We start from the raw sequence: 119,808 nt of genomic DNA, 5'->3' as shown, positions 1-119,808 counted from the left end.
AAAACTGGAGTCGCCACCGATCCTTTATTAAGGTGTGATCGACCCACCTTAAAAATAATTTTGGTCTGCGAAATTTGAGAAAACAGGTTCGGGAGTCAGTTACGCACGAGGAAGGATTAGCACCCTCGTAACGCCCAAAATTGGTACCAAATTGATTTTTTAAATGCCTTGGTGTCGAAAATTTGAAAAGATTTTAAAAGGAATCTTTTTATTTCATGAATGGATTAAAACGATAAGACATTCTTATTTCAAAGAAATAAAACACCACACCCAGTGAGTTAGGGTACAATATTTTTAAATCTTCAAAATACCGAATATTGTCTTTGCTTTTGAAAATTCTTATCTCGAGAAGAAAATGTCATGACTAGTAAGTTAGGACCCAACATTTTGAATTCCCGAGAATAAGCTTTTATTTAAAATTTGCGAATTTATTGCAAAACAAATACTTGGCTTTCTAAATTCATCGAAAAATAATCGCAACCCAGTAAGTTAGGACACGATCCTTCTTGAGAATCATGAATGCCAAATATTTAAAAAATAAAAACGATTTTAATGCTTTGACAAAACCAAAATATATTTCCCAATAGTTATGTTTAAAGGTTCACGTACAAAATGGTACAAATACTTTAATTTAAAATGTACATGTGTATATATTTACAAAAAAAAGGAAAAGTATAAGTACATGTATTGGTAAGTCATGGAAATACGTATGTATTGAAATTTAAATACTTGTATATGCACAATATGTATATAAAATAATAAAGGAGAATGCATGTATGCTTTAAATTATAAAATATAGGAAATAAATATGTTACAACAATGCATATCTATATAAAATATAAATGCATATGAAAATATGTAAAAGTTATGCAAGTAGAATAATAATAAAAATATATATATGTAAGGTGCATGGGTTTATAAAAATCATTTTAAAAATGTATGTATATATTATTGTAGAGAGTATACATATGTGTATATATATAGTAATGGTAATAATAACTATAGTAAGAATAATAATAATAATAATAATAATAATAATATATAACATAATTAAAAAATATAAAAGAAAAATAACAAATTAAGGATTAAATTAGAAATAAGCGAAGTTTTGAAACCAAATTTAAAGATGGGAATTAAATAAGGACCAAATTAAGATTGCTTGAAGAGAGGAGGATCGAAAGGAAATTATTCCCACCTTCCCAAAAATGTCAAAGACACAGACCGTATTAAAACAAAATTAAAATATGCGGCCCCAAATTTAAAACATGTGAAAAGGGTTAATCGAAACGCGTTACAGAAGAGAGGGACTAAACGCGCAAATTTCCCACTCAAGGCCAGGACGCGCGGATCCTCCCCTCCGGGTCGGGTCACCGCGCGGGTCATGGCTACCTAAACGGCGCCGTTTTGTGCTGTTATAAAAACAATTTTTTTCAAAAAGACATTTGAAACTGAATGAAAAAATAAAGAAAATAAAAAATTTCAAATGCTCTCTGCTAGGGTTTTGTCCCAATCCCTTGCGCCGCCGTCCGTTCGCCGTGGTTTCGCCGCAACCAGTGGCCGGAGGCTCGCCGGACTGGGTTTTTTAACCCTCTTCGGAGCCGATTCGAAGGCAAAGTAAGCCCTCACCTTCCTATTTCCTTTTTGTAAATTTAAACACCAAATCGGAAAAGGAAAATAACTCTAAAATATTAAAAAAAACTAATAAACACCTTAAAAAGAAAACGATGTTGATTTATTCTCTATTGATTTTCTTTGCATATTCTTTTTCTCTCTATTTTTGTCTCTGTTTAAGCTAAAAATCCCCTCATTTACAGATTTATCTCGGTCTTTTATAGTGAAAATGGAAAACAAATGAACCCCAAATCTAAAAGAATCTCTATTCTTTTTTGTTGGCGTATTGTGTTCGTTCTTTGCGAGTAATCGTCACGTGGAAGCCGCAAGATTCGCGGCGCGAGGGCACGATGTAACGGATCAGCAGGCGTGATCTTGTGAAGCCGTTGCTATGCCGATTCTTTGCTTGGTACCGAGGCGAGTCGGGGCTTCTGCTATTCTATTTTTTTTTGTGGGCTAGGCTTAGGATTATTGGGTTGAAAAGTATTGGGCTCGTTTATTGGGCCTGCTATTACTTTTGTTGTGTTGGGCTCGTATGCAGGCCTGGACAATTAGGCTTATTACAATAGTCTGATCTGATATTGCTGCGGTGACATTGTCTTTGTTATTTGCTTTGCTTATGCCCTTGAATCTGAAATTTGGACACCCATATATTATTTTCAATGTCATTGAATAGTCATTTCAACACTCTGCTTTTTCATATCTTTACTTTTTAAGAATATATGGGTTCTTTTGATGTCTAACATACCATAATGATAATTCCCCTTAATGCACTAAAAGGAATATGCACTACTTTGTTAGTAAGCAAGGTACAGGATGTTGAACTTTGGCCTGCAATGCAACAGGAAACCAGCAGCAAACTAGCATGCAGACCAGCATCCAAGCTGAACCAGATAAGCAGTAGCATTTTGTTTATTTTGTTCATTTGTAACTTGATTTAGTTGCAATATAATTTATACTTAGAGTTAGTAGGAGTAGTTGTTGATTTATGTTTGATGTTATAACTGGTATGTCAGCTACATTTTGTGTGTAATTCTATCTAGGCTTTAGTCATGTATTAGTGGGAGCAGTTATACATTAGTTATAACTACCATATTTCATTGTAACATAAATGCTTCTCAAGTCAATGAAAAAGATCTGATTTTTGGAGATCAAATTCAGTTTTCTTCCTGTTCAAACTTCTTTGCATTCGTTTTTCTTTTTCTCCTTAGTTTTCTGCTAAAAAAACCAACACATGTAATCCGGACTACTTATATATATGGCATATTGCTTATTCAAGTAATAAAGTTAATCTTTACATCATCCGGGTTACTTGCTTCTGTTTTCTTCCTCTGCTGTCAAAACCCCAAACTCTTCCATTTAGCATTGATGACCAGCTCAAGGCTCGACATTGCACGTTCTACATGGTGGCCATAGGCTGTTTTAGTTACTAGCCAACAGTTGGTTTAAGTTTTAAAGTTATTTGGTGCTAGCAATGTTTTGCATTGAGTTATTGATGACAAACATTTGAAATAACATGCATTAAGACGCACAGACATTGAGAAAAAGGGTATTGTAAATATTTCATTAAAGAGATTTGAATAGTTCGTACTTATGTCAAACTTATTTATACATGCTTTTTTTCTCTTCATGTATTTGGCATTATGGATCTATTTGTCAGAATTCATAAATTGGTGCTTTCTGGCCACTGATCACCTGTGTTCATTTTTCTTAAGATTATCTGCTGTTTGTATGTGCCTTTAAAAGCACAAAGGCATATTTTGTAGTATGATTGCTAACTATTGTCATTCTTGACTATCTAAGATAGCTGTTGGCATTCCCTTCCCGAATATGAAAAGAATAGAATTTAATTGTCATATTTCTAGTATTTAATTGTGGTTTGGAAGCTAATTTATAATTATTTAATCTTTGTTTCTTATTTTTTATAATGAATTACAAATAATTTATTTGATTTTGGTTGTTTTCAATTTATGACGGTTAATATTGTAGCTTAATAATTGAGTATTATTATATATTTAATTTGATTGATTTATTTATAAATAAATCATTGCAATATATGTAAAAACAATTCAAAATATAAAAATTATTAACATATATTAATATATGTAAAAACAACTTTTCGAAAAATATTTTCAGAAATCTACCAAACAATGAGAAAATATTTTAAACAGATTCATCCAAACACGAGAAAATATTTTCATAAATCATTTTCCATAAAAATAAATCATTTTTCAGAAATCATTTTACGGAAAACATTTCTTGGTAAACAAAATGAACACTAACATAGTACTTGCACGAGTTACTTATAGCCCAATATAGTCATTGTCATGCATTAATTAAAATAATTACTTCTAATTTTAATGAAATTATCAATTTTCATTACTTTTATAAATTCTACTCAATCATTTACTTCAATTTTAACTTTGAAAAGTTTCAACTGAATTACATCACTCTATCCTTAATCAATTAAAAACTATTTTACTTTCAAAGGTCAATTATTAATATTTAATTTGATTTTGTAACTTTATCTTATCTCATAAAGTGAAAGATAAATAGGTTAATTTAGAAATTCTTTTTAAGTTAGTCCCTGAATTTAAAATTGCTCTCATATTAGAATTTAAATTTTTCTATCAAAGTTAGCCCTTCATACTTGTTTTAGAAAAGTCATACCCCAATTTAAGAACAATTCAATTCAAATATTAACTTAGAAAAAATTCAGACTTAAATGTAAGAGTAATTACTAATTTAAAGATTAATTTGATAAAAAAATAGTTCAAATCGCAATATAGGAATAATTAGAGAGTTGAGACCCTAAATTTCAGATTTGGGGTTTTGATTTTAGTAGTAATGAATTTTTTAAGTTGGTTTGGGAAGTTGTCGAAATGATGCAAATATATAACATATGGTTGAGCACCTCTTGGGTCGTTTGAGGACTCTCATGCGGTATACTCTCACTCACCTTATATTGGCTTAATCTTCTATCTATTATTTAAATCCCTAAATTTACTTAATAATTTAAATTTATAAATTATCTGAGTATAATTATTCGTATTTGAATTAAGTATTATTATTCGTCGAATATTTAAATCCGTAAAAATTTGAATACGCAACATAGTATAAAATCAAACAAAAAATTATTTTAAATAAAATTTAAGGATAAATATCAAACTTATAAATTATACATGAATTTTGGTCTAATGTGCAATTTGAAACATAAACACAAGTAGAATCGTCACTAACCAACCTAAATTAGGTCAGTTAGTTGCCTATTGCCTACAATTTTAGAACTATTCTTAAGCAAAAATAATAAAAAACTAGATTCGGGCTCGTATCAAAATCGAAGTTAGAGAGTACAATTAAATGTAAAAAAGATTATAGCATTCCTATAACGCTTATCTAAAGATAATCCTACAAAATTCAGTGTTTAATATTTCTAATTCAAAAATCTCAAAGTTAACTCCAATAATCCTAAATTGAAATTTAACCTTTAAAAGCTCAAAATTCAATACTATTAAAAATTCAAAATACCCATTGAATCCTAAGAGCTAATCAATTTTAATTCTAACCTAATAAAACTTAAAATCTAATTGATGGAAGTTTAAATTCTAACCTGTAAGAACCTATGATTTAATTGATAGAAAATTAAAATTCTAACCTCCATAGCCTAAGATCTAAGTAGGGAAAGAGAAAGCTAACCTATATCAACCTAACATCTAAATTGAATAGAGTTCTAACCTATTTGAATCCTAATATCTAGGGGCCAGTAGGCCTGGCTCCTAAAAATGGAAAAAATTTTATTTAGGCCCTTTAAAATTTTAAATTAGTAAATATAAAATTATACATTGACATTCTAAAATGATAAAAATTTGATCTAGTCTTTTAAAAATTATAAAAATATAGACTATTAAAATTGTGGAATTACATTTTACTATCGTAAAAATTACAATTTAATTTTGACCCTTCTTAAAAAAAGTTTTTGGCTTCACCTGCTAATATCTAAATTAGAAAAACAAATCCTAACCTATGTAAATCCTAAGGTCTAAATTAGAGAAAATAAAATTTTATCCTAAGATTTAAATTAGAAAAACAAACTTCTAACCTATTTGAACCTTAAGATCTAAATTAGAAAAAAATGTAACCTATTTGAATCCTAAAATATAAATGAGAAAAATAAAACGTTAACCTATTTAAATCCTAGGACCTAAATATTATTTCATAATTTTAAATATATATATATATATATATATATATATATAGCATTTTAAAATGAAAATAAGCAAAGTTAAATTTAAATTTGATTGGATATTTGTTTCCTTTTTTCTAAAACAAATTGAAAAACGAAGCAAAAATCACAAGGACCAAATTTGTTGTTTTAAAATGCGGAAATCATTAAAAATAAAAAGAAAAGAACGGAAGGACTTATTAACAAATATACCAAAAGGCTGAATATAAATGCTAATTATTATTTCTGCCGAAAACCAAACACCTTGTTCTTTTTCTAAAAATGCCTCTGCCCCAGTTGATTGCTATTGGCCGGCTCCACTGCCGGAGATCTAAAAAATCTCCGAATTCCCGCGGCGGAGGAACCTTGACAGTGGCCCCAAAAAATTGGAACGAAATATTTTCTTTCGACAAATAAAAAAACTTTAAAACCTTTTATTTTCTTTAAGAACTCATTTTATTCGGTTTTTGTTTTGATAAATTTGGATTGCAGGCTTTGATTGACACCTCGGGACCGGAATCGGAAAACTGACGTGATCCCTTCATCGAAGTCACCTTCAACCTTATATACAAACCCAGAAGATGTATTTAATCGGTGGCTTATTTAGATTAATTTAATCTTCAAAGATTTATTGCTCTACAATATGAATATTCAAATATGAGTCGACACATGTCCACAAAACTATTTAAGTCGTGGCTCAACTGATTTTGTTAAAAAGATTGTCAACTCACAAAATGACAAGTTGTATTGCTTATTACAGTGCTAGCCGAAGTGGCCACTTCAGTTGATACTTCGACTATCACTTCAAAATTCATGTTTCAACGATAAAACATTTATTTATCACTATCATATTTAGAATTATTTTAGTATAGTTTTCATAGTATTTTAAAAAGTAATTTTAGCATTTAGATTGATTTTTATTGTATTTTATAGTTTTTCGAATTAATTATATTTTATTTAAATTTTGTTTGTTTTTATCATTTTTAGAGTTAACTCGGATTCACTTGCAATTTTCCTTTTTCCTATTGGAGGCCTCAAATGAAGTATGCTTAGAGTAAAAAGTCATGAAGAAAAGCCTTATGCTCCACTAGATTTAATTCAATGTAGTGGACCATACTCTTCAATTTAGAAATTTGATAGCAAACAATCCATAGTGACGAGATTTAAGGAAAAGAAAGAGAAATCACTTGGAGGTTAAGAAACACTTCTCTTACACCAAGAGAAACTTCAAGATTGCAAGGACAAAAGAGAGAGAGATTTGGAGTGATCGGCATAAATTCTACAACTATTTTTCTCTCTAAATTATTTCTTATTACTTTGTATTTATGCAAGTTTGTTTTAAATTTCTTTTTGTGTGATTTTCTCAATTCAACATAAAATTAACTTTATTTTCTTGAAACAATGATGGATCATATTTCTTAGCTAATTAATTAAATTTCTCGTTGATTGTTTCGATATTTTCTAATTATTTATTCAGTTATGTGTTTATTTAATTTACTTGTCCACCAACAAGTTGTATTAATTTGATAATCTTAATTATATTAGAAAAGAAAATTAAAGTTTAGATCTAGACTAAATAGATTATGATCAACTATAGTAGTGCCGTAGAACAAATTAATTTGCGGCTAAGATAGAAATATACTTGATGCCCTAATCAACCCAATAAGTTTGTTCTTAGTAATTTCTCCCAACTTGCCTAGCACAAAAATATAGCTAACCGAGACTTAAAAAACCTTTTTATTTTTCACTTAAATATTTATTAATTTTTATAAAAAATATAAAAATTATTAATTTCGTTTCATTTTATCTCAAAAAGTATGGGACATATAATAAAAATGTATCACATGTTTTGTTTTTATTGACTAGTATCATATTTAAAATTAAATAAAACGAAATTAATAATTTAAATATCCCACTTGACAAAGTTTTTTAAAATAATTAAAATTAAGAAAAATAAAAATATAATTTAAGCAATAATTTTACATTTACTTAAAAAATCCGAACAACTTATTTCTGTCTTAAGTTCTTTATTTACAGCTTTGAGAATTTATTAATTTTGAAACATTTGTATTATATATATTCAAAAATTATATTAAAATTCTCTAGATATTTGACTTTTTTTTTTGAATATACCAATATAAACATGTGAAAAAGCTGAGAAAAGGAAAATGGTTGCTTTATAAAATAAAATGAAGTTATAGCAATATAGGTTAAATTCGGCTATTAGTCTATTTTACAAAATTTATGGATTTAATTCTATACTTTAATTTGGTATTTTAGACCTTGTACTTTTTAAATTTTAATATTTTGTCCTCACCAAACTATAACATTAAATTCATTAAGTTAAATGTTGCTATTTCCAAAACACGATATTGTAAACGTATTGTCATATATGTAATGTCATGCCAACTTGATATTTTCACATATTACTCACTAAAAATCTAATTAATGGGTTAATAATTGTTATTTATATTAAGCTTGAAATTTTAAAATTCAAAAATAAATGGACTTAAAATGATCCAATTGGAGAATATGAACTAAATCTACTACCGTATGAGAGTAATAATTGAATTTAATCAAAACAAAAATTTAACTGCTATTATTTGAGTCATAACTAAAATTTCAAAACTCAAAAATTATAAAACTAAAATTGATGAATCTGAAAAATATAAAAATTAAAATTGATTAAATTAAACAGCATTTGCAAAATAGATATACTAATAGCAGAACTTTACCAGCAATATGAATGTTCCAATAAAAACATTGACTTTCTAGAAAAAGACAAGAACCTTTGAAAAATATGAATGAAAGGAGGAATAACAGCCCCTTTCTTGGGATGTTTATCTGATTAACACACATGACATGATTTACTTATTGTATAGCTCTTTTGACCAATTCTTTGCCCTTTTTTTTTTTTTGATAAAAAAAATTATTTGCCTCTTTGTAATGATGATTATTTAATAGTTTTTTTTTCCAGTAGACTAAAACGATTACATATGGGCTGACACCATAATGGTGTAAGCAAATGTTGACAAAGCTAAGAACAAGGTTCTGGGTAAAGGCCACAAGATCGTCTATTTAACGGTACGTTTTGAGCTGTTCAGTAATCAGAGAAGCCTTTGTTTGTAGAACACAAAGAACAAGAAGAAGAAGAAGAAGAAAAAAAGGGAACAAAAGATGGCAATTCAGATTCCTAGAGTGAAACTTGGAACTCAAGGATTTGAGGTTTGAGATTGTGTTTCTTTCTAGTTATATTATTAGTTAAGAAAATGCTTTTTCTTTGGGGGTAAAACTAAAATCATTGTTTTTTGCTTACAGGTTTCAAAGCTGGGATTTGGGTGTATGGGTCTTTCAGGTCACAATAATTCAGTGTCAGATGAAGTTGGCATAGCCATCATTAAGCACGCATTCGAAAGAGGAATCACTCATTTTGATACAGCCGACATGTACGGACCCAAAACTAACGAAATTCTGGTTGGAAAGGTAACATCCTTTGTTTGATAAACTCTTCAAGTTGAATTACATTGAACCGTGAGGGATCCTTTCACTCTCACAATGTCCCACACTTTTGTGTCAATTACATGTTCGAAGATATGCGCGAGAGATGGCTTTTTTTAGTTTATGAAATCGATATGATTTGAAGGAATCTGGGAAACCTTTTTTGCAGGCATTGAAACATTTGCCACGAGAAAAGGTACAGTTGGCTACAAAATTCGGTGTTGAAAGCATGGGTCCAGGTGGTCCGGTTATCAATGGCACTCCTGAATTTGTTCGTTCTTCACTTGAGGCTAGCCTTCAACGCCTTGATGTGGATTATATTGATCTTTACTATATAATCAGAGTTGACCACAAGACTCCTATAGAAGATACGGTAAGCATTGCTGCATTAAAAACCCTGTTTTGTCTTCCTTTAACACAAATACGATTTTATTTTGTTTATGGGAAAATTAAGCATAATTTATATTTATTTCATGTATGATAGATGGAAGAACTGAAGAAGTTGGTGGAAGAGGGAAAAATAAAGTACATTGGTATATCTGAAGCTAGCCCCGAAACTATAAGGAGGGCACACGCTGTTCATCCTCTTACTGCCGTACAACTTGAGTGGTCGCTTTGGACTCGTGATGTTGAGGAAGAAATAATTCCCCTTTGCAGGTTTATTCTTCTATCTTGAATCATCATAACTTTTTTTCTTAGGTCATTTAAATGTTATTTGGATTTGAATGAGTATCAAGTATGGATATATTCAAAATTTTATATATTTGGGGGGTTATAAAGATACCCTTTTGTTCATATAGATTGAAATTTGATTATTGATAGTCTTCTTCATATGGGAAGTTAAAATGTTGTTTTGAGTACTCTTGAGACTCAATAAACTCATGCTGTCAACAGTTTTAACTCTTTCAACTGCTGTGAGATTATACCTACTTCAATGTGTTCAACAATGCAGGGAACTTGGAATCGGGATTGTTCCATATAGTCCCCTTGGTCGTGGTTTCTTTGCCGGTAGAGCGAATAAGGATACCTCTAATACGCCTCTGGTATGGAGACTCACTTTATTTGGCTTTAATCTGTACTTAACCTATGTTATACGGACTCAAGAGTGAGTGTTGGATAACAGATATGTGTTCGACATGTGTATATTTAATTTTTATCTAGGTTTCATTTTCATTTATTAGAAGGATGTTACCCTTGCATTTATATCCGAATAGATGTCAGAAACATGTTGGATATGAATATTTAAAGAAAATGAAGAGTTCAGATAACATAGGACCTTAATATTCTACAGTAACATGCTTCTGAGTTGTAAAAAACAGATTGACTGATTACAAACATTTACTTTTGAAGAGAATGTTCCCAAGGTTTAGTGGAGAAAACTTGGAGAAAAATAGGATCCTATATTCAAAAGTAGAGAAGTTGGCTGAAAAGCATGGATGTACAGCTGCACAACTTGCACTTGCCTGGGTTCTTCATCAAGGGGATGATGTTGCCCCTATTCCTGGTAAGTCACATTCAATCACTTTCAACTTGGATTCCGAGGTGATCCACTATGAGTGTCTTTTTAAAGTTTTTTGATATATTTGGAGGGTTGTATTAAACACTTATGTCAAAATATGCGGGATATTGGACACGGATACTTGAAAAAGAAAAGAAAAGAGTCGGAGCAATATAGAAACCTGCAGAAATAGCATAAGTCTATGTTGTTTGAACTCTTCATTTTTTCTTTAAATGCCTGTGTCCAACACCTATGTCCAGCATATTTCCGGACATGATACGGGGCATACGACCTTCTAAAAATTCTCCAAATATATGTAAAAACTTAGGAAAATGAACATATCTGTGTTGGACACTCTGATACAAGTTCGAGTATCATAAGAATGGCCTGAAAATTCCTGTACCAAAATGGCAATTTTTATATAGTTTCCATTAAGATTTAGGCCCAAAGCTTTTGACACTTTGTTTTCATTTCTTACAGGAACAACCAAGATAGAAAATCTAGATAGCAACATTGAATCAGTGAAAGTAAAGTTGACAAAAGAAGATTTGAAAGAAATTATAGATACGATCCCAATCCATGAGGTTGCAGGGAGTAATTATCCTGATTCTTTAAAGCAATTCACTTGGAAATACGGCAATACACCACCAAAGAAGAGCACCTAGGTTTAAAAACAGAGTTTTATGCGTGCTGGTGAACAGATTTACCAGGAAACTGCAACCACTGAAAGACTGGAAGCTTGTATCGATGCAGTACAAAAGCTTTGAATTGCCATTAATGGAGGGTTCAGTGAGAGGTGAAAGCCTGTATTTCCCAAATAAAACAAACTTCTGCCTGTGGTTTGTAGCTAGTAATCTCCCAATTCATGTATTACTGTGGTGTATGTATTTATTTTAATGTTAGTGTCATGTTTTGTATCGTGTTCGAAATAATCAAGTCCAAGTTTCTACTTAGCTTTACTTGGACGAATAAGGTTTTACCTGTTGTTTGATAAGCATACCTTTCTATTGTTCTTATACTGTTCTCTCATAATAATATAATCTCATTTATATGGGTGAATTCTGTATTAAGTTAAACTGAAGGCACAAATATTTACTCAGGTAATAAAAATAAATTTGACTTCTGTTTTTAACTTTAATTTCAATGATTTATACTTAAGTTTGAGATTAAATTCGAATTAAATTTTCGATATTTATTAAAAGTAAAAAGAATATTAAAATTTTAATTACTCGAAACCAAGTTTTAAAATATTTAAATTCGACCTACATGGAAGCTTAAATTGCTCCAACCTTACAATTACTTAATAAAATTGTTATTTCTTTAAAAATCAAATCCCAATAATTTACAATGAGACCTTTAAAGTCTTTTTATTTAAAAGGATAAATTTTAAAACCATAAATGAATTGTGTTCTAATTTACAATGTCATACATAAATTTAAAATTTATTAAATTTATATTTAACATTTTGATTAGATTCAATTTTCATAAACTACTAGTACCATTATCGATATAATACCCTTTTAAGTTTACATGTCGCATGCACAAATAATTACAATTAAGCAACATAAAAATGCATTGATGTATATGTATTTACCTCTTTAAATGTCCACAAATAAATCAAAATTAAAATTTCATGTAAACATTTGAACCAAATTCAAAGTTTTACAGGTATAATTGCACAAAATAAAATGTATTAAATTGTACATTAAATCAAAGTTGAGGTATAATTTTGATATTTATCTTTTTTTTTTTAAATAGTCCTTTTCCTAACCTTCTACCTTTAGCCCAAAGTTCACCTAACACAAACAGCACCAACAACATAGATAAAATCAGAACGAAGAAAAGGCCAAAACAAGCCCCCGAATTCACTCTTTTCCTCCCACTAAACAAAAGCCAATGGCCTCCTTATCCTTCCTCCACCTCTCCTCCGCCACCCGTTTTACCCCCCGCGGCACCCCTATTAACCACCGGGCTCGAACCCAGAAATCATTCTCCATCAGGTCCCAATCTGCTCCAGTCCTTTCCCAAGATGAGCTCAAAAAGCTTGCAGCTGACAAAGCGGTTGAGTCAGTCAAGTCAGGTATGGTCCTAGGCCTAGGAACAGGCTCAACAGCTGCCTTTGTGGTTGACAAACTGGGTCAACTCCTTTCCACCGGTCAACTTTCTAACATCGTCGGAATCCCAACCTCAAAAAGAACCCAAGAGCAAGCTGCATCGCTTAATATCCCTTTATCCACCCTTGACTTGCATCCCCATATTGATCTCGCCATTGATGGTGCTGATGAAGTTGACCCTAACCTCGACTTAGTTAAAGGCCGTGGGGGTGCACTTTTGCGAGAGAAAATGGTTGAAGCAGCTTCATCTTCTTTCATTGTAGTGGCTGATGATAGCAAGCTTGTTTCAGGGCTTGGAGGGAGTGGTTTAGCCATGCCTGTTGAAGTTGTGCAGTTTTGTTGGAAATATAACTTGGTTAGACTTGAAGGATTATTCAACGAGTTGGGTTGTGAAGCAAAGTTGAGATTAGCAGGGGATGGTAGTGAAAAGCCTTACGTGACTGATAATGGGAACTACATTGTGGATTTGTATTTCAAGAATCCAATAAAAGATGGGTTTGCAGCTGGGAAAGAGATTTCTGCCATGGAAGGCGTAGTGGAACATGGGTTGTTTTTAGGGATGGCTACCTCTGTTATTGTCGCTGGGAAGACAGGTGTGGAAGTTATGACTAAGTGATTGAAGAAGGCAAAGGTGAGGTGGAAGTTGCATTGTTGTTATTTCATATTTGAGGGGATTTTGATTCTGGGTTTTGGGGGCGGGGGATTAATGCAAATGTTTCGGATTTTGCTGCTGTGTACTGTAGAGTAACTGAACATTGTGGAATAATTGAGGATTTTGGAAATAAAATTGATGAATTGGTTAATGATTATGTTGTGCTTCTATACTTGCAATGGTCTATCTAGTTTCCCTGTTCTTTGGGTTAATTTTGAAGTTTGGTTGGATTGATTTATGGGTTTATTGAAGTTGTTCTTTAGGTCATTTGTGGGATAATTTGTTGCTAAAATATTGATTTTGATCGTGTATTAGACTAATTGTAAATTGTGGAATAATTGGGATTTGGAAATGTCCTGAATCGTCCAATGCTTGTATGGTTTTTGTAATGGCCTGCTTTGTTTTTTGGAATGGTTGCATCTTTGAAATAGCCTTGCCTGGCGCAGCTGTTAAGCGGTTTTGCTCCTTCTGGCTGCACCCGAGCGCACCTAATCATGAAAGATTTGCTGGTAATACCTGTGTTTCCTGTTTCCTTTGTCATCAAGCATCGAAGTGTAAGTAATGAAGCATTGAACTTGAAAGCAGCCATCTTAACTCATCAGCATATAGCCAGACATTTTCCCTTGAACATCATGCCTTAGCTTTCTTGGTATTGTCTGCCTTTCCTTTAGTCATTGAACATTGTAGAACTGGAATAGAAGTAAAGAAACATTGAACTTGAAACCAGCCATGTGAACCAATTAGCTTATAAACGACATGTTCAGATTAAATCCTTAACATCGTGCCTAAGATTATTTTGTAGTGCCTGCTTTTTGGTTTCCATTAGTCATCGAACATTGTAGAGCTGAAATAGAAGCAATGAAGCATTGAGCTTGAAAGCATCCATATGAAGCCATTAGCATTATAACAAGACATTTTCAAAGTGAATCTGTTATCAAGCCTGAGATTTGTTGGTAGTGCCTGCCTTTCCATTAGCCATTGAGCATTGTAGAACTGAAATAGAAGAAATGAAAGAGTGAACTTGAAAGCAGCTACATGAACCATATAGCATATAACAATACATTTTAAAGTTAATCTGTTAGCATCATGCTTGAGATTTCTTCGTTTGGCCTGCTTTTCCATTAGTCATTGAGATTCTAGAACTGAAATACAAGTAATGAAACGTTGAACTCAGAAGGCAGCCATATGAACCAAATTGCATATAACATAACATTTTCAGACTGAGTCCATTAGCATCATGCCTAAGATTATTTGGTTGTGCTTGTCTTTCTGTTTTCATTAGTCGTCAAACATTGTATAACTGAAATAGAAGCGATGAAACATTGAATTTAAAAGTAGCCATATGAACCCAATAGCATATAACATAACAGGACATTTTCAAAATGAATCTGTTAGCATCATGCCTAAGATTTGTTGGTAGACCTGCTTTTCCATTTCCATTTGTACTGTGTTTTGGGGCTGTAATAGGTTCATTTTATCTACTATTGCGTAGGCAATGTGACCACTTACTCATCATCTGCAACAAGTGCTTCACTCTGTTCTTTATAAATCCTGCTTTGGTTCATAGGATCTGTGGCCCTACAGTGCTATAAACTCTAGATATGAACGTGTGCTGTAGAAACTGATTTAGGTCCTATGAGATAGGGTGTAAATTAAAAAAGAAATGATTTAATAGTTCTTTGAATGTTTACCTGATAACACATGTCGTGATTATTTAGCTCTTTTGACCAATTTTTTGCCTCCTTTTTCAATATCTTATTTAATAGTTCTTCCATTAGCTTAATTTTGAATGTCTGCAACAAAGTAGTCGAAATCAATTACCTATGGGGTGACATATTCAGAATTATTTTATAGTTCCTTCTTTTTAACGATATGTTTTGAGTTGCTATATAATCAGAAAGGCCTCGATTGAGAAGAAAAAGGAAACAAACGATGGTTGATGAACAGCAGAGAGTTCAGATTCCTCGAGTGAAACTTGGAACTCAAGGACTTGAGGTTTTAGGTTTCGTTATTATTAATTATATTAGCTAAGAAAATGCATTTTTTGTTGTAAAATTCTTTGTTTTTGTTTGCAGGTTTCAAAGTTAGGGTTTGGGTGTATGGGTCTTTCTGGATCTTTATGATCCGGTCTCAGATGATGTTGGCATAATGATCATTAAGCACGCATTTGAAGAAGGAATCACTTTCTTCGATACAACTGACTTGTATGGACACAAAACTAATGAAATTCTGGTCGAAAAGGTAATTACCTTTGATAAATTGTGTAGTGTTTTAAGTTGAATTACATCGACACTTTGTGTCTATTACATGTTCAAAGATAAGTATGAGAGATGGCTTTTTTAGTTTATCAAACTGATATGATTTCATGTTTTCATTCTTGTTCTTGGCTTGCAAAAGGAATTCAATAAATTGGGAAACCAACATTATCATTTATTTTAATATTTTGCAGACATTGAAGCAGTTACCGCAAGAGAAGGTACAGTTGGCTACAAAATTCGGCGTTGAAAGCATTGGTCCAGGTGGTCTTGTTGTCAGTGGCACTCCTGAATACGTTTGTGCTTCTCTTGAGAGTAGCCTTAAACGCCTTGATGTGGATTACATTGATCTTTACTATATAATCAGAGTTGACACCAAGACTCCTATAGAGGAGACTGTAAGTATTGCTGCATTAGAAACCCTTTGTTATTGGTTTTCAGTTTTTCTAAAATATATGTGTATGAGGCATATTCGAATATGGATATAAAGGTTAATCATCCAAACATTTCCTTATCGGCTGTGTTTTCAGAACCTGACCAGACCGGCTGGTTGGACTGGGAACCAGCTGATACACTGGTCTGCAACAAGGCAAAAAACTGGTTGATCCGCAAACTAGTACAGACTGGTTGAATCGGTTGAACCAGATTTTATAATTATATATATTTAATTTTTATGATTTTTTAAATAATTTATTTGATTTGAATCAGATGGACCGGGAACCGGCGGTCTGACCGGTTCTACCACCGGTCCAGTTCTGAAAACATTGCTTGTTGGATACATACTATCCATCTTTGAGTGTGCATGCCTAGTTGGAAACCATTTTAAAACTCATGTTATTTGGACTCAAGGATGAGTGTCCAACACATGTATGTGTTCGGCATAAATATGGACCTTTAAACATTCTCTTCTTGGGGACATACCCATACTAGGTAGAACCTGGACATAAGGGTGAGCATTGGATACCTGTATGTCCAAATATATGTTAGGCTCAGATGTCAAATACTATTTAGTTTATGGAAAAATTAAGTATATTTATATTTATTTTATGTTTGTAAGATGGAAGAACTGTAAGAAGTTGGTGGAAGAAGGAAAAATAAAGTATATTGGTATATCTGAAGCTAGCCCTGAAACTATAAGGAGGGCACACGCCGTTCATCCCATTACTGCTGTACAAATGGAGTGGGCCCTCTGGACTCATGATATTGAGGAAGAAGTAGTTCCCCTTTGCAGGTTTCTTCTTCTATCTTGAATTATTATCCAGACTCGAACTACCCTTTGTAGGTTTCTTCTTCTATCTTGAATCATTATCCAGACTCGAACTAGTGTTGAATACATGTATGTGTTCAATGTTAATATTTTCAAAAATGTTAGGGTTTTTTTTTTCCCGGAATGATCATACTCTACCCTCTTATCTATATCAAACATATTGAATACGGATGCTTTAGAGAAAATGAAAAGTCTAGCTATCATAGATTGAAATTCGATTATCGATAGTCTTTCATTTCCCAAGTTAAATGTTGTTCGAGTATTCTTGAGGCTCAAGATACTCGAGCTTTTTAACAATTAACTCTTTCCAACTCCTATGAGATTATGCCTACGTCAAATGCATTCAACAATGCAGGGGACTTGGAATTGGGATTGTTCCATACAGTCCCCTTGGTCAAGGTTTCTCTGAAAATAGTTATCTGGTATGAAACTCTCCTTATTTTGGCTTTTAAACCCTTATCACATGGACTCAGAAGTCGCTGTCAGATGCTATTGTGTATCTGACACGAGGATTCTCAGCTTTTGGTAAGTTTTTCTATATATACAAAGGATCATACTTGTATCTATATCCAAATACATATTAAACACACATGTCAGACGTAGATACTTGGAAAATGAAGAATACATATGAATTTAATCTTGTACAGTAATAACCCTTTAAGTCTTAATAGATAGATTCATTGACTGATTACAAGGTTTCAAGGAGAAAACTTGGACAAAAACAGGATCTTATATTTGAAAGTAGAGAAGTTGGCTGAAAAGCATATATGGACAGCAGCAAACTTGCACTTGCCTGGGTTCTTCATCAAGGGGATGATGTTGCCCCTATTCCTGGTAAGTCACATTCAATCATTTTCAATCCGGACTCCCTTGTTGTATCATGTAACTCGGATTGAAGCATGACTATTGGACAAAGTTTCATGTATATCAAGGATCAAGGATCCTTGTAGGATCACATCCGGATACTTATGCCCAGATATGAGTTGGACACAGGTACCCCATATCCAAATATGTGAAGTATTGGATGCGGATACTTTTAAAAGAAAATGAAGAGTCGAAATAATATAGCGGCCTACAGATATATTTGACTAGAATTCACAACAGAAGCAGCAAAATGGCCTCAAAAATCTTGAGCCAAAAGATCATAGCTTTTAAAACTTCCTTTTGTCTTCTTACTGGAACAACCAAGATAAAGAAAATCTTGATAGCAACATTGAATCACTGAAAGTAGAGCTGACAGAAGAAGATTTGAAAGAAATTTCAGAAATAATCCCAATCAATGAAGTTGCAGGGGCTACTTTGCCTGAAAATTTAATGCAATTCACGTGGAAATATACCAATACACCACCAAAGAACAACGCCAAGGTTTAAAAAACCAAACTTTATGGTTTTTGGTGAATGGACTTCCTAGGAAACTGCAACCACCGTAAGACTGATAGTTTGTATTGATGAGTTACTAAAGCTTTGGATTTCCATCAATGTTCAGTGAGAGCTGAAGCCTGCATTACCCAAATAAACCAAAATTCTCCTACTGATTTGTACTTAGGAATCATCTATGTACTAATGCTGTGTTTATATATATATATATATATATATATATATATATATATATATATATATATTAATGTTGTCATATTTTGTAGTGTTTTAATTGTTTTTCATGTTTTGTTAGAAATAATCCTGATTGTTTCATAAGTTTTATGTTTTTTATTGTTATAATACATATTTTATCTCTTATTTTCTCTCATTTTCATTGACTAATATATTCACATTCACATTGGTGAATTCTGTATCAAGCTAAATTGAAGGCACAAATAGAAATTCTACCAAACATCAAATGAACCTTTAAACTAATTGAATAATATGATTGTTGAAAATCTTCTTAATCCGATCCTTAAACAAGTTTACTTATAACCCAAGATTTAAAAATAATCAAGTTGAATTGAGCTTTATAGATATTGGAGAGGACTTGAAATTTGAAGTTCACTTCAAGTCTAACTGAATTCACTTTTAAAGTGACATTTTGATTTGAATTAAATATCTAATTATTGACTTTGCTTTATCTCATTTCTTATATTATTTATGCTGAAGTTTGAAACCAAATTATAGTTCAAATTGAAATTTTTAGATATTTATTAAAAAATAATTATGTATTAAAGTCAAACATTAAAATACTTGAAATTTTGAATGACTCAAGCTCAATATAGTCAAAACAAGGGAGTTGGAAGCGAGAGGATGGGTGCGGGTTAAGAAAGATGGCAAGCCTCTATCAGGCTATGGTAACCTTGTTCCAATGTTAGTAAATGGGAAAGCCTTGGTTTTCTTGTTCATACTGATCTTCGCCTTTTAAGCGTAAAAATATAGCTTTTCGTCGTAGATGACGTCAATTGTTATAATAGTAAGATCGTGCTTAATTAAACTATTTTATTTTAATAATTTCGAAAAAATTAGCTTTTGTTTCACAATTTGTAAAAATTGGAATTTTCCCTTATTTAAGCATTTAGACCAAAAAATCATATACGTGAGTAACTATGGTATTTATTTATACTAATAAGATTCAATACATTAATGATTTGTATGAACAAAAATAAATAAGTGATTTGTGTTAACTATCATACCAACAAAAAAAAACACTACTTAAGAAAAAGGTTAATTAATTAAAGGGTAAGTATTAAGGGAGGCGTTTGGTTCAGTGTATTACCTAATACAATACAGGCCGAATACGCGCGTATTACATGACGCTCTAATCCGGCGTTTGGTTCATTGTAATAGGCATTACGGCGTAAACCAATCCCGACCTAATCCCTTTTCACTGCTTTTGTAATCCCTTCCCAAATCCCTGTAATACCTATTACGTCCGCCTTCCGTCCCCTGCTCTCTGTTTTACCCTCCTCCCTACCCGACCCTCTCCTATTTCATCCTCAAAATTTCTCCTTCCATCTCCCACCGTTTTGTTTATTATTCTGTCCTCATCGTTTCTTGATCTGTCTCCTCCCATTTCCTCCCAACCCTATCTGCAACTCTCTCTGCTCTTCAATATTTTCACAAAATTGGAAATACGATAATGAATCCATTGAAAAAGAGTGAAGCGTTTTTCGGGTCATCACCTCTAATCCAAGATCGGGTGAGTTTTATTTCGGACCCAAATTAATCTGCCAATTCTTTGTTCGACAATCTTTTATAAAATTGTATTGCATTAGTATGAATCTTTACTCTTCAGTAGTTTCTATTGAAATTGCTATTGGATTTTATTCATTGTTGCTTATTCACCTCTAATCCAAGATCGGGTGATTTTATTTCGGACCCAAATAAATCTGGCAATTCTTTGTTCGACACTCTTTTATCAAATTGTTAAGATTTGTGCATTATTATGAATATTTTTTACTCTTCAGTAGTTTCTATTGAAATTGTAAGATTATTGTGTATATGGATGCATTGGTGTTAAAGCTGATTTCATTGGGGTATTTGATGGTGATTTCATATAAATTTGGTGCGTGTAATTTATAAATCCTGATTTTTTTGCTGACCAACATCAAAACGTTTAAAGCATATACTTCTAAAAATCATATTTCCATTTTCGCATGACAAATTTTGCATTCATGAAGCTTCTTTCTCTTTTCTTTTGCAGCCAAAGATGGCACATTATTTCAATTTTTTTTGTTTTGTTAAAGTAACCAGTAATTCAGTAATTTCAGATAGAGTAGATATCTTGTTCATAATTTGTCAAATTCACAAACACTGCAAGCGATATGTGAAAACGGTGAAGTCCATGAAAATCAAAGAGAAGCTTTTGTTGTATTTGTGAAAATTCTGTAGGAGTATTGCTTTGTTGTTTATTTGTTTATGATGCGTTGTTTTTTTTTTTTAATTTCTTGTATATCAGTAGCCTCTTGCATGCTAACCTTGTAGTTAGATTGTTCATTTGGTTTAAAAAGAAACTACGATCTTGCTAGAGTGACCCTGAAAAGAAAGAGATTTTCACTTTCAAGTATGCATTCTAATTGCAGTTTCCTTCCTTCATGTTTTATGAAGCTTTCTTTTACTTTTGCAATGATATGTTATTGTATTTATTCCATTGGTTGAACATATACTGCTTTTATAAATGAATAACTTTCATTCAAGATATCTTAACCAAAAAAATTGCCTAGATTGTATCTGATATTTTCTGTGATCTGTTTGCGTTGTCTTTGTCTGTATGTCGGAGGGGTTAGGCAGGTTTGGTTGGAAGAAGAGGAAAAGAATACAGTTTTTAACAAATGAGTGCTTGTTTAATATTACTACTCTTTTTCCCCACACTTACGTACGGGTTACTCATATTTTATATTGTGAGGGGTTACATTTCTAAAATTATGGTATCTACTCTGATTTCATTAGTTAAGGTCGGAATGGATAGAATAAGTTACCTTGTTTTAATTCACTAATTTAGTATATGTTTTTTTTGTCAAATATGATATATGTATGTGTCTATATGCCTGCCTGCCTTTTTTGGTCATGTTATTGTTGATGCTATGAACTAGAACTAGAAATTTTTGGTCATGTTTGATGATTGCATATCTAAAGCAAATTCAGTTTCTCCTACATTCTTTAGCCAAATCATTGGCTGAATTAGCTTATCAATTGTTGTTGTTTCTTTTTATTTTAGGTTTGATTGAGAAATTATGAGCATCAAATCACTTTTGAAGTATATTAGAATCTTTTTGCTCGGTTGATGATACATATGCTCGCATTGTGTTGTTTGGTAATGGGGATGAATGTGGGGAATTAGAGGCCGGTGGTTTGTTATGTATTAACCGAGTGCAACTTAGTACATGTAGGATGTTAGGTCTGAATTTAGATAATATGGTTGGTTTTATGGTTGTGCCATGACTGCTTCAGCGTTCTTGTAATTCATATAAGAAAAGGGTTTAAGCTTCTCATACTGTAATGAAAAGAGGACACTGCTTCCAAAAGCTTGGCAATTGGGAACTATTTGTTGGGAACTATTTGTTGTTAATATTTTTAGTATATTTGATATACGCAAGAGATCGAGCAACTGGGAAAGATGCTCAAACAGCTGCTGATGTTCTTGAAGAAATATATGTTGAGGATGAACGTACTACAGATATGAATGAAGAGAGAAACACATTCTATGATCAAGGGTCGACGTCTCTTTAGACGACATGGATGTTTCGTACGAATCATGAGGAGATAGAGACCAAGGGGTTCCTCATCTTCAAACAAGAGAAAGAAGAAATCGATGCTCGTGATAATGTGTTTTCTTCATTTAATGAGGCTGCCACTTTGTTCGGGGACAAAATCCAGCCGTTGGCGAAGCAAATCAAGAAGAGTATTGCCTCCGAGGTGGTAGTTCAAAGAAGTCGGAAGAACATCAAAATATGGAAGAGAGCTTCAAATTTATATTCACCTTATGGTCAATTGAAGGTTTAACCGACGATCGCAGTATGATGCTTTGAGTAAAATTCCGATCATCCAACTCAAATGATCGTTTTCTTTAGTTTACCTTCATTGTTCGATTGGAATGGGTCAAGATTTCTTTCTTACCATTAAATATCAATGTTCAAACTTTTGATGTTGTAAAACTATATAACATATGGATTATAATGTACAATTTCATTTTCATCTAACATTTTCTTAATATAAGTTAATTATGTTCAAGTTATATATTGATTTTAGTAAATTCATATAATACCATTTTATTATTAAGAATTTTATGAAATTATATATCACTATTAAATTATATTTAATATTAATTATTTTAAATTGTATAAATTCATATAAGAAAATTTATTATCAAGAATTTTATGAAATTATATATTATTATTAAATTATATGTAATAATTATTATTTTAAATTATACAAATTCATAAAATATAATTTATTAGTTATAATTATTTTAAATTTTATTAAATCATATATTTTAATTATAATATATTTAATAATAATTATGTTAATTTATATTTTAGAGTATCATATATTATGGCTTGAGTAAATTCATATAAGAATATTAATTATTAAGAATTTTATTAAATTATATATTTTAATTATAATGTATTTAATAATAATTATGTTAATTTATATTTTACAAGATCATATATTATGGTTTGAGTAAATTCATATAAGAATATTAATTATTAAGAATTTTATTAAATTATATATTTTAATTATAATATATTTAATAATAATTATGTTAATTTATATTTTACAGTATCATATATTATGGTTTGAGTAAATTCATATAAGAATATTAATTATTAAGAATTTTATTAAATTATATATTTTAATTATAATATATTTAATAATAATTATGTTAATTTATATTTTACAGTATCATATATTATGGTTTGAGTAAATTCATATAAGAATATTAATTATTAAGAATTTTATTAAATTATATATTTTAATTATAATATATTTAATAATAATTATGTTAATTTATATTTTACAAGATCATATATTATGGTTTGAGTAAATTCATATAAGAATATTAATTATTAAGAATTTTATTAAATTATATATTTTAATTATAATATATTTAATAATAATTATGTTTAAATATGATTAAATTATTTACTATTGATATTAATAATCTTATTAAAATTTAAATAAAATAATTTACCAAAACAAATTTCGCTAATTATTAAGAATTTTATTAAATTATATATTTTAATTAAAATATATTTAATAATAATTATGTTAAAATATGATTAAATTATTTATTATTGATATTAATAATCTTATTAAAATTTAATAACAATAACAATAATCATTTACCTAAACAAATTTCTGCTAAGGGTATTCTAGTCATTTTAGTTTTTTCCATTATGCTATTACACCTCTATTACATTCAACCAAACACAGGATTGCTATTACGCCTCTATTCCATTACATTCAACCAAACAATTGATTTGCTATTACACCTCTATTCCATTACACCTCTATTCCATTACACCTCTAATCCAATACACCTCTAATCCAATACAGCGAACCAAACGTGTATACTAATGTATTCTTTTTATAGATAAACTATTAAAATAGTTATTTTTATTTGACTGAGGTTATATTTTAATTGTCTAAAATGTTATGTTTTTGTCACTGAGTCGTTAATTACAAATAACGGTGTAATGGTAAACTGACGTGACACGTTAAATTTAAAAGGATTTTAGATTAAATTCTAAAATTAGTTATTATATTTTTTCATTTTGATTATTTTAATTTTTTTCTTTTATGTTCTTTTAACTTTTTTCATTCTCTTTTGCTTTTCCTTTTATTTTCCTCCTCTCTATTTCTTTTAAAGTGGTTTTTTAACAAATGATAAATATAGAAAAACTAGGTTAAAAGAAATGGAAAAGAGATGAAATGAGAGGAGAAGCAAAAAGCATAGAACAAAAAAAGAAAGTTAAAAGAACATAAAAGAAAAAAATTTAAATTGGTTAAAACGAAAAGTATAGGGGCCGACTGTATAAATTAACTTAAAATTTTTATTTTAATTTTTATTTCAGCTTAACGTTACCCCGTTTACAATAATCAATGGCTCAGTAACAAAAATCTTATAACGCATAAACAAAATTAACTATTTTACTAATTTTTTATAAATAATTTTAAAATTTTGACATATATATTTTAAAATATTTTTATGGGATATTTACTAACCCCTAACTCTTTAAAAATTCCAATAGCGTTCTACCAAATATTTTCTTAATTAAAACCCGACCCTATGGTTAGAGATCCAATCTACAGGCCAGTGGCGATAGATTAGAGAAAAACCAAAGGCAGAGCAAATTTGATAAAAGAAAAATCTAAAAAATACCCCCAAAAAAAAGGGAAAAAAAGTTTACATTGAGAGATGGTGAGCAAAACAGAGGAGACCCAATTGAATAGGCTTGAAAACCAGGTAGATAATGGAGGAGGAGGTGCTTGGGAGTACCTTTGCCTTGTGAGAAAGCTCAAAGTTAGGCGTTCAGAGAAAGTCTTGAAATATGGTTTATCCATCTTAAATGATCCCAAGAAAAGATCTGCTCTTGGCCCTGAAGGTTAGTCTTCCTTTTAGCTTCGTTGGTGATTTGTGGATTTGGGTTTTGCTTGAATTCAATGATTTTAAAGTGTTTCGCTTGAATTTTGAGTTTTTGTGATTGGGGTTTTTTGGGGTTTTAGAGTTTAGTCTTTTAGTTCTTTCTATTCGTTTTGCTTGAATTCAAAGCTTTATGAATTGTTGCCCCTGTTGTTGATTTGCTTGAATTTAAAACTTGAAGCGTAATGATTTTTTTAAGAAAAAGATTGAAATTTTGATTTAATTTGGGTGTTATATAACTTAGATATTTTGTATTTGTGTGTAAAATTGAAAGTGAAATAAGTTTGATTTGAATTGGTAGGCATTAAAATAAGAATTAGCTTTGTAAGAAAGTCGGGTTGAGTTTTCATTTTATTGATTTCTCAGCTGAGGTTTTGAGAAACAAAAATAGTTAGGTAAGCTTGATGAAGCACAATTTGTAATGCTTTATACCTCTGAGACTTTTGGTTAATTTTATACCTGCATTTAGATACAAGAACTCATCTTAGATTTGTACATTTTCTCATGTGCCATGACATCATCCAGTGCTTCTCTTTGTATTGAGTTTTATACACCTCGAAGGGCAATAAGCATCTGTGAATCAGCGTTCTTTTATCTATAGGAATGTGATTTACGAGTTTTCATCTTATATTACCATTTACTTCAGTTAATTTATAGCGGTAAACAGTAATAATTGCTAACAAGTACTTATATCTTGATACAGAATGGACTTTGTATGAGCAGGTAGCTATTGCTGCTATGGATTGCCAATGTCTCAACGTTGCAAAGGTACAAATCTTGTCTATGAGTTTTTCACTTTTGGATTGCTTTTAAGCTTTTCCGTTTTCATATTATGTTAAGTTGATTTTCGCATTTTGGACTTGCGTATATGTGTAAAACTAATTCTACTGTTTCCTATTTAAATATTGATCATGCCACTGGATTGACCACTCTCATTGTTTATATGATTTCTCTTTCGAACATGTTAAGAGTATTTTTCTTTTTTGATGGAAAGAATTCTTCAAGGTCTTGCTTGTTCTTACAGTTTTCTCACCACTTATGAAGCCATTAGTTAGGAAGATATGACTTTTGCCTGTTTTATATGCAAAATGGTGTAACTCTTATTGAATGTTGTTGGTTTGGGCTCCACTGAAACAGTTTGTATGCTTATCTGCATATTACGTTGTTTCTTGAATCACAGTGCTGTTTAGCGTAGATGCTTTGGTAGTAGATTTGTGAAGTTACCTGTCTTAAATTGGTACAATTTAATGTTGCAGGATTGTATAAAGGCTTTACTGAAAAAATTTCCTGAGAGCAAAAGGGTTGGTAAGTATATATGACTGTTAAACATGTTCTACGTTTTCCGTTTGTGTTACGAAAAGGGTATATATATGTTGACACTAATTTATGCTGTGGTTTCAGTGATTTGTGAATCATAAATTCATGGCTTACCTTTTGATCATTAACACACTTGAATTAAGTTTCTTCCAAACATCTGTCAATATTCTACTCCAAACCTTATTGGGCTTTTATGTTACTGTATTACAGCTTGAATAAGGATGGATAAACATAAACAGTTCTTGTATAAGTTTGGATTCTGTAGGATGCTGGCGAAGGTATTCATTGTCCCAGAACATTTGATGACCTAGTGGTTTTGTTTTGTCATGGTCTACAGGCAGGCTGGAGGGCATGTTGCTTGAAGCAAAGGGATCGTGGGCTGAGGCTGAAAAAGCTTACTCAAGTCTTTTAGAGGACAATCCACTTGATCAAGTAAATTCTGTGACCACTTTCCGACCCTCACTTCCCCTCCTTCTCTCTGCCTTTCTTGAAAAAGAATCAGTTGTAATGGATAAAAAGGAAATATAATGGGTTATTGCTTTTATAAAAACAAAAAAAAGAAACCAATGACAATAAACCCTATCTTGGGCAGGTAATACATAAGAGGAAAGTAGCCATGGCAAAGGCTCAAGGAAATATTTCAGGGGCTATTGAGTCGCTTAATAAATATCTTGAAATGTGAGATATCTCAGAAAACTCTGTCTCTCTTTCCCCCTTTCTGTTGTCACACATTTTCCTAATTCGATACTATAGAACAGAGCAAATGTCACTCAATTTCCCCGTTTTTCTTTTGATAGATTTATGGCAGATCATGATGCTTGGAGAGAACTTGCAGAGATATATGTCTCCCTACAAATGTGAGTTTTAATCTATTACAGCTTAATTATGTTGCCAATCATAAATAGCAGTGATTTAAGCTTCTTCTTTTTTATTTTGGTTGATAAATCAGGTACAAACAAGCCGCTTTCTGCTATGAGGAGCTTATTTTATCTCAACCAACAGCTCCCTTGTATCATCTGGCCTATGCTGATGTAAGTTTCTTCTTTATTGTAGTTAAAAACTTCTTTTACTCGGACTTGGGGGGGGGGGGTGATTGTCGAAATATGAGTATGTATCTGGCACGTGTATGCCCAGTTTTTTTAAGAGGAACGTACCTCCGTACCCATGTCCAGTATATGTTGGATAAGGATACTTCAAGGAAAATGAAGACTCAAACTATCATAGTTAGAAACTGGTATGCAATTTCATTAGCAGTTTCTCACATTCCAATTTTCCTAGAGAATAACATTCCCTTTGTAATGCTCTTCTTTTAGTATATTCTTGGCTCTTAATGAGCTCAATGAATAAAGAAATGGTTCGGTAGTAATTATGATTCTGCTAGGATGATCATAAAACAAAGAACCAATTCCTTAGCGATTGTGGTTATGCAAAAATGCAAATGACCAATGATTCCCAACCGAGAAGGAAACTCCCAGGTAGACGTTGGATCTGTCTCCCTCTGTGGAGCCCTGCACCCAAACTGGCATTGATACCATTGTGTGGAGATGCTTTTTGTTTTTACTCGAAAACCTTACTGTCTTGTCCCACAAAAGGTAATTCACAAGCACGAGTTTCGAGTCTCTACAATTTCACAGGATAATGCTTTTCACCTTGCATTGGTTCAGCAAAAGAGTTCGAGCTCGAACTCTTCTGATTCTCCTCTGAATTCTTGTTTTCATTGATTACGCACTATGCTTTTTCATCAACAGGTACTTTACACACTCGGCGGACTGGAAAACCTTCAGACCTCGAAGAAATACTATGCATCAACTATTGACTTGACTGGAGGCAAGAATACCAGAGCACTTCTTGGAGTTTGCTTGGTAAGCTCCTTCTCTTTTGAGAACTCATGCACTGGCTTTCATCTTTATACTAACTAAAATCTTACTGGAAAAAGAAGGGCTTCACACTCACTCTTTTCAATGTCCTCGTATTTTATCTTTCTGACCCAAAGTTTGAATCCTCTTGTTCAGTGCACGTCAGCCATCGGACAGGTTTCAAAAGGAAAGAACAAGGAAGACAAGGAGAGTCCAGAGCTGCAGTCTTTGGCAGCAAAAGCCTTGGAGAAAGAATACAGGCAGAAAGCTGATGATAAACTAGGCTTGCTTACTTCTGCTTTAAGAAGTTTGAAAATTTAGTGTTAAACCCTAACGACATTGAATCAAAGTTTTTTGATTATTGCCCCATAAGGGGTCCAAAGATAATTTTCAGGAATGTTTTAATATCTTAAAAATGTTTCAATCTTTGCTAAATTTTAAGTTACATTGTTGTCATTTCTGTGTTTTTGATCAAGGTGGTAATGGATAGTGTTGATTCGAGCTTTTTTAGAGGTCATATCGTCTTTACTTAATCAAATATTATGGATTCGAATATATTGGATATCTTTTTTTTTTAGGCACCTTCATTGTTCAATGAAAGGAACATTGGCAAAACCCTTTTCTTTTTTATGCTTTTAATGCTCCTTTCTATGGCTCAAATGTAATTTTATTTCACAGTTCGAATGTTCTTAAATGGTATTTAAAACGATCTGATTGAAGCAATTATTGTTTAGGAATTGAAACTACAATGCTAAGGGGATTCTTAGCATGGATTGATGGTTACAGGCTTATAGCTTTAATCCTTGTGATCCTTTTTGTTTTGATAAATTAATTAGTTTGTAGAGCACATTGCATATGTGAATTTGAGAGAATATGTTTAAACCAAGTATTTTGAAGCTAAAATATGAGCCGTGCCGGTGAAAATGCGTTTCTTAAGGCATATTTTGATGGAATCCTATGTCAATGTTAAGACTGTCGAACGAGGTTAAGCGAACCTGTTATGCTCTATCCAGCCAGATTTGTCTGGTTCAAAAATTTTGTTCCTGACTCGATTTCTTAAGACATATTTTGACTTATATTCAATGTTTCATACTAACTGTTCTTTTGTCAGATTCGTCGGAAAATGAGAAAAAATATGATTAACCAGGCCTCTTCATATGATCTGAAAGAACTTGTTCGCAAGGTTCATCCCTGAGGTCATTGGTAGAGAGATTGAGAAGGCTACATCAAGTATTTATCCCTTACTAAATGTTTTCATTCGTAAAGTCAAGATCCTGAAAGGCTCCCAAGTTCGATCTTGGCAAGTTTATGGAGGTACATATTGGTTCTCTTTAAACTTTGATTCAAGAATAGTATCATGTTGCGCAATTCGGTTTTTAATCTAGGATATCATGAGTAGGACTGCATTAAGAGGATGTTGGTATGAAGTTGGAGAGGCCAGCCAATGTGACAATGGCAGAGGGAGAAATTGAGGTTATAGGAGCCTAAACAAGTTTCGATTTAATCACTTATCCTTACTTATCCATCAATTGAGACAAGTGGAAAATTGTAATAGTTCCGTTGAAAACTCCATTGATAAAAATTCCAAGCAAACTTTGTTTCATTTAAGAAGCCATCAACAAAATCATGTGGAGCTCGGAATCCGGTAAGAAAAGCCGAGTTTGGAGAAAAGATTCCATAAAACAAAGCTGTGAAGAGCTTGAAGATGGGGAAAAAGAAATGGAGGTTTGAAAGAACTTGAATTGGCTAGGCTAGGGTTTGAGAAAGAGTTGAGAAAACTTTACTTGGAAGAAAAGAAACCATTGTTTTGTTCCAATACCAAATCATGGTTCATTCATTTTTTGGTATCATCAAACAACCATTGTGGAATCTAGATTATAGTATCAAATAATTAAAAGAAAAAAGTTTGAATTCCTTGATTTTTTTCCCTGTATTTTTATTTAGATAGGATAATACATTGCATAATACAAATGAAAAATAATTTAGATACAACAATAAATATGAAAACACAAAAAATATAAATATAAATAATTAAATAAATTATTGACATGTTAAAGATAATATTACTAAAATACACAAATGACAGGATTTAATTACTAAAAAAAATTATTCCGTTTCAGTTTTCACAAACCTTTGTCTTGGATCAAACATGGACAATCTGTCAAATCATGTCCTTTTCATGGAACTGATAGTAATAATTGTCCTCACATGAAAAAGAAAAAAAAAAGAGAGAGAAAAATTGCAGACCAAATGATTTTCATGGACAAAAAACCTTGCCTGTTGCAGATGATCTTAGCTGGCTAACCACAATAGGTGAAACTCCAATCATTTTAATACCCAAAAAGTAACTTAAATGGAAAAATAATTAATTCAACAAAGTTTCCATATGAGTTTCCTCTGATCTGGCACAATACCATTGGTTGAGTTGTTCATATTTTTGAGTCATTAGACCAGACATTGCTGTTGTTTTTCCCTTTGAATCACAACAATTAATTTTTTGAAGATGTACAAGCAAGCTTTAATGGCGGATGCATGGATAAGGGAAGCTGAAGAAGCATTGAAGTTGGTGGAAGACATAGAAAATAGAGTAAACAACAAGAACCCATCACTACAACACCATGGAAATTGCGTTATAGACATTGCCGCTCGTTCCAAGCTTTTAGATGTTGGGATAAAAATTGATCGACTTGAATCACTTCTTAGAAACCCTCCTTCAAAACCCATTTTGTATGTTTGATATTTCTCTCTCAGTTACATCTTAGATTGCTTGTTTAATTTCCTGCTCTTACACTGTTTTTATGGTAACCTAACTCGAAATATATTTACTTAAGCATCGAAGAATGTTTCTCCCCTTATCGAAATCTATAAATGGATTGCTTGAATGTTGTATATATATAATGTATGTATTTATGTATACGTATCAGACTCTCAATTGAAAAGATGAACTGTGTTAGATTTGTTCTTATTCTGCTACATAAGTAACCTGTTGCTGCAGTACATTTGCAGAACGAATGAAGATATCGACTATAGATGGAAGATGCTATCGGATATGCAGCTAAGAACCAAAGCTTTGGCTCTTAGGCTGTATGCATTACCAACTTCGAGCAGGTATTGTGGTTCTCATGTCGTGGTTCTTTCATTTCGGGCTATTGACTTCGGAAAGTCTATAGTCGATAAATAGGGTGTTCTCCCGGTGCACATGGCCGGATGTTCGTCAAATGCAGCCTTTCCCCTGCATTTTGCAGAGAGGCTGGCTGTTACCATGTCCCGAACCCCTGACCTTCCCGGTCGAGAAGGAGCAATGTCAATATGATGATAACGGGAGAGCATATAGAGATTGTTATGGAAATTGCAGGGTTTGAACTTATTTAGCTTTGCAATTTTCTTCTTCTTTGCAGGCCTGGAAACTCGACTCATGGAAATCACAACGACATGAACAAAATCATCACCGACTACATACAAGGTAGAACGGATCTAGATTCCGAATGCTCGGAGTGGGTAAAGGATAGGATTTGCAACTTCTAATAGAACAAAATGAGCTAATATAGTGATTTAGAAGATCCTATCATCAAACTCTTAGTATGCATATGATTTCCGATTATGATTTCGATTTCTCTGAGTTACGTCGTAATCTGCATGAATGGATGGACCGATCTGCTCTTCGGGATTAACTAGTTCTCTCCTATCGTTACATTGCATGCCATTACCATACACGTATCATGGAAACTGATGCTTAGGAAGGTCTCTTTTCAATGCCTTCAAACAAACGCTCACCAACTTTGTTTGAGTTAATCATATTGTGATTGCAGATCGAACAAAATCATTCTCGTCCGAAGAGGATCGAGAGCTTTTCCGACCACTTATTGTATGTTCATAGTATTTCCATGAGATATAAAATCATTGTTCCCTGAGCTTCTGTATTCTGAAAAGGCCTTGTTTGTTGCTATGTTCCTGCAGGCTAACGATGTATCAATGACGAGCCAAGTGCAGGTATTCGATGCTTATTTCAAACAGATTTGTTCACAAATTAAGCTCCAAATGGCTTTATTGATCTCTTTTTGCGTTGCAGACGAAACAAGGCAGTACTTCTACTCCACTGAGTTTTCTCCAGAAGATTTGCTGGTTCTTCGGTGCAATACTCGGATTAGCTGCACTTACATTTATCTTAATTCTTATCTGTGCAGTCATATAATCTAATACTTATCCGAGCTGTTCCAACACAGGAAGGCTCAAATTATAGGTTGAATACATAGCTACATACAGATTTTTAGAGTACGGTAGAATTATATAATCGACAATTATTAACATTGGTAAACGACCCAAAACAATTTGATTATAATTCAATTCATAATAGTCGTAAGTAGAAAGTTCATATTCTTCTATCATTGATAAATAATTTGTTGGACAATACTCAAGCGCAGTTATCACAATACTTTTATAATCTACTGAAATGTTGAGCTGTTCTTGAATGCTACTTCCTGAGCCTCCTAGTGAGCACTCTAGGCATAAATTGTAGAGGATTTTCCTGAGAAAATGTTGAAAGTTACTTCTTCTTCTTTTTTTCTGAAGAATTAAATCAACAAATATTGTCATTATAAATATAAGAAACTCTGGTATTGTGTATGTTGATTGATATATATTCGAAGATGAAAATTTCAGTTTGACATTTCATAAGAATTTTCCTGGCTGCTCTAATGGCATAATAATGTTTCTCTATTGTCCTCTTTGGATAATAATAATAATAATAATAATAATAATAATAATAATAATAATAATAATAATAATAAGGCATAATGATTTATTTGACCTTTCAACTTTACAAAAATTCATTTTAGTCTTTCATTTAATTTTTGGCACAAAATAAATTGCCATGTAATACCATATTAGCAATTAATTATTTTTAAAATATAAAACATTCAAAAAGTATAAAAATTAAAAAATATTTATTTATTATTTTTAATTTTTAAAATTAATTAATTGCTAACATGGCATACATGTGGATGCCACATCACAAAAGTAACCGATGTTAATTTTTCATCTATTTTAAAATGATTTGATAAACAATACAAGTTTAAGGACTAAAAAACGAAAAATCAAATGATTGCTAAAATAAGTCTTTTATAAAATTAAAGGGCAATACAAACAATTTTCCACTATTGATTTTTAAAATAATAATTGAATACTTTATTTATTTATTTATTCTAATAATGAAAATATACGGTGATGATGATGAAATTACAGATGGGTCATCCACGTAAAGTCAATTTTATATATTTGTCAAATCTCCCTAGTTTTATATTCTTTAAAAATAAATTATTTTATTATTATGCCTCTAAACCAGCATTAAAAAATACTGGGCTTTACATAGCAGGCCTGGAAAACCAAAATCCCCAAATTTACAGCCCAATTCAAGGCTAAAACCCTCTCCACTGAAACCCTAACTCTTCTTTTTCGAGAATCAACTGAAACCCTAATCATATAAGATAGTTTTTTTTGCCATATACAATCCTTTTCTTTGAGAGTTGGTGCTGCTGGGGAAAGCTTTCACTGTATAACTGCTCCGAAAGAAAAGGGAAAAAAAAGAAGAGAAAGATTCTTGCTTAACCATGGCGGACAAGGCAGTGACTATTAGGACCAGGAAGTTCATGACCAACAGGCTACTTTCCAGGAAACAATTTGTGAGTAAGCTTTTCCTTTTCTTTTTCTCTCTCATTTTCCATCCACTTTCTTGATGATCAAACATGGGTCATTGTTAAATTTTAGTCTTGGGGTTTGTCTCTTGACTTCCATTATTTTTTCTATTACATTCTTTGAGAAGGGTTTAATATCAGTTGTAGATCTCATTAAAGGAATATAAGAACTTAAATGAACAAATGTAATGCTGATTTTATTACTTTGATAATAAGATGCTTAATTTAGGACTTTGCTTAATTTGTTTTCTTGGGGGTGGGGAAACTGAGAAATGAAATAATAGCTTGTATCTGTTTGAGTTCATTGTTGACTTGGTAGCTAAAGCTTGTTATTTGCTTCTTCTTTTTTGTTTAGATCATTGATGTTTTGCATCCTGGGAGGCCCAATGTTTCCAAGGTAAATCTTTGACATTTCCTAATAATATTATAGTCTTATCATATACCCGAATATGTGTCGGACATGTCAACTTCAAATAAAATGAAGATTCGGAACTACACCAATCATAAATGTTCGAAAATTTGGATTGGTTTCATGGTTGTGTTATCCTGTTTTTGAGATGTTGGTTTGGGTTTTTAGGCTGAACTAAAGGAGAAGCTTGCTAGAATGTACGAGGTTAAGGACCCCAATTCAATTTTTGTGTTCAAGTTCAGAACCCATTTTGGAGGTGGTAAATCTACCGGATTTGGTTTGATATATGATTCTGTTGAGAATGCAAAGAAGTACGAGCCCAAGTATAGGCTAATCAGGGTAATTTCTGATGTCTTTTCTGTACTTTTCCTCTGGAAGTTGTTAGTATTTTAAACTGCTTTTGCTTTATGTCTAGTATGTTGATGTTTATTTCTCGATGTAGTTTATTTGTGGAATTCTCTTTTCATACTCTAAACACTGCATTCGATCTGTTTACTGAAAACAACTCGTAATGGTGATGTTATAGAATCTGAAATCAGCTTTTGTAGTAAAAAATGACGAGTTGGATGTGGAACTAGAGTTTTCATCTATTTTGTGCTTGATAAATGCCTTGTTTTGAAGAAAAATTGAGATAGAGTGTAAATATGTAATGCATTGATCCATAGTTTTTAAGTTTCCATGAATTTAAGTTATTTGATATCGAAATGGGTTCTAAATCTTCTGGCTTGCGATTGCATATCCCTCATCTTTCCATCATTAGTCATGAGTTGCATTTCTTTCACCGTTTCTTTGAATGACTAGATATGATTCTAGATGCTGATTATTTTTTGCATGGCTGTTTCAGAACGGACTCGATTCCAAGGTAGAGAAATCGAGAAAGCAAATGAAGGAAAGGAAGAACCGGGCTAAGAAGATCCGAGGAGTAAAAAAGGTAAATATCACTCGATGATTTTCACAATATAACTCTACTCAAACTGCTATCAATCTATGATAGATGGTTGTTGAGGCTGATTATATGAATGTTTTTGCTTTGTTGAACAGACCAAGGCCAGTGAAGCAGCAAAGAAGAAGTGAGATAAAAGGATTTGAAAAAGAAGAGGTGAAGCTGATGCTGTAACTTAGAGACAATGTTTTCCAACACGAGTGTCCAGGTGTTCTTCAATCTGTTTTGTTTTTGAAAAAAAAAAAAAAAAACTGGATTTTGGTGTCATCTGATGTTTAATATTATTTATGCAGCAGATTTTGATATATTTAGTGAGTGTAATACTTTGTTATTTCCATTGAAGTTCCCTTCCTTTATTTTGCCATTTTTCCTTCTAAAATATTAGAAAAAGACATTTAATTATTTTTCTATATAAATACTAGACTTTTAGGTTACTTTTGGTTCAAGGAATGTAGAGATTTTCATGATTGATTTTAAATATTATTTTAAACCGGTAATTTTACATTTTCAATGCGGTTTAAAATTAAAAAATATAGAGGTAATCTCAATGATGTCTTATATTAATTAGGTAATTTGATATTTTTTATAACATTAATGACTTTGATTCATCCTACTTAAATCAAAACTAATTAAATAAATTTATTAGATTTTTAAATCCAAGTAGTATTCAATTTATTATACCAAATTTTGTACAAATTTGCCCCTATAAAGATAATTTTGGAATAATTGTTTAATCAAATAAAATAACTATATGTTAGGAGTATATGCAGAGTATGAGTTAATTGGCAGGCGGTTCACTTGACTCAATAGCTTTTAGATATTTTAACAAATATTCTTAAAATTAGAAACTTTGGTATACACCTAATGAGATGGTATTAAAAATATAAAATTAAATTTAACCTGATTTAAGTTCATATTGCTTTAATAGAGATGTCCAGCCATTGTTTAACTTTGCAAAAATCAATTTATGGCCAAATATCAACAATTCCAAACCTAATCAATCCTTTTTTCTTTCTCAACCTCTGATTATATTCCTTTGGACTTTTCCATGTCACCAAGTGCCAGTTTACATCAACTCTCTCTCTCCTTTCCCTCACATCACCCAACTATGGGTTATTTTATTTTTGTCACTTCACTATGAATTTTATTAAATTGCTATTTATTATAGATTTTTTTGTCATCAACTATGAAATTTTTTAAATTAATCGCCTAACAAATCAACATTGTTTTTTTTTGGGTCCATTTCCATTAATTTAATGGACGACATATTATATTAATTTACTCATTTTTTTAAAATAACCTCAAAATTTGATCCTAATTTTTAAAAAAATTTAAAAATATAAAAGAACTCATAAATATTTCAAAACATATAATAAATTTAAATTTTATATGAGACCCAAGCAAATTTTATATGCAATTAATCTTTATTATTAGTCAAATTATGTTCTTAAAAGCATAATAAGGACATGAAATTATTCGTAAAAGTCCAATTTTAAAGTATTTGAATTCGCAAGTAAGTGAATGTTTAGTGTTAAATGTAACACTCGTTGCTTGAGTTTACTTGGATAAGAGGTGTTATGGTCAGTGCCCTTAAAATTTTAACAGTTGAGTCAATTTTTTTCCGTCTAAAAACACTAATTTGACTAAATTAGAGAGGTGGAGGGTAAAATGATAATAAATAAGAATTTGAGCCAAATTAAAAATTTTAGATTAAATTATACAATTGGTCCCCATATTTTTTCGTTTTGAGAAATTTAAAAATTTTCTTTTATGTTCTTAAAAATGTTTTTTCTATATTTTCCATTCTCTTCGCTTCTCCCTCTGCTTTTCCTCCCTTCTCCATCTCTTTTAATACAATTTTCCTATGTTTTCCATTTGTTAAAACTAAAGAGGAATAAGAAAAGGAAAATAAAAAATAAATTGTTCAAAAAATTAAGAATATAGGGACTAGTTTTAACAAATAGAAAACATAGAAAAACTAGTTAAAAGAGATGGAGAAGGAGGAAAACAAAGGGATAAACAAAATAGGACGGAAAATAAAGAAAAAAAAGTTAAAAGAACATAAAAGAAAAAAATTAAATTGCTCAAAACGAAAAATATGGGGACTAATTGTATAATTTAATCTAAAATTTTTGTTTGAAATGATGATTTAACGTGCCATGTCAGCTTACCATTTCAACGTCAACGACAATTAACGGCTCGGTGACTAAAATGTTATAACACATTAACGTAAGTGGCTAAAACATAACATTTCAAATATAAGTGACTAAAATGTAATTAGAGATAAACAAAGGTGATTATTTTGATAGTTCCCTTTTGTTTTTGTTATTATCATTTTTAATTTTGTTCGGCAATTAGAATGAGAAAATAATTTTTTTAAGAGGGGCCAAGTTGAATGAATTTCGTCTTTTTTATGTATATATTTTTAAATTACATGGTAGTTAAATTCTACCCAAGTCATTAAACTATTAATAAATTTACGTTTTTGTCATTCAAGTTCAAAAATAATAAAATGATCATTGAACTATTCAAAAGTTTTAATTTAAGTCATTGAGAGTTTCAAATCGTTGTTATACGGCCTTTTATGTTCCCACAACGTGCACTAATCAAAATTTCTTTTTCTCCTTCTCTTTTATAGTTCATTTTTTTTATGAAACATCATTGAACGTCAAGAAATTGCGAAGCAAAATCCAAACAACTTTTTTCTTTGATCTCCAACATTGACCATTAGATCAACTTGGATCTAAGACATGTTCTTCTACTCGTCGATGGATCCATCATACCAATCGTCAAATCGTCGCTTGGAGCTCGCTAGCTGGACTTTAAGAAAAAAAATTAATAGCTCATTAATTTAAATGAAAATTTCCAAATAGTTCAGTGATTTAAATAAAAACTTTCAAATAGTTCAATGACCATTTTGTAACTTTTTAAAACTAAATGATCAAAACGTAAATATACTAATAATTTAGGGACTTTTGTTGTAGGTTACTTTATTTTATTTTACCCCGTTAGTTGCCTTGTTGGCCAAATTGGCTTTTTCTTTAAGTACAAAAGAAAAAAAATTGGAAATAAAAAAGAGAGGAAAATTTGATAATATACAAACAACTATAAAGTAGCTTTCCTGTCTATCAGCTTTCTCGAGGTTACTTAAGCCTTTGAACTCTTTGGTCTTTGGCTTATCTATCATTTTTGCTTCACAGATTGTATTGAAAAACACCATCTTTCTTGTGAATTCTGCAACCTTTGGAGGTTGGGTACTTTAAATATCTGTCAAATTATAGTTTTTGTTTGTGTTTTTAAGATTGGATTTATGGGTTATTTTCGTAGGTTGTTTATGTTCTTCTTTATTTTTTTGATTCTTTTCCTCCTCTTCATTACTTTAACTTTCATGGGATCCGATTTTGCTTTTGGATTGATCAAGTTCATAGTCATTTCTAGTCACTTTAATGTCTCAACTCTTAGGGAACTAATTTCTCTTTCGTAATGAATCTTTTTTTTTTTTTATAGATAAGCTAATTGTTATTTTAAATTACTGTTATTGTTCTTCAAGCGCTCAAAATGTCTTCCCGTTCCTTTTTGTTTTGTTTCAATCATGACTACTTAATCATATTCAATTTGTTTGGCTTGTTTTGCTAAATGATTTAATCTTTGGAATGTTTGTGCAGTAACTTAAGAAGAAATGGGGGAAAAGAGTTTAATTGCCAAGGATGTCACCGAAGTAAGCAGTTGTTCATCTCCATTGACAATATTAAAGCGTCTTTTTATGTGTTTTAATTCAATAAAAGTATTGCCAACCTTGTTAATATTGTTTGTTTTGGATATGAACAGTTGATCGGTAACACGCCACTGGTATATCTCAACAATGTTGTAGATGGATGTGTGGCTAAAATTGCTGCCAAGTTGGAGGCAATGGAACCCTGCTCCAGTGTCAAGGACAGGTATTTATGAAACGTCTTTTGCCGGTTGTATCGGAATATTTTATTGTAATCAACTCTATTACACCGCATTAACTTATGGTAGGACTGAAGTTCTATAATCTTTGTTTTGAAAACCTTATTTGCATGCAGGATTGGATACAGTATGATTGCAGATGCAGAGGAGAAGGGTCTCATTGTACCAGGCGAGGTTGGTACTTGCTATATTTCTCTCTTAGAATTCAAGTTTATGCTTGGTTTAGGGTTTTAAGTGGATTGTAGTTATACTATTCTAGCTATGCCATAGGCTGAAATTGTGTGTTGTTGTCAACTTGAAAAGCGTCTCTAGTTAACCATTTGAACTTACATAGAGAAAGCTTTATGTAGAAGCTTGTCGGCTTTCAAGTGTTTGTTCCTTTTAAATTCGATATTCAAATTCCTTTCATTTTTATATGCAAAAGTATAGCTTTCCTTGAGCTCATGTCACGATCTTGTTGCTTTAATGTTGAAAGAATAAACTCAAGGAGAGAAGTTTTAACTTGACAAAGTTTCTGTTTTTCCTATATGATGAAGAGTGTGCTGATCGAGCCAACTAGTGGTAATACCGGAATAGGGTTGGCATTCATGGCAGCTGCTAAGGGTTACAGACTCATAATTACGATGCCTTCTTCAATGAGTTTAGAAAGAAGAATGGTCCTCCGAGCTTTTGGAGCTGAGCTGGTTCTTACGGATCCAGCCCGGGGCATGAAGGGGGCTGTTCAAAAAGCTGAGGAAATTATGTCAAAGACTCCTAATTCTTACATTCTTCAGCAATTTGAAAACCCTGCCAACCCAAAGGTATCATTCAGAACTCTTTTCACACATATGTTAGTAGTTCGAGCCGTTGAGGGTGTTGTGATTTGATTCTTTGTTCCTGTTTTAGATCCATTATCTGACAACCGGACCAGAGATATGGAAAGGCAGTGGAGGAAAGGTAGATGTCCTTGTCTCTGGTATCGGGACTGGAGGTACTGTAACAGGAGCCGGGAAGTATCTGAAAGAGCAGAATCCTGACATTAAGGTTAGACTTTCTGATCCCTAACTATTACTAATTTCGTTTGTCTGTCATTGTGCTTTTGTGTTTCTTATGTTTCCATTGCTCCTTGCTTTTTTCCATCCAGCTCGTTGGTGTGGAACCAGTTGAGAGTGCAGTGCTTTCTGGAGGGAAACCTGGTAAGTTGTTCTTTTACAAACTATAGCCAAACAGGTGGTCAAAGTCAAACCACTCGAACCTCTAGTTTATAGTTCCAATCAAAATATTTTATTCACATCAAATTTGAAAATTTTCCCTACAAGGCTTTTGTACATTGTCCCTGACAACAGGCAAACAGCATGGCTTTAGTCTCTTAAATCTTAGGAAGATTATTAAATATTTTTGCCATTATCATCTGAAAATTATTTTCTGGTACTCCTCATGCTAAAATAAGATTCTATAAGAATGTTTTATCTATTGATGGATGGTTGCATTTTTTAATGTTCAAGGTCCACATAAGATCCAAGGAATTGGTGCTGGCTTCATCCCTGGGGTTTTAGATGTCAATTTAATCGATGAAGTTGTTCAAGTAAGTCTTGATGATATTTAATTTATTAAGACCAATATTTTCGTCAACATTGGATATATATGCTATTATCCTATATTTACTCAGAATTGAGCATGAGTGTCAAATAGGAGTATGTGCCTAATACTGTAATGTTCAAATTTTTCTACTTTTTTTTTAAGCCACACAGCTGTTATCTCATAATTCATTGCTGGTTTTCATTATTTCATATCCTAGGATCAATATATGTTATAGATGCTTATAGGGAAGGCAACTCGGTGGTATTCAACATATGAGCACACTTTCTTCAATTGCAGCTTTTTTCTTCATGCATGTATTGCTATTCTTGTTCCTTGTAATGATCGATTACCTGTTTGGCTGCAGATATCAAGTGAAGTAGCTATTGAAACTGCAAAACAACTTGCTCTGAAAGAAGGATTGTTGGTAAGGTTCTTCAGTTTTCTTGATATAATTTAATATGGAAATCCATACCTTGGTGCTTGTTCACAACTAAACCGAAAATTGACACTCAAGCTTCTGTTGGATTCTTTCTGCAGTTTCCTTTAGTTATAACTGTTTGGAACATATATTACAGGTAGGTATATCATCTGGTGCTGCCGCCGCCGCCGCGATTGAGATAGCCAAGAGGCCAGAAAATGCCGGGAAACTCATTGTTGTAAGTTTTTTTTATTCAGTCCTACATCATTCTTTCTGAACACGTGATTGAAGCAATATGTTTGAAGATAAATGCCACCATTGAAAAGGGTTATTGAGAGTTCAGACATTTCTGTCAAATTACACTGATAATACTGAGTATCGGCATACACATGGATTCTAGATTCTATACGCCTGCACTAAATTATAAGCATTCTTGTTGAACAAAATTATATTAGGTCATGTATGGTGTTTTTCGCCTTGAGTCTTGCATATGTTACTCGGATTCTGATGTAATATACTTAATTGGAATTCTATGCATCTTTTAAGGGTCCGAACTAGTTAATGGTATGATAACTTTTGCAGTTAGTTTTACAATGTTACTAAGCACTGGTTAATATTTTCCCCTTTTTTAAATTTGATCCAATCCAGGTGGTCTTCCCCAGCTTTGGAGAGCGATACTTGTCTTCCGTGCTGTTCGAGTCCGTGAAACGGGAAGCAGAGAGTATGGTGTTTGAGCCTTGAGATGAAACATGGAGAAGGTAACCTATTGATCAAGCAACATTACCAACTTTCCCCATTGATGGTTCTTGTTTTCTTCTAGGGTTATATAAAAAAAAAAAGAATGTGTTTGGACATGGTGTTGAACCCTGTTTGTTGCTGTTCACTGTATTTCTTTTCAAAGTTTTAACACATATTAATAAATATGTTACATTAGAATAAATATTAATCGTGTTTATGGAGGTGCAGTCGCTCAATGTTTGAATTTGATTCCAGATAAATGTGGGATTGTTTGAAATAATAAATAAGATTAGTTCAAGCTCAAGCTTGTGTTTTTGAGCAAGTTTAGTTCAAGCCCTCCTGTCTTCTTTGAGTAGTAAGGGAGCACAGTTTTTTTTTTTTTTAATTCGGTAATTCTTTAAAAAAAAAATTAAATTAGCATTGCAAAATGTTTTGAATAAAAAATTTGAATTTAAGTATAAATATTCAAGGTTGAAGTTAAGAATAAATCGACCTTATCTATTTATTTAAAAATGCATCCAATTGAGCAAGTTTAATAATACAATTTTTATTTCAAATTAAGTTTTGTTTTCAAAATAAATAAATCTTGAATTGAGTTTTTGAGTCAGAGATTATGTATTTATTTCACGTCTGTCGTAGGGTCAATTTCAAATTAAGTTTTATTATTTTTAAAATTTTATACTATAAATATATTATAACATTTGTAATATTATATTAATTTATTATTTTTACATAATATTTTAAAAATCATATTATTAATAGCTATTATTTAACAAAATTGATTTAACGAATTTAACAATTAATAATGAGGTCAAAACTAAAATTCTAAATTTTAAAAATATAAATACTAAAATAACTAAATTAAAATAGGATGAGTTAAATTCGTGATTTACAAGGACATGCATAGATATATATATTATATAGACTGTTCCTTTTAAGAGGAAAAATGATTAGTCAAACACAATCTTAAAAATCAGTGGAGCCCACAAGTGACGTGGTACCTAATATCCACGTGTCCAGCTGCATTGGATGCTTCATTCGGACATCGTCAACCGAAAGCGCGTGTGGTGATGATTGCCAATGGCAGTTTCGTAGATATTTCTGAAAGTCAATCCTTATTGTTATTAGTTACCCGCCAAGGCTTATTATACCATTTGCTAAGTTTTCCCTCCTTTTAACAACACCTTTTATTACATGACCCTTTAAAAAAATAAAAAATAAAATAATTAAAATAAAAGAAACTGAGAGAAACTGCGAGAAAGTGTGGGAAACTGAATGAAAGTGAAAAATAACAAAAGGAAAAAAAGGGGGAAAAATGAAGCACATTTTTAAGAAGTTACACATAGGAAGCAATCACGAACATAATCGAGCTTCGACAGCCGACACGTCTCCGTCGCCATCGCCGTCATGCGCCACCGATCATCAACGCTCGATGTCCGAAAATGCTCTGATGAGTACTTCTACAACCACTACGTCATCATCGCCGGTGAACACGACGCCGATGCCGTTACTGTCGAGCATTGGTTTGAGTACGCCATCAGCTGCGAACAATCGAGCGTTGGACTATATGTTGTCAGAGGAAGAGTTTCAGGTACAGTTAGCATTGGCGATCAGTGCTTCTAATTCCGAGGATCCGGAGAAAGATCAGATCCGAGCGGCGACGCTTTTGAGCTTAGGGAATCATCATGGAATGGATTTAGGGTTCGGGAGGGATAAGGATGACGTGGCAGCTGAGGTTTTGGCCAGGAAGTATTGGGTAAGCATTTTTACGTTTTCGTTTTTAATCATTTTTCTAAGTTTAAATTGGAAATTTAGTGAATTGAATGGATTGATTGAGCTTGAGTTGTGAGTGTTTTAGTTGGCTCTCGTGATTGCATTTTTGGACTGTTTGGTTTGGGCAAGTTACAATACTGAACTAGAGGGAATTGTTTTGAATTAGCTTCAATTTGGGGGGGAGGGGTATGTGCTTCTTTTTTGGTTAGTTGAGTTAAAAGTGATGTGCTACATTACTTAGCTTCAGGTGAGAAGCTGGAAATGGCATCTACCACTTCGGTGTTGATAGTTTCTTAGGAATTTTTGGTTTTGAGTAAGGTATTTTATTTGTCTTCGTTTGCTTTGCCATTTTGAGGGTTGAAAATGTATGTGTTGAATCTAGTAAAGTGAATAGGCTTGAATTTGGGATGTTTAGTTGCTCTCGTGATTGGTTAGGCCAAACTATGGTTTGAATTTGAATTTTAGATTTTTATATATGGTGAATTCTTGTGGTAAAAGTTTGAATGAAGCTCTGGCCTCTATGAATGAAGCTCCAGCAGTTATTACTTAGCTTGGAGATTGAAGGTAATACTGTTAATAGGAACCGTTTTATAAGATGAAGGGAATAAATTTGAAGGGTATTTGAGAATATGTTTCTAGTGCTCTTAGTCATGACCTTTTTGTCTGGCTTGTTTTGCTTTAGTTGATGTTTGGTGTTTTGGTCTTTACACAGGTTGTCTTGCTATTTCTTTCAATCTTTTGACCACTGAAATTTGTTTAATCCAGAAACATTGACAACTTCTATAACTAGTATTCCATTGACACTTGCCTAGGGAATTTTAGCAATTTACTGTTTGGAATTATATTATGATAATTTGGACTGAATGAGTCTTTTCTTCCTGTCATGTTCTCGTTGGTTTATAATTAAATAAAAAATAAAAGGACTTAGCTACTTTCAGTGTACAAGAAGTGATGCAATAACTCTCTATTACATAGAGTTCTTGCATGTCTTGCTATTTCTTGAGTTATTCAATTTGGATTGACTGGTTGGATTGCTTTTATTCACCAGGAATACAATGTGCTTGATTACGAGGAAAGAGTGGGGGATGGTTTTTATGATGTATATGGGCTCTCCACAGATTCAAAACTTCAAGAAAAAATGCCATCTCTTGTTGATCTTGAAAAAAGTCTCGGGAATTCTGGCTTTGAAGTTGTAATTGTCAATCGAACAATTGACCCAGCCCTAGAAGAGTTGTTGCAAATTGCACATTGTATTACTTTAGATTGCCCTGCTACCAATATTGATGTGTTAGTTCAACGGCTTGCTGAACTTGTAACGGGAAATATGGGTGGACCTGTTAAAGATGCTAATATAATCTTGGCTAGATGGATGGAAAGAAGCACAGAGTTCAGGACATCTCTTCATACAAGTGTGTTCCCCATTGGCTCCATAAATATAGGCCTGTCTCGGCACCGTGCTTTACTCTTCAAGGTTAATTTTTGAAGTTTTGAGAATGACTTCAGTGCCTGTTCTGATATGGTTATTCCAGTTATGCCTAGTATAAAAAAATTGAGTTCAAAATAATCATATGCTATTCTGTTGACTTATGGCTGTTTCTCTATGCAATTTCTAAGGATAAACCCTTGAATTTTTTCATGGGCTGGGATTAAAACTCATTCTTTGCAGGACTGACCCTCTGAAGGGGTCATGATAATAAACAGGGTTATGCCTTTGCCTCAGGTTCTAATATTTAGCTATTAAGTTCTGGAGACAAAATTGCCTTGATTTATCTTTGTTCTTTTAGTGGCCACTCCTGGTGCTCATAATTTTGTAATAGGGCTATGTGCAAAGTTTATATTTATTTTCTATCTGTCCTTTTAATGTAGGTGCTGGCAGATAGCATAAGGTTACCTTGTATACTGGTAAAAGGCAGCCACTATACTGGTGTTGAGGATGATGCTGTAAATATAATAAAGCTTGAGGATCAAAGGTTATAGCTTGTGCTTCTTTCTTAACTTAATCTTTACTTCTATTTAGGTCTAATCTTGTGTTTTTGAATCTCCAGGGAATTTTTGGTTGATCTAATGGCAGCTCCTGGTACACTTATACCTGCTGATATTTTAAGTGCGAAAGATGCTACTTTTAAGCCATACAATCCAATTATTAGCAATATCCCAACTCTTCAGTCGTCTGATAATGGTTATTCAAGAGCAAAGCCATCTAGCATTGAGGGTAGTAGTCAGCACCCTGTGATCAACGGTAGTCTGCCCATCAATTGGGGGTCAAGTACTGGAACTGCAGAAGTGTTGCCTTCATTATCAGGTCCAACTGGTGATTCTACTGTTAGTTCTTCCGGATCATCTAATAGAGTGATCCCTGGAACTGCAGAAGTGTTACCTTCATTATCAGGTCCAAGTGCTGATTCTGGTGTTAGTTCCTCTGGATTATCTAATAGAGTGACCCCTAATCAGTTGGACCATCTTCCTTCGACTGCCATTAGAACTTCTGTCAATAAAGGGAGTCGTGGTGCCAATGTAGTTGATAGCCTGAGAATGAACATTAATGTAGTGCCATATGGGCAGAGTAGTCAAGAGGACCCAAAAGATCCTTTTGCAGATCTTAATCCATTCCAGAGAAAAGGGACTAGCAAAACTTCCCAGCAAAACAAACCTACAGAGACCAAAGTTGACGAGTTTCAGAGGCTGAGAAATAATGTAGCTGTGGCGCGACCCACAGTACCATTGATGTGGAAGAACCGAACCGTATATAATGAGGTTCCTCAGAAAAAGGAGTACAATTATATGGAGGGCCTCTTTCCAAAAATCAGTCGCAAACCTAATGATTTTAATCAGTCATCATCAGCTTCCACTAGCTCTACCAAACCGGAAAAGGTCTACTCTCACGGTTTTAACTCCCCTGGGCGCTTTGATATGTTGAATAGAGAGAATAAAATCCAGAATTCTTTGTCTGGTACTAGCTCATCTGTGGCATCCACTACCAGTCAGTTTAATAGTTCACAACTGGTTGAGGACGCAAACAATAATTTTAGGGAAGAGAATTTCAGGAATGGACATGATTTACAGAATAAAACAGGGGATTTAGCTAAAGAGCAAGATAATGAGATTGGTTTCTATAATCATAGAAAGTACACCCAGGAGAGATATGTGGAGAATAACCTTAAATTGAAGGATCCTGAAAGTCCTAGCTCATCACTTGATTCTGGCAAAGGCAAGGTTGAACAACTATTTGATGATGTGGATGTAGGTGAATGCGAAATTCCTTGGGAAGACTTGGATATTGGTGAAAGAATTGGATTAGGTAATGGATGTGGCTTATTGAGGTCCATTACATGTGGAAATTTCTCTTATTATGCATAGGTCAATTTTTGCATATAAACTAAATGTTGATTCAGTCATACTTGCATATTGTGTCTGCCATGTAAGATTTATTCCCCTTCTTTTATATTCAATAGCTATTGTTATTAGCTTTCAACAAAAAGAACAGAGCTATTGTTATTCCCTATGAAAATCTTGAGAGTTTAAATTGAGTAATTCTGATGCTTGCTTTGCAAGAATTTTTACCATTTTTGGGAGGTTTTGTAAATTTTGTTTTCGTGTGAATAGGTTCTTATGGAGAGGTCTACCATGCGGATTGGAATGGCACGGTTAGTATATACTCTGCTGCAGTCTAACACAGTTTTCATCTTGTATTTCACTCTGTGCTGTCTCCAATTAGTATTAGAGGATTCAGGTTTCAAGCTGTCTAACAATTATTTGCCTAAAGCATAGTAACGAGGTCTATTTTCCTTGTTTTGAACTCAGTACTGAACCATAAATATACTTTATCTAAATGATGTTATGCACTACAAATTAAAAGATCAATTAGTTTATAATTTTGGGGCTGGTATGACTAATGGTTATTGAACTACAGGAGGTTGCTGTGAAGAAGTTCCTAGACCAGGATTTTTCAGGTGATGCTTTGGCTGAGTTCAAAAGAGAAGTAAGCAACTTTTGAGCATTTGTCTCTCTCTTAAAAGGATAGTTAGTTAAATAAGTTTTCAGATATTTTAGTTTTTTTAAGTTTATTTTAAGACAAACATCATGCCTAAGGTCATGGCAGTTAAATAAGTCCAAGTCACTGATCCTGGTTTCTGTTTTTCTCTCTAATTAAGGTGCGAATAATGCGTAGACTGCGCCATCCAAACGTCGTTCTTTTTATGGGTGCTGTTACTCGCCCTCCAAACCTGTCTATCATTACTGAGTTTCTTCCAAGGTAAGTCTATGCCTGCATATGCAAAGTACATACAAGGTTGGCAGTCTACAACTACCAGTATACATATGCATTTATGTGACAGACATGTCAATAAACTTTGAGATCTAAAATTTTCAAATGCTATTTGGTTTTCCAGAGGAAGCTTATATAAGATTCTTCATCGTCCTCATTCTCGAATTGATGAGAAGCAAAGAATTAAGATGGCTCTTGATGTGGTATGGAATTGATTGCTTCTGCAATTGTTTTATTTAGTATGTCACATCCCCATAAAATTTCAAATCTGTTTTTATTTTGCAGGCTAGGGGCATGAATTGCCTACACGCCAGCATACCTACCATTGTTCACCGCGATTTGAAGTCTCCTAATCTTTTAGTTGATAAAAACTGGACTGTTAAGGTAAATGATGTTTGTATGTTTAATTCTGTTGTGCTTCTTAAAGTTTCTTATTCTTTTCAAGGAAAATAATTAGGAAATTAAGTATGGCTGCTGTGGAGTTCTTGCTCTGCACCCTCTGATTGCTAAACTGAACAATGCAGGTCTGTGATTTTGGATTGTCACGCTTGAAGCATAATACCTTCCTATCATCCAAATCAACTGCAGGAACGGTCAGTATCTTTGGCCTACTGTGCAATATATTATAAAGTTAAATAGGTAGAACATGTAGCTTCTGTTATATTTATGTTCTTTCTTCATTTCTCTGACTGAGAGTTGCCTTCGATGTTTTAGCCCGAATGGATGGCACCAGAAGTACTTCGCAATGAGCCCTCCAATGAGAAGTGAGTTGTTTCTCTTCCATCGATATTGTTTAATCCTGATCTTCCTCCTTCGTTCTAGGATTGCTCAATCCCTTTATTCTAGGATTGATCAATCCATGAACATTTCCCTCTGGTTCCTCAATTATCTGTTGGATTTCCGAAAATATAGTGAAGATCAGAAAATTTAAAGTTTCATATCTTCATAGCAGTTCAAAATTCACCATGCTAAGCTGTTAGTGTCACCTTTTGGTTACATATAATCAAATTTCCGAATTTTCATTTTTGTTCTAAATTACATGAGTCCGACACTTGTGTTCGACATGAGTATGAAGATATGACCCTCCAAGGGTCTTCTAAATGAAAGAGAATTTCAGAGAAAATTTGAACATATGCATGCAAGTTACCTACCGTATCATAAACTCACACTTGAGTCCAAGTAACATAGCATATAATTGCATTAATTGTTTTTTTACTATGACTCAATATTAGTGATTAAAGTTAAAAAGTGACTGCTATTTTCTCGCAGAAACTCATGGATTTTAAAGCTGTGGAATTAGTAAACTCTGCAAGGTTAAAACTAACATGCATTCTTTTGTGTTTTTTGGATGTATAGATGTGATGTTTATAGCTTTGGAGTCATTCTTTGGGAGATTGCGACTCTGAGACTACCTTGGAGCGGAATGAATCCAATGCAAGTTGTGGGTGCTGTTGGTTTCCAGAATCGTCGCCTCGACATTCCCAAGGAACTTGATCCTTTAGTTGCAAGGATAATCTGGCAATGCTGGCAAACGTAAGTAGCCCGGCACTTGAACTTTAAACTAACAACTACATTTCTATTACAACACAAATCGAGTCTAATATATATCCTCCATTGTTTTTAGTGATCCAAGTTTGCGACCTTCGTTCGCAGAGCTAACTGTAGCTTTAAGATCGTTGCAGCGGCTTGTTATCCCTTCCCATCAAGGCCAATCAAACTTGCCTATGTCACAACAGATTCCGGTAAATTCTACACCCTGAAATCAAATGTCTCGGTTCTTCAATTGTGAATAAGAAGTATTCCCAACGAGGGTATTCTATTTATATTTCGTGAATATACATATATATATACATGTTACTTGAACTCGAGTGTAAATGTTAGATACAGAATATGTTGGACATTTCTGCGATAATTGTATCTAAATCAAATTACATTTAATTATTTCTTAAAATTTTCATGAATTTTGTAACATTTCATTAATAATATGGTTAAAAACTAAAACATAAGAATGTATAGGTCTAATTTTAAAATATGATAATTGATATTAGATTGAATTTAAATAAATAATATTATAAATAAATAAACATTTATTTTAACATTATTTATATTTCTAAATATGTATTTTAATAGTGTATTTAATTTATAAAAATAGGATAAACATAAAAGATTTTTAACTTTGCAAAAACCAATTAAATTTATATAAAAAGTAGAGGGTTTATGTAAATTTATATAAAAAAAGTAGAGGGCTTATGTTGCAATTTTTCCTCTACAAATGTTTATTTTCCTTTCCTTCCGCGTGATAAATTTTTTAGTGTAACCCATTAAAACTAACCTTATGGTATATAACTTACTTGAATATTAACTTTATGGTATATAATTGGTTTGTATTCAATTGCGATGCACGAATCAATTATGCATATTAGATGAATTTTATAAAAATCAAATAAGTAATTAATTCAAAATATTTTAAAACGAATAATGAATTTAGAATTAATTATTTGAATGTTATTTTAAAAGTGTTTAAATATTAATATTAGTTTATTATATTTTAAATAATATTATTAATAATTTCTATAGGTTAAATTAATTTGTTTTCATGTTAAAATTGCCAATATTTGATTTTTATAATATTATATTTATATGTACTCTACTTTAAACAATGAATTTAAGTTAAGTAAGCATTGCAAAATAAAAGCGTAACTTATATGGAAATCTATGTAATCTTTGATAAAATTTGATTAGCTTGGGTTGAATTTTTTAGTTTTATTTAACTTAAGGGTGTAAAAGTCTTCAAAATTTTTCAAATTTTTAGTTAAGCCCTTATTTTTTTTGCATTCAATTGGATACTTAAATTTTAAATTGCATAAAAAGACACTCAATTTTTATAATTTTTATAAAATTTTACAATTTTTATAATTTTTATAATTTTTTCTAATTTTAATATTTTTACTAAAATTTAATAAATTTTATAACTTTTATTTATTTTTATTTTCATTATTTTTTTGTCACATGTCACGCCGTGGTTGTGATACGTGGTGGCTTTAACTGAAAAATATTAGGGGTGGTAAACTTTAACAGTCAAAGGATCTTTTTCTGTGGCAGGTTTAGAAATAAGACTTAGGGGGCAGGGTCGAAGTCAGAAGTTTAGGGGTCAAAATTAAAGTATATATTTTTTGGGGGAGTCGGAAATATAATTGACATGTGTTCAAATTATTCTATAAGCATATATATTATTAATAAAAAGACAAAAGTACCATCGAATAATATAATTTATTTTAAATACGAAAATATATTTTGTAATTTCCTTAATCGAGTTGGTACCTGATTGACTCGTGATACCAACTCGCTTAGAGACTTAAATAATAGTAGAGATATTTCATGTGTTTTTATTATTAATTAGTTTCAAACCAAACAATTTATTATTTATTATATGTTATTTTTAAACACGCTTCTACATTCTAAACACGTAGTTTCCACACACGTATTGATAATATTGTTGATTGAGTTGGTATCACTAGTCAACTTAATACTAACTCAAGATTGATGACAACACCACAATAAATAATTGTATTTACTTAATATTTTTAATATGATATATTTACGTGTTTAAATTTTATTTTATTCATGATTTAATCTATTTTTTATTTAATATCGTGTCATTATTAATTGATTTCAAACCATACGTTTTATTATTTATAACATGTGATTTAAATATGTAGTTTTCAAAGGAGAATCTAAAGGGGTCTGTAGAGGCTTGGCTCTCTAAAAAGAAAAATTTTCAATTTGGTCCTCTTATAAATGGAGAAACTATAAATTAGTACATAGTGAAATTACATTTCCCCAAATGAAAACTTTCCAATTCAATCCCTTATAAATAAATAAATTATAAATTAATGTATAGTAAAACTGCACTTTTAGTCACCTAAATTTAAATTTTTATGTTTAGTCTCTTCAAAATGATATAAATTATGGATTCGCCTCTCGCTATGCGTGTGATAGAATTTTAAATAAAAATACTAAGCTTTTGTTAACTTAACAATTAAATAAAAATAGATATAGATTAGAAGTAATTATGAATTAAATAAAATAAATAAATTAGATTCGATAATCACTTTTTTTTTTAAATTGTTTGAATTACTAGATTTTTCATGGTCCCTACAGCCTATAGGTTTTTTTTATAAAAAAGACCCAAATTTTTTAATTATTTACGAAAATAACTCGTCTTGAAAATCATGTACCTAAATGACCTATTTTGAATAATAAACATTGATGCCGCCATTGCCATTAGTGACACCACCTATCACAATCACCGATTGGCCCGTGAAATTAAAAATTAATTTCTTTTGATGTCACTGTTGTTCTTGACGGCACCGGTCAGAAGAAATATTTTTTAAAAAGAATTTTAGTTTTTTTATGGCAGTTGTCATTGGTGACACTAGTTAATTTAATATAAAAAAAAATTAAACCTAAAATGTATGCTTGTTTTAAACCCTCAAAATCCAATATGACTTCAATTACAAAGAAAAGAGCAAAGCTGAAGAGAAGAGTAGAAGGGAAGAAAAAACAACGAACGAAGAATGGAGATTCCAAGAATGAAAAGCATGTTGAATATTGTAACTTCTCTTGAACTTGAACCAATTTGATCTTCCATGAAACAATGAAAAAAAAGTAAAAAAAAAAGTTTGGAATCGAAAAAACAAAAGGGGAAATGGTTGAAACAATTGAGAAGAAAGAGATAATGAATGCAACGGAGAAAGAATATATGAAAAGGTGAAGAGAAAAGAAACTAAAGTAAAGGGGAGAGAAAAGGATGCACCTTAGGAAGGAAAGAAGACGGAGAAGTAAATGCCTTTCATCTTCTCCCTCCATCCTCTGTCATCATTACCCCTCTCTTGTCCTCTCATCATTAATTTTTTCTTTCCGATTTCGTTCTCTTTTTTTCCAGTTTCCTTTTGTCCATTTTTTTTCATTTTAGCCTCGCTTTTTAAAAAAAAATATATTCGAATGAGTGTCAGCGGCACCCATTAAAATATAATTTTTTTCTTTTTCCTCATAATACCAATATTTTTAAGTGCGTCTACAAATACACATACTGTTGCGTCAAAATCAACGAAGACATCTAAAGAAATCATAATTCCACGGGCCAATCATTGGGTGGTTGCGATAGGTGGTGCCGCCAATGGCAACAGCGGCACCGGAGTTTTATGTTCAAAACGGGTTATTTACTTAAAATGGGTCATTTTCATAAATAATCAAAAGTTTTGTATATTTTTATAAAAAAGCCTACAGCCCACAGTTCCACTCCTCTTGTAGACTTCTACTCCTTTTTGACTTCTTTTTAAGTTTGCAGTTTTCCCGTTTAGTTTTTCTATAAAGATTTCTCCCCTCATTTTTTAGCATTAAAGGAAAAAAGATCAAAATCAATATCAAGAAAACGCTGTCAAATTTCGCACCAATTCTTTTCTTTTTAGGGTTTAATTTAATATCTTTCTGTTGACCATTTGATTTTCATCGACGTGTTTGATTTCTTTTTCCTTCGGTAAGTTCAAAGCTTCACTTCTTTTCTCATTTTATTTTTTAATAATCTCTCTCCGATCATTGACTTCTCACGTTCTCACCGATCTTTTTTAGTTTGTTTCTCTATGAATTTATTTAGTTGACTTTTTTTTTAATTTTTAGTTTTAAGGGAAGATTGTTGAATCTGTAGTATTTCTTTGATCATTTTTTGGCGTTAATTGGTTTGTTTGATCATTTAGGTCTATTTTGTTTGAATTTTCGATGAGAATCTAAATGTTAGTTCTTAGTTGAAATGGTTAAGGTTGTAGTAACTTTTAAGCTGCTACGATATTTAGTATATTTAATTGACAATTTGAGACGAAATTTGGCTTTAATTTAGAGTTTAATTGTGTGTTCATTGAATGATCGAATCTTTTCGGGCAGAATCATGTGGAAGGGTTGCAACTATTTTATTTTAAAGAAATATTAATTACCAGTTAAAGGTAGATAACTGTGGTCTATTTTGGTAAATTTGAGGTACTTTTGTCCTTGTTTAATTGAGTTTAGGGTTGCACAAGATAGGTTATCTACTTAATCTCTTGTATTCAAAGATTCTAGTATTTAGCCACACTGAAGGTGGTAAAGCTTTAAATTTTCACTTGACTGATAATGTAGAGTTCACTGCAATGCATCGAGTGGGCAGTGCAGCAAACAATGGCAATTCTAACCGCCCACGTAAGGAAAAGCGACTGACCTATGTATTGAGTGATGCCAATGACACAAAGGTGATTTCTTTTTATGGTTTAAAAATCCCTTCATATTTTTCCTTCCGCCTCCCCCCCCCTCTTTTGAAGTAGAGAAGTAGTCTTCCTTGATGTGTTTTTGGAAATCTCAAGGAACTTGCTTATTTAGATTTTATTATGTTCCTAGTTTGTTTATCTTTGTATTTCACTATAATGCTGTATTTTAGTTTATTGGTGTTTCTGCATTTTTTAGATTTTATCAGGATTCTTAGTCTGTATTTTTAGTTTGTTTCCTGGTAACCTTAACTATAAATGAATATATAAAATTCTAGAAAGCTTGTGTTTGTTATATGTGTATTCTTATGTGGGGGCATCACAATTTATGGGTTGTCCATAGTATAAGATTGAGAAAAATAACCATTTGGGTATCTATGCGTTTTTGTTTGTATCCTTGTGTTTATCTCTAATATCATGCTAAATTGCTTTTCATCATATTGAGTAAGCAATGCTTATTGTATATTTGCTATGCCTATAAACTTTTCATTTTAAAATCTATTTGGGTCAAACTTGTCAACTTCCTTCTCTGAGTTAGTACTGCCCAGTGTCAAAATTGGATGCTTTTTACACTTAGGAAGTATGTTATATTTAATGAAAATGATGCCTGTGTTCTCAGTTATTAATTACTTATATTAATTAAATGTCCATAATTAACTTAGGATCTTCTGTACAGTCAAATCGAATTATTCTGCTATTCATTCAGTTTATATTCTAAGTAAAAAGCCATTATCTTGGATTGTATTCAACCATTTTATTGGTTTATATTGGGTATAGTCGCTTGGCACTGATGTTTCTGCACTTTGGTATGTTGTCTAGCAGCATTGTGCTGGCTTAAATTGTTTAGCTGTCCTACAGTCATCTGCCTCTGATGGATGTAACTATCTCTTCACTGGAAGCCGTGATGGCACACTTAAGAGATGGGCACTGGGTGAAGATGCTGCCACTTGCTCTGCCACATTTGAGTCACATGTTGATTGGGTACCTTCTGTTTTGCCTATGACAGTTTACTTTTAGATATGTGCATGACCAACATACTTTAGCTGATAACTTTCCGTTAGAAGTTGTGAAGATTTAATTTGTGTTCAATTTTTGATCTAGTAGAACCGTATATTTATTTATAATCAAATTGCACTTCACTTACATCAATAGTCAATTTAAATGTTGAGAGCTCTTTTATCTTTTGTTTCCTTCAGTTAGCAGAATACACCATCCAATCATCTTACACATATATAATATATCTCTGTTACTGCCTAAGTTATGAATGAGCATAAAACAATTTTTTTTGTTATACAGGTAAACGATACTGTAATAGCTGGTGGCAGTACACTTGTTTCCTGCTCTTCAGACACCACACTGAAGGTTTTCTATTAATTAATGCTGTACCTCTGGCTGTTTTTTTTTTTTTTGACTAAGCATCAAGTACTGATATGCTCTTTCCTTGGGTTATACCCAGACATGGAATTGCTTGTCTGATGGAACTTGTACCAGGACTCTCCGCCAACACTCTGACTATGTTACATGTTTAGCTGCAGCTGAAAAAAATGTAATTTCTATGCAAAATTTTCAATTTGAATTTATTAGCTGCATGGATGAAAGGTTCTGAGTGCTATATTGTTAGTGTTCTGTGTTTAATTTGGCAGCATAGGTTGTGCTTCAAGGTATGGTATTTATGATTATAGAAGTCACATTCTGATTCTCTTTTAGTGTCATGCTTTTTAGACCAATTGGGTTGCTTCTGGTGGTCTTGGTGGGGAGGTTTTCATATGGGATATTGAAGCTGCGGTTACTCCACTTTCAAAGTCAAGTGATGTAATGGAAGATGATTGTTCCATTGGTATCAATGGTTCTGCTAATCCATTAACAATATCAAGTTTGCGAACAGTTAGCTCAAATAACAGCATTAATGCAAGCACAAAGCAGTGTCATATATATGTCCCCATCACTGCCAAAGGCCACAAAGAGTCGGTCTATGCATTGGCAATGAATGATAGTGGAACCCTTCTTGTGTCTGGTGGAACTGAGAAGGTAGTTTGCGCTTCTTACCGAATTCAAGTTTTCTGACAATAACATGTTTCTCTCCACCTATGACATTTTGGAAGAGATTGTCTTATCTTTACCTCACTTACATATAGGTTTTGCGAGTTTGGGATCCAAGAACTGGTTCAAAGACTATGAAGCTAAGAGGGCATATAGATAACACCAGGGCTCTCCTTCTGGATTCTACTGGCAGGTGGGTGCAATACATTCAGCTCTGCAGCCCTTAGTTATGATTTGAAGTAGAAAGTGCTTGATGTTAGTTGGAGGCCTTACACTTTTGGAGCTTTATTATGCATTACAAGAAGCATTTGTTTTTGTCTGATACTTCATCTTGCAACTGCGGAACAGTTAGTACTGGCCTAAACTGGTTGGTTGATTGGAAAATTTTGGTGCATTTCCAATTGTCCCTGGATGCTATTTCGAGAACAACGAGGGTGGGTGAACTGAGGAAACTGAACCTTGTTATGGGCTTATGCCTGTATGTAGATCAGACGTACTTGTCTGCATTTGTTTTCAACTGCAATATGGCTTTCTAGTGAAATTGGAATGAATAATTTTCTTTGGACATATCTAGAAGTTTATTGTTGTATGATGGGTCATTCCCTTGATTTTCTTCTGGTGAATTCTGTTATTTGGTTGCATGCTCTTCTGCTCTATTTATTTAACCAGTGATGTTTTTGACAGATATTTTGTTTTCTTTCAGATATTGTTTATCTGGGTCCTCTGATTCTATGATCAGGTACACAATTTGTTGGTTTAGCTGTTATATAGCCACATGCCATTTTTGACCATATAGAATCTAAGGCATTTCCATTTAAATGGCTAATTCTATTTTGTAGGCTATGGGATCTTGGTCAGCAACGTTGCGTGCACTCTTATGCGGTGCATACAGATTCTGTTTGGGCACTTGCAAGCACCCCAACATTTGGTCATGTTTACAGTGGTGGTAGAGATCTTTCTGTAAGTACATATTCATGCCAAACCTATTTGATGAACATGTTTATCTTTTTTGCTAATGTTTCGATATGAAAATTGACTAGTAGTTTGTGCTGATGTAGGGCTATGGCTGATTACTATTTCAGGCTTGATTTAGATTAAAGGATTGGAAATTACAATAATAATTAGGGGTTTCGAGTTTTGGTAATGGGATTTAGATTGGGATATGCTGCTACTTTTAACAGTACTCACAGGTGTTAATTTAATGGTTAAGGGTTTAATTTGATAATGAATTCGCGTGAGTGGTGTTAGAAGGATTTAAGGTTGGTGTAAGATTGAAGCCAATGCCTGAAATAATATAGTAAGAAGAAGAATTAAGGTATAGGCTTTGCATCTAGAATTTCTTAAGCTTTGCACTAGGGCAAGGATTGGCACAACAGCTGCTGCAGTTCTCATACAATTATTTTTTAGTAAATGAAGTTAATCATGCCAATTTATGGAGTTCAAGTAATAATATTCATACAAAGACATGTGATGCGAAGTAGGAAACTTTCAAGTTTGACTTGGTAAAATTACATCATCTAAACAATGAATAAAAACCTAATAAGGAAAACTCAAGTAAATATGATTCCTACCATCAAAATTTTCAATTCCTGTAAATGTTAAAATTACCAAATTAATGAACCAACAAACGAAATAAAACTTTGTAACTTTAACTGGATGAAATTTAATGTTAAGACTTGATAATGTCTGTTTTAGCTTAAATAACTTCTAAATCATTATGATGTCAAATAAAGGCCAAACATCTAAATATTTTTGGTTAGTGATCTTGACAATTCCTGTCATCCTTGTCTTTTACCTCTAACATTTAGCTTCAACTCACAACTTGTGCTTACTTTTCTACCTACATCAGTTATATTTGACAGACTTGACAACAAGAGAAAGTATATTGCTTTGCAAAAAGGAACACCCAATTTTGCAGTTGGCATTGGATGATGATAGTATTTGGGTTGCAACAACAGATTCTTCAGTTCATAGATGGCCTGCTGAAGGACAAAATCCTCAGAAGGTCTTTCAAAGAGGTGGTTCATTCTTGGCTGGGAACTTGTCTTTCTCGAGGGCAAGAGTTTCTTTAGAAGGGACAGCCCCAGTAAGTATAGTGTCTGTGTATGTACTCATGTTTATGTGTTTGAAATTACAGCAAATCACTTCACTTATCATAAAAAATCTCTGCTTATATACTTGCATTTTAGTGAATTTGATGCTTCCCACTGAGCTGTTAATGGTTCTGTTTCATATGTTTCTTGTTCAACCAACCTCTAGAAAACACAGAACGAGTAATAGACTTTCTTTCATGAACCATGACTGTTCTGGTTTATTATTAATTTTTTTAATGGATATCTCTTTGAAGTTTGGCTGTCTGTGGAATTTGTTGTAACATTGATTGTCTATCCCTTTCCCTTTACTGATGTTCAGACATTATTGAGTATTGGCAGGCTCCTGTTTATAAAGAGCCAATCTTTACTATTCCTGGAACTCCAGCAATAGTTCAGCATGAAATTTTAAATAACAGAAGGGATGTATTGACTAAGGTAAATGTGGCAGTACCTATATTTGTTCGGTTTTAGTTCCATTTTTTTTATATTTATGCTTCTTTAACAGGATACTGCTGGTTCAGTAAAGCTCTGGGATATAATCAAGGGTATTGTGATCGAGGACTATGGACAGGTGAACTAGATTCTTCCTCATTTTCCATCTTTCTTTCTTGAGTAGAAGTGGATTGCCCTTTGCTTTCACTTTCAGGTTGAGTGCACATAAACGCACTTGTACATGCACCGTTATGTCTTTAGTTGTATGCATTTATATATTTCTTTAATTTCAATGCCCAGGTCGCATTTGATGAGAAAAAGGAGCAGTTGTTTGAGATGGTGCGGTAACTATTTATTTGAAGTTAAGTCGTTTCAATATACTTCAATTTTCTTTTTGGAATTTACTCTTGATTTTTGTTTAAAACCATTCTAGGTAAGCATCCCTTCATGGTTCACTGTGGATGCCCGACTTGGAAGCTTGTCTGTTCATTTGGACACACCCCAATGTTTTTCTGCAGAGATGTATTCTGCTGATCTGAATATAACTGGCAAGTCTGAGGATGATAAGGTATTAGGTTTTTCCATTGATTGTGGCAATCTTTTGATGTAGTATATGTGAGAAATCTGTGATTATTGCATTCATCTGGTTTTGACTGTCTTTGGCAGGTTAATCTAGGCCGGGAAACCCTTAAAGGTCTGTTGGCTCATTGGATGACCAAAAGAAGGCAAAGACTTGGCTTGCTGACTCCAGCTAATGGAAATGTTTTATCAAGAAAAGATACTACTCCAAGAAGTCTTGCTCATTCGAGAATTGAGGTTGATGGAAATGCTCTTAATGACTCCACAGTCTATCCTCCTTTTGAGTTGTCTACAGTTTCCCCTCCTTCAATTATCACTGAAGGTTCTCAAGGAGGTCCTTGGAGAAAGAAAATTACTGAATTGGATGGTATTGAGGATGAGAAGGACTTCCCATGGTGGGTTTTGGATTGTGTATTGAATAATCAGCTCCCATCACGAGAGAACACCAAGTAACTTCTGTAACCTCATTAAACTTTCCTTCGCTTATTGGTCAACTTCTTTTTGTCAATAGGCTTGCTACACAGAGATGAACTTAATTGGAAGTGTTAGCTTTCTATGTTTTTGTTTTGTTATAGCCTTAAGTCCTTATTCATTGATACTTTTCTTGTGGACATCTGCTTTTCTCTTGAATTAGAAAAGGAAATGGGCTTCCTATACATTGTTGCTTGACATCAAGAACCATGTGGATAATATGAATTTTGTTGAGAAAGAGAAATTTTGGAGAAAAAGAGTTTTTTGAGGGAGAGAATGAAAGATAATTTTTGAGAGAGAAATCTTTATTTTTTATTTTTGTACTTTTTCTTAGTTACAATAGCCTATATTTATATTTGATTGAACCCTAAAAACCCGAAACTATTCCAAAGCTTGATATGGCCCTAATAATGGGTATTATTATAAAATGCAACAATTACTCTTAAATTATCTTTACCAACCACTAGTAAATAAATTATTACAAAAGCATCTTTACCAAACCTCAATCAACATAAGTGCTCCTAAAAGATTTTTATAAATACTAGTCAATGTCCCTTGATTCCCACGCTTCCCCTCACGTTGGGTTATGAATATTTATCATGTCCAGCTTGGACTTAAAAGTTCTCAAAAATATTTCAACATAATGCCTTTGTAAGATTGTTTCCAGTTTGGTGGCACGGAAATATATAGACTAGTGATATGCACTCAACTGCAAGCTGTGGGGCAAAGTATGGGATTTCCTAGTAGGGTTTATATGGACATAGGTTCTCTAATTTCAATCACTAGCTTTTGGGTGTGGTTCTCCAAAGGTCCATACTAATTGGTATCAGACTTAGCTAGTCCTCATGCGTTTTAATTGCAATAATGTGATAGATGGTGACATTGGTAGTGTAGTGTAGGCCTGAGGCTAGAATAAGCTAGCACAAAGCTAATCTATGTAGGGATTGGGATTGCGGAGCGTGGTGAATTGATATGTACGGAATTGTAAGGTTTGAATTTGTATCCCACATAGGGACGCATGAGACTTCCTTGTGGGGTTTATATGTATGTAGGCTCTCCAACCTTAATAGCTAGCTTTTGGGGTGTGATTCTCAAAAGGTCCAATATCAACTAGTCTAAGAATTCATTTTTTTTTTATCTTCTCTTTGATGAAGTGGCGATCAATCTTCACGTGTTCAGTTCGATCACTGTGAATGGGGTTTTTGGCAATGCTTATTATTGTCTTATTATCATTTTAAAGTTTCATGGAATTTCCTGTAGATATATTTAATACATTCAACATTTGTTCTAACCATATTCCCTCACAAATGCCATGTGATATTGTTTTAAATTCAGCTTTCTATTGTTTGTGGCTGTGACAGATTGCTTCTTGGTTTTTTATGTAGTCAGGCCCCCTATAGAAAAAGTGTCACAATAGATGGTTGATCTTCAGTCTATCATGGGACTAGCCCAATCAGCATCTGTGTATGTTTGACATCTCTGTTTGATATTTTCTTGAGTATGTTCTTTTGCTAGGACTTCCATTTAGATATTTAAGGATATGATCCATAGGTTCTAGATGCTTCTCAATTGGATCAAATATGATCCATACTCTATTTCCATCTTGTTAGCAAGATCCATGAAGGTGTCTGTTGGTTTGCACCTAAGCCTCCATGTTTCTTTCAATAGATCAGGAGCATATTTTTGTTGAGTGATTGAGATACCTTTTTTCTAGATACTTGAAATTCAAATAACCTAATCGGTAATGCCACAACATTATTGCACCATCCCTTGTTGGTATAAGCTGATGAAGCCGCACAAGTTGGTTTTTGAGATTGCCTTTTTGGGACATCAACTTTGAGAAGGTAGAGGCCCATCCACATCCTAGCATAGCCAATTGTCTTCCTCGAGTCCAAGACTCGAAATTCACACATTTTGGGAGTAATTTAGCAACACAATTAGGGTCTCTTGTAATCTTATGTATATCTAGCATATTGCAATCAAGATTTGGCACAAATGCTATTGAATCAAGGGTTATATCCTTGAGACAATAACTGAACTTGTACCAGCCACCTTAAAGAGACCCATCAGCACTTTCCACCATTATCACGACATGGATTATATTTATGAAACACAGTCTCATCTCACATGATCTGATGCCCCTGAATCCAGAATCCACACACTGGTTTTCTTGTGTCTGGCATTGAGAGCATATAAGTATTTTTTTATGCTATGGAGGTTCTCAAGTAGGATGTTACCTCTTCTACTTGCCATGGCTGATTTGAGAGGTTTCATCCCCCCCGCCTTCTCCCTCTTTTAGGAATGGTTTAGAATAAGATCTTATGCTTTGCAGAGAAAGAGAGATTTTGGGAGAAAAAGAATTTGCCAAGGAAGGGAGAGAATTTTTGAGAAAAAAACTTTATTCTTTTCCATACTTTTTATTAGTTACAATAGCCTCTATTTAATCTTGCTAAAATCGTAAAAACAAGAAATTATCACAAAGCATGATATCAGACCCTAATAATGAGCATTATTGATACTATTTTTACTAAATACTAGTCAACATCCCTTTGTTTCCCCATATTTTATTTATCCGGTGTTCACTAGGGTGTCTTCCAGTCCTTTCTCCCTTTCTCTCTCTTGATGAATTCCCTTTTCATTTTTTCAGGTGCAGCTTCTACCTTCATCCATGTGAAGGTTCAGCTGTTCAGATCCTCACACAGGGGAAGTTGAGTGCACCGCGTATATTGAGAATACAAAAGGTAGGTCTATTTGGTTTTCTGTAGTACTTGCAAAATTTCTTTTGCATGGAATTTGATTGTGCAAGGTAGCAAATGTCGTTATTATACTGATTTAGATCACTCGGGTAAATACTCTAGAATAAATTCATATTTCGGGGCACAGAAGGAATAAGGGTCCGAACACTGTTAGGTTATTAAAAATGTTATTTTTGGGCGCATATACAGTATATTGATGAGACTACATTCACTCTGTTGTGGTTTTGTAGGTTATTAATTATGTCAAAGAAAAGATGGTGCTTGACAAACCAATTGATAATTTAAATACTATTGGAACATTTGCTCCTGGAATTGGAGGACAATTGCAGCATTCGGCAGTTGGAGATGGATCTTTTCAGTCTGGATTGAAGCCAAGGCAAAAGCTTCGGCCTTCTGTTGAGATTTTATGCAATAATCAGGCAAGTCAATTGCTTGTTGAATGCTAAAATGCCATTGGCTAAGAGCATATCTGTCAAAGTTGTGTGACTTTTTCCTCATTTTCTCTCACCAATATTTCAATCTGTGGAATTTGAAATCAACATAGAAAAATAATTTTAGACCAACTTGTTAGTTCAAGTTCAATCACAGTATGCTGGCCACTTTTTTTTATCTGTTTACTATCTGTTCCAGGTATTATCTCCTGATATGAGCTTAGCTACTGTGCGGGCTTACATATGGAAGAAACCCGAGGATTTGGTACTTAATTATAGAGTTATTCAAGGCAGGTGATTTGTTGAGTTCTGAGAGTCAGCTGCGACTTATACATGTTAGTTAAGTGACCTATATTACTCTTTACAGAATAACATACATTGATGTATATTCTTCAGGGAACACCATTCGTCATATGATAAAAGCAGGAAACTTGTATCACTTTGTTTTTTGTTTTATTTCATTTTGGTTTTGGAAAGAAAAAGGGGGAGGGTAATTCGATTTTTTGAGAGGAAGCCTGCTGATAATTCAATTCTTCCCTGTTAATTCTGTCAATTTAAAATGGAATCATTGTATCTTCATTTTGATCCGTGGATTAACATCATATAGTTTCTCTTTGAGAATATTTGCCCGTTGGATATCCATGGTAGGCTCTTTGTTTAACTAGTGTTTGAACTGTATTCTATCGTATATCTATCAGGCTGCAGGTTGGTCTCAGTATTTCATGTGGAAAGCTCATGCCTTTTGTAAAGTGTTGAGAATCATATTGTTCATCTGAGGTTGCCTATCATGGCCAGAAGTGTATGGGATCCTTTTTTATACACATGTATATATCAAAAGATGATTTTTTTTTCTTATATTGGAGCATTTCTCCATACACAGTCAAGTGGATCGAGGTACATAAACCTTTCGTCTTTGTCTAGTCAAGATGTTCTCACCATTCATCAGGTGAAAGAGAGAAAGAAGCTCTAGGGTTGAAATGCAAGCGGCAGAAGTGTTCATTACTCCGGGGACAATTAGCCAAAAAAAAGGTACTTTCTAGGACAAAAGATTAGGCACCTGATATTGAAAGCTTTGTAGATTTGCATTGCAGGGTACAATAGCTTATCCATAGATCAGTCTTGTTTCTGGAAAATATCTCTTTAACGCCTTGTCAATCTTTCAGTAGTTTTTTGAGGCAAGAAATGAAATCATAATGGCTACGCCAGGTTAGTTACAGTAGCCGGTTAGATTTTTGAGTCGTATTTCATGCTTATCTATGAATTGATACTTTGGGAAATTGATACTATGTTTATTTAAGGAGTTGTTTGCTGCTTTTAAGTGATTTAAGAGTATTCTGAACTCAGAGCTTAGTTTAGTTTGTTCATTGAGTTGCCTTTAGGAGGTGCCATCTATGAATTGGTCTCTACTTTCTGGTTTTTGCATTGTTTATAGATTCTGGGTCCTTGTGTTTATTTGTGAAATTTAGATGAAGTTTTGGAGCTGATGTTTTTCTTATGGACCAAGGCGGAAGTATTCATTTCCAACACTTCACTTTTGTATACTTCAAATACAAGAAAAGACTTGAAAAGGAAATAGTATACTCTTTGCTTACATATACCCATATCTAATATTCACTTGGGAGTTTGAATGGGTAAAAATATCATGGAGTTTTCTGTATTAAAAGTAATATTGTATTTTGTCTCTTCCACTCAAAAATTGGTCAAATTAGTTCTTATATGTTAAATAAATAAATAACAAATTGGTCATTTCTATAAAAAAAAGTTCATCATTTTGTATTGTTTAAAAATGAAGTGGTTGACAGGATAATTAGACTGTGACGTGTGGTATGGCACGGGTATCTCATATTGGCATACAGAGATCAGTTTCTAACAGTAGGAACTGATGAAATTTTTTATCAGTTTATTTTTTGATTTAACGCAATTTAAGTATAGGAGTCAAAATGTAATTCGGGCTTCTATAATACTTTTACTTTTACCAGCTTGAATCACAAAAAATTTCTCCCATTTAACGAAGTGTTAGTGTAGCTGGAAACTGGTGTTTGGTGTTGCACACCACTCTCTCTAATGGTTCACGAGTGAAGCAGCGCAAAGCATTTTGAATATTGGATCAAGTTTGCAAGTTTATATCTAGTATAAATATGCATGTATAATATATGCGTGTATGATACTAGAGGTGCTCATGGGCCGGGTTGGGCTGGACTTGGACAAAATCTTAAGCTTGTATCTTGGGCCTGGCTCGGCCTGAAATATGAGCTTGAGATTTTGTCCAGGCCCGGCCCGGGAAAAAAATTTTAAGCCCGAGCCTGGCTCGACCTGGCCCATTTTTTTAATAAAATACTTCAAATTTATTTTAAAAATAATTTTTTTAAAAAGTATTTTAAAAATATTTTAAATATAAAAAATTAAAAAAAATATATTTATTATATTCGGGTCGGGCCTGGGTTAAAAAAGTGGTGCTTGAAGCCCGGCCTATTTTCTAAACTGGCCTCTTTTTTTTGCCTAAGCCCATATTTCGGATCTATATTTTTACTCAAATCCTCCCATATTTTAGGCAGGTTGTCGAGTTGGGCTGGGCCGCCCGGCCCATGAGCACCTCTACGTGTATGCATGTCCACGTAATTTATCTATGAGTAGAAAAAAAGTCATATTGATCAAAGTCTGAGCATGGAACAATGGACTAAGTTTCGAGGATTTAAAACGATTAAATATCTTACTTAAATAGTTATTATATAAATTGATTAAATGCAAAAATTAAGATTGATGTTTAAAAATAATTAACAAAATAATAGAAGTGAATCGGATGAATAGATATTAATTAGTTTGTATTTTCATGTGATGCATAGGTTGATTGTGTATATGTAATATTTTATATTAAAATTTTGATATAATTTGTGTAAATAAAATATACTAAGATCCATGTGAGAACTAATTTTAACCATAACTTTTTTTAATCGGTTATTACATAACACTTATTATTATTAAGCTTATACCTCCACTTTTAAGTTGCTAAAAACATAATTTTTAAAATAATAATTTTTTTTTACTTTCATCTTTTCAAATCCTAAAACTTATAAAAAATCTACAAGATTTTGTCACCATGTTATCTTTTGATTTTCATTAGTGAGAAAGTAATGGTATTTTCTAGCGTGAGAGAATTAAAATCTTTTGAAGCGTTTTGATTATGAAAGACTATAACTTTTATCAATTTATATTTGTGTTTTGAAAGTTTAATAAACTAAAACAATCTATTTATAAGAAAAATTAAATTTTCAAATATAAACCATTTTCGATTCTATATGCAAGCCGGAGAAAAAATGAAATTCATGATGTTGTTTCTATAAATGTATATAAAGATGGAAATTAAAAAAAAAAACCATGATCTTTTGTAGTGTGAGAGAATAAATTTTTTTTTTGGTTTCTCATTATTATGAGATTTAAAACATGTTGGAATGTGTATGTTTCTTACTTATATTAATTTTTTAATTATTGTGCATATTTGGTAAAGGATTATTTGTAGAAGCATTTATAGTATAAACTATTAATTCATTAAGCTCAAGAATATTTTTAAAAAATATTAAAATCATTTTCATCTTTTAATTGAAAATATTTAATAAATATAGAAAGCCACACGATACGATTAATTTTTATATTAGTTGTATTATTTATAAAATAATGATAATAATTGTATATATTAAAGATATTTAAGTTTATTATATCTTCTATCAAAAAATTTATAATATCTAAGTAATTAACTTAACATTTATTATAAATTTATAATTATTTTATGAGAATAATTAAATTAAATATACATTAAAAAATATGTGCTTAAAATTTAGCACTAATAATTAAGAAATATTTGTAAAGTAATTTAAAACAATATTGTTAGCAATCAATATATCATATTAGTTTAGGCACAAGTAAAGGGAGAACTCGAATCTAAGATTAAAAAATTTGTTAGAGTTTGTATTTCTTTTTTGTTAGCGTAAAATTTGTTAGGATTAAAAATTCGAAGGAGTGAACCCCATGTGTTGGCTTAATAGTCAAGGTATTTATTGCTGCAGGTGTGGCCTGGGTTCGAATTGCACTAGAGGCATTGCTGTTATGACTTTACCTTTCTGTTGTAATTCAAAAAAAAAAAAAAAATCAAAGGAGTAATATTTGTTAGGAATAAAAATATGAGAAAAATTTGTTGATAATTATTCATTAAAAATATGGTTTTGTTATTAATGTTTTAATATATACCGATAATTCAACTAATGTGTTTCGGAATTAATTTATTGAGCAGTAATAATGTAATCATCTTGATTATCAATATACAATTTTAAAGATTTGTTTCCTATAGATTTTGTCTAGAAACTCCCATATTAATTTGCCGTTACCAACAACTACCAAAACCCGCCATTTCTTCCCTTTTTCTTTTGTACATCTTTATGAAAATATAACTGTTAAAAACACCATCCAAATGAGTGTATTGATACAGTAATTATTCATGGCTAAACCAGTGGAAGTTAATGGAGATTTTGGGGATTTTTTTTTTTTAAAAAGAACAATATCTTTACATCCTCTAAAAAGAAGATAAAATTCTATGAACTTAAAACATTTTTGCTGTCATTCCATGATTTTTTGACAATAAATTATAGAAATATATGAAACAGTAAAGTGTAAAATTAACCATGTTTTGTTATATGGGTGTTTGCACCAAATTTCATTCTTGTACTCTACTTTCTTCTTATATTTATATTAAAATACATATTTGGTATAAAAAGTGTGACATGTTTCAGTTAGAGGGTTTTAGGCAACATTATAGTTGTTGTTTCTTCTGCTTGAAAAAGGGTTCCAACAAGTTCTTTTGGCAAGTTGTTCCCATTGAGTTTGAAGTTGCTCGATTTTGTGGACAACCTGGCACTTTTGGTGTTTGAAGAAAGGCTGCAATAAGTTTCTCAAGTGTAGATATTTGTGTTTAAAGGTTATAAAGTATATTGCAGTTTTAGTAGGAGAGTGATGGCATGTGTTGTTACTTGCCCGGTATGGCATTGTTTTGGGATAAATAAGAAGCCTCGTTTTAGAGTGAGAGCTGAGAGATTAGATGGTAACGATTTGTCAGTAGTGTCAACTGATGGGGTCTCCGTCAAGGAAACAACAGTTCCTGTAGTAGTGGGAAGAGGGTATTTGGTTGATGGTGGGAATGGGAGTTTAAAGTCTAGAATTGAGAAAAAAATGGGTGGTGAAGAGTTGGAACTATTGTGGGATGATGGTTATGGAACTAATACTGTGAAAGATTATGTGGATGCTACAAAGGACATGATCAAACCTGATGGTGGACCACCAAGGTGGTTTTGCCCTGTTGAATGTGGCCGTCCTATTAAAGATTCTCCTCTTCTTCTGTTTTTACCTGGTAAGTTCGGTGTTTAATACTTTTTCTTAGTTTTTCAAAAATTTTAGTATTTCCCGGTTGATGGGTGAATGGAGTTGACTAATTAAAAAAGATTAATTATTTATCTTTTCATTTTATCTCCAATCATTATTTATTAACTCTTCCAATTCTCAGTATAGTACTAACATATATGTTTTTACATTGATAAAAACATAATAAAATATTTTAATTAAAATATATAGATTTACAACTTATAATTGGCCCTTCAAAATTTTATACCAAGATCCATGAATACTTTAAGTTTACTGATTTAAACTAGTATTTTTCCTTCTTTTGTTTCTGAATTCTGATGCATGTAGGGCTTGATGGTGTTGGGATGGGCCTCATTTTGCACCATAAACCTCTTGGAAAGTAAGTTATTTTATCTCCCTTAAATACTTATGACCAAATTTCCCTGAATTTTTTGGCTGACAAATTTTATATATTTCCTTCCAATGGTAGCAATCAAGGTTAGTTCAAACTAATTTTTCAGGAAGTACAGCAGAGGCAAATCAGTTCATAGCTTCCTTGCTGAAAATTTAATTTAAATGGGGTTAAACTTACTCATTTTCCTGAAAAAATACTGTCTTGAAATTGTTTTCATTGTTTTCAGTTCTTTCCTGTCACATTTTACTGACTCATATTCACCTCTGGCATTATGTTAATAGTTGTTCTATTGGAAATGTAACAATTTCTACTGAACATTTTGGTTGAGTACTGCAGGGTTTTTGAGGTTCAATGCCTTCATATTCCAGTCCATGATCGAACACCATTTGAAGGTTTTTGTCTTTCAAGATCTTTCTTAACTTATTTATAAGTTTTATCCAAGTTGAAGATGCATTTGAATGATGCCCTAAGCTTGAAGGTTTTTTTGACTTGCATGAGTGTTTATTCACTTTCTTTGTTTATAACTATGTTGGTCCGGTTCTTCATTTTTCTTAAAAAATTTAAATATACCCGTGTTGGCAAATCCCCATATTTAGTGCATTATTTTTAATCACTATGCATCTTTTGTAAACAAAAAATCAACATTATTCTTTTGAATATGAAGGACTGGTGACACTAGTTGAAGAAACTGTTAGACTTGAGCATGCTTCACGTCTGAATTGTCCAATCTATTTAGTGGGAGATTCCCTTGGAGGATGCTTAGCCCTTGCTGTTGCTGCTCGTAATCCCAGTATTGACTTGGTGATGATATTAGTAAATCCAGGTCCTTTTTTCTGCTCTTTTTTCATAAAGTATTCTTAAAATCGTTGTGAACTGAACTCTGTTGCTGAAATGCCGAGGTGAGCCTGATGGATTCTTTTGTTTTTCATTTCATTTTAGCTACATCACTAGGCAGGTCTCGACTGCAACCATTTCTCCCTATACTGGAAGCTTTCCCTGATGGACTACACGTTAGAACTATCCCCTTTCTTTTGAGCCTTGTGATTGGTAAGTGTTTCCAGTGGCATGCTATATTAAATCACCATCTATATAACAACCTGTAAGTTCCATTTGGACCCATTAGACCTCATGATTTTGTCTAGAAAAGATGTCTCACATATTAAAAATAGAATGGATACTTTTATATCAGGTCGAACTCTAATACATAGCAGATTTGAAATTTATGGCTCCAAGACCATGGCTCCCTGCACGCATCATATGTAAGATAACCATTGGTCCGTCACAGCATGCTTAGATTTGTTCAATTTAGGTTCCAGTGTTCTACAAAAGCTTTATAAATGGAGTGGATACTTATATCGAGTAGAAAGCTAATACATAGGCAATAGGAAATCCATGGCCCTAAGACCATGACTCCCTACTGACATCATATATAACCACTGTCCTATTACAAAAAGCTCAGTTTTGTTCCATTCAGGTTCTACTGTTCCACAAAGTCTGAATGTATCACCAACATTGGCAACTTTAGCTAGTTTGAAATCACTTGATTCAGATTACAGCTTTTGTTTTAATGAGATCAGGTGAACCATTGAAAATGGCAGAAGTAGGTGTTGAAGGTAGGCTTCTTCCCAAACAGAAATTTGAGCGAATTTCTAGCAACCTCACTGCTTTGCTTCCGTTTTATTCTGTAAGAAGTATTGGATTTATCATTTATTTTTCCTGACATTTGTTGCATTGCATGTAATGTTACTTTTCCTTGCTTTACTTTCAGGGTTTGGCTGATATTTTACCAACGGAGACTCTCATTTGGAAGTTGAAGTTGATTAAATCAGCTTCTGCTTATACTAATTCACGTCTCCATGCTGTTAAAGCTGAAGTACTAGTGCTTGCGAGGTCTTTATTCACTTATTTGTGCTGATGCTACTCGGATTAATCGGGGCTAGAGTCGGATACAGCTTGACTATGTTGCTTTGACTCTTCGTTTTGCTTGAAATATCCATGCTGGACTCTCATATCCGACACATAACTCAAACTCTCCAAATACATGGAAAACTTAGAAAAAAAAAAAAGAACATAAATAAATACCGGAATTCAACATTTACACCCAAGTCTGAACAAATTAGTGACTCAACAAGACTTATATTCCCTGTCTGAATATGTGTTGGATATGAGTACTTAAAGGAAAACGAAAAATCATAAGTAGCATAGGTGCTTTCTTTCTATATTTCTGGTGAATTGCTTCTGAAAATTTATGTGCTTTGCCTTTTAACTTCATGGCAACTTCATTATGATTGATGGGTTTTTGCATTTTAGTGACAAGGATCATCTATTTCCTAGTGGAGAAGAAGCACTTCGTCTTAAGAAATTATTACCAAATTGCATGATTCGTATCTTCAAGGACAATGGCCATACCCTTTTAATGGTAAGTCACTGCTGTCAGATCTTATGATTCGGATTCTGTAGTCAAGGCTCAAGCTTTCATTACTAGGTTTATATTGTTCAAGTTTAGAATCTCTGTAGTTATTGATTCAATCTTTTTGTGCAGTATGCACAATACTAGGACAGAGTCGTAGGACAGTGAACCAGAAAATCCTCCTCTAAGAGGGTGGATTTACCCTCGTTGGCATTTATCCCTTCTTAGATGAACCTATGGTGGAAAGGGTAACGAAGTCCCTTTAGAGGGAACCTTCAGACCTTAAAAGAATAATAGGAATAAACTTTTTTGCTTATTTTCCCTTCTTGATGGCTTTTGTATAGCACACATAACATGGTTTAAAAAGGAAAACATTTTTTTGTTGTTGTTCTCTTGAAATGTTCATGTCGAAGACACACTGGGATACAAGTATGGGGATATGATGGCTCTTTAAGAACTCCCAAATACTTTGAAACGATTCAGAGAAAATTAAAAATGCTTATATTAGACATATACCTATCACCGTCACCCTAGTCCGAGTAACCTCGACTTTGACTAACATGTTTTTGTGTGATGGTGTAGGAAGACAGCATGAATTTATTGACTGTCATTAAAGGTACCTGCAAATACCGGCGCTCCAAAAGTCATGATTTTACCAAAGATTTTCTGCCTCCCAGCATGTCTGAATACAGATATACATTCAATAATGTATTTGGGTAATTCCACCAACCACATATATATATCCGTATATAGATATATAAATATATATACACATATACACATGTATATATATATGAGAAACCTGTTGAAGTTGCATCATTTCACCGATTTCTCTTCATTTGAGACTCTGCAAGCTGATATTTCTCTCTCACACACATATATATTTATGAGAAAACTGTTTAAGTTGCATCATTTCTTCGATTTGTCTTCATTTGAGACTATGCAGGTTGATATTTTCTGCCCCTGGAATTGCAGTTTCTTAAATTTTGCTTCATGTTCTTCATTGTTTTCGACCATGGAAAACGGGAAGATAGTCAAAGGACTTGCGGGGGTTCCAGATGAGGGTCCAGTGTTATTAGTAGGTAACCATATGTTAATGGGGATGGACCTTAGCTCTCTGTGTGAAGCATTCTTAAGAGAAAAGAAGATCCTGGTCCGTGGAGTGGCCCACCCAGAGTTGTTTTGGGGAAATTTTCACACATCATCCAATGTTTTTAATTTTTTTGATTTAATGAAAGTGATGGGAGCAATGCCTGTCTCACCAAAATCACTTTTGAAAGCTTTATCTACAAATTCCCATGTTCTTCTTTATCCTGGTGGTGCTCGTGAGGCCCTCCATCGTAAGGTGAGACTAAGGTTCAGGCTTTATCCAATGGAACCAAGTTTGAACCTGCAATCCGGTTGCAAACACGTTTTCGATTGTGTTTCCACTGTGGATATCGAAAATAGTCGAATTCTTGCAAAGATTTTTGCTATTATAAATGTTTTCGTTATTGCAGGGCGAAGCATACAAATTATTTTGGCCTAATCAACCAGAATTTGTGAGATTCGCAGCACAATTTGGGGCCACCATTGTACCATTCGGGGCTGTAGGAGAAGATGATATGGCAAAAGTAGGTTGCTGTGTCTTTTAACCATATAAATATACATACAAAAATATAATATCCTTCTCGATTATATATTTATATAGTGTTCATATTATTTCTTAACAGGTTGTCTTTGATTACTATGACTATATGAAAATCCCTATGCTTAATGATAGAATCAAAGAAGTCATTCGGAGTGGTGGTGTACAAATAAGGTCACTATTCTCCGTCTAATCAATCTTTTTTTATTTATTTCGGAGCTCGATTTTGATTTAAAATGACTATTATCTTCACATATGAACCCGACAATGCAACACATGAAGCAATACTAAACTACCCTATGAAAAACAACAATAAAAAGTTGCATTTATGTGCAATTTACAGTTGAATATGGTGTAAATGCAGGGATAAAGCAAAGGGAGAGGTGGCTAGCCAAGAGATATTCATACCGGGAATGATACCGAAAATTCCGGGTCGATTTTACTATCTGTTCGGGAAACCGATAAAGCTGAAAGGAAGGGAAGATTTGGTGGAGAATAGAGAATCTGCAAATGAAGTATATTTGCAGGCAAAAGCTGAAGTTGAACGCTGTATTGGTTACTTGTTAAAGAAGCGAGAAGAAGACCCTTTTAGAAGTATCATTAATAGACTAATCTATAGAACTTTCCATGCTCCTTTACACCAAGTTCCTTCTTTCAAGCCTTGATAACCAAAATAAAAAATGGCACTGGAATATATCCATCTTTGATTCTATAATTGTTAGAAGAATATATCGTGGTTACGGTTTTTCGGTTTTTTCGATCTCTTTTCTTCTTATTGGTTCATGAGTTGTTTTAGTACATCTTATGTTACTTGGCGGTTTTCTTTTTATATATTTATATCGAATACAATTCGAATATTGATGAAGAGAAATGATTTTTCAAATTAAGTATACGTGTTTTAATATATATATATTGATCAGAGGCAGATTTCAGGGTTGGCCCACCTAAAATGGAAAACTTTTAAATTTTATAAAATTTAAAATTAATAAAGGTAAAATTACACTTTGGCCTCCCTAAAATAATAATTAATTAATTTAATCCTTTAAATATTATAAAGATATGAACAATTTAACTTCGACTCCCCTAAATTTTTTTCCTAGCTTCGCTCCTGATATTGATAGCAGTTTATATACTGATACGAATACTAAAATTAAATTTATATATATCTATAGTTTTTAATTTATAATAGTTGAATAAAATTAAATTCAATGTAATATTGAATAGTTATTATTGGAATATTTCAATTGTATTGAAATTAAGTTAGATTTAGTTAATATGAATCATTGCTTTTACAATTGAAATAATAATTAAATTTTAAGAAATAAACAATTATATATATATTTCAATTGTATTAATATTTCAAAAAGGTAAAATTATTATTTTTAGGGTTCATCAAAACTTACTTCTAATGTTAATTATTTTTACAATTAGCTAGATTAGATACAAATTATTTTAAAATGAAAATCTAATTATTTAATTGGATATTTTTAAAATTATGATTTAAACTTTTATTTTAACATCGCCACCAAAATAAATATTTATCTTTTGAGTACCTAATTAAAACTATAACTTAATATTCATCTTGTAATAAAAATTAAATTTAAAATAATTGATGAGAAAATCTTAAATTTATTTTAAATTCAGAAAATATACAAATGCTTCATCTTTTCACAAAAAATAAATAAATTAAAACAATGGAGACACAACCAAATATTATGTCAGTCTTCAAGCTAAAAGACCATTATTGAGGTATGTTAATTACCCATCGCCGTCGCCGTAAAATTATGGTCGCGATACTGCTATTTGAAACCTAATTCTGGGCATTTTATTAGTGTCAAATTAATCACTATTATAATCTTTCAAGTAAAGATTTTTTCAACAAATATCATCAATTAGGGGAGTAACCAACGGGGGGTTGGCAAGTGCCCCGGCCCCTTTTCAAATTGAAAAATTCACCTTTAATTTTTGTATAATTTTAAAAATTTTAAATTAGTATATAATAAAACTACACTTTGACCCTCTCAAAAAAAAGAAAAAAAATTAATTTAATCTTTTAAAAATATTTAAATTTAACTTTTGCTATCGTAAGAATATACAACTTAATTCTAGCCCTCCTCAAAAAATTCTCTGACTTCGCCTCTATCATTAATGTTAGTTTAATAATCCGATTTAATCTCTTATTGTGATTTCTTTTCTGAAAATGGTTGATTTAAATATGATTTTAAAAATTCTTTATATTATTATTAAAAATGAAATATCATAAATCAAAGTTACAATAGAGAGTATCGTAATACAAGGAACCGATAAAGGAGAATGTTATAAACAGTAGCAATATTTTAAGTTAATTAAGTAGAATTATGTTTTAGAAATATGCAAGTGTTTTAGTATTATTGGTTTACGTGTTTCATCACTTTTAATTAAACCCATATAAAAATGTTTTTATAAAATTACAATTTCAGCTCATTAATACTAAAAAATTAATAACCTCATATTTTTAGCATTTATTTTTAATTCGTACTATTTATTGTTGACTGTCAAATAATTTTATGAAACTAAACTTCTCTAAGTATACAAATTTTCAATAGATTTTAATTGACTAAATTATTATAGTTTAAATTAAACATAAACAAACTAGTGATGAATAATATGATGGACAATGATTATGGATGAAAACGAGGTAGGGTGGGTGGAACCCTATTTGACTTAATTAATTCATCTACATTTATCTCGAAATTTGATTTTTAAAAATTTGATCTCATTAAGTAAAGTGAAAAAAAATTTAGAGGTCGAAATTAAATTATAATTTTACTATTATAAAATATAATTTTATTATTTTTAAAATTTAAATCAAATTTTATCGTTTTAAGTGTAATTTTACTTTTAATAATTTAAAATTTTAAAAATTTTAAACACCTTAAATGAAAATTTTATTTTAAAAAGATCGAGGCACCTATCAACCCTTAACTACACCCTAAATCCTTTGAATTCAAGCTCTAATGCTAAGAAATATTGAAAAATTAGTTTGCAAACAGTGAAAAATTTAATATCTTGAAATCTTAAGTGCATTCCTCTATCTTTTATATGCATGTAGATACGGTAAAGCTAGAGGTGCTCATGGGCCGGGCGGCCTGGCCCGATCTGACGGCCCGTCTGAAATATGAGAGGGTTCGGGTAAATATATAGGCCCGAAATATGGGTTTGGACAAAAAAATGAGGCCCGTTTAGAAAATGGGCCGGGCCTCGGGCACCTCTTTTTTTGCCCGGGCCCGAATATAATAATTTTTTTATTTTTTTATTTTTAAAATAAAATTTTGGTGTTTATTAAAAAATAGACTGGGTCGAGCTCGGGCTTAAGATTTTTTTCTCGAGCCGGGCCTGGACAAAATTTTAGGTCCATATTTTGGGCCGTGCCAGGTCCGAGCCTAGGACGCGAGCTAAATTTTTTATGAGCCCTATCTAAACCCGGCCTGGCCCGACTCATAAGCACCTCTACGGTGAACCCTAAAATTTAGTTATTTTCCTCAATCAAACACAAAAATAATAATAAACTAAAAAAATATAAGAAACCCTACTAAAAATGAAGTTAAAATAATGATCTAAAATACCCCTTATGAACAATACGGCAATATAAGCGGTGACTACAAAAACCCTAAACCCCTCCATTTCTCTCTCTGCAAATAACGCGGCACGCCATCACGGAGCTTAGGTTAAACAAAATAAGGTTTTTTTCGTCAAAAGGTTTACATTTTTCCTCACCCTTTCATTATGTTGTCTGTGTGACTTTCTTTTTTTAATTGGGATTCTTGGTTTTGTTTGCTGTAATTTCAACACTAATGGGTTCCTTTAAGAAACACCTAACTATTGGTTCTTTTAAGTTTTATCTGTTTTGTTTGTGATTATGAATTGAGATGGTAATTGAGAAAAAAAAAAGGTGCTTTTTGATCATGTTTAAATTTAGTAGTTTGATGCTTGATTATATTGTTAACAGTAATTTCATGGTGATGGTGTTTTTAGGTTTGTTGGTTTCTGGAAGATTTAAAAATGCTTGTATTGTTCGAGACTCCGGCGGGCTTTGCCCTTTTCAAAGTATTGGATGAAGGGAAGCTAAATAAAGTTGAGGTATTTTCATCTTCAAATCTTGTTAGATCAAGTGGAAGTCATTTTTTTAATGAATTTGTTGGCATTATGATCTAGTTTATGAAATATTTTAGTTCCAAGTTTGGATTGAAATTTGGGGTATTGTGTTTTTAGGACTTGTCAAAGGAATTCTTGGCTGCTGACTCAGCAAGAAAGGTAATCACATTTTAGAATTTTTTAGCACATTTGTTGTTCCTCGTGTAAGGAATCTGATCTATTCTTTACTATGTTGTTTAAGGTTGTGTCGTTGAAAGCCTTTTCCAAGTTCGAAAACACTGCAGAGGCTTTGGAAGCTGCGACGAAATTACTTGAAAGCACACCAAGCAAGGGTCTGCGCAAATTCTTGCGTGCTCATTGTGATGGTGAAACATTAGGAGTGGCTGATTCAAAGCTTGGAAATGCAATTAAGGAAAAACTGGTCTGTTAATATTCTTCATATATGCGGATTCTATGGTGATATTCTTCTGTTTTGTTCAGTTGAATTGTGTTTAAATTGAAGTAATTACTTGGTCTGCAGAAAATTGATTGCATTCACAATACCTCTGTCATGGAATTGCTGAGAGGCGTAAGAACTCAGTTGACAGAACTCATATCTGGCCTAGGTGCACAAGATCTGGCTCCCATGAGTTTGGGTTTGTCCCATAGCTTGTCTCGTTACAAGCTGAAGTTCAGTGCGGATAAGGTACTTAGAACAATTTGTTGTGCGCTTGATTGAGCATTATCTATTTCCCTTCGAATTGGGGGGTCTTTTACTGGGAAGGTTTTGTTGAACAATTTCCAATTGTAGAAATGTGTAAATAAATCAGTATTAAATTCAAGATTGCATGGAAGAGTTCAGTGAGTTATAGTATGAGGTTAATTGGGAATTCTCATTAATACAGAATTTCCTGTTCATGTAGTCTTTTCTGGGTTCGAAATCATGGGGGAGACGCTTTGATATGGGTGGGTGATGTGCCAATAAATGGTGCAATTTGCATGTTATCCAATAGTTACTTGGTTTTAAAGAACTTCCTTGGCACATGATTCTCTGGAGCTATGGTGACAGTATACTTTGTATTGCTTTAGGTGGATACGATGATTGTTCAAGCCATTGGTTTGCTTGATGATCTTGATAAAGAGCTCAACACATATGCGATGAGGATTCGTGAATGGTATGGTTGGCATTTTCCGGAGCTTACTAGGATTGTGCAGGACAATATCCATTATGCCAAGACAGTGAAGCTAATGGGTGACCGAGCTAATGCTGCTAAGCTTGATTTCTCAGAGGTATGATTCTTGATTAATAAATCAGAAAATTAATACCTCAAGCTTGTCAACCAGGTGTGTGATATATCGATATGAAATAAAGTGCTTGAAGGAAACCTTTCCATATTCTTACGGAGTTATCTTGCTTGAGCTTTCTCAGATATTACCGGAAGAAGTTGAGACAGAATTGAAGGAGGCAGCAGTGATATCCATGGGAACCGAAGTTAATGACCTTGATCTTATGAATATCAAAGAACTATGTGATCAGGTTCTGTCACTTTCTGAATACAGGGCTCAACTGTATGATTATCTAAAGAGCCGGATGAACACTGTTGCACCGAACTTGACCGCTCTTGTTGGTGAACTTGTTGGTGCTCGCCTCATCGCTCATGGTGGCAGCTTGTTGAATCTTGCAAAGCAGCCTGGAAGTACCGTTCAGATTCTTGGTGCTGAAAAGGCTCTCTTCCGAGCTCTTAAGACAAAGCATTCAACTCCCAAATACGGGCTTATCTACCATGCATCCTTGGTTGGTCAGGCAGCACCAAAGCACAAGGGGAAGATTTCAAGGTCACTTGCTGCAAAGGCTGCATTGGCAATCCGATGCGATGCTCTTGGAGATGACCAAGATAACTCTATGGGACTTGAGAACCGAGCCAAGGTAAATCATAACTCTGTGTTTAGTGAATTTCTCCGGAGAAATGTAAGGTGTTTCTTACACATTACCCTTTGCAGCTCGAAGCAAGATTAAGGGCTCTTGAAGGCAAAGAATTGGGAAGATCTGCTGGGTCAGCTAAAGGCAAGCCTAAAATTGAAGTCTATGACAAGGATCGAAAGAAGGGGGCCGGGTTGATAACTCCTGCCAAGGTCCTTGCATCTCAAATTTTCATCATTTACTATATGATATTATTACTGTAATGATGATTTGTCATTTAGGTATTCATTTTTATTCTTTTGTTGTGCACAGAGTTACAATCCTGCAGCAGATTCAGTTCTCGGGCAAACAACAAACTCGGGTGCTCTTGATGAGCAAGACACAGCCCCAAGGAAGAAGAAAAAGGTCGAGGTCGAACCTCAGGAGGAGGAAGCAGCAGAAGTGGCTGCTATTGAAGATAAAAAAGAGAAGAAGAAGAAAAAGAAGAAAGCTGATCAGGAAGCAAGTTTGCCAATTAGTGGAAACGAACTGCAAAACGAAGAGCCTGTGCCGAAGGAAAAGGAAAAGAAGAAAAAGAAGAAACGTCAAGCCAAGGACAGTGGGGAGAATGTTGAAGGAGAGAAGGAGGAGAAGAAGAAGAAGAGAAAACATGTAGAAGAAGAAGAGCCTGAAGTGCAGACCAAGAAAGAGAAAAAAAAGAAGAAGAAAAGTGGTGATTGAGAAAACAAGAAAATTTTTGTTGAGTGTTAGGTAAACAAGTTTTTTGAGTAATATGCTTGTAAAATGTAGTATTTTGCTGAGTTGTTAATTATGTGCCAGTGTTTCTTTAAACCCTAATTCTGATGTATTATCAACTTCCTTATGGATGCAATTGCAATGATATATCAGAACATTTTTTTCATCTGAATTTGAGTTAAGGAAACTTACCTCTTTGGTGCATATCAAAGATATTCACTCAACCCCTAGTTATAGTTTAATTGATTTATATAACCATTCTTATATTATTCATTACATTTTCATTTTCATTTAAATGTTCCTATTCATGATATATTCGGGTATTGATACGAAAACAACATACTCCATTGATGGAAAAATCCCAAAAAAGAAAAAAAAAATGCTTCTTAACCTTTATATAAGGGCCAAGGAATCAACAACGGAAGCTCTCCTTTAAGTGGGGAAGAAGAAAGAATATAAATATTAGGGTAAACTATACATATGGTGAATCAACTAAATTTTTTTTCATTTTAAGCATCTAAAATAAAATGTTTGTAATTTAAATACTTATGTTATATAGTTCGTTTATTTTGATTACTCTCGTTAAAAACTATCTTGCATACCACTTAAAAGAAATTTAACAATTTAATAGTTGAAAAACCCATAAATTTAAACGTTAAATAGTTAATAAAATTTTAAGCTAAAAATTTGAGGAAGAAGATGACGATTAGATTTTCTGGGCTTTTCAACAATTTAATTATTATTTTCTTTTATTTTGGTTAATAATTATTATTGGACAAATTATATTTTAATCATTTAAAGTAATACACAACACTTAGGACGTAATAAATTGTGCTATGTAGCATTTAATGATTGGTCCGCATGTTAAAAAAAATGTCATGGCAGATTTCTGTTAGTATGTTTAACGGGAGTAACTAAAATGAACGGACTATGTGACTTAAGTATCTAAATTGTAATTTTTTTGTATTTTGAATGCCCAAAATAATATCTTTTAACGAAATATTCAGTTAATATAAAATTGTAAATTGTACTATATTGACTTCAATCTTGATTTTTATACTTCAATTGCTGTTTTTTGGTAATTTTTTATTTTACCCATAATATAAAATGTATTGTCTGATCATTTAATAATGATAAAAGATAATATTTTGATATCGACACCTACAAATATTAAAGGGCAAAATACCAAAAAAAGTCATTTTTTTAAATTTACCGAAATGGGCCCGATATTTTATTATTTACCGAAATGGGTCCTTTTCCCCTAAATCGCATCCACGTCAACATGATGTCAAGGGCGATGTCGACAAAAGACGGACCACGTCGGTAGCGCTTTTTTCGACGTGGCAACAAAGCGCGTCCACGAAAGCGCGATTTGTGTCCACGTCAGCAAAACGCGCTGACGTGTCCGTGCTTTGCTGCCACGTAGCGCGCCCCTAGGGACGCGATTGCGCCGTTTTTCCCACGTTAGGTTTTTGGATTTTAGGGTTTAGGATTTAATGTTTTTAGGATTTTTAGAGTTTTAGAGAAAAAAGTAAACAAATAATATATTAGGGTTTAGGGTTTCCTAATTAAATTAATTATAATTTATTCAAAATTGGATTACGTTCAGGGTTTATGGGTTTTTAAGATAAAATCAAAGCAGAATGCTTTATCAGAAGGATTTCTGAAGTCGCGCCCACTTGTACGCGCTTTTGCTACAGTAGGTCCTGGAAAAATAATTTCGAGTTGACATTTCTGAGCAAATAGTATAAAAAACGCTTCAAGCAGGATGCTATATGAAAAGAATTTGTGAAATCACGCCCTCACGGACGCGCTTTTGCTACAGTAAGTCCTGGAAGAAATAATTTCGAGTTGACGTTTCTGAGCAAATAGTTTAAAAAAATGCTTCAAGCAGGATGCTTTATGAGAAAAATTTGTGAAATCGCGCCCTCGTGGACGCGCTTTTGCTACAGTATGTCCTGGAAGAAATAATTTCGAGTTGACGTTTCTGAGCAAATAGTATAAAAATGCTTCTAGCAGGATGCTATTTGAGAAGAATTTGTGAAATCGCGCTCTCGTGGACGCGCTTTTGCTACAGTAGCATGTTTGGGCTGAGGATACAAATGAGGCAAAAAATGTTCTCAAAATGCATAAGTCACAGCAGAAACAATTTAGAGAGGCTAAAAAGGTTAGAGTTTCAAATATGAGTGAACGTATTAGTGCTGTTATTTACTATGATGGTGAGGTTTGCCACATCAAGAATGGTGTTGTTTTTTTGTCCGAGAATATGGTGCGACTGGTTTTTAACGAGAACATAGATTTGACAGAACTTCGTAAAAGTATTAGGCGTAAAATTTTCGAAACGACGCCAATGAAAGTTCTGTCTATTACGTATCGATTTTGTTCTTCTGTTGATCCGGTGACATATGACTCGTTCGACATAAAATGTGCTCGTAGCTTGGAGGTAATGGTGCAGACTCATCTTCCTAGTGGAGCACCTTATATTGAGTTATATGTACAATTTACATTGCCAAATGATGTACTTGCGACCGGTGTTCGAGATGTATACACTACCCCTGGCCGACACTCGATTAGCGGGTTACAAAAAACGAAACAACCCATGTTTGGTAGCAGTGTCGAATGCACATCCCCTGCAAGACACTCTGTCGGTGGATGAGACATATACGTCGGTGGCTCGATGTTTGATGCTGGAAATACGTAATGGGGAACGACATCAAGTTCTAGTGGTTAGCAATCTACATCCAATTGGGGACGTTATGAAATGCCCAGAAGAAGGGATGATGTACTCCCTACGACGTCAACCGGTGAGGGGACCTCGTACGCTGCAGATGATTATGGGTTAGAAGATGACTCCGATGTGGATCCACATTGAGAGCCCGGGCCCGATGGTGCAGAAGTTGACTTAGTTTCTGAACCAGAGCCTATTCTAACAGAACCTGAAGATGCTGAAAGGAGTTCAGATGAAGAAGAAAATCCACGATTCAGAACATACTCACCTCCAGCCCACATGCATAATGTCGATCTGTTTGCAGATGATGCGTTAGAGTTTCCAGATCTACCACACCTGTTGCGTGATCGTACAAGTTTAGGGCTAGATTCGGGTGAATTTGAAGTTGGTAATCAGTTTACCAACAATGATAGTTTTATTGGTGCTTTGAAACAACATAGCATCAAAAACGGCGTTAACTACCACGTCGTTAAATCCAAATCTGATAAGTTTGAGGCGAAGTGTGCGGTGCAAGACGACACATGTTCATGGAAAATCTACGCCTCCTTAAGGAAAAGAACAGGGTTATGGGAGATTAAAAAGTACAAAGGTCCACATACATATGCTGCAAGTACAGTATTGACGGTTTCTGAATAATACTGTTATTATGTAATGTTGCATTATTTAATGTACTCTGTTTATAGGTGTTTCATAAGATCATCCCAAGATGGATTCAGCTATGTTCGCTAGCTTGATATTTCCCATGGTGAAAGCAGATCCCAGGACTTCAGTGCCGGTGTTAATTGCCATTATCCGTAGCCAAATGGGGTACACGCCCTCTTACCGCAAGGCTTGGATAGCTAAGCAAAAGGCGTTGGTGAAGATGCATAGTGGGTGGGACGCCTCGTATAATGAAATATGACAGTGGTGTCAAGTGCTAGAGAAATACATCCCAGGTGCCATCACAGACCTCGAAACGAAACATGCGTACTACAACAGCCGATTCCTACGTGGATGCCGAGTGTTCAAACGCCTGTTTTGGACCTTTAAGCAATACCGAGACTCATTTCCATACTGCAAGCCATTGGTACGAATTGACGGTACCTTTATGTTTGGTAGGTATACTCATCGGCTATTACTTGTAGTGGCACAGGATGGCGGTGGAAGAATTCTTCCAATTGTATTTGCAATAACACCGGGGGAGTCGTCTGATGACTGAGATTTCTTTCTCTCTAGGTTAAGGAGGCATGTGTGCCCCCAACCTGATATCTGTGTTATTTTAGATCGGGGCATCGGTATACTAGCTGCATTTAATCGACAGGGAAGCTTATGGCAGAGCACACACCATCGATATTGCTTAAGGCACGTTGCTTCCAACTACTACAGGCAATATCCATCTAAGAGCGAACGACGACAAGTGACCAACATGGGTATTTAATCTCTATCTGTGTTCTTTCGTTTGTCAATTTGAATTAGTTGTAAATGAAGAAGTGGTATGTAATATTCGCTATTAACTTATATTGGCAGGGTATGAAATAAATAAAGATCGTTTCCACGAGATGTTGACAAATTTACGTTCAATTAATGAAGAAGGTGCGGACTACCTTTGCAGCATACGTTTCGAACAGTGGGCACAAGTATACGACGACGGCCTACGATACGGTCATATGACCTCAAACCTGACTGAATGCATAAATTTTGTTCTAAAAGGAACGCGCCATCTACCGATAACATCGGTTGTGCGAGAGACATATTTTTGTTTGGCGGCGCTATTTCCAAAGCGAGCAGCAAGTTATGCAGGCCAGATGCAGGGAGGCCATGTATGGTGCAGTAAGGTAGTTCAAGAAATTAACAAGGCCAAGGCGCGGGCGAACACCATGCACACAGTGTGTCATGATCGAGACAACTTATGGTTTCGCGTGACAGAGTTTGACAGACCTCACCAAGGTGTTGTTGGCGGGCAATATCGTGTACACTTGCGAAATAGGACTTGCGACTGTGGGATGTTTGATGCACTTCGTTATCCATGCGCTCATGTTATTGCAGCTTGTCAAAATCTCCTTCTAGATCCGATGAGTTATGTGGATGAAGTGTACAAATTAGAAAACATGTACAACGTCTGGAGACACGTTTTCCTACCGGTCCCAGATGAACGTAAGTGGCCGCCCATATCTCTTGCTCCTTTTAAGCTGTTACCGGATAGAGAATTGCGTCGCAAACCAAAGGGTCGACCTTGCTCGACTAGAATACGTAACAATATAGATATCCGAGAAACACCAGTCAACAGAAGTTGTGCGGATGGTGTAGGAATCCAGGTCATACAAGTCGATCATGCCCTAATCGCAATAGTTGAATGTAATTGTAAACAAATTATATTTTTTCAATTATTAATTGATAATTGTATTAATTGTTAGTAAAATTATCAAATTATATCAAATTATTAATTGTTAGTACCAGTCAAAATATTTTTTCAAATCTAACATTATGTGAATGTAAAATTATTAATTGATAATTGTATTAATGGTTAGTAAAATTATCAAATTATATCAACGCGACTTTCGTGTACCAAGCGTTTGGATTTTGTAAGAACTCATCCGGAATTATTGCCTGAATTACCGGATCCTCGTATGGTGTCCATTGAAACTATATGAACATGATAGAAATATTAGTTATATACATAATACATAATACTAAATACCAATCGACTAGCGAATGATGGAAATATCAATTTTATTTAATACTTACATGTGCTTCCGACTGTTGGTCTAATAGAAGCCGTATATCTTCAAGAGAGGTAGGTAATCGAGCATGACTTGCCGGATGGTTCCACCTAATTAAATAAATTTTTAGCATACTTTTATTTTTAAAAATCTACATAATAATTGTAAAATCTAATATAAAATTTACCTCGTTATGAGTGGGAATGTATATGGGTGGTCCACTCGAGGATGTAGAAATGGAAAGCGAAACCGTGCCCATGACTACAGTAGTGACAGGCAACCTCCGATTTTTGCTTTAGTAGGTCGCGTCGCCTCACACATCTCCCGATATAATGTTGCCAAGACGGCAAACCCCCAACTTAATTCACCAGCTGCTCTAAAATCAACGAGTTTCAGCAGCCATCTTAGATGTACGCGGCTCCGTGACAAGTCCGGCATCAGATAACCTCCAATTATCTGAAGAATGTATGCCCGAGCATATCAGATTCTTTCTATGTATGCCCGAGCATATCAGATTCTTTTTACTTCGGTTGAATCATCATCCAGATCCGGGAATGTGTCTCGTAACCAGCCCATCTCGATCTTACCTCCGTCCATTTCTCCGGAATAGCGCCTAGAAGCTCGTAGCACACAGCTCCTCAATCGCTAGATTGGGTAGACCCGGTGACTGGGTACCCATCCACCGGCAATCCCAATTGCAGACTCACATCTTCCAACGTGATAGTGTACTCCCCACATGGAAGATGGAATATGTGCGTCTCGGGTCGCCACCTCTCAATCAACGCACTGATAAGTTTTGAGTCCACCTTGCATCCCCGGCCTACCGTCGCCACATGCCAAAAATTTGCTTCCCGCAGGTAGTTCTCTACCAACGGTGAAGGAGGAGCATGCATATTCCGGATACTGCATTCCAATATCCGATCTACAGACTTTTATAACAAATAATAAATTAATAATTATCTAAAAATACATAAATAAAAAAATCTTAAATAATATTTAAAAATTAAATTTAACACTTACCATTTTCATTTGTTCAACGAATATGTGCTGATTATCAAGACGAGTCAATTCTCCGGCCATTGCTGAAATCGTACAAATTTTTACGATTTAAAAAAATTAAAAAATATTTTTTTTAAATTATTTAAAAATAGGGATTTAAGAGAAATTTAAGAGGAAATTGAGAGAAAATTGAGATTAAATATGGATTTTAGAGAAATTTGGAAGTAATTTGAGAGCAAATTGAGAGGAAATTTAGAGGAAATTGAGAGGAAATTTGAGAGAGTATTAGTTTGTGAAAACAAATAAGGGGTGGGGTATTTATAGATTTTTATTTGACTGTTGGGGGGGCAACGGTCAAAAAAATGACCGTTGCACTGTTCACACGCAGACCAAATCGCGTCCCAGGGGCGCGCTACGTGGCAACAAATCGCGTCCACGTCAGAGCGTTTTGCTGACGTGGACTCAAATCGCGCTTACGTGGACGCAATTTGCTAAAGCGCTCTGACGTGGCCGTGATTTGCTGACATGTCCCCTGACATCGCGCTGACGTGGACGCGATTTAGGAGAAAATAACCCATTCCGGTAAATAATAAAATACCGGACCCATTTCGGTAAATTAAAAAAAAAAAGCTTTTAATGGTAATTTTCCCAATATTAAACTCTTGACGATTTAGGCAAATAAATTTAAAATGATCAATCCCTTTCCCTCTTTGATAAATTTTATAATTTTCTTGTAAAAATATCATCTCAAAAACCCTGTAAATTAATCAATTAAGTATTTTTTTCCATAATTAATGAATTAATAGTATGAAAATTGTTATTAATTTTTGACTAATATAATATTATTATTGTGTTTATCAAATGGTTGACTGTAAATTAATCAATTGTTACAATTGTTGAATATGTTATGCGTATGGTATAAAAAGTTGTGCTATTATATATGTTGTCATTTTAGTATGTTGATGTTAATTTTGGGGAGGATTTTTATTATTAAGAATTGTTGAAACCGATTGAGTTGTTTGTAATATTCAAAATTTAATATTTGATTGTCTCAAGATGATTAATGAATTTATGATACAAATTCATTTGAATGAATATATGATTTATTAACTCTTTGTTAATTATTATTTAATTTTAATTTTAAAATATATAATGAGTTGACGGTAAATGTATCAAAAAACCCTATACTATATCTAAGATTGCATTCTAGCCCTGCTATTGAAAAAATAAGCAAATTAGTCCCTGTACGTTAGATGAGGGGACAAAACAATCCCTTCAATAAAATTGCACGGTTAAATGTTTGTTCTGGTGTTTTGTCTCTTGGAAAAAGTAACATGAAGCTCAGAATTATGGGCGTATTCAATACTCCCAAATAAAAAGAGAATGGGTCTATGGTCGAGTCAGTAAATAAATAACTAGGAATTTTGAGTTGTACCTTGTGAAAAAAAGACTTTTTTTTGGTGGAATTAACCGTCCTCATTTCTTTTAGTTCTTTTTAGAAAGAAATGAAATTATGTTCAAGGAAACAAATATGTCATGGTTGCAGGAGTCTATACATCGCATATAGGCTTAGGCTTTAAGTTAAGGGGCATCGTGGTATAACCGTCGAGGTGCCGCAGGACCTAAGAGATCGAATGGAAGGGTACATAGACAAGTAAATCCCTTATGACACTCCTTTAATTTTAATTTAAGAGGATTCAACATTCGAGGGGAAGTAGACTACTCAAGAACTTCACATTTCATTTATGTCCTACTTTTGAATTGAATAAAGAATTAAGAAAATCTAAATTAATAAAAGAAGAATCAATCAATGAAATGTTTCTTGGAACTTGAGTAAAGAATAGACCTTTTTTTGGGGGGGGTTCTAGTATTTGAAAGCGAGAACTCCTTTACTTTATCTTTATTTGGTGTAATTACTTGAGCCAGATGAGAGGAAACTCTCATGTCCGATTTTGAGAGGGGATCCCGCAGGGCCCTATCCTAATTTTTCTTTTGCTAGGCCCATCACTAAAAAACCTACTTTCTTACGATTACGAGATTCATTCAAATATGAAATTCAATTCTAGAAATATAGTATCCCACTTTTTTTTTACTACCCAAGATTTTGATACATTTCGAAGTAGCAAAATTTCTACCAAAGCAGGTGCTATTCGAGAACAATTAGCTGATCTAGATTTGTGAATTCTTATCGATTATTCGGTGGTAGAATGGAAAGAATTATGAGAAGAAGGCCTCACGGGTAATGAATGGGAAGATCGAAAAATTGGAAGAAGAAAGGATTTTTTGGTTAGACGCATGAAATTGGCTAAGCATTTTATTCGAACAAATATAGAACCAGAATAGATGGTTTTATGTCTATTACCGGTTCTTCCTCCCAAGTTGAGACCGATCGTTCAGATAGATGAGGGTAAACTAATGAGTTCGGATATTAATGAACTCTATAGAAGAGTTATCTATCAAAATAATACTCTTACCGATCTATTTACAACAAGTAGATCTAAGCCAGGGGAATTAGTAATGTGTCAGGAAAAATTAGTACAAGAAGCCGTGGATACACTTCTTGATAATGGAATCCGTAGACAACCAATAAAGGACGGTCATCAAAAGGTTTACAAGTCATTTTCAGATGTAATTAAAGGCAAATAGGAAAGATTTCGCGAGACTTTGCTTAGGAAACGAGTCGATTATTCGGGATGTTCTGTCATTGTTGTTGGCCCCTCACTTTCATTACATCACTGTGGATTCCCTCGCGAAATAGCAATAGTGCTTTTCCAGACATTTGTAATTCGCGGTCTAATTAGACAACATCTTGCTCCGAGCATAGGAGTTGCTAAGAGTAAAATTCGGGAAAAAGGATCGATTGTATGGGAAATACTGCAAGAATCTATGCGGGGACATCTTGTATTACTGAATAGAGTGCCTCCTCTGCATAGATTAGGTATACAGACATTCCAACCTATTTTAGTAGAAGGACAAGCTATTTGTTTACATCCATTAGTTTGTAAGGGATTCAATGCGGACTATGATAGGGATCAAATGGTAGTTCATGTACCTTTATCTTTAGAGGAGCAAGCGGAGGCTCGTTTACTTATATTTTCTCATATGAATCTCTTGTCTCCAGCTATTGGGGATTCCAGTTCCGTACCGACTCAAGATATGCTTAACTATAAGTCTACAAGGGAGTCTTTTTTTGTTGTAATTCCTATGATGCAATTGGAGCTTATAGGCAGAAAAGAATCAATTTAGATAGTCATTTGTGGCTCCGGTGGCGACTAGAGCAATGCGTTTTTGCTTCAAGTGAAGCTCCCATCGAAGTTCACTATGAATCTTTGGGTACCTATCATGAGATTTATGGACTTTATCTAATAGTAAGAAGTTAAAAAAAATTTCTTTGTATATACATTCAAACCACTGTTGGTCATATTTCTCTTTACCGAGAAATCGAATAAGCTATACAAGGATTTTTTTTTTAGGCCTACTCATATGATACCCAATCATATGGTATCTAAGCTAAAAAATTCTCTGACACCAATATGAATTCGGGACTCTCCGGTTCAACTAGGACCCCAGTTTCTGACCCGACTTTCTACCAAAATCCAAATTGAGAAAATGAAGTTTTCCAATCATTGACTCAAACCCAATGACGAAGTCCACTTAGCGGAATAAGGGGGTATTTATGGCAGAACGGGCCAATCTGGTATTTTACAATAAAGTGATAAATGGAACTCCCTTTAAACGGCTTATTAGTAGATTAATAGATCACTTCGGAACGACATATACATCACACATCCTGGATCAAGTAAAAGCTCTAGGTTTCTATCAAGCCACTGCTACATCCATTTCATTAGGAATTGATGATCTTTTAACGATACCTTCTAAATGATGGCTAGTCCAAGATATTGAACAAAAAAATTTGATTTTGGAAAAACACTATCATTTTGGGAATGTACATGTGGTAGAAAAATTACGCCAATCAATTGAGGTATGGTGTGCTACAAGTGAATATTTGTGACAAGAAAAGAATCTTAATTTTAGGATGACTGACTCGTTTAACCCACTCCATATAATATCTTTTTTAGGAGCTAGAGGAAATGCATCTTAAGTGCACCAATTAGTAGGTATGAGAGGATTAATGTCGAATCCCCAAAGATAAATGATCGATTTACCCATTCAAAGCAATTTACGCGAATGATTGTCTTTAACAGAATATATCATTTCTTGCTACAGAGCCCAAAAAGGGTTGTGGATACCGCCGTACGAACATCAAATGTTGGATATCTTACGCGTAGACTTGTAGAAGTAGTTCAACACATTGTTGTACGTAGAACAAATTGTGGCACCACCCGAGGGATTTCTATGAGTCATCAAAAGAGGACACTTTCGGAAAGAATTTTTATCCAAACATTGATTGGTCGTGTATTAGCGGACGATATATATATGGGTCCCCGGTGCATTGCCATTCGAAATCAAGATATTGGGCTTGGGCTTGTCGATCGATTCAGAGCGTTTCGAACACAACCAATATCTATTCGAACTCCCTTTACTTGTAGGAGTACGTCTTGGATTTGTCGATTATGTTATGGTCGGAGCCCCACTCATGGTTGTAACAACTCTATACCCGGTCCAATCGTACGGACCCGGTATAAGACTATTACATTTGGTGCCAAAATGATTTTAGCTAAATACTGTTTAATTTAAACATTTATACATAGTATTTTTTAACTTACCAAACCACATTTGCAAACATACTTATAGTTTCACTAATTCATTTCATATAGACCAAAATACTTCAAGTAACCCAAAATAGATAAAATTTCAAGAGTTTGCATTTGAGTCCCTAACACATGGAAACACATTTGGTCTATATATATACATGCCATTTAATTCAAAATATGGTACCTACTCTTGAAGCTCTTGAGGATGTGATGAGATGAGAGATCTCCTAACCCGATTCTACCTCTTCGAGTCTAACTGTACCTACGCGTTAAAAATAAACGCGTTAAGCCGGTGAAGGCTTAGTAAGCACTACAGGAATAAATAGGTAAATGAATCATAAAAAAATATTTTAAACTTATTCAATTAATACATATTTACACACATATAAGTTTCTTCAGCTATGTCTTACTTTAATAAAAAATTAACTTAAGTTATCAAACTTACCTTAACACATTGGTGATTCACTTTTTGTTCACAACTCATATTCTTAGCCCAAAGTAGACTTTATAGAATACACCGGATATACGGAACAAATACAGAGGTGCATTATTATGCATTATTGAACAGAGAGCACTAAAGTGCTATACAGAGAGCACGAATGTGCTAAACGGAGAGCCTTAATGTGCTAATAATTAGAGAGCTCGCTAAGATCCCTTAATGGCATGCCACTGATATCCTAGTAGTTCTAAATTCCGTCTACTTGGGCATTAAAGCCGAATTTCATATATTTAAATACTTTACATAAATATTTCAAAAAAAATTCTCATTTCTCCATCTTTTACAATTTAGTCCCCATTTCACAAATCACAAATATCACAATTTTTTCACACATATACTTTTACCACAACATCATTACTCAGTGTTCAAACAATATACCATTTCATATTCTCCACCTATAATTTTCTTTACAAATTTCATAATTTCATAATCTAATATTTTTTTACAAATTTAAATATATATTTTACATTTCTATTCTAAGTAATTTCATACTACAATACAAGTATTTAAATAAAATAATTTAAAAATCTTGTAGTACTTACAAAAAAAGGTTGAGATGATGTATTTTCTTCGCCTTCACTCCTTAGCCTTCTCTTTCACTTTTTCTTCAATTAGGTCCTCTCCTTTATTTTCTTTCTCTTCAATTTCATATAAAACATATAACATTTATATGTTAAAAAAAACAATCAAGTGACTTTTCTATACTATTTAATAAAAATAAACATTTATGGTATGATAATTTCATCATTTCTTACCTTAGCCCTTTGATTTTTACTAAGAAAATTTCAAAGAAAAATGAAAGTTTGAAGCTTAGATGATGGTAGGACATGTAGGGAATTAAAAGAAAAGTTGGATGGAAGTTGAGGGGAGATGACTAAGGGCAGTTCTTCATCTTTTCTCCACTTTTCTACACCATTCCACTAAAATATCTCACATTTTTAATTAAAATGGTCAAATTGCTACTAAGTCCTTAAGCCATCCATCTTTTTATTTTTACCCATCATTATTACACTTAATAAATATCCACTTGGCTAATTACCACTTTGTCCTTCCTCATGTTTCATATTTCCTAGTATGACTCATACAACACTTTGGTTAAATTTCTTTTTAATCCTTCATTCCTTTCCTCTACTATTATATGTCTCCTAACTTAATATTTTTCCTACTTTGGCCACAACAATTTCTTTATTCTTTTAACTAAATCAATGTATCTATTTTAAAATTTCCTATCTAAAGAGTATTCTTTTTTTTATTGGATCTATATACTTCCTAATTTAATACTCAAAATTCCTATTTATTATATTTTAAAAAAAATTATACTAATTCTTGACTCGATCCATCACTGTACCTAACCCCGAGTTAAAACGTGGATGTTACAATGGTGACCTGGTTGAATTGGGAGAAGTTATAGGTATTATTGCGAGGCAATCCATTGGAGAACCAGAAACGCAACTAACATTAATAACTTTTCATACCGGCAGAGTATTTATAGGGGATACTGCAGAACATGTATGAGCCCCTTTTAATGGAAAAGTCAAATTCAATGAGGATTTGGTTCATCCTACACGCACACGTCACGGGCATCCCACTTTTTTATGTTATCTGGACTTGTATGTAATTATTGAGAGTGAATATATTATACATAAGGTGACTATTCCACCAAAAAGTTTTCTTTTAGTTCAAAACGATCAATATGTAGAATCAGAATAAGTGATTGCTGAGATTCGCGCGGGAACATACACTTTAAATTTGAAAGAGAGGGTTCGAAAACATATTTACTTTGACTTAGAGGGGGAAATGCACTAGAGTACCGATGTGTACCATTCCCCCGAATTTACATATAGTAATGTCCATCTCTTACCAAAAACAAGCCATTTGTGGGTATTATCAGAGGGTTGGTACAAATTCAGTGTAGTTCCTTTTTCGCTCCACAAGGATCAAGATCAAATAAACATTCATTATCTTTCTGTCGAACGAAGATATATTTCTAGATTCTCAGTGAATAATGATTAAGTGAGACACAACTTATTTAGTTCGAATTTTTCGGATAAAAAAGAAGATAGAATTTACGATTATTCAGAATTGAATCGAATAATAGGTATTGGGCATTGTGATTTCATATATTCTGCTATCCTTCACGAGAATGCTGATTTATTGGCAAAGAGACGAAGAAATAGATTTATTTTTCCATTTCAATTGATTCAAGACCAAGAGAAAGAACTAATGATGCATTCCTATTCCGGTATCTCAATGGAAATACCCATAAATGGTATTTTTCATAGAAAAAGTATTCTTTTTTTTTTTACGATCCTCGATATAGAAGAAAGAGTTCAGGAATTATTAAATATGGGACTCTAGGGGCGCATTCAATCATCAAAAGGGAGGATGTGATTCAGTATCGATGAGTCAAAAATGTTAAGCCAAAATACCAAATGAAAGTATATCAATTTTTTTTCATTCTCGAGGAAGTGCATATTTTATCTGAATCTTCTTCCATAATGGTACGGAACAATAGTATCATTGGAGTAGATACCCAAATCACTTTAAATACAAGAAGTCAAGTGGGAGGATTGGTCCGAGTGGAAAGAAAAAAAAAGATTGAACTGAAAATTTTTTCGGGTAATATCTATTTTCCCGGAGAAAGAGATAAGATATCTCGACACAATGGCATCTTGATATATAAGGTTTAATAACTAATTTAGCCTCAACTTTTACATATTTATTCCATTTGACCCATACTCTTTTGTTGGAGGTAAATTAGAAAATTTTAAAAGTTATAAAGCTAAAGGGTCAAAAAGGTCTTAGTAACAAATTTAAAAAATTTAATTCCTTTTAAATTTTAAATATTATTATAAACTAAATTTATAAAAAAAGTTATAAAAATTTTAAGATTATAATTTTTATTAAAAACAATATTTATCTATTAAAATCTAATAAAAATTATTATTTTTAATAAAAGTTTATAATTTTAAAAAATTATAACTTTTTTATAATTTTATGATTATTTTAATAATTTTAAAATTTAAAATGATTTAATGGTGTTTTCAATTTGTTACTAACGCTTTTTACTCTTTAGCCTTATTAGTTTAAAAATTTCTAATTTACTTCCAATAAAAGAGTAGAGGTCAAATTGAATAAATGTAAAGGTTGAAAATTGAATTTATTATTACATCTTATATATAAACTCCAAAACAAACATTTAAAGGATTATTTTGCTCACTCATGTAATGTACAAGAACTAATTCATCAAATTTTCGATAAAAAAATGTATATTAGAAAGGTTTTGTGGTAGTTTTACCTCTTTATTAGTTTAACCACATTTTTTTCGTACTTCAATGATCGTTCACTGTTAGTTTTATATATTAATAGTATCCAAAACATTTAACTCTGTTTCAGTCCCTATACTCTGCCAATTTTATAACCCAATCCTTTACTTTCAATCTCTTAAATTTAATCCTTTACTCTTTTAATTTAATAATTGAAAGGACTTTTGTTAAATTAGATTGTATGATGTTTTAAATAAAAATTGCTCACGTGACTAATATTGCACATGTGGAAAGCCAAATAAGCAAATAAAAAAATTAATTTTGAGTTGTAAAGTTTTCGATTCTAAATTTGGGGTCGTAAGGCTTTTCGGTATTATAGAACTAGATTAAAAGTCGATACTATTTAGCTTTAAATTAGATAAGAGAGTATTTTAAAAAAATAAAATCACATAATTCAGTTTAACCTAATAGACGAAGTTGTTAAAATTAAAAGTAAAGAGATCAAATTCTAAATGAGCTAAGAGTACAGGGACTTAAAACAAAATTAGACCAGAAGAAAACAATGACACCATAAACCTTTTAGTTTCACGAATAGAAAAAGTAACAGTTGAAGAAGCCAGATATCTTTTTATTTCTTCTTCTTTTTCCCTCTCTCAGATTTCAGCACTCTCTCTCTAAAACTCATCTTTTATCAAACTCTCCCCTACTTTCTCTCTCTAAAATCCCTCTATTCTTCTATTTTTAATACTTTCAGATATTCTTTTATTTGACTTCAAGATCATTTTTTCCCACTTTTTGCTGAACCTTGGAAGCTCCCAAATTCACAGTAAAAAGGGAAAGGTTTTTATAGTTTTCTTTGCTTAGTGAATTCTAGCTTTATCTTAGAGTTCGAATTATTAGTTAAAGTTTTGTATTTGGTAATTTGATGTAACTTGATCATCATGCTTTATTAAAATTGCTTGATTTGTTGTAGCTAATTATTTGTTGATTTAGAGCAAGACCCAGATTAGGATATGCTGAGAAATGAGGTTTAGGTTTAAGAAATGGGGTGTGTTTTGGGAAGAGAGGTATCTTCAGGGATTGTTTCGGAATCCAGAGAGAGTAAAAATGGTAGCTTTGAATACGATAGGAGAGCAGATAATGTTACAGTTCCAAACACTGATGCTAATGTTGTAGAGGTTGAAAATGAGGGTACCCAGGAGGAGGAAAAAGCTGATGGTAAAACAAAACAAAGGGGGGAAAGGAGAAAATCAAAGCCAAATCCAAGGCTTAGTAACCTTCCAAAGCATTTGCGTGGAGAGCAAGTGGCTGCTGGATGGCCTTCGTGGCTTTCCGATGCCTGTGGGGAGGCGCTTAATGGATGGATTCCTCGAAGGGCTGACACATTTGAGAAAATTGATAAGGTGGGACTTATCCTTGTTCAATGATGATGTCAAATATGTTGTTTGTTTTGAAATGTTAGTGAGTTTAACTAGTTTTAGTTGTGTTCTTTGTTTGTGATGGTCTAATTTTCGTGGCTGCCTTTGGTTACATTATCTTGGATGCTGTTCGATTCTTGCTCATGTTCTCGATTTGTCGATACTTTTGAAGTTGCTGTTTTGATTAGGTGGGCTGTTTTTCATCTGTTCGATGTTATCCTTATTGAATGATGGTGTAAAAAAATGTAGTTTGTTTGAAATGTTTGTGAATTTAACTGGTTTGTGCCATTTCACTTGTGTTCTTTGTTTGATTTATAGCATATTGATGGTTGATTTTGTCGCAGCTGCCTTAGTTACAGTATCTTGGATGCAGTTCGATTCTTGGTCTTGTCCTTGTTCTTGATTTGTAGGTGTTTTGATTCCTATACTTACCTTTCCTTACTAATGATAGATTGGCTCAGGAACATATAGCAATGTGTATAAAGCTAAAGATATGGTGACAAATAATATAGTTGCACTAAAGAAGGTCCGGTTTGATAATCTGGAACCCGAGAGTGTGAAATTCATGGCTAGAGAGATTCTCATATTGCGGAGGTTGGATCATCCCAATGTTGTAAAATTGGAAGGTTTAGTTACTTCGAGGATGTCATGTAGTTTGTACTTGGTATTTCAATACATGGAGCATGATTTGGCTGGGCTTGTGGCAAGCCCGATAGTAAAGTTTACGGAGCCACAGGTTAGCCTCAACCTGCCATGCTATTTAATTAGTAGTAATACCCATAATTTACATTGTTGCTGAGTGAGTCACGAAGTTTGATTAAACTTTATGGTACGGTTGTAGGTTAAATGTTATATACATCAACTACTCTCTGGCCTTGAGCACTGTCACAACCGGGGAGTGCTTCACCGTGATATTAAGGGGTCGAATCTTCTTATTGATGATGAAGGTCTACTTAAGATTGCCGATTTCGGACTGGCTACATTCTTTGATCCTAACCGCAAGCATCTAATGACTAGTCGGGTGGTTACTTTGTGGTATCGTGCCCCTGAGCTTCTTCTTGGGGCTACAGATTATGGTGTTGGTGTGGACCTCTGGAGTGCGGGATGCATTTTAGCTGAGCTCTTTGCTGGGAGGCCCGTTATGCCAGGTCGAACCGAGGTAGGATTTCACTTCATTTTGTTGTTTGTTCAGGATTATTGTCTGTATAAGTGTGCAAGATTTTAGCTGGAAGGTATTCCGGCCTCTCTGCTCATTTATGACGTTCTTTGGTTCTTACTTGCTTGTTTAACTTAATTTATTCGTTCCATGTTTATTGCATAATGCATAGAGACTCAAGGATAACATCTTGCAACCATTAAATTACAATACCATATCTTGGAATCTTTTCACTCTTTGCTTTTTTAGTTGCATGTTGAGCATTGAAGTTGACATTCGATTTAGTTGTACTCCCACTTTATTTCCACTAACTGTTTCTTTTTTCTTTTATCAATTAGGTAGAACAATTACATAAAATTTACAAGTTATGTGGTTCACCATCAGACGAATACTGGAAGAAGTATAAGTTGCCGAATGCAACCATATTTAAACCTCGAGAGCCTTATAAACGATGCATAAAGGAGACATTCAAAGATTTCCCACCATCATCACTATTCCTTATCGATACTTTGCTCGCAATTGATCCTGCAGAACGTTTGACTGCCACTGCTGCATTAAGAAGTGAAGTGAGTCCTTTGATTTCAGTGAACACTGTCTGATTTTCTGTAATGATTGGTTTATTTAGAATATACCCTTTGGAAAATTCTCTTTTTCACCATTTTATTCTCCTCGGCAGTTCTTCACAACAGAACCTTATGCTTGCGAACCTTCTAGCCTTCCGAAATATCCACCCAGTAAAGAGATAGATGCAAAACGAAGAGATGATGAAGCTCGGAGGTCAATTCTTTTGCTTTATGTTGAATTTAATAATTGGCCATTTTACGAGAAAATGCCAGCTGATTAAGGTTTTGAGAATTTTTTTAGCTTGATAGACTTTCATGCATGCTCTATTGGAAACCCCTGATCAACATACACTCATCTATGTATAAGCTAACGTGGTTTGCATTCTCATATATGGAGATTTAGGTCTTTCTGGATCTTAGGTGCAATGTCTTAAGTGATTCTTCGCTAAATGTAGATGACAAAACTTGTTATGACTCGAGGAACTTTGAATTTTGCTGGTTGGTTAGATACATTAGTGTAAATGTGCAATGGTTTAGAATTATTCAATGTGGTAATTTGTTTTCTACCAATAGTTATTTACTTTAACATACATATTTTGTTACAATCATTAAAGCTTATGCTTCTGTCTTGTTCTCGATCACACATGCAAAGGCAAATATTCATTTGAAAGCATCAAGTCATTTATATCTCCTGTATATGCTTCATTCATACATAATCAACAATGACATATAAATTTGCAGACTCAGAGCTGCTGGTAAAGCCCAGGGTGATGGTACGAGGAAGACAAGGACACGCAATCGAGCAAGGGCAGTTCCTGCTCCAGAAGCCAATGCCGAGCTTCAGTCTAATCTTGATGTAAGTCGGATAATGAGCTATTACTTGTATTGAGATCCAGCATTGAAAGTTTGTTTTTATCTCTTCCTAGTAAGATATACTGTCAAGTAAAAGTTCTGCTAAAATTTTTGTCAGCTTATCAAGTATTATTTAATAAGCTGCCTCGACTAGTCTATCTGCCTCTAGAGTAAATGTTAAAATTTTCTGATATTTTATAACTAATTTCGGTTTCCTTGTGAAGCAGAGAAGGCGCTTAATATCACACGCCAATGCAAAAAGCAAAAGCGAAAAGTTCCCCCCTCCACACCAGGATGCAGCAGTTGGCATTCCATTAGGAGCATCGCATCGCATTGATCCTGCACTTGTTCCTCCCGATATCGCCTTCAGCTCTACATCATTCCCTTATCCGAAAGAACCATTTCAAACTCGGTCAGGTCCATTAGTTGAGTCTTCCAAAACAGGTGCTCCAAGTCGAAAGAAGCATGTTGTAGGCGGCAGTTCACACGAACGATCTAAGCCTCCAGCAAGATCCCAAAACGACGATGGTGACAACACTAGGGTTAAAGGAAAGAAAAGCATACTTTAAACTTGCAATGCAGGTAAATACAACAGGTTTTTGTTTGTTTTTGTCATAGTAGCTTGTATTGTTTTATTAAAAATGCAGTCCTATATATATGTATACACACACATATTATAATATATTATATGTATATATACATATACCTTTACCAATTTTCTTTTAAATTTTAACCCCAAAGGAGCTATGTAATTTGTTGGAACGTTCATTTCTCAGTTCGTAAAATGTTATGTTCCAAATTGTACACTGTTTAGATTAATGGAGACTGGACTGAAGAACATATAATAAGAATATATATTACAAGTTTCAAATTGGTTCAAATATTTTATCATAAATTGAGAAATAATTTTTATCGAATGTATATTACATTGAAAAAATAGTCAGATATTTTTATTTATTCAAAATTTGACTAAAATACAATGGAATAGACTTTTGTAACTTAAAATTCCTCCAAGACAAAATTTACAAAAAAGAAAAAATCATATTCTAATATATCCATGATATGGTGGTCCTTTGTAATTTTGAGATTCCTCAATGAATATTCTTGGCATATACTACTAAACACAAATGAAAACATCTATATCTATACATGTATGTATATATGTTAATTTATGTATCAATGTGTATCATATTATCATAATCAACAAGATATTTCGTGATAATTCATATTATATAAAATTTTGAAACATTTATATTGTGTTTAATATAATCACATATTCACGTGAAAGAATAATGGAATTGAGATGATAAACAGAAACAATATTTTCAAGTTATTGTGTTTATTTGCTAAGTGATATAAATATGGGATTGAAACCTTTTAGAGCAAATCTCTTTAAATTGATGGATGGGAACATTAGAATCGGACCCAAAAGAAAAAGCAAAAACAAAATTAAAGAAGATGCAGTTGGACCATTGAAGCCTAGACAACAACTTTGCCCCAACAAATCAAATTGGCATAGAATATATGCATCAAAATAGACAGTCAGTTTTATTTATATTCGGACCCAAGTTATAATGTATTTTTCGTTTTGATTTGAAATTTACTAATGTGTTGCAACAAACCTAATCCATGGACAACTCTACGTTAGACTTGACCTATTTTCTACTCATTTCTTCTTCGATCATAATTCTTACTGTTAAGGTTACCCTCTCTATGAAAATTTTCTAAGAAATAATCTTCATTATATTTACTACTTAATTTTATATTTAATATTATGATTTATCAAACAAAATCCATAATATATTCAAAATTTAATATTTGTAATTTGTTATGGAACATATATAGAGATGGCGGCGGGAGTATAATGTCAGTCTCATGGCTTCAAAGTTTTAATTAAGTTGAACCCCTTGCAGTTGCATGGAATCATATTCTTGATATTAGATGTAATTTAATTAATATGATCTAGCAAAGATATATAAATTCCTCATTAATCATCAATGTTGAGAAGCACCGAAGTGGGAGAACCCATTTTTGGTGGCTTTGGGTTGAGAAGAATAACCAAAAAATGCTTCACTTTGAGAATATTACTCATTTTCTTTAATAAAATAAAATAAAAAAGAAAAAGAGAATATTACTCATTGGCTTTATTTTGAGTTCAACATTTTATAGCTTTTATTTATGTTATTCGTTTCATGATCGTATTTAAAATTTTTATTATTATTTTCAACAAAATAATATTTCTCAACATTCCGCGGTCATTTCTCACTTTCTATATTTCAGCAAATGGTGTACCAGTAAGATTATTACACGCGTATTGCTTATGATTGGAAAATTTTAAACACAGAATCTATGAAAAGAGGGAAATGAAAGTACAAGGAAGAACAAATTAACAATCCATGTTCCCCACTCTCTCTTTATTAAATCATTTAAATATCAAAAACAGATATTATGATTGTTATCTTTATCTTATAACATTTACTTAAAAATTTATACGCTGTCGGTTGAGTCTTAACTCGGTCGATATTAATATTATTGTCGACGTAGAAGAACATAAATTCGAGCATATTATTTAAAAGTTAAAATAAATTCTAAATATTGTACCAACCGTTTTTTGAGGGTCATGGAAAGGCAGTCAACATCTGCTTTAATAACTTGTTCAAAGACCTCGAAATAGATTCTCTCAAACTGCATAAAATATTCTTTACCTTCACATTTCTCAATCAATTGATTTTGATTTTAATTTGCTTATATTATTGAGTTTGTTTATTTTTTTGGAATATTTTATATATATATAAACAATATAAAATTAAAAATATATAACGCACGAGAAATTAAACAAAACCCATCTATAATATACACGGGACTAAAAGTCCCATATATCGCAAGTCGCCACTTTAACTAACAATAGGCTAATCATGTCTTCGGACATCATCATATCATATATCTGTATTACATTTAAAAAGTTTATTGAGTTTGTGTTATCATTCAATCAGATTCTAATTTAGTTGATTAATTATTAAAAATAATTTTTTAATAAAATATGTGAAGATATTTTTATCATTTTAAATAATATGAAATCTAGAAATTGCACTTAATAAGATTCAAACTAGACTTGTTTATGGGTCGGGTCTTAGCTTAAAAGTTTGGAGGATTTAGTAAAAAACATAAGCTCAAAAAATGGGCTTGGACAAAAAAAATTTAATTTTTAAATGGGTTGAGCCTCATGTAAGCTTTTTTTTTATGTAGGCTCGGCCTGAATTTGAAAAAGTAACAAATTATTGCTGTTTTTTTTATTGTTTCGCTATTATATTATTACTATTTCGTTGTTATTATTTGGATATTGTATAACTTTTATTTTATTATTAATTTCACTATTATTGTAGAGGTATTTGCTTGCTAAATTGCACTTATCTTAGTTTTATTAAAGTATTTTTTTTCATTTGTTGGGAAACATTTATTTTAATATTTTTAGTATATTTGATTTATTATAATTTTTAAATTTATTTTTATATGAAAATTTTTAATACAAGTGAGTCGGGTCGGGCTCAAGTTTTAACCAGGCCAAAAATTTAAACTCATTTTTCGGGGCCTAAAAAACGAACCTAAATTTTTACTTGACCCGGCTTAGTCTATGAACAACTCTAATTCAAACCCAAAATATCATATTGTTTAAAAAAAAATTACCAATTCAACTAATTAAATCTTCATTTCATCTTTAAATCAAATTTTTTTATAAAAATATTTTTCCATAAATATTTAACTATGGAAAATTATAAATAACTCCTCGAAATATATATAATTATTAATCTATTGTGTTGGTTCTTACATGATATGGCGGATATGTTGTTGATAACTTAATATTACGAATTTATTCTGTATTAGCTGTAGATATTATTCTATTTTATTTATTTAATAATTTAGGGTTTATTTTAATTAGGCATAATAGTATAATTCCAGGTTATCGCCATGATTGGATCACTCACTGCAAATGCTAGCTATTATAGCATAAGCATATTGAACTTGCACTTGACACATTGCAACTTACACTATGCCACCAACAATGGTTTTTGATAACCAAATCCATTTTTTCCCCCTTTAAATGTTTAATTTAATGATCGAGATAACTTTTTTTTATCACCATAAATGTGATATGATTCACAATATATTCGTGATTATGATTTAGATGATAGGACCAAACTTGTGTTAGAGAATCATAACTCAGAAATTTTAATCTATTTTTTAAATATTTCATGTTCAAATTATATGCTAACGGCGATATAAGCATAATCAAGAATTATTTAGGTTTAAATGTGTTTAAGCACATATTATACTTCATTTTAAATGTTTAAGCATTATAGGTGATGGTAGTAGGAATTGTATAAAAAAGTTAATAGCAAAAATCTTATTATTATATTTAATTTTCAACATATTTTACCAGCGAGACTTTGAGTTTATCGGTGAAGGCTTAGACTCTGAGATTTTGATGGTCTTAATTTGACCCTATATTACGTAAATCATACATGAGTTGTCTCCAGATTTATTTTAATTTTCCCAAATATATTCTAAACTAAAAATAAAATAAAATCACCACGTCCCCTCGTATTTTTTAATGCATTGTCTATTTTTGTTTAAAATCCTCTCAAACTCTTAAATTGAAAAAAATACATGATTAAGCACGTTTGAACTTATGTTCTCCTGGTTATTACAATAGATTAAACTGAAACTCAAATGACATAATTAATCGTTTTACTTATAATCCTCTCAAACTCTTAAATCAAAGAGAAATACACGATTAAGCACGTTTAAACTTATGTTATCCTCGTTATTACAATACATTAAACTAAAACTTAAAATGACATAATTAATACATTGTACATGTGAATTCAAGAATAAGAAGGTGAAAAGATAGCTAACACAACACTATACGAAAAATATTAACAAGTGATTTTTTTTATTCTAACTCGAAAATATTAAATTTGCATGCAAATTGATTAAATTTTGTGTGTATATATAAGAAGCCCCATGTTTTGGACGTGCAGACGGTGGATTCATGCAGGGAAATAAAGTTGAAATTGCATGTGTTTATTCATGGATATTTAACACTGATTTAAGCTGACATTTCTGTTTAAGAAACCTTTTCCATTAACTTAATTAAGATAAAAAAAAAGTAATCAAACAGAGAAAGAGATCAACAACAGTTAGAGATTCATACAAGAGAATATTATTTCTCACACAAAAAAAGGCAGCAAGGTCAAGCTCAAGTTGCCAACCACTCTCATATTTTAGTTTCTGTGTTAAATCAATGATCTCTAATTATATATATACACACAACATATCATCTAGAAGTTCCTCAAAATTTTCATTAATCTCAAAAAAAAAATTAAATATTTTAATTAGACCCCAATTTTTTAAAAATATTTTCATTAAATTCTTATAATTTTGAAAATTTTATATTAGACACCCTCAAAACTTAATCTTTGGATCCATCATTGAGATTCATCTCACTAGTAAAACAAATGAATGATTAACGGAATTGCACGATTAAAAAAATAATTATTAAGAATCGAACTCGAGAATTTTTAACATGAAAGATGCTTATGGTTTAGGTTTTTTTTTTTTTTTTTGCTTCTTTGCAAACAAATACTATAAAGGCCCTGAATAAGTACCAAACTTATTGAAGGAGACAAAATGGAATGAATTCTTTGTTCTATTCCTTGCTTCCAAACAATCTCTAAGAGAGCATCTTTCCCTTCTCCATTTTCATCTGTCTATATTTTTTTCTTAAATTTAACAAAACCCCAAAGCTAATTATAAGTGCCCCAGTCAAAAGAATCATCCTCGATATTATCAAAATATAGAATTGTAAATATTGAAATTTGAACTTTAAATTTGTTAAATTTTCGAATTTTAAAAGAAACCTAAGGTTGGATATCAAACAAGTTGAAACAACAAGGTGAAGGAACAAAGGCATAAAAGTTGTAAGAATCTTGGTTTAAGTTGAGAGAGCATGGGAGCTCTTTTATTTTGAATGTCTCTCAAGAACAAAGATAGATAGTGGATTCCTTTAACCCAAGTCAGAAAATTCCTTCCAAACTTTATTAAATCCCTTGGAATAAGATTCTTGGCTTTTGCCAGTAGGGACGAATATTAATTCTCACATACCAAAAAATAATTAAAAAAATAAAATATTTGCATCAATTCCAGTACCTAATGCAAGCTAATTGTAGTACTACTACTAAAATTAATAATTTATTTTCAAGAAAAAAATGTACTTCTCTTCATGGTCCGGTTTTAGATCATATTTATTGTAGTTGCAGATGTAACGAATATTATTTTTTAAATTCAACAGTAAAGCAGTTGTTATAATTAGGAATGGGTAGTAGTGTAGTAAATTTGAATGGAGTTCTTTGTAATACGATTACATTTTGTTCCTCTTGCTAAAAAATGAATAAATTAATTCATATACAGATCAAAGAGGAAATTAATCTTTTTTTTGTTAAAACTTCATCTATTTCTATTATTAAAAACTGGTATGACTAACAAAATAATAAAATAGTGACATGTGGCATGTCACATGTCACATGTCACATGTAACTCATGATGATGTATAAATACCTGTTTTTAACTGAATGATCAATTTATTTTTTAATCTAATGTACACGGACAATTTACCTATTTTAGTAGAATAAGGTAAATTACAATCAACTCTTAATATAAAAGTTTCTGTAATATTTTTACCATGTGATGATGGTTCACAGTGAAAAAAAGTAGAGGCACGATTTTATTTTTTTTAGCTGAGAGTGAATATTGGATCGGGTCAGGTTGTTCCATCAGTGTCAATCCCAAGATTCTATGCTTTCTTCCCTTATGTTGCTTTATATAGCCATGCTTGGAGGGTCTCACCTTTCGCTTGTAACAAGTGACCATAAGGGAAGGTGAAGAGTTTGTTTAGCAAAGATCAAAATTTCATCAAAGCCAAACAATCATCAGGTAATAACTTACACATATCCGATATAAATACGTATTTTCGACATGTATCCGAACATGAGCAGGAGCATGAACTTACTGGTTTGTTTTTTTGAGGCCAGAAATGTACCACCACCATCAACATCAAGGGAAGAACATTAACTCTAGTTCGAGAATGGCGGTTCATAACGAGAGGCATTTGTTCTTGCAAGGTGGCCATGGAGATTCCGGGCTCATGCTTTCGACCGATGCCAAGCCGAGACTGAAATGGACACCCGATCTTCACGAGCGGTTCATTGAAGCTGTCAATCAGCTTGGAGGAGCCGACAGTAAGTACACCAATGTCTCAACTATTGCATACGTTACGGGTCGAGAATTTAGCTCCGCCTTGTATAATTTTCTTATGTTCTATATTTGTTGTAGAGGCTACACCTAAAACAGTGATGAAATTAATGGGAATTCCGGGCCTTACCTTATACCATCTCAAAAGTCATCTTCAGGTAATTTATGAAACATCTTGCATAGGTTGTTTATTTTTACAGTTTCGGTTCTTTCCACTGTCGATATTTATCTTAATTAATGACGTGACCGAAAATATGGCTGTTGGCGGTTTGATATCTCGATCATACACATCTTTTCTATGTTTTCGAAGCTTATAGTGAGTTACAGACATAGATCGAAAATATGAATGTTCGATGATTATGACACATCTTTCTTTTTTTTACTGCAGAAATACAGGCTTAGTAAAAATCTCCATGGACAAACTAATAATGGCAGTACCAAAATAGGTCAGAACACAGTGTTAATTTCATTTTCCGACAAGTTTTCAATTACATACATGCATATCTGAAGATTGTATTTGGATTCAATCAATATAGGTGCGGTTGCAATGGCAGGCAAAAGAATGTCTGAAGCGAACGGCTCGCCGATGAATAGCTTAAGTATTGGACCTCAAGCAAACAAGTAAGTTGATAAATCCCCCATTGGTATGTATGTATGTACGTATGTTGACTTTGATGTTCATTAATCCAGGGGCATACAAATAGGGGAAGCGCTGCAAATGCAAATCGAAGTACAGAGAAGGCTGCATGAGCAACTCGAGGTACATAATAACAACATTAGAGCTAACTATAGGGATTTAAATTACGATCGTAAATGTGTTTTCGGTTGTGCCGTATTGATTGTTCATTACGGACTGCAGGTACAGCGACATTTACAGCTTCGTATCGAGGCGCAAGGGAAGTACTTACAATCCGTGCTAGAGAAAGCTCAAGAGACTCTGCATAGACAAAATTTAGGCACGGTGGGGCTCGAAGCGGCCAAACTTCAGCTATCGGAACTGGTATCAAAAGTATCAAACCAATGCCTGAATTCGGCATTCCCGGATTTGAAAGATTTACGAGGTTTATGCTGTCAACAAACACAACAGAATCCGCCCAACGATTGTTCCATGGATAGTTGTTTAACTTCATGTGAAGGGTCACAGAGAGATCAAGAAATACACAATAATGGAATGTGTTTAAGGACTTATAACACTCACAAAGATCCATTGATGCACCATCAAACTGAAACGAAATCGTCCGAAAACAAAACGATGGGTAACGATGACGATGACGAAAGAAGAATGTTTTTCGCAGATAGAAACTGTAGCGATTTATCGATGAGTGTCGGATTACGGGGAGGCTTTTCCCAGGCAAGAAATGAAGAACATAGTTTCTTAGATGTAGGAAACAAAAGGGTGGATTCAGTCAATAGATTACCTTACTTCGCAACAAAGCTGGATTTAAACGTTGATGAAAAACATTGCAAACAGTTTGATCTCAATGGTCTCAGTTGGAGCTGAAGATCGGTATAAATCTCATCTCATTTCGATTACAACTCGGATTTCGGTGAAGAAAATTGATGTTCTTTCGGGATATCCGATCAAATAGAAACAATACAGAAAAGTTTAATGTATTTATTATCATCATGTATTGTTTAAGACAAGAGATGATTAAATTAAGGAAACATAGGTTGAATGTTAGGTGTTCAAAGACTTCGATTTTATTTGTATCAGAATATGGATTTTAACAGTAAAAAAAAATTTAACCCATGAATTAGTTTATTCTTCGATTATTTATTTTACACCAAATTGTTATATTCGTTAAAAAAATTGTTTAAAAATATTTTTTATTTTTTCTATTCTTTTTTTGGGTAAATTACACCAACAGTCACTCAACTTTTGGTAGCTGACAAAACAGTCACTCAAGTTTCAATTTAATCACTCAACTTTCAAAAAATAACAAAACAGTCACCAGTAACCATTTTCCGTTACGGACCATTTTCGTTACAGACTTCCATTTTCCATCCCCCTCACCCTCTTCCCTAATGTCCCTTTGCTAACCCTTTTCCCCTAATATGATTCTGTCCCTCTCTCCCACCATCCCTCCCCTTACTCCAATTCTCTCTCTCTCTCTCTTCTCTCAAAAATCATTAAGTTTGCTACTTTGGCCATCAGTAAGTGATTGAATTTATTAATTCAAATTCTCTTCTTAATTCCAGGGCTAGGGTTTCATAGCTTCTTTTGCTGAAAACCCTAGTCTAATTCCACTTTCTAGGAAATTTGGAGTAGCTTCTCAATGAGAAATCATTGTCTCTATGCTTTAAAAAATCCTAGATTTCGTAGAATTTTCAATGGATTATTTGCTTTGATTTTGATTTTCCTATTCTATGCCTAGGTTGATTTCTTAAGAAACCCTCAATTTGCTAGTCGTCTCTGCTTATTAACTATGTGACTCAAGGACCTGGTTTCACTAATGGGTATGATCATTTTAGTGTTATTCGTAGAAAAATTAGTGAACTTGATGCAGATTCATCAAATTTAGCTAATAAGAATGCTCAAGAGATTAATTTGAGCGTAAGCTCGAGCAACCCTGCTTTTTGTTATGGATTGTTTGATCATAAGTGTTTTGTTAATCCATGTGAGTTCTTGAAAGCTCATCCCCAATGTTCTTCAGATGGATTCTTTGATTACATTAAGTTTTTCTATTGTGGTTGCGAAGGATTTAGGATAGTAGGGTATGTGGTATTGGCTGTTTGGCTTGCTGCTTTGTTTTATCTGTTAGGCAACACGGTAGCAGATTACTTTTGTTGTTCATTGGAGAAGCTTTCACATCTGCTTAGGTTGCCTCCAACTATTGTTGGGGATTCACTCCTTCCACTGGGAAATGGAGCACCAGATGTGTTTACCAATATAGCTTCATTTTTTGGGACAAATACAGGTGAAGTGGGTCTTAATAGTGTGTTGAGTAGTGTAGTTTTTGTTAGTTGTGCTGTTGTAGGGCCTGTCTCCCTCTGTGTAGTAGAGAAGAGGATCCATATTGATAAACGATGCTTTATTAAAGAATAGGAGTTGGGGGAGGGATGGTAGGGGAGAGGGAAAGAATCAGAGTAGAGGAAGAGGGTTAGCAAAGGGACGGTGGGGGGGAGGAGGGAAAGCATAAGAGTAGGAGGAGGGATGGTGGGGAAGAGGAAGAGGGATAGGAGAGGGGGATGGAAAATGGAAGTCTGTAACGAAAAATGGTTTCTCCGTTACAGACGTAGCGGAAAATAATTAGTGGTGACTGTTTTGTTATTTTTCGAAAGTTGAGTAACTGAATTGAAACCTAAGTGACTATTTTGTCAGCTACCCCAAAGTTAAGTGACTGTTGGTGTAACTTACCCTATTTTTTTTCTTCTTTTATAATGACTGGCAATGCTAGCAATGCTCGAAATTAGCCCTCCCAAAGTCAAGTCGCTGACGATTAATTTATTTCTGAATTTTACCGCTTACTTGCTAAACCTAACGAGATTGAAAAGGTTTTTTCATTGATCAAAACTAGTGTTTTCATAATCGGATTGAACCGACCAATTGGGCTGAAAATCGGTCTAGAGATAGGGGTTGAACAAGCGCGGATCAATACAAACCAATAGAACTAAGCTAAAAAATAGTTAAACCAATTAACTGGTTTTCTCTATTTTTTAATGAACTTTTTAATAATTACTAAAATTTTTAATTAATTAATTTATTAAAATAGATTTAATGGTTTGACTAATGACTGAACTAACAGAGATAAAATATAGTTTAGGTATCAATTTATGAGTTTTTTTTAAATAGACTTAAGCGCTTCACTAATAATTTAACCAACGCAGTATCAACTTGGAAAAAAGAAGTAATTTAAATACCAATTGTGACTAAAAACAAAATTTAGGTACCAAGATAATAGAACGGATATAGTATAAGTTCCATTTTGTGGGTTAAATCTAAATTATATCATCAAATCATTAAATAATATTATTATTTTGAAATTCAAAATAAATCCGCATTAAATTCTTTTATCATTTAATAGAGTGTGAAACCTAATAAGTTGCTTGTTTTTATTAGGATGCAGATGGGATATTGATGTTTGCAAACTATTCGAGTTTGCTTCAAAAAAATTTTCAAATTCGATGTGGTAATTATCGAACTAAACTCAAACTCGAGCTATCAATCAAGTTGAATTCGAGCTTAGTAATACTTAGACTCGAACGGCTCATGAGTCCTATCAAGCTTTTCATAACTTTATATTATTAGATTTCATTATTTCCACTAATATATATATATATATATATTAATTTTAAGCTTAACTATTGAGCTGAATTTGAGCTCAAGTTTGAGCTTGAGTACAAAACTTGGTGAACGAGCTTAATCAAGCTCGAATTCAGATAAATTGTTTATATATCAAGCCAAGCTCGAACTTAAAAATAGATGTTCGATCAAACTCAAACAAAATATTAAGCTTTGAAATTTCGAATTGAACTTAAACTTGAGCTTGACAATATTTTAACTCGACTCAGCTCGATTACACCAATAATTTATGTTATAGTATTCAGGTTAAATAGTTTTTTTTTTATACCTTACTTTTTTAACTTTTTATTTTTTTCTTTATAATTTTTGAATATTTTACCATATTATTTAAGTTTTTATATTTTAAAAATATATATTAGACTTTTATATTTAATACTAGTTAATTATTATAATCCTTTTGATGCCTAAATTTATTAAAAGATAATTTATAATATATAATTTTATACAATTTTAATTTGATAGTAATTTACATTTATACATTACATATACATATTATTAAATTTATACAATATAAAAATAAATAAATTATTTATTTTTTAAATATTAATAATTGAATCAAAATTACATATATATATATATATATATAAATACACCAAATCAAAATTCTGAAAATTATCCCTTTATTAAACTACCCTATTACCATGAATTCGATCCTGTGGATAAACTCGGGTGTTGATACTTTTGCAGAGTTCATTTTCCCTTCGGATTATTGGGGGGTAAGCCAACATCACAAAGATGGTAAACATGTAAATCATTATTATTTTGCCAAAAATCAGTAGTCCTTGAAGTCAAAATTTTGATGAAGTTAAAGACCATTTCAATTGAAAGCCAAATCTCCAACACAGTTCTACCACAAATGACTAATTACACCCCATTCATAAACCATACATTCAAGCCACGAAAATGAAGATGTCATATGATGATAACCCATTGCCAAAGTCCTCATTTCCTTCTATATTCACACTTGCAAATCCCATAACCGACTCAAAGTCGATTTCAAAGGTGGTATATCTGCAAGTAAGTTGAATTTCGGTCATAAATGGGGTTGAAAAACATTATTCTGAGGGAGGGAGACAGAGTATATAGCTTCCTACCATTGTTGGTTCTTCCTGAACTCCGTAAGGACGGGATATATATTCTCAAAGGCTGTGTATGTTTCATCTCTCACCTGAAACATTTGGACAAAGAGAAGAAAATTAGTAATTCCATTGGAGACAGAATGCATAAGAGATGAACAGCAGCCAGAACATAATCACCTTCGCTCCAGTGATCACAATCTTCCCTGACACAAAAATAAGAAGCACAATCTTCGGTTGTTTCATTCGATAGATCAGACCTGGAAACAGTTCTGGTTCATACTGTGCATTAAAACAGCATAAAAATTAAGTCCCAATCATTGACCCAAACAAACAAGTCTTAACATCAAATAAGCAAAACCATTTAATAATCTCGAACTCATACAGGAAAAGAACTAAAAATCTAAGAATTGGAGACCAAAACTTATCTTCATCATTTCAAGGCTGTTCAGTAACCAAATGAAAGCTCAGCTTCAACTTATAACATAAGGCTGAAATTCAAGGAATTCACAGGGGGAAAATCCAAGGCATACACACATGGATAAGGGCAGAGGCAATTGGGCCACTCATAAATGAGAACCCAAAACGCCACATGCAAGACATGCATTTCCACCGTTCTTATAGTAAGCATAAGATTCAATGAAAATGGGATTAGGGTCCACTCCAATACACTAATCATCACCATTTAAATGTGCAGGGCACAAAAGTAGTAGATAATAATGGACATAGAAGTAATGGATGGGAGCCAAACCCATAAAAATAACTGCCACTTACACTTGAAAAAGCACCATGGGAGTATGCAAGGCCTTCAAGTCTGATGGGAAATTTAACATCACAGGACCCAACAATGTTCTGGATTTTGAAGTCCTGCCCAATCACATCAAAAAAATGGTTTAAACAATCAGGCAAAACACTATGAAAGGGGAGGATATTAGCCCATACAAGCAATTTCATGAGCTGGTTTTGAATGAGGAAAGAAAAGAAATAGCTGAAATACCTTAAACTTAGCAGGAAACCCAAGCTTCTGAATAATTCTGGCATACTGAAGGAACAAAAATAATGTCAGTTATAGGCAACTTCATAGCCAAATCCGCCTATCTTAACGATAAGAATAATAACCACAGAGCTAATTGGCCTACAACATACTCAACAAAAGAATGAAAAATACTTTACCTTCCTTGCAGCCAGTTTAGACTGCTGTTCACTTTTAGCACCAGTGCAGACCTGAAGAACCAGAGAAAACCGTTTAAGTAAATCAATAACTGAACAATGACAACATGCTTGGGCTCAAGCACCAGTTATTTAATAAAGGATTTTGACACTAAACGCAACAACCAAGTAAATGCATATGAATGTAATTCCCAAAAACGAAGGAAATACCATCTTCCCAGAGGCAAAAATCAAAGCTGTTGTTTTCGGTTCCCTGATTCTCATAATGACAGCAGCAAAACGCTGTGGCGTTATTTTATAAACTAGAAGGTTAGAACCGGATACAGCAGCAGAATCTGAAGCTGCGCAAACAAAAAAGGAAAAAGAAGATATAGCTAGAATTTAACCATCCCAGGCATACCTTGGGATTGTATTCTGCATTTCGAGCTTGCAGTGCAATTTGTTTAAGGTCAAGCTTGCAATCTAGGTTCACAGTTGACACAATGTTCCTAGAAACAAAATAAGACTTAATACTAAGATTTCCATATTTTAACCACAGTCAATCTATAAAGGATTAGGGGCACAGTTTCAAATTTATTTATTTATTTAGGAAATATTTTTTAAAATTTATAATAGAAAATTTTTTTGGAAAATATGGATTTACACTTTTATCAGAGAACCATTACAATGACAAGCATAGAAAACATATATGCTCATATGCAAAACTTCAAGTCGAATTTTCAAAACTCGCAACCAAGGCTTAATATAAGTGAAGCCCCCTTGTAATTCATTCTATTTGATTCCACATTCCAACAAGACTCAATTTGAATATATGGTTAAACCAAATTAGCTAAATTTCATTCACAGCAAAGCCGACAAAGCTAACAATCATATTTGACATATAAACATTGACTATTCAATATTCATCTTATAAATAATTCCACAAGCCCATGTATCATACTCCCAAATTCCCTCTTTCCCTTTCACAATAAAATCAAAGCCCACCACCCAAAATAAATTCCTTAAATTAATCCATCACAAGAAGCACCTATTGGCAAACATCTCATCGTCTTCAAAACATGGTACACGCAATTGACACCTGTCTCCAAAACCTAGAAGGCCAGGCCACCCACAAACTCAGGGCATCCTAATAAAATCCTATTCAACTTAAAATATCACCTCTGAAAGGCTTATATACGTAAGACACCTTTTTTACCCTAATGACTTAATTGTCAACCAATGTACAAAATGGACCTAAAAGGGCTTCCTAGAAGAACTCTTCAACAAATCTGCAAACTTTATACACAAAAAGGGGGGAAAAGTAAACAAGAATCAGATACAAGAAAGGCAAAAAGGAGACTTACTGAAGAGTGGGAACAATGCCAGAAGGGTGCTTGGAAAGATCCACAGGTTGGCTCCCTTCCAAGCCACCTTGTTCTGCCATTCTCTCTTTTGTTCCTCACCAAAAATACCCCCCAAAGAAAAGCCCAAATTCACCGCTAAAATAACTATGGGTTTTCTCCAACTATCCAAAACATAAACAAACCTAGATCTATTTTTTCACAAATCTTACCGATCCAACCCTTCTACTAAAAACAATTAGGGCTAGGATAAATCAGCAAACTTCGAAAACCCGGAACAAAAAAGATCTGGTTTATCTCGTATCAAATCAAATTCAACACCGTTTTAAAAGAAAAGAAGACATAAATTACAAGATTTAAGATGTAAATCAGCAAAACTGGAGGCAAAACTGAGAGGAGAAAAGAGGGAGAAATTTTGAAAGGAGTGTCTTTTATAGGTATTCGATTGTTCGAGATAATATATATGTGAAGAGAAAAGGATTTGGATTTGGATTTAAAGAGGGTCTGTCTCGTTTTTGCTTTGATGATTGAGATGTTTTGAGATTGGTTTATAAAGAGAAAGAGAGAGGCGGTGGTTCAATCGCGTTGCCCTTTTGTACCCTAACATCCCTATTTATAAACGTTCACTCCTTTACCCGGTTATACCGAGAGATTTACCGGGTTTTGCCGGTTATGTTCAGGCTTTCTTTTGGCTAAACATTTTATCAATTTCACTTTTATTTTTTTAAGCTAAATTTAGGTGTTAGATAGAACTTTTTTTTTTAATGGAAATAGGGATTAAAATATTAAATTCTTAATAATAATGGTATCGCAGTCCACATATGTTTTATGTTGATATAACATATTAAAATAGTTTAAAAATTACAAGATATTCAAAAATTCAAAATTCAAGAAAATTATAAAAGAGTTCATCAAAAATAGTATAAAGTACACGTGAATTGTCATTTGGTGTCATATTTAAAATTTTAATGTTTTAATCAACATTTTAATTAAAAACAATTAAATTAAAGAATGAGTAATCTTATTAATAAATATTAATTCAAAGAATGAGGATTTTTTGGCTCATTTTGGTCCAAATCACCTAAACTTTTTTTAATGTTTTAGTGTATTTTATGTATTATATTTTTTAAATTTTTTATATAAAAAATAATCTAAAAAATAATAGGGACTGGTCGAGCTCGAGTTTAACATTTTTAATTTCAGTCGAGCTTGGGCAAAATTTTAGGCTCATTTTTCAAGCCAAGCTCGAGCCTAAAAATCAGACCTAAAATTTTACATCAACCCGGCCCAATCCATAATCAGGTCTAGAAAAGATTTTACTTTCCTTTTTCTAGTTTTAATGCAATCCAAACTAGTGTCAAGATAAAATTCTCTCAACAAATGCGTTTCTTAAAAGTTCGAACTTATATTCTCATATTTGTTAAAAAATGTTACTTGAAACATAAAATTTTATAATGTTAAAAAATGAAAAATATACTATAGTGTTTTGATAAATTATACTTATGAAAAAAATTAAATAATTTATCTGTTCAAAATTAATGTTGCTTCATAAACATCCAAATATTTATAAGTGATGTTGAAGCTAAATTATATTGACCTAAAAAGTTTTCATGTAAATGAGGAAAGCATATATAGATAACCATTCCATAAGAACATCAAGATTTCAATATATTTTTGAGTTTGATATTATTGAAAAGTATGAAATTGATGTTAATGTAGGGTTTTATTATATAAGGTTCTATGTTCTTGATATGTTAGTGAAGAAAAATAAGAGAAAGTGATGGGAAATACTATAGAGAAAGGGAATAAGGGTGTTATAAATTTAGTAATCAACATTTTGCACTAAAACAGTTTTGGATGTAAATAGTAGGTTAACTTTGGAAAATCACCATAAATCATGGAAATTGAATTATAGGATGATAAAATATGAAATTAAATATTATTGAGTCTAGTTTCTCATAGAAGAAACGGTATAATCAATGGAATTGTAAATTATGAGATATAATAAATTTTGTGAGACAAGGTCAGAATGAATTCGGTTTCCCTATTCGACTTTGGAAAATCATTAAAATTGTAAAAAAAATTTATTATGAGTTATAATTTATATGATTAGAATCCTTAATAAGTCTATTTTAAAAATGAACAAATGAGAACATCATCCGAATCCTGTACAAGGAGATAATTAATTTTTAGTGAAGAAGGGTCAAAACTGTTAGACAACAGAACAGGGATGAATTTAAAGAATAAACTGTACTTATTGACTTAACCAAAAATTATGAAAATTTTATGGTAAGAATATATGTGAGTCTAGTTTCATAGATTAATTTACGGATCTCAATTCGGAGTTCTGTACCTTAAGATATAATTAATTTAGTGACTTTAACTCAAGTGAACGACTTGTTATGAGTAAACAAGTAAATAGTGGTAATATATATATCAAGTATGTGGAATGAAGTGGAGGAGGAGGAAAATAATATATGTGAATATTCAACTAATATGATTTTATTTTAAAATATCTAATTTACATGTTTTAGGTTCAGGACTAAATTGAATAAAAGTAAAATTTTAAGGGTAATTTTGTAAAATGTCAAAATGACCAAACTGCATGAAATGAATTGTTTTATCATTTAAATTAATAAATTGAATGAAATATTAATTTAGATCAAGATTTGGGTGGAAATTGAGAAAATGAAAAATTACCAAAATATCCCTAAATTTTGATATTTCGCTATTTAGCCCGATAAGTTCGTGTAACTTGAATTATATTCTTAGATGCTTGAAATGTATGTTATTTATGAAACATTGATATATTTGATAAAAAGAAAAAAAATCCCGGTTGAATAGAAGGAAAATTCGATAGATCTCTGAAAAGGAATTGGCGGTAAAAAGGATCTAGCCCGGACAGGTGATCCTATCCTGATATAGCCCTCCCGAAGAATATGTGTGAAAAAGATCTAGCCGGACGGGTGATCTTGATATAACCCTCCCGAAGAATATGTGGAAAATAGATTTAGCCCAGACAGGTAATCCGAATTAGTGTCTGAATTTAGTCTGGACTGGTAATTCAGATCCATGTTCATTAGAGTAATTGTCGTTGCAGGGGATTTAGCCTGGACTGGTAATCCCGACAATACTCTATGAGTTTATATTACAGGGGATTTAGCCTGGACTGGTAATCTCGCTGTAAGAAATGAGGTTCGCGGGAGTGTGCTCTCTTGCAGGGGATTTAGCCTGGACTGGTAATCTCGCTGTAAGAAATGAGGTTCACGGGAGTGTGCTCTCTGAATTGAAAAATGTGCGCACATGTATATGATGGTTCGGGGATCTCTATTAGAGATAATGGAGATTGACACTCCATGTAACCTGACAATCTCAGATATGTACAATTCAGCCAATTTATCTAAAGAATAATCTATATGTACCTGAATGAAGTGCGCTGACTTTGTTAATCGATCAACTATCACCCAAATGACATCTTTCTTCTTCGGTGATAATGGTAATCCCGACACAAAATCCATAGCAATTCTTTCCCATTTCCACTCTGGTATAGTAATTGGCTGGAGTAATCCCGAGCGTACCTGATGTTCTGCTTTGACCTGTTGACATATCAGACATCTTGATACAAACTTAGAAATATCACGTTTCATACCTGGCCACCAGTACATCTTCTTTAAATCATTATACATTTTATTACTTCCCGGATGTACGGACATAATACCACTGTGTGCCTCGTGTAAAATCTTCTATACAAGCTCTGAATCCTTCGGTACACATACTCTGCCTCTGAATAATAAACAACCATCAGTCTCAATCTGAAATTCTGAATCATCACCTGACTCACATTGTACCCGTTTAGCCTGTAATTCATCATCATTTTTCTGAGCTTCACAGATTTGCTGTAGAAACATCGATTTAGCTTTCAGTTCAGCTATAAGTGTACCATCATCAGACAATGACAGCTGAGTATTCATAGTTTGTAAAGCAAATAGAGGTTTTCGGCTTAAAGCATCAGCAACTACATTAGCCTTACCTGGATGATAGTCAATAACCAGATCATAATCCTTTAACAATTCGAGCCACCTACACTGTCTCAAGTTCAAATCTTTCTGTGTCATCAAATACTTTAAACTTTTATAATCAGTATAGATATGACATTTTTCACCATACAAGTAGTGTCGCCACATTTTTAATGCAAACACAATAGCTGCTAATTCAAGATCATGTACCAGGTAATTCTTTTCATGTGGTTTTAGTTGTCTTGAAGCATAGGCTATTACTTTATCTTCCTGTATCAAAACACAACCTAAACCATTTAATGAGGCATCACTGTAAATAACAAATTCATTACCCGGTTCATGTTGTACTAGAACAGATGCTTTCGTCAATAGATCTTTCAATCTGTCAAAGCTCTGCTGACATTCATCAGTCCACTCGAACTTTACATCTTTCTGCAATAGACGTGTCATCGGAGAAGCTATCATAGAAAATCTCTGTACAAATCTCCAATAATATCCAGCTAATCCTAGAAAACTTCTGATTTCAGATATATTCTTCGGCGGATTCCAATTGACAATAGCTGAAATTTTACTCGAGTCTACCCTGATGCCTTCAGCAGAAACAATATGTCTAAGAAACCCAACTTCCCGAAGCCAAAACTCACATTTACTAAATTTAGCATACAGCTGCTTTGCGCAAAGTTTGCAATACAATTCTCAAATGGTCTGCATGCTTATTTTCATCTCGAGAATAAACCAGAATATCATCAATAAATACTACCACAAACCTGTCTAAGTACGGTCTGAATATTCTATTCATCAGGTCCATGAATACAGCAGGAGCATTTGTCAATCCAAACAGCATCACAAGGAACTCATAGTGCCCATACCTAGTTCTAAAAGCTGTCTTCGGTACATCAGGCTCCTTTACTCGTAACTGATAGTAACCCGATCGAAGATCAATCTTTGAAAATACGGTGGCACCCTTCAGCTGATAAAACAACTCATCAATCCGAGGCAATGGGTATTTATTCTTTACTGTAACTTTATTGAGTTGTCGGTAATCAATACATAATCTTAAGGTTCCGTCTTTCTTTTTCACAAACAGAATCGGCGCACCCCAAGGCGAGTGGTTAGGTCAAGCAAAACCCCTGTCAGTAAGTTCTTGCAACTGTGATTTCAACTCTTTCAACTCAGTAGGAGCCATTGTGTAAGGTGCTATAGAGATCAGAGTTGTTCCCAGAACTAAATCTATAGAAAATTCTACCTCTCTTTCCGGTGGTAACCCAGGTAATTCTTCTGGAAACACATCAGGAAATTCACACACAACTGGCACTGACTGAATTTTGAACTCGGATACTTTTGTGTCCAATACATAAGCTAGATATGCATTACACCCTTTTCTGAGATACCTCAACGCTGTCATGACTAAAATCAAATCAGGCAACCCATCTAATTTATCAGATTCAACCCGAAGCGATTCACCATTCTGACATTTTATTACAATGTACTTCTATTATTCACTACTGCATCATGTTAAGTTAGCCAATCCATCCCCAAAATCACATCAAATTCATCAAAAGGCAATAGCATCAAGTCAGCTAGAAAACAATGACCATTTACCATCAGTGGACAATTTTTACAAATTTTATCCACTATAACATGCAGCCCCAGGGGATTTGAAACTTTAACCGCAAATCCAGTAAATTCAACAGGTAACTTTTTAACAGACACTAACTTTGTACATATGTATGAATGTGTAGAACCAAGATCAATCAAAGTAGTAATATCAGTATCAAGTAAAGAAAATGTACCAGTAATGACATCTGGTGCAGCACCATCTTCTCTGGCATGAATGGCATACGTCCTGGCAGGTGCCTATGCTTCAGATCTAACTGTTTCTCTCACCGATCTTG

At 33.0% G+C, this 119,808-nt stretch overlaps 14 protein-coding genes across 22 annotated transcripts; 13 read left to right on the top strand and 1 right to left on the bottom strand.

The window, feature by feature from the left end:
• The first annotated feature begins 8,821 nt into the window (after positions 1 to 8,821).
• Positions 8,822 to 11,888, top strand: LOC105792575 (perakine reductase). Its single transcript, XM_012621209.2, has 7 exons — positions 8,822 to 9,058; positions 9,152 to 9,316; positions 9,501 to 9,704; positions 9,816 to 9,988; positions 10,284 to 10,374; positions 10,682 to 10,835; positions 11,310 to 11,888. The coding sequence occupies exons 1-7, from the start codon at positions 9,011 to 9,013 to the stop codon at positions 11,492 to 11,494; spliced, it is 1,020 nt and encodes a 339-aa protein (XP_012476663.1). The 5' UTR covers positions 8,822 to 9,010; the 3' UTR covers positions 11,495 to 11,888.
• A 749-nt stretch (positions 11,889 to 12,637) lies between these two features.
• LOC105792579 (probable ribose-5-phosphate isomerase 3, chloroplastic) lies at positions 12,638 to 17,338 on the top strand. 5 transcript variants are annotated; one of them, XM_052635093.1, is made up of 6 exons: positions 12,638 to 13,574; positions 14,042 to 14,149; positions 15,493 to 15,590; positions 15,671 to 15,836; positions 16,045 to 16,248; positions 16,908 to 17,338. In XM_052635093.1, the coding sequence occupies exon 1, from the start codon at positions 12,726 to 12,728 to the stop codon at positions 13,557 to 13,559; it is 834 nt and encodes a 277-aa protein (XP_052491053.1). In that variant the 5' UTR covers positions 12,638 to 12,725; the 3' UTR covers positions 13,560 to 13,574; positions 14,042 to 14,149; positions 15,493 to 15,590; positions 15,671 to 15,836; positions 16,045 to 16,248; positions 16,908 to 17,338. The 5 variants fall into 5 exon arrangements, with proteins under 5 accessions (XP_052491053.1, XP_052491052.1, XP_052491051.1 ...); XM_052635092.1 differs by having other exon boundaries at positions 14,027 to 14,104; XM_052635091.1 differs by having other exon boundaries at positions 14,027 to 14,149.
• Positions 15,528 to 17,875, top strand: LOC128043078 (probable aldo-keto reductase 1). The gene is made up of 8 exons (XM_052634901.1): positions 15,528 to 15,590; positions 15,684 to 15,836; positions 16,045 to 16,248; positions 16,341 to 16,476; positions 16,559 to 16,646; positions 16,908 to 17,081; positions 17,473 to 17,539; positions 17,789 to 17,875. The coding sequence occupies exons 1-8, from the start codon at positions 15,528 to 15,530 to the stop codon at positions 17,873 to 17,875; spliced, it is 972 nt and encodes a 323-aa protein (XP_052490861.1).
• A 6,914-nt stretch (positions 17,876 to 24,789) lies between these two features.
• On the top strand, positions 24,790 to 28,875 carry LOC105792577 (uncharacterized). The gene is made up of 9 exons (XM_012621212.2): positions 24,790 to 25,147; positions 25,889 to 25,953; positions 26,442 to 26,490; positions 26,840 to 26,934; positions 27,095 to 27,180; positions 27,300 to 27,359; positions 27,452 to 27,533; positions 28,251 to 28,364; positions 28,515 to 28,875. Exons 1-9 carry the CDS (start codon positions 24,961 to 24,963, stop codon positions 28,677 to 28,679), a joined length of 903 nt encoding a protein of 300 aa, XP_012476666.1. The 5' UTR covers positions 24,790 to 24,960; the 3' UTR covers positions 28,680 to 28,875.
• Positions 28,876 to 30,712: 1,837 nt separating this feature from the next.
• LOC105792580 (uncharacterized) lies at positions 30,713 to 32,754 on the top strand. Its single transcript, XM_012621214.2, has 6 exons — positions 30,713 to 31,085; positions 31,365 to 31,466; positions 31,757 to 31,821; positions 32,168 to 32,223; positions 32,316 to 32,348; positions 32,428 to 32,754. The coding sequence occupies exons 1-6, from the start codon at positions 30,862 to 30,864 to the stop codon at positions 32,548 to 32,550; spliced, it is 603 nt and encodes a 200-aa protein (XP_012476668.1). The 5' UTR covers positions 30,713 to 30,861; the 3' UTR covers positions 32,551 to 32,754.
• A 1,061-nt stretch (positions 32,755 to 33,815) lies between these two features.
• On the top strand, positions 33,816 to 35,764 carry LOC105792581 (40S ribosomal protein S24-1). Its single transcript, XM_012621216.2, has 5 exons — positions 33,816 to 34,036; positions 34,404 to 34,445; positions 34,626 to 34,796; positions 35,302 to 35,388; positions 35,499 to 35,764. The coding sequence occupies exons 1-5, from the start codon at positions 33,965 to 33,967 to the stop codon at positions 35,529 to 35,531; spliced, it is 405 nt and encodes a 134-aa protein (XP_012476670.1). The 5' UTR covers positions 33,816 to 33,964; the 3' UTR covers positions 35,532 to 35,764.
• Positions 35,765 to 38,485: 2,721 nt separating this feature from the next.
• Positions 38,486 to 42,400, top strand: LOC105792571 (cysteine synthase). The gene is made up of 11 exons (XM_012621201.2): positions 38,486 to 38,649; positions 39,066 to 39,118; positions 39,229 to 39,338; positions 39,468 to 39,525; positions 39,888 to 40,151; positions 40,237 to 40,374; positions 40,475 to 40,526; positions 40,836 to 40,915; positions 41,276 to 41,335; positions 41,487 to 41,567; positions 41,978 to 42,400. The coding sequence occupies exons 2-11, from the start codon at positions 39,080 to 39,082 to the stop codon at positions 42,068 to 42,070; spliced, it is 975 nt and encodes a 324-aa protein (XP_012476655.1). The 5' UTR covers positions 38,486 to 38,649; positions 39,066 to 39,079; the 3' UTR covers positions 42,071 to 42,400.
• An 857-nt stretch (positions 42,401 to 43,257) lies between these two features.
• Positions 43,258 to 50,055, top strand: LOC105792570 (serine/threonine-protein kinase EDR1). Its single transcript, XM_012621200.2, has 13 exons — positions 43,258 to 43,823; positions 44,889 to 45,311; positions 45,707 to 45,810; positions 45,886 to 47,138; positions 47,444 to 47,484; positions 47,751 to 47,819; positions 47,992 to 48,092; positions 48,229 to 48,307; positions 48,390 to 48,488; positions 48,629 to 48,697; positions 48,819 to 48,868; positions 49,461 to 49,637; positions 49,729 to 50,055. Exons 1-13 carry the CDS (start codon positions 43,383 to 43,385, stop codon positions 49,862 to 49,864), a joined length of 3,042 nt encoding a protein of 1,013 aa, XP_012476654.1. The 5' UTR covers positions 43,258 to 43,382; the 3' UTR covers positions 49,865 to 50,055.
• A 2,940-nt stretch (positions 50,056 to 52,995) lies between these two features.
• Positions 52,996 to 64,496, top strand: LOC105792568 (uncharacterized). Of its 3 annotated transcripts, none has more exons than XM_052635310.1 (18): positions 52,996 to 53,643; positions 54,276 to 54,385; positions 55,256 to 55,378; positions 55,694 to 55,759; positions 55,854 to 55,943; positions 56,120 to 56,425; positions 56,533 to 56,630; positions 57,141 to 57,176; positions 57,277 to 57,397; positions 58,287 to 58,523; positions 58,870 to 58,965; positions 59,036 to 59,101; positions 59,263 to 59,301; positions 59,396 to 59,530; positions 59,629 to 59,990; positions 62,660 to 62,753; positions 62,999 to 63,187; positions 63,399 to 64,496. In XM_052635310.1, the coding sequence occupies exons 2-18, from the start codon at positions 54,287 to 54,289 to the stop codon at positions 63,495 to 63,497; spliced, it is 2,256 nt and encodes a 751-aa protein (XP_052491270.1). In that variant the 5' UTR covers positions 52,996 to 53,643; positions 54,276 to 54,286; the 3' UTR covers positions 63,498 to 64,496. The 3 variants fall into 3 exon arrangements, with proteins under 3 accessions (XP_052491270.1, XP_052491268.1, XP_052491267.1); XM_052635308.1 differs by having other exon boundaries at positions 55,220 to 55,378; XM_052635307.1 differs by having other exon boundaries at positions 55,217 to 55,378.
• A 3,517-nt stretch (positions 64,497 to 68,013) lies between these two features.
• Positions 68,014 to 73,894, top strand: LOC105792567 (phytyl ester synthase 1, chloroplastic). Its single transcript, XM_012621193.2, has 13 exons — positions 68,014 to 68,594; positions 68,933 to 68,984; positions 69,336 to 69,391; positions 69,664 to 69,822; positions 69,939 to 70,046; positions 70,577 to 70,683; positions 70,768 to 70,889; positions 71,310 to 71,418; positions 71,992 to 72,125; positions 72,385 to 72,754; positions 72,909 to 73,022; positions 73,122 to 73,210; positions 73,401 to 73,894. The coding sequence occupies exons 1-13, from the start codon at positions 68,201 to 68,203 to the stop codon at positions 73,699 to 73,701; spliced, it is 2,115 nt and encodes a 704-aa protein (XP_012476647.1). The 5' UTR covers positions 68,014 to 68,200; the 3' UTR covers positions 73,702 to 73,894.
• A 2,744-nt stretch (positions 73,895 to 76,638) lies between these two features.
• Positions 76,639 to 79,971, top strand: LOC105792566 (probable nucleolar protein 5-2). Of its 2 annotated transcripts, none has more exons than XM_052620336.1 (9): positions 76,639 to 76,774; positions 77,051 to 77,155; positions 77,288 to 77,329; positions 77,412 to 77,591; positions 77,691 to 77,855; positions 78,239 to 78,439; positions 78,579 to 79,076; positions 79,151 to 79,282; positions 79,383 to 79,971. In XM_052620336.1, exons 2-9 carry the CDS (start codon positions 77,078 to 77,080, stop codon positions 79,788 to 79,790), a joined length of 1,704 nt encoding a protein of 567 aa, XP_052476296.1. In that variant the 5' UTR covers positions 76,639 to 76,774; positions 77,051 to 77,077; the 3' UTR covers positions 79,791 to 79,971. The 2 variants fall into 2 exon arrangements, with proteins under 2 accessions (XP_052476296.1, XP_052476297.1); XM_052620337.1 differs by having other exon boundaries at positions 76,717 to 76,757.
• A 15,352-nt stretch (positions 79,972 to 95,323) lies between these two features.
• LOC105792563 (probable serine/threonine-protein kinase At1g54610) lies at positions 95,324 to 99,415 on the top strand. Of its 2 annotated transcripts, none has more exons than XM_012621188.2 (7): positions 95,324 to 96,114; positions 96,581 to 96,865; positions 96,971 to 97,288; positions 97,624 to 97,851; positions 97,962 to 98,062; positions 98,590 to 98,704; positions 98,928 to 99,415. In XM_012621188.2, exons 1-7 carry the CDS (start codon positions 95,755 to 95,757, stop codon positions 99,267 to 99,269), a joined length of 1,749 nt encoding a protein of 582 aa, XP_012476642.1. In that variant the 5' UTR covers positions 95,324 to 95,754; the 3' UTR covers positions 99,270 to 99,415. The 2 variants fall into 2 exon arrangements, with proteins under 2 accessions (XP_012476642.1, XP_012476641.1); XM_012621187.2 differs by having other exon boundaries at positions 98,925 to 99,415.
• Positions 99,416 to 105,564: 6,149 nt separating this feature from the next.
• Positions 105,565 to 107,770, top strand: LOC105792562 (myb-related protein 2). The gene is made up of 7 exons (XM_012621185.2): positions 105,565 to 105,690; positions 105,789 to 105,995; positions 106,090 to 106,166; positions 106,397 to 106,454; positions 106,545 to 106,629; positions 106,699 to 106,768; positions 106,868 to 107,770. The coding sequence occupies exons 2-7, from the start codon at positions 105,791 to 105,793 to the stop codon at positions 107,507 to 107,509; spliced, it is 1,137 nt and encodes a 378-aa protein (XP_012476639.1). The 5' UTR covers positions 105,565 to 105,690; positions 105,789 to 105,790; the 3' UTR covers positions 107,510 to 107,770.
• Positions 107,771 to 111,047: 3,277 nt separating this feature from the next.
• Positions 111,048 to 114,478, bottom strand: LOC105792561 (TATA-box-binding protein). Its single transcript, XM_012621183.2, has 9 exons — positions 113,901 to 114,478; positions 112,958 to 113,045; positions 112,768 to 112,839; positions 112,561 to 112,611; positions 112,385 to 112,429; positions 112,162 to 112,254; positions 111,568 to 111,669; positions 111,406 to 111,479; positions 111,048 to 111,322 (listed from the first exon to the last, which is right to left on the bottom strand). Coding segments are annotated over exons 1-9 (606 nt in total). The 5' UTR covers positions 113,981 to 114,478; the 3' UTR covers positions 111,048 to 111,321.
• Positions 114,479 to 119,808: the final 5,330 nt, after the last annotated feature.

The sequence above is a fragment of the Gossypium raimondii genome, chromosome 8 (genome assembly GCF_025698545.1).
Source record: "Gossypium raimondii isolate GPD5lz chromosome 8, ASM2569854v1, whole genome shotgun sequence".
Classification (NCBI taxonomy): domain Eukaryota; kingdom Viridiplantae; phylum Streptophyta; class Magnoliopsida; order Malvales; family Malvaceae; genus Gossypium; species Gossypium raimondii.
This window is presented reverse-complemented; position numbering and strand designations above follow the sequence as displayed.

Coding starts and splice junctions, on each gene's coding strand:
- LOC105792575 (XM_012621209.2), top strand. CDS start 9,011: ATGGCAATTCAGATTCCTAGAGTGAAACTTGGAACTCAAGGATTTGAG. Junction 9,989..10,283: donor GAAATAATTCCCCTTTGCAG/GTTTATTCTTCT, acceptor TCAACAATGCAG/GGAACTTGGAATCGGGATTG. Junction 10,375..10,681: donor ATACCTCTAATACGCCTCTG/GTATGGAGACTC, acceptor TTACTTTTGAAG/AGAATGTTCCCAAGGTTTAG.
- LOC105792579 (XM_052635093.1), top strand. CDS start 12,726: ATGGCCTCCTTATCCTTCCTCCACCTCTCCTCCGCCACCCGTTTTACC.
- LOC128043078 (XM_052634901.1), top strand. CDS start 15,528: ATGGTTGATGAACAGCAGAGAGTTCAGATTCCTCGAGTGAAACTTGGA. Junction 16,249..16,340: donor AGACTCCTATAGAGGAGACT/GTAAGTATTGCT, acceptor ATGGATATAAAG/GTTAATCATCCAAACATTTC. Junction 16,647..16,907: donor TACATACTATCCATCTTTGA/GTGTGCATGCCT, acceptor TATGTTTGTAAG/ATGGAAGAACTGTAAGAAGT.
- LOC105792577 (XM_012621212.2), top strand. CDS start 24,961: ATGGTGAGCAAAACAGAGGAGACCCAATTGAATAGGCTTGAAAACCAG. Junction 27,360..27,451: donor ATATATGTCTCCCTACAAAT/GTGAGTTTTAAT, acceptor TTGATAAATCAG/GTACAAACAAGCCGCTTTCT. Junction 28,365..28,514: donor CACTTCTTGGAGTTTGCTTG/GTAAGCTCCTTC, acceptor CCTCTTGTTCAG/TGCACGTCAGCCATCGGACA.
- LOC105792580 (XM_012621214.2), top strand. CDS start 30,862: ATGTACAAGCAAGCTTTAATGGCGGATGCATGGATAAGGGAAGCTGAA. Junction 31,467..31,756: donor GCATTACCAACTTCGAGCAG/GTATTGTGGTTC, acceptor TCTTCTTTGCAG/GCCTGGAAACTCGACTCATG. Junction 32,224..32,315: donor AGCTTTTCCGACCACTTATT/GTATGTTCATAG, acceptor ATGTTCCTGCAG/GCTAACGATGTATCAATGAC.
- LOC105792581 (XM_012621216.2), top strand. CDS start 33,965: ATGGCGGACAAGGCAGTGACTATTAGGACCAGGAAGTTCATGACCAAC. Junction 34,797..35,301: donor CCAAGTATAGGCTAATCAGG/GTAATTTCTGAT, acceptor TGGCTGTTTCAG/AACGGACTCGATTCCAAGGT. Junction 35,389..35,498: donor AGATCCGAGGAGTAAAAAAG/GTAAATATCACT, acceptor TTTGTTGAACAG/ACCAAGGCCAGTGAAGCAGC.
- LOC105792571 (XM_012621201.2), top strand. CDS start 39,080: ATGGGGGAAAAGAGTTTAATTGCCAAGGATGTCACCGAA. Junction 40,375..40,474: donor AGCAGAATCCTGACATTAAG/GTTAGACTTTCT, acceptor TTTTCCATCCAG/CTCGTTGGTGTGGAACCAGT. Junction 41,336..41,486: donor CTCTGAAAGAAGGATTGTTG/GTAAGGTTCTTC, acceptor CATATATTACAG/GTAGGTATATCATCTGGTGC.
- LOC105792570 (XM_012621200.2), top strand. CDS start 43,383: ATGAAGCACATTTTTAAGAAGTTACACATAGGAAGCAATCACGAACAT. Junction 47,485..47,750: donor ATGCGGATTGGAATGGCACG/GTTAGTATATAC, acceptor ATTGAACTACAG/GAGGTTGCTGTGAAGAAGTT. Junction 48,093..48,228: donor ATTACTGAGTTTCTTCCAAG/GTAAGTCTATGC, acceptor TTGGTTTTCCAG/AGGAAGCTTATATAAGATTC.
- LOC105792568 (XM_052635307.1), top strand. CDS start 54,287: ATGCATCGAGTGGGCAGTGCAGCAAACAATGGCAATTCTAACCGCCCA. Junction 55,760..55,853: donor CTTCAGACACCACACTGAAG/GTTTTCTATTAA, acceptor GGTTATACCCAG/ACATGGAATTGCTTGTCTGA. Junction 56,426..56,532: donor TGTCTGGTGGAACTGAGAAG/GTAGTTTGCGCT, acceptor ACTTACATATAG/GTTTTGCGAGTTTGGGATCC.
- LOC105792567 (XM_012621193.2), top strand. CDS start 68,201: ATGGCATGTGTTGTTACTTGCCCGGTATGGCATTGTTTTGGGATAAAT. Junction 70,684..70,767: donor CTTTGCTTCCGTTTTATTCT/GTAAGAAGTATT, acceptor CTTTACTTTCAG/GGTTTGGCTGATATTTTACC. Junction 72,126..72,384: donor ACATTCAATAATGTATTTGG/GTAATTCCACCA, acceptor CTGGAATTGCAG/TTTCTTAAATTTTGCTTCAT.
- LOC105792566 (XM_052620336.1), top strand. CDS start 77,078: ATGCTTGTATTGTTCGAGACTCCGGCGGGCTTTGCCCTTTTCAAAGTA. Junction 77,856..78,238: donor TGAAGTTCAGTGCGGATAAG/GTACTTAGAACA, acceptor GTATTGCTTTAG/GTGGATACGATGATTGTTCA. Junction 79,077..79,150: donor GACTTGAGAACCGAGCCAAG/GTAAATCATAAC, acceptor TACCCTTTGCAG/CTCGAAGCAAGATTAAGGGC.
- LOC105792563 (XM_012621187.2), top strand. CDS start 95,755: ATGGGGTGTGTTTTGGGAAGAGAGGTATCTTCAGGGATTGTTTCGGAA. Junction 96,866..96,970: donor TAAAGTTTACGGAGCCACAG/GTTAGCCTCAAC, acceptor GTACGGTTGTAG/GTTAAATGTTATATACATCA. Junction 97,852..97,961: donor CTGCTGCATTAAGAAGTGAA/GTGAGTCCTTTG, acceptor TCTCCTCGGCAG/TTCTTCACAACAGAACCTTA.
- LOC105792562 (XM_012621185.2), top strand. CDS start 105,791: ATGTACCACCACCATCAACATCAAGGGAAGAACATTAACTCTAGTTCG. Junction 106,455..106,544: donor TAATGGCAGTACCAAAATAG/GTCAGAACACAG, acceptor CAATCAATATAG/GTGCGGTTGCAATGGCAGGC. Junction 106,630..106,698: donor ATTGGACCTCAAGCAAACAA/GTAAGTTGATAA, acceptor TCATTAATCCAG/GGGCATACAAATAGGGGAAG.
- LOC105792561 (XM_012621183.2), bottom strand. CDS start 113,980: ATGGCAGAACAAGGTGGCTTGGAAGGGAGCCAACCTGTGGATCTTTCC. Junction 113,046..113,900: donor GGCATTGTTCCCACTCTTCA/GTAAGTCTCCTT, acceptor TTTTGTTTCTAG/GAACATTGTGTCAACTGTGA. Junction 112,430..112,560: donor CTAAACTGGCTGCAAGGAAG/GTAAAGTATTTT, acceptor TTGTTCCTTCAG/TATGCCAGAATTATTCAGAA.